The 144,179-nt window shown below is 41.8% G+C and overlaps 1 protein-coding gene across 1 annotated transcript; it reads right to left on the reverse strand.

Moving 5' to 3' along the window:
• Positions 1 to 7,149: 7,149 nt before the first annotated feature.
• On the reverse strand, positions 7,150 to 68,549 carry KCNK12 (potassium two pore domain channel subfamily K member 12). The gene is made up of 3 exons (XM_021001321.2): positions 67,456 to 68,549; positions 13,568 to 14,460; positions 7,150 to 9,507 (listed from the first exon to the last, which is right to left on the reverse strand). The coding sequence occupies exons 1-2, from the start codon at positions 67,835 to 67,837 to the stop codon at positions 13,574 to 13,576; spliced, it is 1,269 nt and encodes a 422-aa protein (XP_020856980.2). The 5' UTR covers positions 67,838 to 68,549; the 3' UTR covers positions 7,150 to 9,507; positions 13,568 to 13,573.
• Positions 68,550 to 144,179: the final 75,630 nt, after the last annotated feature.

Below are 144,179 nucleotides of genomic sequence, written 5' to 3' on the forward strand. Positions count from 1 at the left end.
TGTGTGCCTAAATCAACACCTCTTAATTCCTGTGCCTTTGCTCTGTTAATTATTTCCTATTTATCCTGCATACAGCTTGCTTTGTATATATTTGTTGACATGTTGGCTCCCCCATGGGATTGTAAGCTCCTTGAGGGCAGGGACAGTCTTTTGCCTCTTTTTGTATCCCTGGTGCTTAGCTCAGTGCTTGGCACGGGGCAGGTACTCAATAAATGTTTATTAATTAATCAATCATGCAGGGGTGAAGGACTATGGCAAGATAGACTTGCTTAATATGTTGGTTATTATCACTGAACTACTTTTTCCCCTTCATTCCCCCCTTCATTTGTTACAAGGGATGGTTCACTGGGAGTAATGTTTATGGAAATGAAGGTGGTGTAAACCAGAAGATACCAATAAAAGTTAAGACAAATAAAAAGACTGAGGTCAGAGAGTGTGAATGATTGATATTGCTTGTGGTGCTAGATGGGACAGCCAGTTGAGAAATTTTAAGAGAGATGGCCAGCATCCTCAAGGGAGCTGACCATGAGGTAGGATTTAGTGCTGGGAAACTTTGTGAGCAGCGTCCAGGGAAGTTTCTAAATTAGATCCCTGGGGAACACTGGAATGGACAGAATTAGCCAAGTCCTTGGGCTAGAATTAATCAGTAAAGGGACTTAGAAATGACTGGAAAAGCCAGAACTCTCTTCAGTCCTGTAACAAACTGGACTGAACAACTGACCAGAGGCAGTGCCCCTGTGTATAACAATTAGTAACTTGAGATTGCTTTGCAGGGTAGTAAAGTAGTTTGTATACTTTAAATAACGCACAAAGAATGTGCTAGGCTGCAGAAATCACTGGAGAAATGGAAGTGAGAGGAAAAAGAGACTGTGAATCCTAGGAACACGGCACGGAAGAGAAGGCCCTGAGCCTCTAGGAGGGCGATAGCTGTGGGAAGTTGCCCAAATTGCAAAACCTGCTGGGTTCCCAAATTCCAGCAGGCCAGTGGCTTTAAGAAGCAGAAGGTAGCAAGGTGAGGGTGCTCCCACTCAGCCTCAGAAGGAAGTTAGGGAGGGATAGGGACTGATTTCATTGGTATAAGGAACTCCCAGGTGAGCAAATTCCCTTTACCAAGGCAGGTTAGCACCTTCTCTGCGACTTATTCTGCTAATTTCCAGAGTACTAAGAGTTTAAATGACTTGCCCAGGTTCGCATAGCTGGTCACAAATGGAACTTGAGGGAAGGCAGTCCTAGTTTTCAGGCTGGGCATTGTGGAGACAGCTCTAACCAGCATAGAGAGCCCAATGTTTAAAATTACAGTGTGAACATTTACATCTCAGAAATGAGCAATTATTATACAGCAAAGCTTGACTTACTGTTTTGTCTAGAGTCAGGGGTAGGGAACCTATGGCCTCCAGTCCACGTGTGGCACTCTAGGTCCTCAAATGTGGCCCTTTGAATCCAAACTTCACAGAACAAATCCCCTCAATAAAAGGATTTGTTCTTATAACTTGAACTCAGTCAAAAGGCCGAACTTGAGGACCTAGAGGGCCACATGTGGCCTGAGGCCATAAGTTCCCCACCCCTGACTCTAGACTTAGGTAAGTGTTAATGTAGATGGGGGCAGGTAGATGGCACAGTGGACAGAGTGCTGGCTGTGGAGTCAGGAGGACAGAGTTCAAATCTGACATCAGATACTAGCTGTGGGACCCTGGGCAAGTCACTTTACCCTGTTTGCCTCAGTTTCCTCATTTGTAAAATGAACTGGAGAAGGAAATGGCAAGCCACTCCAGTATTTTTGCCAAGAAAATCCAAATGGGGTCAGGAAGAGTCGGAGGCACCTGAACAACAACGATAATGCAAATGAAATTTAAAAGGGTGTGTGTATACATTCCCCACTTTCCCCGATTCCCCAGCCTGGTTGTTAAACATTTACTAGCACAGTCTTGTATGGCTCTATAAACACTGTAGGAGCTAAGGTTCAGGGAATGAGTTACGTCATAATAATTAGCATTTGCAACTTTAAGGTTTGCAAAGTGTTCTACATCCATTATCTCGTTTGAGCTTCATAACATCCCTGGTCTCTGTCCACGTGCTCTAGAAGGAAGCTCCCTGGAGGTAAATGCTCTTGCTTGGAGACGAGTCTGATTTCTCCTCTTCTGTCCTAGCTTTGTGCACAACTGATTTACTTCCTGAGTGTCTCACTTTTAGCCTGTTCTGACTGTTCCTCGCATCCCTGGCCATGTTACTTGTCCTTTAGATCGGCAGTATGATATCAGCACTAGATGAGACATAGCTCTGGACCCCAACTCTAAAACTTCATAGCTAGGTGAGTCTGGATGACTCCACTCTGAATCTCACTGAGCTTTCCCACATTTAGAATGGGGTTGATGAGAATGTTGAAACCACTTACCTCTCTGGGCTGTATGAAGTTCCTGCTGAATCTACCTTTCCTGTCTGACTTCATCATGTTTCTCTTCACACATTTATCTTTCTGGTTGAACTGGCTTGTCAGCTATTCTCCGTATAGGGTCATGACTGCCCCAAAGAAGAAGGACATTCAGCTCCCTGAATCCCAGAGCTCCTGCCTCCCCTCCTGTAGTTTCTCAGAGGCAGCTAGATGGCGCCGGAAGTAGAGCACTGGACCTGGAGTCAGGAAGACCTGAGTTCAAATCCAGCCTCACTTACTATCTGTGTAGTCCTGGATGAATCATATAAACTCTGTTTACTTAAATTTCCTTAACTGTAATATGGGGATGATAATAGCAACCACTTCCCAGGGGTGTTGTGAGGATCAAATGGTATAACTGTGCCTATCACATAGTGGGTGCTTAATAGATTCTTTCTTTCTTTCTTTCTTTCTTTCTTTCTTTCTTTCTTTCTTTCTTTCTTTCTTTCTTTCTTTCTTTCTTTCTTTCTTTCTTTCTTTCTTTCTTTCTTTCTTTTTCTTTCTCTTCCTTCCTTCCTCCCTTCCTACATGGCGCATACAGGCTGTGTGGGCCACTCAATTCTCTAGGCAACAATTAGACAATTAGGCAACTCTCTAAAATGATTGGTTGCAGAAAAGGTGCTGATCTGCATTGGTAGAGGGAGCTTCTCATCTGGGAGTTCCTGATCCCAATGAAATCACTGTCATTTGTCCTGTGTACAAGATGCATCCCTTTAAAAGAATATAAACTCCTTGAGGTCAGGGAAGCAGTATGATACAGTGGGAAGAACACTGGATTGAGTGTCAAAGGACCTGAGTTCAAATCCTGATTCTGATATTTACTTGTCTAACCTTGGGCAAGCCACTTAACTCCACTGGACCTTAGTTTCCTTTTCTATAAAAAGAGGTTGAACTATGTGACTTCCAATTTTGTGATTCTTTGATCTTTTCATCCTATCTTTGTGTCTCCTGTGCCTAGCACAGCACTTTGCATATAGTAGATGTTTATTGAATTGATTTGAAGAAAATACTTAGTAAGGATTAAATATCTGCTTAAGTGTGAATTATTATTATCTTTAGGTGGCGTAGTGTATAGAGGGCTGGGCCTAGAGTCAGGACGATCCAAGTTCAAATCCAGCCTCAGATACTTACTAGCTGTGTGACCCTGGGCAAATCACCTAACCTTGTTTGCCTTAGTTTCCTCATCTGTAAAATGAGCTAGAGAAGGAAATGGCAAACCACTCCAGTGTCTTTGCCAAGAAAACCCCAAATAGGGTCATGTGGAGTTGGACATGACTGAACAACATTTTTATCTTTGTCATCTGTTCTTCTTTATTCCCTCAGATATAATGTTCTTCAGCATCAGCTTACACACACATGCTCTGTTTCTAAAGCCTAGTTCTCTCCCTTGGAAGGTTTCTAAATAACCAGGGGCTGACTCAGTCTGCAGGCAGCGCCGTGGCAGGCTGGCTGTTGACTTGGACTTTCCTTTGTTTCTTGGAAGGATGTGACAAAACAGACCAAAGAGCCTTCTGTTTGGGGGATATTCCAGGTTCCTGGAGTGTGTGTGTGTGTGTGTGTGTGTGTGTGTGCATGTGTGTGCGCACGTGTGTGTGTGTGTGTGTGTATAAAAAGGGAATAGAATGTTTCGAGCCTGTTCTTTGCTCTTGGTGAACACTGGGATCTAGAAAATCCAAAGCTCCGAAGGGGCCAAAAACTGATGGGTGGAACCAGTGGCAGCTGGCAGTTTGTCCTGGAAGACTAATGCTAGAGCCTGTGTTGGTGCGGATTTCAGAAAGCTATAGGAACCATAGATTTTATTGCTGCAAAGGACCTTGAAAGAGCATTTTCTCCACCTCCCTGGCTACAGAAGGCAAATAAAATATTAGGCAGCTAAGATGGCCTTGAGGATAAGAGTTCTGGCTTTGGAGTCAGACAGATATGAGTTTAAATCTTGCCTCAGACAATTAATTAATTAATTTAGCTATGTGAGCCTATAGCAAGTCACCTAATCTCTCAGTCTCAGTTTTCTTGTCCATAAAAATGGGGATGATAATAGTACCTACTTTACAGGGTTGTTGTGAGATTCAGCTGAGATAATACATGTAAGTATTAATGTGCCAGATAAATGCTATTATTATTTCTACGTTTATTTATTATTCCCCAATTTACAAATAAGGCAACTGAGGCCTAGAGAGTTTGTAACTGGCCTGAGGTTGCATAGCTGCTAAGGGTTAGTGGTAGAAGGACTAGAACCCCAGGCTTGGGACACCTCTCAATTTCTAGCTAGCGTGGGAAAGATAACTGGTACTTATTGTAGATAACCAGTTTGCGCCAAGAAACAGAAACATGGTGGGTGGTGAAGCGGGCAACAAGACGTGTGTGGCAATGATCTAGTTGGTTGGAGCTGGGGAAGGCACAGCTGAGTGAGTGTGTGTGTGTGTGTGTGTGTGTGTGTGTGTGTGTGTGTGTGTGCGCGTGTGTGTGTGAAGGGGCGTAGGGGGTGGCTGAGCAAACTCTTTGGTTTAAAAGCTGTTGCTTTGTGAGGACACGTCGCTCCCTCTCCATTATCCTGGCAATTTTCAGAACTGGAAAACTCTAAAGGAGAGAAGGAAGAAGTGGAAGGTGGGAGGAAGCTTGTCTCTGTGGCGTCTGCACTGTTGAGGATGGTGATTAAGGTGCCGCTGAAAAGAAAAGGGATTTGTAATGGAATCGTGGGCTGGAGTCACCTTCTTTTTTCTGTGCCACTGAAATGTCCTATCCCAAAATTAATTAGGGCTATTTTGCCTGTTATTTTAAAATTTTTTAATGGTATAGGTTTATAGAAGAGTATTGCACATTTCAAAGTGTAATGAGTGCTTTAAGGTTTGCAAAGGGCGGTACATATTTAAACTCATTTGTGTGTACATTTTATCTCCACAACACCCCTGTGTGATAGGTGAGGGAAGAGACCACTACCACCATTTTACAGATGGGGAAACTGAGGCTCAGAGAGGCCAAGTGACTTTCTGGTGGTCAGAACCCATAGGTAGAGAATCCTGAACTAGAAGGGCTCTTTCCACCACCCTCGATGCAATTCATCAAAGGTTGTAAGATTTTTTAAATTCAACACAATATTTGATCAGTACCTTATCATAAAAGTACTATATAACACTAAAAATTATTTTTAAAAAAATGAGTCTTGAAATACTCATCAAGCACATAGTAGGTTCCCGGTTTGTTGTTGTTGTTGTTATTATTATTGTTTTTCCCCTTATACCTTCTGGAATTTATATATTATACATAAAACACACATACACACACACACACACATATATATTGTATATAACTTTAAAAGTCTTGTTTAATGACAAAAACAAAAGGGTTCATGGAATAATACTTCTCCCAACCAGGGTCATAGCCAAAACAAGGCGAACTTAGGAATAGAGACACATTTGGGGATGCTTGGACTGAAAATCTCCTCCAGTAATTTCTCCCACTCTTATCTAGTAGATGGAAAGGGAAACATGAGGCAGCAGTTTGAGGATTTAGTGGTAAGGGATGGACTACCAGTGGCTGCTGGAAAGAGAGGACAGTATGTACCCTCTTATCTTCTGTAGAGAGCAGGGCAGTGAAAAGAATGTTGTATCTGGAATCAGAGGATTTGCATTCAAATCTAGGTCCTGCCACTTATTATCTTTGTGACCATGGACCATGTGACCATGTGACTTCACTTCTAAAGAGAGGGGTTTGGATTGGGTGACCTTTAAGGTCCTTTCTATGCAAAATCTATGAACCTGTAGCAAATGGAAGGAGTAAGTTACATCCAGTGACTGACAGCAAGCCACCTCCTCCAAGTGCAAAGTCCACTAACCAGCTAAAGCCATCCAACAATTTCATGGGTTTTGTTTTTGTTTTTGTTTTTAGGCAATTGGGGTTAGGTGACTTGCCCAGGGTCACATAGCTAGTGAGTGTCAAGTGTTTGGTCTGAGTCCAGATTTTAACTCAGATCCTCCTGACTTCAGGGCTGGTGCTCTATCCCCTGTGACACCTAGCTGCCCCAATTTCATGTTTTCTAATAACTATTTCTCATGCCCAATGGTTTGCCCCTGGACATTTTCAAGGCCTCCTGAATACTCTGGGTCCAGTGTTTCTGGAAAATATGGCAACTCAAGAAGAGAGGTTAAATTGGTCCTTATGGCTGTGACCCAGATCGGGAGAAATATTCTATGAATGCTTCTGTTTTCATCACTAAATAGAACTTTGAAAGTTAAAAAAATAATACTTCTCTCTTTCCTTTCCAATTGCCAAGCCTTTCATTTCCCCTCAACACCACCCTTCAGTACCCTCAGGCTGACTTTAGCCCAGCCTGGAGAAAGCTTTGTTTGAGGTTCTTCTCAGTGTCCCTAGCTTCAGATAAAGGAGGTGCTCTTGAGAGGTTCTCAACCTTTTTTGTGTCATGGATTCCTTTGGTGATAGTCTGCGGTCCCTTATCAGAATAATGTTTTTAAATACATAAAGTAAAATACATAGGATTACATAAAAAACCCAATTATATTGAAATAGATGTAATCCCCCTATCCCCATCCAAGTGCATAGACACCCCCCCCCCATAATCTATTCAAGAACCTTTCAGGGGAAGGGAGGTCTGTGTTCTAGAAGCTAGATCTAGGAAAACCAGTTAATGAAGCTTCCATTGCAGACATTGGGGGAAGCCAGTAGTGAGGGGAAAGAATGCAGGACTCTGAAAGACAGACTGAGAATGGCTTAAATTATGTCGGGTAGCTTTTTATTTATCATTAATTTGATCATCCCTTTGGAGTGCTACTCAGAAAAATAAATGTATCATTTAAGAAAGCCCTCTCACAGTTGGGCTAGACATGCTTCGGTCGGTCCCCTTCTAAAGTGTACACATTGCATACAAAAAGAGTTCATAAAGCAAGGTTAGCCTTTTTTTTTTTTTGCATGGGGGGTGGGGGTGGAGAGAAAGGAGATAGGCCAGTGTAGTGCATAATTCCTATCACTTCTCCAAAAATACACAGATGCCAGGGTAGTGACAGGAGTTTTATTTACTTCAGTCCATTCCCGAAAGTGAAATCATTCCCTAATGGAAGCAAATGGCATTTCCTCTTCTTCCTCCTCCTCCTCCTCTTCACCAGCCTCCATCCCTACAGGCAGGAAGTTACCAGCAGGGGTAGGCAGGTTTTAAAACAACAATAACAAAGAAACCAAGAAAAACCCCAACAGCTCTTCTCCTGCTGTCCGGAGCTGCAGAAAGCAGCGGTCTGTCTGAATGTTTCCCAGGCATCCAGATTGTTGCTTGTGCTTTTTGAAGGTAGAAAGTTACAGTAAGATTGAACTGAGGAAGGGTTTATATTGCTTCCTTAGCCTGCCCTCATGCCTGTCTGCCTGCCTCAGGTTCCTAGACAGATTCTGCTCCGAGCAGAAACCAGGCCCTGCTCTGATCACACCAAGGGCATGAGATTGACCCCAGGATTGTAAGACTTGGGGAGACTTTGTGGGAAGACTTTCCAGGGATTTTCTTTTTGAAGATTCCCATTGTGTAAAACATTGACAGTCTTTGCAAAGAAGCAAGTGCATTGCAATTTCCAGACCAGATTGCTACTTTCCTTGGTTCTGGGAGATGCCTAGCTAGTTGAAAAGATAAGATTGGCGATGTTTTTTCCCTGCCCGGCCTAAACCCTGATTCTTCCTGGGCAAATGGACAGTGGTGGTCCTTTGTAAGGCTGAGTCCTATATACACATGCACACATGCCCTATAGTATTTAGTCATTTTCTATGATGGATCCTCAGGAATTAGTCCTGTTTAACCCTCTGCATTGGAGTATAGGAGTGGGATGCAGTTCCCACCAGCATTCTGTATAACTCAGAAGATTGGCAGGCTCTGATGACACTCCCTCACTGAAGCTTTGGTAAAGCTTCCTTGCCAGCTTGAAGAGAGAGGCATCACCTTTGGTGATTATAGAGGGGAGCCAATAATTGCTCATTCCTCCCCCTCACTCCTAGCTGGATTTCCTCTTTCCGGTAAGCTATAGTCACTTAGAAACTCAGGGCCTGAGATCGTAAACTCTCAGGTCTGAGAGGTAAGCCTGGACCATGAGCCTCAGGTCTGGGCAAAGACAGAAACGTCCACTAAAACTATCCAGCTGGAATGGGCTGCTGTCCCAGGCCCCTGATAAGACAATGGCTAATGAATGGGCCATCGGCATGAGTGAAATGTGACTTCAAAAAACTGAGAGCTTCTGAAAGTGTCCTTCCAAGCTTCTTTGAAGACAAAGTTCAGTTGACAGCTGTTTTAAATGCCTTGCTATCCTAAGGTTGGGAGGGCTAAGTACTGAAATTGGATGAGACCAAGTTGGAGGAAAGGAAGGGGGAAAATGCTTGTGTGGGATTTTAAAAGAGCTAGCTAGGTATGAGTCATCATTCTTTTACCAGTACGGACCTCTCTCCCTCTGAATTCTCTGTCAGTCTGGGGAAATCTTGGAGTAGCTCTGCTCAGACTGTCCTGGGCAAGGCAGCTGACATAACTGTAGGAAAAGGGCAAAGAGCAGACTCAGGACTTGTGGAGTTGTGGCCAGAGGGCTGAGGGACCTGGTCCTTGGAGGAGGAGGTAGAGGGAGCTAGAAAGAGACTCAGCCAGGCTTCCAGGTTCAGTGTTTCCCAAATAGCTCCTGTGTTCTCGGTATACTCCCTCAGGGATCAGAGTGACAAATGAAACAGCAATTAGGGTGTCAAGTCTGTACTAATAAGCCAACTTTAATCATGCTATGTTCTTAGAGACAGAGGTTCTTTGGAAACTGTTGCTGGCACTTGGAGTCCCATGATTTTTAGCTGAAACCTCCTAGGTTCTGAGGTGCAGTGCCCTGAGATGAGAGACGTACCCTTCACCAGCTCAGCTCAGGTCATGTGGAAGCTGGTGCAGATGGCAAGAAGCAAAAATTGTGCTAAGGTTCCTGTGAGATCTGGGGGATCTGGGTTTGACTTCAGGGATTATTTCCTGACAGCTGGAAATAGATTTGCTGAGGTATATCTGGGGCTCCCTTTTCCTGGAGATAAGATCAGTTCTCCTCTTCCCGGGATGGGATCAAATGTAGTCCTGTCTGTAGGCAAATGGAGAAACCAGATTGACTCTCTTAGTTCTATTTGCATCCACTTTTCCACCTTGATCATGGATGACTAAGCCACTTTCCTGGTTTCAGGGTGCTTTATGGACTTGCTTGCTTTGGAAGGACAGCTATTTTGCTTTAATAGGCAACGTCTACAGTCCAAAGTCTATATGTAACAACAAGATCTCTATAGTTCCTGCTCCAAATTTCTCAGAAAATTTCTGACATTATTTCATGTTGCCTGGGTGACATCTGTAATTGGATGCCTAGTAATCTTTTGCTCTTTAAAGGGATAAACTTTATTTTTAGATTATGTCACTTGGTTTGGCCCTGGGGAAGCATTTCTCCCTCCCTCCCTCTCTCTCCCTCTTTCTCCCTGCTCTCTCTCTCTCTCTCTCTCTCTCTCTCTCTCTCTCTCTCCTCTCTCTCTCTCTCTTCTCCCCTCCTTTCTCTCTCTCCTTTCTCTGTCCATCTCTGTCTTTCTCTATCTCCCTGTCTCTTTGTTTGTTTCTGTCCATCCTTCTGGGAGTTGCTTCCTTAGATGTCAATCATAGTCCCCACTTGAAGGGTACTTTTTTTCTTCCTACTTTAATACATGATTCTGATCTCCCATGGATTCTTTTTGTATTTCCCATTCTAAATATCATTTGGGGAATAAGGCACCCCGGATATTTGGGAGGACTACCCTTTTGAAAGTAAAGAAAGCCCCAAATAAAACACTCCAATAGCCATTGAATAGTTTAGCTACCGGTGATGAAAGTGATGAAGTAAGAGGGAATCCTTCTACTGGAAGATTCTCAAGAGATGACCTTAGTGATCCCACCTAACTGAGGTGGGAGACATAGGATAAGGCAGGCATCTTGGGAAGTAGTCTTGGTTAGACCTTGGCAATGCCAACACATCCTGAACTTCAGCACTGAGGACAGCAACTCTTAAAATGTTAGCCCTCAGAAGATTCTATCTCAGAACTTCACCTTCAAAATTCATGGTTAATGGCTTCTGGATCCTTTGGAAGATACTCCTCCCACATTTTGGTTAACACACTGTCTGGCGTGGCCAGACACAGTTTGTATCCTAACATCCATCTCATTGACACAGAACATCTAGTGCTGGATTTGGAGTACAAGGGTCTGAGTTCAAATCCCAACTCTGCCACTTACTACTACTACTACTACTACTACTAATAGTGACACTGATATTTCACTTTAAAGTGTGCCAATCATTTTATGGTGTTTTTTTTCTGGACCAGGGATTTCATTGATATAGGGGATTTCTGAACATTACTTTGAGCCTCACAACAACCTTGTGAGGTAAGTACTACAGGTATCCTATAGGTAAGAAAACGGAATCTCAGAGAGGGGAAATGATTTGCAAGTGGTCACCGAGCTGGTAAGTGTCAGAGGTAGAATTCAAGCTGAGGCCTTCCTTACTCCAAATCCAGCTCTCTAGCCACTATGCCACACTGCTTCTTCTCACTTTCTGTGGCACCATGGGGCAAGTTGCTTTACCTCCTTCTTCATCTGCAGAATGAGGAGGTTAGATCAGATGACCTATAAAGCCCCCTTGGGCTTCAAGGTTCTGGTCCTACTCCCATAGGGATTCTCTGCCTCATCTCCCCTTTCCAGTGACTGAATTAAGTTACTGTCTCTTAGGTTGTTTTCTCTTTCCTGCTAAGATCTGGCTCAGTATGCAAGATGGAGAAAAGAAATTTATCATTTAATCTTTTTATGTAATATGCATATGTATGTATATATATCTATATACTTGGATATATCTGTGATCTTATCATCGTGGGTACTTCCTCATGGTTATACATAAAACATGTGTGTGTGTGTGCGCGCGTGCGTGCGTGTATGCGTGCACACACTCACACACGCACGCACGCGCGCACACACACACACACACACACACATCAGATACAGATGCTTGCTTAAATTTTAGGGAAATTTCCCAGCAGTATAGTGCAATGAAAACAGCATGTATATTTGGAGTCAGAGAATCCATATTTGAATCTTGGCTCTGTCCCTGTCTGACAATGGCCAAATCAGTTAACCTCTCTGGGCCTCACTTTTCTAATCTGTAAAAAAAAGATGGCATTGGACTAGCTTTAAATCTGTGATCCCATGAACCACATCTCTTTGTGGTCCCCTGGTGCTTTAATCCACACCAGGAGCTGTCTCTAGTGATAGTTCAGGCATGTGTCCATATGAAGAAATGTCTTCCTCTCTCTAACCCTCAGTTTCCTCATCTGAAAAATTGATGATCTGAGGGCTCTTCCAGTTCTCTGACTCTATCACTAAATATACTTAATATAGGGCTTCTCATCCTAAAGATCAATAAGAATGGAAGGTGGCTCCCTTTACTCAGTCGGGGCCACTTTGCTCTCACAGTGAACAGGGCAATCTTTGCCATTAGATCTTCATCTCTTTGTCTCCCTGTTGGTGAGTGAACCAGGTAGTACGAAGGGTGAGAGGGCAAACCAGCTTAGGAGAGACAGTGTATCCCATCACCCCATCACCTATGGATTCCCCAAGGTGAAATTTTAATTCTAGGCTGGTCTCTCCTCTTCTCAATCCAAATTGGTTCCTTGACCACAACTGCCCATGCTTAGCAGATTTATATAGGCAAGGAATACAAATTAATTTTAACCTTAGCTTGACTAAATCAGAATTAAGAAGGAAATTCTCATGCTCCTCCCCCTCCAAATAATATTACACATTCCAAAAGCAAATGAGATTGACTTTTGGATTATCTGTTGCTTCTCTGCTGTGGTTCCCCTCTATTAGAATGGCTAATGAACTTTGACTGTTGAGCTTAATGAGGAGTGGAGAGGTTGAGCAGAGGAGAGGGCTACTTGTGGTATCCACAAGACTCATTGTTTCTAAACTGATCAGGATAAAAAAGATTTGAAATGTTAACTTAAAGTCTTTCTATGGGAGAGCCAGAAATTCTCAGGTAATACTGAAAAGCATCACCAAGAACTGTGAGCATCCCTCATGACAGAAGCAGGGGCGGGGTGGGGGGCAACCTCAGAGCTATTCCTGGCAACTTGAATATCACATCAAGTGGTTGAACCAGTGCCCTAGTGGGCATTATATTTTTCTGAGGCCACGTGGGCTGGTGGGGTGGTGGGTGGGGTTGGGGAGTGGCTGTCAACACCCTGAATTTTCCCTCCACTTTGATTTCATCTGCCCCTTATTCCCCTCTTCATTTCTCTACTGTCTCCCCTTGGAGCAGTGTTCCTAGGACATGGGGTTCTGCCTCAATGTCAGAATGGTCACTTGGCCCACTTGTGCCTAGAAACTACTAATGGAATTGCTTCTTGGCTGAGAAAAGGATAAAACAATCCTCCTTATTTGGTGCAAGTTCAGAATGGGGGAGCAATAGTCTTTGAATAAGTGATATGTTTCATCTCATTGCATAATGTTATAGCATCATATTGTGTGTATAATAGGTGTACTATATACATACATACATAATATACACATATCTATATACACACATATACATATATATGCAACACATGGCTCTCCCCACCCCCAACCTGTCATGACTGTAACTGCCATTTCAGAGAACCACAAAGAAATTGCTATTTTTGGTCCAGATTGTAAATCCTGGGGAATTAATTCCGAGCCATGAGAAAATGCACCATACATTTTAGGGTTTAGGAGAAATGTTATTTCCAGCAGGGACTCAGTGCAGTCCTCACTGGTTGCCCTATGGCAGGGGAATACTCTCTGTGCTTCTACCAGCAGAGAGAAACCCTAGACTGTCTTTCTTCTCCAAAGAGCTGAGGTGTTATCCTCAGTGCCTGCTAGGTAGAGGCAAAGATTCCCAACGCATTTGGGAAGAGACTCATGAGTTAGCAGGTAGCTTAGGATCTTCTGAAATCAGCCCTGGTAGGATCACTTGGTATTTGGTATCATTTCATCTGGTTAGATAAAGAATTAGACAGTGCCACTCTCATAGGGCAAATTTAAAAAGCAAACCAGAAGGCTGCATCCTCTGTCCTTCCCACCCTGCCCCTCCCCCCCGCCCCCAACACCCTATCTACCTGGAATCACTTGTTTCTGCCAGTCGATTGTTCATGATCCCAAGAGCCCCCACACCCCCCCGAGAAGCCATTCTGCCGTGTGTTGACACACACATTTCGGGGATAGCCATTGGCTGTCTCTGACAGCTGCTTCTGCAGGAGGGCCAGGGAGACCTTGTTGGAAGCAATCAGGTCCCTCATGGAGATCATCTCTCCTGATAACCTCCGGCCCTCCGCATCGCTGTCATAGTGCCCATCAGCCTCCATCGCAGTGAGGTGGTGGCGGAAGCGGGAGCCAGGGGTAATGGCATTGCGTCTTCCCAGGCGGGAACTGGGCCTCCGGCATCGGTTGCAACATTGGCAGCTGAGTTTCTTCAGCATCCAGTTCAGAACCTGCTTGATGATGATGGAGATGACATTGAAGAGGGAATAGATGCAGCACACGCCCATGAGAATGAAGAGGAAATTGCCCAGCCTGTACAGCCCTTGATTCCTGTAGGCCTCCTGCTGGCTGCTGACCAGGTCCCCAAAGCCAATGGTGCTGAAAGTCACAAAACAGTAGTAGAGAGAGTCCATGTAGTTCCAGCCTTCCACGCTGGTGTACATGGCAGAGGCACAGCAGGAGAGGAGGATGGCAAAGATGCCCAGGATCAGCATTACGTGGTAGACAGAGGGCTTCCAGCCCACCAGGCTGTCTGCCTCTGACAGCGCTGAGCCACGGCGGAAGTTGGGGGGCAGCAGACCGCTCCGGCGTAGCTGCCGTTCATGGCAGGCCCTCATGATGAATGCCAGCAGAGAGATGATACGCTCCAAGAAGAGGTTAAAGAAGAGGATGGTCCCTGCACACCCAAACAGGCCATATGCAATGAGGAAGGCTTTCCCAGCCACGGTCGAGGGGGTAGTCATACCAAAACCTGTGAAGACAGAGCAGACATCAGTGAAAAAGGGGTTGGTTAAATGGTGAGCACTGGAAATCATACCCTTTGGGGGTGGGCTAGAGGGAGCCCCTAGCCTATGGATGCCACTCTCTGAGGGCTCCAACACTGTCACATCCCTCTTCTTCCCTACCTTCCCTCACCTCAGCACCAAGCAAGAGGTGTTGTTTGTCCTTTGTTTTTGAAGAGGACCAATGACATCAGGAGGGCGATGTCTTCACTTGCATGTGAATTGCATTGAAGTGAGGCCAGGCTTTAGCACCAGCATGGTGGCCTTAGACCTGGGAAAACTGCTTGCCATCTGGAATGTGTATTCTTAGATATAGTGGCAGTACGTGTGGGATGTTCTGGGGTCTCTGTCACTTCTGGCTTCCCCCCTCCCCATCTTAGCCCCAAATGAATTTGCCCTCGATACTGTAATCCTCAGTTATAGTTCTGACCAATCAGTTAATCAATCAGCCTACATGCTAGGCACTGTGCTAAGCACTGGGGATAAAAAAAGAGGCAAGTCAGTCCCTGCCCTCAAGGAGCTTACAGTTGAATGGGGGAGACAACCTGCAAACAAATACATACAAAGCAAGCTATGAACAAGATAAATATGAAATAATTCACAGAGGGAAGGCACTAGTATTAAGAGAGGTTAGTCCCCCAAATGACCAAAATGACCCTTTCCCAAATCTTCCCCATTTTGAGTAGTCACTGGTATGGGGCCTAAACTCCATGAAGGAGGTGGGACATAGTCAGCATTCCTTCAACCAATCATAAAAAACGGTTCTTGAAATTGGTAATTCAGTATCAGTCCCTGACATATGGTTGGTAAGCACCACCCTGAAAAATCCCATGAGCAATTACCCAGTTGCTCCCTAGGGCAGCTTGGTCCTGACCTTCACCTTGAATTTTAACATACAGTCTAACTCAAGGTACGCGGACATCCTCATATAATATGTACATCAGATGGTCTTTGAGAGAAGAGGCAGCCTGACAGTGGGCAGAAAACATTGGATTTGGTGTCTTGAAGGCCTGAGTTCGAGTACCAACCCTGCCACTTGACTAGCCTACGAGCAAGTCACTTGATCATTCTTAGCCTCGGCTCAAGTCTGGCCTCACTTATTATCTGTGTGCCTGGGCAAGTCACTTAGCCCTGTTTGCCTCGGTTTCCTCACCTGTAAAATGAGCTGGAGAAGGAAATGGCAAATCGCTCCAGTACCTTTGCCAAGAAAAGCCCAAATGGGGTCAAAAGGGTCAGACACTATTGAAATGACTAAACAACAAGCCTTGGCCAACTCACGTTAATTCCTGATCAAGTAAAATGGGCCTAACATGACCACCCACCTCATAGGAAGAAAGGCCTTTGGAAACTGTACAACACTATAAAAATGTGTTATTATTATTATTATAAACTACAAAGTACGAGAAATATAAGCTACTGAACTTCACACCACTGAAGTCCTACGTTTCATACTGTTGCATGGAAGTATCCTTGCCTGCCAGACAAGAAAGGTTTTGAAGAAGGCCCGTTGATGGATTACACGTCTATATTTTTCCTGTTAGAATGGAGACCCTTTGAGGGCAGGGATTATTTTATTGTCATTGCGTCCCCAGTGCCTAGCACAGTGCTTGTAGCACACAGTAGGTGCTTAATGAATGTTTACTGTTATTCCAGCACTTGCTTAGAGTTCAGAGGGGCTCATCTCCAGAATGAATGAGGCGTTTTGTTGCTGCTGTTATGGTTGTTTTCTTTGCAGTAGAAGTAGATTAAGACTGTATTTTCTGCCCTCTGACTTTGCATGTCCTGATTCCTCAACTTCTGAGACCTAACTTTTTTTTTTATTAATTTATTTTTAGTTTTCGACATTCACTTCCATAAGCTTTTGGGTTTTAAATTTTCTCTCCCTCCCCAAGAAAGGCATGCAATCTGATTTGGATTCTACATATCTATCCCTATTAAACATATTTTCACATTAGTCATGTTGTAAAGAAGAATTAGAACCAATGGGAGGAATCACAAGAAAGAAGAAACAAAACAAAAGGGAAAAAAAGCAAATAGTATGCTTCAGTCTGCACTCAAACTCCATGAGACCTAATGCTCTTGAAAGACTCCCAGGTACATACTGCTGATATTATGTATGGATCTGGAATTCACATCTTACTGTAGGGCTTGCTGTTCAATCATCATTGGAATGACCTGGTTTTGGTTTACCATACACTGTTACCTCCTTGTGACCACCAAGATTCATGTTTACCGTGATTGTAAGAATAAAATCACTGGTATTCACTGCATATCAGAACAGTAATGCGAAAAAAAAGGGTTCATTCTGAACTATGTAATAAATGATGACCAACCTTTGCCCTAGAGAAGAGATGAAGAAACACATCTTTCTTCCTTCTTTTCAGAAGTGTTGGTATGGAATATTGCCTATATTGTTGATATCTTCCTTAGTTTTACTGAAAAAATTTCTCCTCTTTTTACTCTATGTAACAAGGGATGGCTCTCTTGGTAGGGGAGGAGAAGAAACATATTTGGAAATGAAAATGACGTTAAAAGATATCAATATCAAGTGAGCTCAATGATTTTAGAAAAATGTGGAAAGACTTGCATGAAATAATGAAGAATGAAATGAGAAGAATCAAGAGAACTTGTATACAGTAACAGCAATATTGTTTTAAGAATGACTTTGAACAAATAAGTTATTTTTTACTATTATAAATACCCAAACTAACTATAAAGGACATATGAAGAAAGATACTATCTGCATCCAGAGAAAGAATTGATAAATAGAAGAATAATTTTACATATGTATGTGTGTGTGTATATACATATTTGTCTAATGATAGCCATCTCTAGGATGGGGGAGGGAGAGAGAAGAAAAGGAAAAAAAGGAAAAAATTTACATAAAAAATTTTTGTATATTTGAAAGGAATAGCAAGTTATACATAGTATATTTTCCGTTTCATGTGCAATCATCTTTTTTATGGAAATGCTTGTTTTATTACATAAATTAAAAATAAAATTTAATTAAAAAGAAAGAAAAAAGATATCAATAAAATTTCTTTAAAGAAACCAGTTCCAAATAACCATAAAACAGTTGGCTGTTCAATACACAAAATTACTCTTTCTGGGCAGCTAGGTGGCATAAGTGGATAGAAAACTGGTCCTGGAGGCAGGAAGACTCACTCATCTTCTGAGTTCAAATCAGGCCTCAGACACTTCCCAGCTGTGGGACAATATGCTGACCCTGAGCTTCTTATTCTTTTGTTTCTAGCAGGCAAAGCAGCTCAGGCAGGCAAAAGAAACTTGTTGAAGTTAATATATGGGAACCTATTCTGAACAAGGTGTTGATATAAAATTCAGCATGGGAAAAGAAACAAACTGCTTTTTGAAAGCAGCAGGGTCTGAGATCAAGAGAACAGAGAATGAAGCCCAGTCAGGAATGTCCATTCCCATACCCATTTAAAGCTAAAGCATCCTCCCTGCCACCAAAAGATGATTCAAAGAAATCACAGGTTCCCCTGCTTCCTACATTTGAGGACTCCTTAGTCAACTATTTTGATTTTACAGGATAGATGACTCAAATTTTCTTTTGTATATTTAAATATTTAGCAAAGTGACTGGTGCCCTTACTAGTGGTGTTTTTTCCAAAGAGCTGTTGTTCAGTCATTTTCAGTCATTTCTGACTCTTCATTGACTTCATTTGGATTTTTCTTGGCAAAGATACTAGAATGGTTTGCCCTTTCCTTTTCCAGCTCATTTTACAAATGAAGAAACTGAGGCAAATAGGGTTAAATGTCTTGCCCAGGTCACACAATTCATTAAGTGTCTGAGGCCAGAATAGAACTTTAGGAAGATGAGTCTTCTTGCCTCCAAGCCCACAACTCTAACTGTGGCCAGACAAGAGCTGGCTACTACTTTTCACTTGGCACTATCCCTTTGTGAGTGGTATGGCATTCCTCTCATTGGTCTATGTGAATTATCCAATCAAATTTCATGGATTGCTTCCATTCTACTCTAGAAAAAAGCCTTCTCTTATCTTGATCCCTGTGTTTCCTAATTACTCAATCTTCAATGTAATTTTAGAATGAATGTTTAATTGGAGTAATTAAAATATGTGTCAATGAGTAATATCAACTTTCATTCACCCATTCACAACTGCTAGCTTTGTTAACTCAGTCTATTTTGTTTTACCCATCTCTGGAGTGCAAACAGTGGGAGGGAGTCAGAACACAGTTGGGGTTTAGAACTTGTCCCATCACCACAAAATATGTGGCATCTACATAGTCTGTCCATTGTTACAGGAATTCTTCTCTTACAGGTCCCCTTTGTTCCCTGCTCTATCTTCTGGATATAATGAAAATCCAGTAAAATGCCATGCAAACCTCGATCTCACTCATGCCTGAAAGAGGACTTGACATTGCCATTAAAATACTGGCAAAGCATTCTAGAGAACAATTTGGAACTATGCCCAAAGGGAAATAAAATTGTGCATAACCTTTGACCCAGCAATACCACTTCTAGGTTTGTATCCCAAAGAGATCCTAAAAACAGGAAAAGGACCCACATGTACAAAAATATTTATAGCAGCTCTTTTTGTGGTGGCAAAGAATTGGAAATTGTGGGGATGCCCATCAATTGGGGAATGACTGAACAAGTTGTGGTATATGAATGTAATGGATATTATTGTGTGCACTATAAGAAATGATGAGCAGATAGACTTCAGAAAAACCTAGAAGGACTTACATGAACTGACGTTGAATGAAATGAGCAGAACCAGGAGAACATTGTACATAGTAACAGCCACAGTGTGTGATGACTGACCTTGATAAACTTGGCTCTTCTCAACAATGCAAGGATCTAAGACAACTCGAAAAGACTCCTGATGGAAAATGCTATTCACATCCAGAGAAAGAACTATGGAGTCTGAATGCAGATGGAAGCATACCATTTGCTCTCCTTTTCTTTTGTTGTTTTGTTTTATTTCTTCTTTCTCATGGTTCCTACCATTAGTTCTAATTCTTCCATACATCATGACTAATGTGAAAATATGCTTAATATGAATGTATAAGTAGAGCCTATATCAGATTGCACACCTTCTTGGGGAAGTGGGGGGAAGGGGGGAATTTAAAACTCAAAATCTTATGGAAGTCAATGTTGAAAACTAAAAATAAATAAATCATTAAAAAAAGAAATGAAAAAAATATTGACAAAGGTAAACAGTTGGACCACATGAGGTTTTGATCCTGTTTTAATTGCCATTTTTGCTCCTGCTGTCATTCCCCCCAACTTCAAAAGTCCTATAATATTAAAAATTGATTTTAATCCCATTTTGCTAAGACAATCAAGCTAGATTTAATATTCCCTTTTGTGCTCCTTCCCCTCATAAATTTCACCCATCACCCACATCCCAGAGAAACTTGCCTAAAGGTCAAACTTTTGTCTTGTAATTACCTCTTCCTTTGTAATTCCACCTATCCCCACTTTCCAAAGAAACTTGATAAATCTGAAGGTCAAATCTCAATTCTCATCATCTGAAGATTACTGCCATTGCCTGGGAACCTCTTTCTTCATGTTTTGGCTGTGGTTATGGGGATTTCAGAAGGGGAGGTCCAAAGGATGTGACCTCAATGCTGACTATGTCATTGATAGCCAATCAGAAGACTCACCTATGCTACTTAAGATTCTGTTCTGTCATCTTATTAACGGTTACAAAGGACTTTGATCATTGAGAAAGGCCATTGACCCAATTTGTTGGTTACTGCTAGCCTAATAAATTGATCATGCTCAGAACTTTGTCTCTCAGTTTACCTTGACTTTCTCTTTCTTTCTTTCTTTCTTTCTTTCTTTCTTTCTTTCTTTCTTTTTGTGGGGCAATTAGGGTTAAGTGACTTGCCCAGGGTCACACAGCTAGTGAGTATCATGTGTCTGAGGCCGGATTTGAACTCAGGTCCTCCTGACTCTAAGGCCGGTGCTCTATCCACTGCACCACCTAGCTGCCCCTACCTTAATTTTCAAATGTAACATCCTCACTGTCTCTCCTGAAGACTCTTCAGATTGTCTGGGCAAACTCTCAGCACCATGTTTTTAAATCAGACCAAGCTCTCTAGGAGTTAGTATACATGTTGCTGTGTTATCCTTACCAGCTACAAGAAGGACAGGTGGTTTATTGTCGAGTCAAGTAGACAAGCACTTACTACACACTAGGCACTGTATTAAGCCCTGAGAATACAAATAGAAGCTGAAAGAAAGATAAATGTCCTTCCTCAAAAAGCTCACCTAAATGGGGGAAGACCACCCATACAAAGAGGCTGAAAAGGGTGGGGAATGAGAGGGTACCCACATGAGGGCATGGTGGAGAGAATCTGGAGAGGAATGAAGACATGAGTGGACTGAGCACTTCCCTTAAAATGGAGGTTCTGGGAGGAACTGACCACTCAGAAGAAGGGATCCCAGGAGCAGAGAGAACTTGCAGGGCAAGAAGTCTAACAGACTTCTTTTTCTTGGATTAGCAAGTGTGGGGAGGGGGAAGGGAACAAGCATTTATTAAGCGCCTACTGTGTGTCAGCACTATGCTAAGCATTTTACACACATTACCTCACCTGATCTTCGCAACAACTCTGTGAGGTAGGATCTTTTATTATCCCCACTTTACAGTTGAGGAAACTGAGGCCGACAGAGGTTAAGCTAGCACTCTGGGTCCCACAGCTGGTAAGTGTGGAGGGTGGGTTTAAGCTCAATTCTTCCTGATTCCAGTTCAGCACTCTATCCACTGCACCATCCAGCTGCCTGTGGGGAGGCAGGAAGGGAGCAGCTGTCATCTGAGTCCTTGAAACTCTAGGCCTGGTCTTCTGGGGAGGAATCTGGGTAGTTCTGGGCAGGGTGTGGAGTTCACAAAGTTTCAAAATGACAATTAGAAAATGTTCACCCTCCCTGTGAAAACCTTTCTTTCAATTCTTTGGTTTGCCAGGAACAAGAGGTTCACACCCAAGAGCAGGATGTTTTATTTGTAATGTGATTTAGCTGCCATCTAAGTTTTGCAGAAAGCAGACTTAATTTGCTGCTTTGACAAAAGCTGTGAAACACCTTCCCGTGATTTTCCTGGTGTTGCCTTCTCAAACAGGGAAGCACCTGTAGCACTATAGGTAATACTGTAATTACTACACTGTAATACTTCAACAGGGATTTCAGAGGCTTGCTGGGAGCTTGTTGGCAAACATTCTGATTCTGAGCTTCAATTGCACAGCAAATCAGAGATCCTAGAATTAGATCCTGTTGTTTAATTTGACTCAGGAACATAAGAAACCAACCTTAATGATACATTTCCCTTCATAGATTCGAGCTTTCTTGCTGTAGCCTTTAGCAAATTGAAAAGAAAAAACTCTATAGAGTAGAGTTCCTTAAAGACAAGGCCTTAAGTAAAATGTGAAACAGAAAGATTACAGGGAGGGTCAGAGAACATCTATCCATTCATCCCTCCCTCCATCCATCAAAGTACAATGTAAGTTGCAGAAAGAGAGACTGCAGGGAGGGTAAGAGAATATCCATCCATCCACCCACCCATCCATCCATCTGTCCATTTATCCCTCCCTCCATCCATCAAAGTACAATGTAAGTTGCAGAAAAAGAGACTGCAGGGAGGGTAAGAGAATATCCATCCATCCATCCATCCATCCACCCACCCACCCATCCATCCATCCATCCATCCATCCATCTATCCATTCATCAGTCCATTTATCCTTCCATTCATCCATCCAAGTATGATGGAAGTTGCTCAAAGGTTTGATGTCAGGAAAAACTTCCAATCAATTAGACTTATCCAAAAGTGAATTATGGGGGCAGCTAGGTGGTGCAGTGAATAGAGCACAGGCCCTGGATTCAGGAGGACCTGAGTTCAAATCCTGCCTCAGACACATACTACTTACTAGCTGTGTGACTCTGGGCAAGTCACTTAACCCCAATTGCCTCACCAAAAGAAAAAGAAAAGAAAAAAAGAAAAAACAAAAGTGAATGATGTTTTGGGAAGTAGGCAATTCTCCATTGCTAGAGATATTTAAGCAGAGGCTGTTTGACTATTACATATGTTGTAAGGAGGAGTCTAGTTCTGACATAAATTGCATTAAATGGCTTCTAAAGCCTCAGTTTCTGTGAAAAAAAATTTAAGACAAGAGCCTCACCATCAAGGGACTTACAACAGGGTAGGGATACCCCAAAGCGGGTTCTATGAAAGGTACAGAGTACTCAGAGAATTTGGAGGAGGCTGGAGCAATAGAGGAAGGCTTTCTGTAGTGGATGGCATTTAATCTGAGAGAGATGGACAGGAGGATGCTCCTGGAAGAGGGAATAGCAAGAGAAAGGGCACAGTCTGCAAAGGATGAGCAATATTGGAGTAACAGTGAGAGGTCAAGTTTATTGGCAACTAGGGTATTTGGGGTATATTTGTAAGGAAACACTAGAAGAACATCTGGTAAATCTAGTGGTAGCAACAGTAGCAACAGTAGCAGCAGACTCGTCTGTGTCCAGGGTGTAGTGTGGGACTGAAATCAATACTTCACACCTAGGGAGTTGAAGAGCTGTTAGACATCTTTGGGGATTTATTATGTAACCACACCCAACATCTGTCAAGGAGTCTGGCTGTGCTGAAGCTTAACAGCTTGGATAGCCTTATTTATTAAACCCTGGGAATAGTGAAGAAACCCCACCCCCTCCCCGATTGTGAATCCTTATGTTTTCAGGGACAGGATTCCCCCCCCCCTTTCTGAGAAACCAACCAATTTAATAATTAACAAGTATTATATGCAAGACTCAGACTTTGTCTTCTAGGTCAGAGGTTCAAATTAATTAGTAGGAACTTGAGAGGGGGCAAGCTGATCAGAGTGTGCTAAAATAAAAAGCAACACAGACATGGAAAAAGCAATGTAGCGTTAAGTTGGAAGACCAGGGCCCTAGTCAGGGATTTGCCCCTGGACAAGCCCTTTAATATCTTTTATTCCCAGTTTCCTCACCAATTAACCAAGGAGATGTGGTCATATTCTCTGATCTCATTTATTTTCTCCACTCATAGGGCTACCACTCCATTTTGGGCCCTCATCCCCTCTCACCTTGACCATTGTGGTGGTCTCCTAATAGGTCTCTTTGCTTCCTAGCTCTTCCTTCCCCAACCTATGCTGCACAAAGCTGCCAAAATAATCTTCCTAAGGTAAGGCCTGACCATATTACTTTTCTGCTTAAAAACCATCAGTAGCTCTCCCATTGCCTTTAAGACAAAATACCTTGACCTGGCATCTTAAAGCCCTTCATAGTCTGGTTCTGAGCTATTTTTCTAGATTGGTTTACTTGCTATTTCCTAGAGAGAACTTATATCTTCAGCTCCTGTCAGTCAATAAACATTTATTAAAGTGTCTACTATGTGTCAAGCACTGTGCTGTGCTAAGTGCTGGGGATACAAAGAAAGGCAAAAGAGAGTCCCTGCCCTCAAGGAGCTTACAATCTAATGGGAGAGACAACATGCTAACAACTATGTGCAAATGAGATACATACAAGATAAATTGGAGATAATCAACAAAGGGAAGTAATAGCATTAAAGGGTGGGAGGGGAATCAGGAAAGGCTTCCTGTAGTTGTACTTTTTAACAAGGAAGCCAGCAGGTGGAAATGAGGAGGTAGAGCATTCCAGGCATGGAGGAAAGCCAGTGAAAATGTCTGAAGTTAGAAGATAGAGGGTCATTCAAAAAACAATAAGGGGGTCAGTGTCACCTGATCATAGAATATATAGATGGGGGGGATTTTAGGGTGTAAGAAGACTTGAAAGTTGGGGGAACAGGTTATGAAAGGCTTTCAACACAATAGGATTTTACATTTGATCTTGGAGGTGATAGAAAGCTACTGGAGGTAACTGAGTAATGGAAGGACATAGTCAGACCTGGATCACTTTGGTAGCTGAGTGAAAGATGGACTGGAGTGGGAAAGACTTGTAGATACCAACTAACAGTTTATTTCAATAGTCCAGGAGTGGGGTGATGAGGGCCTGTACCAGGGTAGTAATAGTGTCAGAGGGGAGAAAAAGGCATATCCAAGAGATGCTACAAAACCAAAACTGACTGTCCTGGGCAACAGAATGAATATAGGGCATGAGAGAGAGGGTGAAGAGTCACTGATCACTCTTAGGTGTGAGACTGGGTAACTGGGAAGATGGTGGTACACTCAACAGTAATAAAGAATTTATGAAGAGGAGAGAGTTTGGGGAGAAAGATAATGGGTTCAGTTTTGGACCTGCTGAGTTTAAGATGTGTATGGGACATCCAGTTCAAGATGTCTAAGAGGTCATTAGTCATGTGAGATAGCTGGTTAAGTAGATTTGAGAATCATCAGTATAGAGATGATAATTGAATCCCTGGGAGCGGTTGGGATCACTGAGTAAAATGGTATTGAGGGAGAAAAGGAGAAGGCCGAAGGCAGAGCCCTATGGGAAACTGATAGCTACCTCTCGTGACTTTGATGAAGATCCAGCAGAGGAGCTGAAAAGGAGCAGTTGGGTGGGTTGGAGGAGAGCCAGGAGAGAGTAGCATCACAAAAACCTCAAGAGAAGAAAAGCATCAGAGAGATTTGCATAGGCTGTGCCCATGCCTGAAATACTCCTTTGTCTTTTGGAATCTCCAGCCCCCTTTGTGGCTCAACTCAAATGCCTCCTCCACAAGGCCTTTCCTCATCCCCCAAGTTGTTCATGCTCTCCACCCTTGGAAGCCGTTGTAGATGTATTATTCCTATAGTTTGCATGTCTTTGTTATCTACGGAATGTTGCTTCTTTTGTAGTAGAATATAAACTCCTGAAGGGGCAAGTCTATTTAGTATTCCAGCACTGAGCGCAATGCAGGGCACAGAGTATATAGCTAATAAATACTTAGGGAATGAATGAATGATAGCCCTGTAAGAGCGGCACTTAAGAATGAGAGGTATTAAACTCTGCAGCCACAGGAACCAGATTAAAATGTAATTGATAAGCATTTAATAAAAAGCAATAAAACACAATAACATTACATTTTAAGACTAAATCAATATGCTGTCCACAGGAATCCTTATACATGGATTAGAGGCCTTTTTTGGATTGCAGTTTGACATCACTGGTGCTGCAGTTAAGAAGACTTGGGTTCAAACCTAGCCTTACTAAATGTGTGCCTCAGTTTCCTCATTTGTAAAGTGCAGATAATATTTGTTGCACTACATTATTCTACACGAGGAAGAAGAATTGCTGGACTTGCGGGTTGAGGGAGAGGCAGTGTAATCCTTCCACCCTGCTACCATTTGGCTGTGAATTCATGCTACCATCTTTTTGTATTTTGTTCCATCCTGATCTTAGCAAATGAATATTGTGGGCAAAATGAATCAGGCTACGAACATAAGAGCTTCAGAAAGTCAGAGGAACAGTTAAAGGTTCCATTAGGAATTTGGAGCTGCTAGCAGCGGTAGAGTTGGTGAGGAACTGTTTCTGAGGTGCTTGACAGAGTCTAACAGTGAACTGGCCTGGCAACTGAGATGGCCAGAAGTGAATTTGATGCAGAATTTGTGAAGGTTGAAAAGGACTTCCCAAACCCCAGGTTGTGGGGGGCAGGTGCTTCCTAGCAATCACTTGAAGTCTGAGTCTCTTTCCCCCCGGAACCACATGGCTATATAGAAGGAGTGGTGTTCCTCTGACTTGGGAGGCACGTTGTTATCCATCAGTCTTGGTTATACCTTCTGGGTAAATCCCCTTCTGTTCAGAGGCAGCTAGGTGGTGCTGGCCCCGACATTTACTAGCTCTATGACACTGGATAAGTCACTTGGCCTCTCAGTTTCCTCATCAGTAAAATGGCAATTATGATAATAGTACCCCATGCCCCTGGGGGGTTTTTGTGAGGATCAAATGAGATCCAGTCAGAGGAGGGCTCTTGGCATGGCAAAAGAGTGCCTAGGACAGTGCTGAACACATAGGGAGCCTTCAAGAAATATCTGTCCAATGTATGAACGAGAGGACAGATTAGTTGGCCAGTACAAACTTAACCACAGTCTTTTGGTTCTTCTCAACTAGAAAATGAGCTGCCCTGGAATCTTGGTCACTAGATGACCCTGATGGTCTCTGAGCCAGGGGTGTGCTGCAGACAACTTGATTGAGCATTTACGCCTCAGAAAAATAAGCAAACCCTACATATCAAGGTTTGATTTATTGATAGTCTAAGCTTGAGAAGGGCAGCTAGGTGGCACAGTGGGTAGAGTGCCTAGACCTGGAGTCAAGAAGACCTGAATTCAAATCTGGCCTCAGCCATTTACTAGCTGTGTGACTCTGGGAAAGTCACTTAACCCTGTTTGCCTCAGTTTCCTCATCTGTAAAATGAAATGGAGAAGGAAATGGCAAACCACTCCAGTATTTTTGCTGAGAAAACCCCAAATAGGGTCACAAAAAGTTGGACATGACTGAAATGACTGAACAACAACAAGAGCTTAAGAGAGTGATGAACAAAATGTTGATAAGGCAGGTTAAACTTAAAAGTGTATTCCATGAATTCTAACTCCCCCCTCAACCGCTCTCTCCCCACCCCCAAGAGCTGGTTGTTAAACATTTACCAGCATTCCACTGCTTTCAAAGCTGAGTTGGAAGCAAGGAACAGAGGATCACAGGGTTACAGATTTAGTGCTAGGAGTTACCTAAGAAGCTGTTGAGTCCAACTCTTCCATTTTTCAGATAAAAAACTGAGGCACAAAGTAACTTCCCCAGATCACACAGCTAGGCAGTGTCTAAAGCAGGAATTGAATCCAGGACCTCCTACTTCCAAGTCCAGTGTCCTGTCTACTACACACATGTGATTTCCAAAAATTACCAGGTCCCAATAACTCCATTTGGTTGGATTAATTTCCTTTCTCTGATTATAGCTAGCCTCTATATATTGCCCTAAGATAATAAATATTATCTCATTTTATCCTCACAACAGCCCTGGGAAGTAGGTGCATTTATCATGCCCGTTTTATAGATAGCAGACAGAGATCAAGTGACTTGCTTGGGGTCACATCGCTAGTAAGTGTCGGAGGCAGGATTTGAACTCCGGTCTCCTTGACTTTAGGTCTACTGCTCTATCCCTTGCGCCTTTAAGGTTAAGAAAGGCCTTTCCTTTGTCAGGGATGGCTTTGTTGAGTCCCTGTTCAGAGGCTGGGGGATGGGCTAAAAGCCCTTCTAGTGTGATTGAAGGATCTGGCTTCGTTCCTCCTCGCTTTTCTCCGTGCCACACAGCGGCAGCAGGGAGAACAGGATGAGCCGCTTCATTCTCTAGCCCTGATCTTGCGGCAGTGTTTATATTTATCCTGTTAACTGCAGGAGCCTGTTTATACTCGGAGAAATAACCTTACAGGCAAGATGAGCGAGCTGCCAAGAAATCGGCTGCTTCTGTGAGGCAAGCTGGGCTCTTCCGGGCCAGAGCGGCTCCCCAGGAGATGCAGAAATAACTACCCCGTGTGTTTCTCCTGAACATGTCATCCCGGGGCACGCTCAGATCTGCCCTCGCACCCCCCCCACCGAGCAGGGCCAAGGATCCTTCTCCCCACGGAGGTGTGACATTAACATCTTTGCTGCTGTTGAGTGGTTTCAATCACGTCCGAGTAGCGTGATTGATTTTTAAGCAAACCTATTACAACTTATCCATGCAAATGAAGTCTGTCTCCAGGCCCCAGAAGAGGATTTCTTCGCTAACAAGGCCCCACGGATAGTTATGGGACAAATACAAGGGTAAATAACCCTGTCTGGTCTGGGAGAAGTTGGCTTCTGGTGGCATCCTAAGTATCCCCAAATTGGGCAATACCTCCAGATACCCTGGGGGAAGGCTGGCCCATCTGTCCTCTTCGAAATAGCTTCCTTTAGAGTAACTCTCATACTCTCCACAGTGCCTAGAATAATGCTAAGCACATACTGGACACGCACACAAAACCTGTTGAGTGATAATCCCCAAGCTGCATTTGAGTCAGCATTTCCTCTCTCTCTCTGAAAAGTGGCAGAGTGGGCAGGTTTGCATGCTAATCTGGTTTGTTCTGGCAAGAGGTTCAGTAAACCCTCCAGGAGGAAAAACTTCCTCCTCAAAGTTCTGATATGTTTGGTTAAAGACAGAGACAAAGTTACAGTCAGTTATGTTAGGCAGGTGCTCTTAAACTGTGATAATGAAAATTTTAAAATATTTTGACAACTATGTTGAAATATAATTAACTTTCTTGGTAATTAGAAGTAATTTATGCAGTTTAAAACATTTTGAGAAGGAACATACAGTTTTACCAGACAGTTGCCAAAGGGGTCCAAGATACCCCAAATGTAAAAAAACCCCAGAAAGTCACATTTTATCAAACGGGTAAGAAGCAAGCATCCCAGCATCCACAGCAAACAAGCACCACAAAATGTCCCTGGGCCAATAGGCTGGTGGGCTCCTTTTTTCACTAAAGTGTGCTCTTGGAGAATTTAATAATTAATTAAAAAAAATTTTTGGCAAGTACACAACTCTGTTTTATGCCATGTCTGATTTATTTCCCCATACGATTATTTCTGTTGTTATGTCTTTCAAGGAATCTTATATGATTTTTGAACTATGGCTGGAAAATACCTGGTAGGAATAGAGGCCTGCTTGAAGGTGACTTTTGCTCTATTAAATCACTCTGCTAAGCACTGGGGATGCAAAGAAAGGTAAAAAGACAGTCCTTGCCCTCAAGGAGCTTACATGCTAATGGGGAAGACAGCACACATACAATTATGTACGTACAATATATAGACAGTGTAGATGGAAGAAAATCTTAGACCCTAAGACTACTCCTAAGACTTTTAGAGGGAAAGAATTGGGGGAGAGGAAGAGGAGGTCTTCTTCAAAAGGTGAGATCTGAGCTGAGTTTTGAAGGAGGCTAGGAAAGCTGGAAGTTAGATGTAAGATCATGCACAGAGTCCAAGTTGAAGACGGATGGGTAGTAAGGTCCTGTATATGCTCCTGTTTATGGATGGCATTGTGTTGATTGCACCAAGCTGTGGAACAATTCAGAGTCTCCTGAAAGAGATCCATAGCCAGCCACTCCAAAGCGTTTGGCCTCTCTACTTATACAAAAAAGACCAAGTGGATGAAGATTGCCTGTTGGGCAGATTGTGATACATACATTTGGATGGAAAGTTTATAGAGCTTTTCTTTCAGCCTGTACATTTGTGAAAGTTAGTTGGACCCGATTTGAACAAGGGGAGGAAAATGGGTTATATTTGCATTTGAATCTCCAGTGCCTAACACAGTGTCTGGAACACAGTAGGTACTTAATTAATGCCTGGGGGGGTTGATCCAACGTCATAAAGTCCCTTTAATGACCATAAGCTACTATTGGTGCTGTGGAATACAAGGATTGGAAATGACTGTCACACAGAGGGCGATGGAGAGATCTAAGTAGGCATGAACAGGCAGGCAGCAGTGTCAAAGACAAGAAGGCAATAAAAGATGTCAAGGAATTGTATAATGGGAACAGAAAATGGGACAGTCATGTGGTTAATAATAATAATAACTTGCATTTATATAGTACTTTGCAAGGTGCTTTACAAATACTGTCTCATTTTATCGTCACAACAACCTTGGGAATTGGGTGCTATTATTATCTCCATTTTATAGATATGGAAACCATACATATTTTATGAGAGAGTTTGAGTGACAAGAGAGGCAAGTCTCTGAGACAGAATTTGAACTCAGTTCTTCCTGACTTCAGCGTGAAGGATGACAAGTAGACACCCAAACTCCTCCACTAGTACTCTCCAATGTCTGGAAAATGCAGAAAATGCTTCTAAAATGCCGGGTGGATGGCCCATGTCATACTTATGGGAAGACAGAGTCTTTTAGGATGGAGAGACAATGATGGGTTTTGAACTATCTTGTTGGAGAGACCTCCCAAACTGACAAGATCACAGGTCCGTGAGTATTTTTTTAAGGCAAACATTTATTGAATGTTTCTCAATCTAAGAAAATCTCAGTTTCTCAATCAGAAAAGGCAATATTTTTATTTACCAAACTAAAGAAACTAAATCTTAGCTAATTTAAAAAATTAAACTTTATTTAAAAAACGCAAACTTTGCAAAGGGCTCGTTCTAACAAAACCCTTCTTGTTCCTCTGAAATGCAGAACAACGTTTTCAGTCTTGCTTTATCTTAGGGGGTCCAAGTGGAACCCCATCCCCAACTTCATAGTTTGCCATGGACTAGTGGAATTCAAGGAGTGGGGGACCACAGGTGCATCCTTTTAAATGGAAACATTTGCCTTTTCTGCTTCCTTGGCAGTTACCATCCATAGCTCTACGGCCACATATATTGGCTAAGTCCTATGTGGCCTCACAGTGGCCAGTGGGGCTGGGGTAAGGGGCAAAATATCCAATTGATTTTCTATGACCCAGCTGCTCTGGGGGTACCAGGGTTAGAGCAGTAGCTGCTGGATCTGGCGGACAAAGCATGGAAACAGAAAGCCCACCTGACCCCATTAAGACCTGGGCTCTGTATCCCCAGAGCAGTCAAGGCAGCAGGCCAGACAGTTTGGAAGACAGAGGAAAGGGGCCAGGCATTGCAAGCAATTAAATCAGTAGATAGGTCTCCTACTCCCTCCCACCCCAAAGCCTCACAGAAGCTGAACAGAGGGAAGTGAGTAGGAAGCAGAGGAAGGAAATAGAAGGGTTGGTGGCGGCTGTAATAACAAGGGTTCTGGGAACTGAGACTGAGAAAACTACCTCTGCCCCGAAGGAGTCCTAACACTAGGCTGTTGGTTCATTAGGGTGAGCATGGACATACTCAGCCCACCCCTTCCACACACCTGTGTTCCTGGGGAAGGATTAGAAAAGGAGCCCTTAAATCAACTTTTTAAGACAGTTCAGTTGGATAAGGCCTTAAGGCCTCAGGGAGAGACCTCAAATCCCATTAAAGTCCCCAGATACCATGAGCCTGATGCTAGGGGAGGGAGCAAAGGCAGGGTCAATTAGGCAGGTGCTCACCTAAGTGTGAACTAAGGTGGAAGTTGGAATGGGGGGGGAGGGAAGCATGCAATCCAATAATTTCCCCATTTTCACTAATTATTCTAATCAAGTAGGTGTTTATCTCTTCTTCTGTTTCTTTTCCCTTTCTTTCCCCTCTTCTTCTCATTCCCTTATCCTATACTAAAATGGGGGCTAGTTTTGACCTTTGTCTTTGGCCACATAGCTCCTCTAGGTTAGTATGAGTGTTTCTCCATGAACAATCTCACTGCAGTCTTATTAATGGTTTTCTTCTCTTAGTTTGCTTTCTATAGGAAGATGGCACAGGATAGCAATAACTTAACATAATGGCCAGGGTCTTGGATCTGGAGTCAGACAGGCCAGGGTTCAACTCCCTGTATGTGATTACCAGCAAATCACTTCCCTTCATTGTCCCTCAGCTTCCTAATTGGAGTTTCTTATGCTGGAGGGATATTAGTTTAACAATAATACAATTAGATAGGTTTTAAGTGGTTGAATAGTCAGACCTATCATGGGGTCATTAATGGAACTTGGAAGGAAGCCTTTAGTGGACTATCCCAGAGATCCATGTTTGGCCCAGTACTGTTCAACATGTTTTGTCAATGACTTAGATAATGCCTGGCTTATCCAATTTGCAGATAACACAAATCAAGAAGGGATCCCTATCTGTAATGAATCTGCATCAAAAGAGATTTCGATAGACTACCAGGGCTCAAGTACAGCCCTAGAGGGGCCTCGAGGCCCCAGGTACCCCAGGTATGGGCTAAATCTAATAAGATGAAATTAGATAGGAATAAATACAAAGTCTTACTTTCGGGTTCAAAAATTGACTTTACAAGTACAAGATGGGGAAGCCATGGTTAAGCAGATTGTCTAAAAATATTTAGGAGTTTTATTTAATAGGGTATAAATTTAGTGTGGGACATGGCTACATTTAGGAGGTATAAGTTGCAGAAATAAGGAAGTGATGGTCCTCAGGTTTGTTGCCTTAGACAATGCCTGGGGTGTTGTGTCAGTTTCTGAGTATGGCATTTTATGGAGGACATTGACAAGCTGGAAAGAATCCAGGTTACGGCAACCAGGATGGTGAAGGTCCTTGAGTTGGTGCCATTTCAAGAGTGGTTGAAGGAACTGATTGTTTAACTTGTAGAAGAATAGACTTGGTGGGGACAGTGTGTGTGTGTGTGTGTGTGTGTGTGTGTGTAAGGAGTCAAGAAAACCTGACCTTGAATCCTGCCTTTGACACCTACCATCTGTGCGACCTGGGGAAAGTTAATTAACCTTTTGGAATATCAGTTTATCCACAAGATAGGGATGACAATGGCTTTAGTCTGTAGGCTTGCTGTGAGGCTACAGTGAGATGAGGGATGTGAAGCACTTGGCACACTTGGAAGCATTCTCTGAATGTCATCATCCTTGTTGCTGCTGTCACCAACTGTTCAGACTGCTAGGGGTCTCTGCTTCCTCCAGGTCCTTGCCCTTAAGCTCTCCAGTCTCCTTTCATCTTCTGCTCAGCGGAATTCGAGCTTCCGTTTCTAGCACTTGGCAAACACTCCTAAAATGCTGAGGGGGTGGTTAGAGTCCCTGTCCAAGGGCATCCCACCCTCAAAAAATTCACACTGTTCTTTCGAGAAAGGAAAAAAAAATCAAGCTCTATCTATCCTCAGTCTTCATCCTCTGCCCTTGAGTAGTTATTTGTGTAAAATGAAAGGCCAGACACCATTTTAAATGTCATCACCAAAATTATATTTCTCTTCATCCTGAACCACATCCAACTTACCCCAGGGATTTTGTAAAAAATGAAAAGGCATATTTAAGCTGACATACAGGAAGAGATAAGCACACTGGCTGGTCTACACATGCACATACTGTCCTTGGGGCTACAGAAGATACAGTAAGGTGTGCCCCTGTCCTCAAGAAACTTACAGCTCTGCTGGGAAAATAAGAAATGCACCAGATGAAAAGATGACCCTTACATATCAGTGTATGATAAAGGCCATGAAAGGTATAGCCACCAAATGATATGGGAATCCAGAGGAAGAGAAAACATGATGAATTGGAGGCAGTTAGGGAAGTCTTTATAAAGTAAATGGGACTTAGATTAGACCTCAATAGCAGGATAAGATTTGGCTAGGAGAGGAGAAAGGGAGAAGTATTCCAGGTAGGGGCAGGTGAAATGTATGGATATAAGAAAGTTCAATGCATTTATATTCCAAGGACTACCTCACAGAGTGGTTGTGAGGATCAAATAAGATAATAATTGTAAAGCACTTAGCACAGTGAGTGGTACTAGCAGGTACTTAACAAATACTTGTTCCCTTTCTCCAATACTTCCCTTCCCCCTCTGTCCTCCTCCTTCCCTGGCCTTTCTGTGGTTCTCAAACCCAGTCAGCATTGTGACTTTGAGGAAGGACTTTTCTTATCCCAATTTCCTTATCCATAAAATGGGAGAATTAGATGACGTCTAATGTCCTTTTCCAGATTTCCCAAATCTCCTTCCTCTTGGATTGGTGGTCCTCCGATTTTCTCATCCTGTAAGATGGATTTGGATTTCCTGAGTACAGCTTAAAATATTGGCATGATGGGCTCCTGGCAGGAGAGGAAGTATATGTGATGAGAACTGGTAAGAATATATTTGTAGGAAGTATTGCAAATCTCAGTGAAAGGGCTTTATATTGAATACGGAGGAGGACAGAGAAAGCTGACCACATACATATGCCAAACCAGATTCCTACTATAGAAAGTAGTAGGAAAAGAGAAACAAGTATTTCATAGGATACAATACCCAAGAAAGGACCTAGTGACAAGCACAGTCTCAGATAGACGTGGATGATAAGCAAGCTGAACTAGAAGTCTCAATGCAATGAGACAAAATTAACCTCATAAGCATTGATGAGACTTGGTGGCATATACTCACGACTAGAACAGGACTATAGAAGACATGCCTTATTCAAAGAATTGATTAAAAAAAGCAAGTGAAGAAGCATGACACCTTCAGAAGGTATGTTTATGTGAGTAAATCCATGAATGATAGAGGGTAAGCATGATGGAGAGCATTCAGATGAAATTCAATGGAAGGAGAAGAGCATGCAATAAACTACCTACTCAGAAGGCAGAAACAGACATGTAGATTGGGAACATCACAAATCTGACCCAGAAGTGATGGGGGACTTCATCTATCTGGATACCTGTTAGAATTCTCCCTATCTGCTAAAAGCAAAACAGCTAGTAATTCTTGACTAGCCTTAATAACAATTTGATAGCATTATTTTTAATATCAATCAATCAATAAAGAAGCATTTATTAGATAAATATCCCACAGTTTATTTGTTTAGTAAGTCTGGATTTTCCCATTTTGGATTTTGTTAAAGAGGGCCACACCAGTCATGGGAAGAACACTGGGAAAGAAGGTTGAATGCTTTAACCATGAAAGTCATTTCCAGGTTCTACATGTGCTTTTAAAAAAATTATTTTTAGTTTGTGGAATAAAACAAGCATTTCTATAACACATATAATAAAAAAGATTATTGCACATGTAACTGCAAATCAATTATGTACAGCTTGCTAATCCTTTTAAACATATAATAAAATTATGACGTAAATTTCCTTTCCCCCCCTTTTTTTTCTTCCCTTCACCCAATACCACCTTAGAGATGGTTACCATTAGACACAAATAGGTGTATATGTGTAAAATTATTTTATATAATTTCATATTATTATTAATAATTAATTTTAATTCTAGGCAGCTGGGTGGCCCAATGGATAGAGCCCTGGGCCCAGAGTCAGGAAGACCTGAGTTCAAATGTGACCTCATATACTTATTAGTTGTGTGACCCAGGGCAAGTCATTTTACCTTTTTCTGTCTTGGATTTCTCCACTGTAAAATAGGGAGAATAATAGCATCTACCTTCTCCAGGTTTTTGTGAGTATCAAATGAGATATTTGCAAAGCACTCAGCATAGTGCTTGGCACAAAATAAGTGCTTAATAAATACTTCTTTTCTTCTCCTTCTCTTCCCTATCCTTTAGAAGGTAGAAAAAGTTCTGATTTTAACCAACAAGGAGTAATGTGATATAGGGAGAAAATAAGCATTCTACTTCAGAATTTGTGAGAGAGGCTTTGTCTGATAGACATTTTGGGAGAGTATTGCAAAGAGTTTGGAGAACTGATAGGTGGGATTCCTTAGCCAAAATCCTACAGGGAGTCCTTGTAATGGGATGGGAAGCTCTCAAGAATGAAATCTTAATAATGTAAACAAATGAGTCTGATGAACACTCATTTCTTTTTTTTTTATCAGTCATTTTTCCCACTTAATAGTATTTTGTTATTTCCAATTAGGTGTAAAGATAGTTTTCAACATTCACTTTTATAAAATTTTGAGTTTCAAATTTTTTTTCTCCCTCCCTCCTTCTCCCCCCTCCCCCAAGACCACATGCAATCTGATATAGGCTATACATGTGCAATCATATTAAACATATATCCACTTTAGTCAAGTTGTGAAAGAAGAATCAGAACAAAAGGGAAAAACCATGAGAAAGAAAAAACAGCAAAAAAGGGAAAATAGTATGCCTCAATCTATAATCAGATGCCATAGTCTTTTCTCTGGATGTGAATAATATTTTCTGTCATGAGTCTTTTGGAATTGTCTTAGATCATTGTATTGCTGAGAAGAGCTAAGTCTACCAAAGTTGGTCATTGCACAGTGTTTGAACACTGGTTTCTTAAGGAAGAAAAGTGAAAGCTGTCTAAAGAAAACATATCAATGCATATCAAATTCTATTTTAAAGACCTGTATAGAAGATGGAAGCAAGGGCAAAAAAATGGAAGGTAGTTTCAAAAAAAGGGGATGTGGCCTTATAAGAACAGGGCCATGAGCACCTAAGCACAGAATCAACTGAAGGTGATGAATTTTATTGGGGGCAAGAGGTGACATGAGACAGGGACAGGACACTTGCTTAGGATAAATAGGACAATGGAGAGAAAGAACTGTTCATTTCTCACTTTGCTTTTGTTTTCTCTGCCAAGAGGATAATATTTGGACTGAGAAGGTTAGAACAAAAATAGTTATTTGGGAGCCAACAGAATGTTCAACTACTCTCAGTGAGTTCAAGATTTTTGGCTTGCATAACTCACGTCCTGGGCAAATGTGATTGCTGGAGGCGTGGTTAATAATCTATGCAAGATTGTGTCAAAGATGAGAGATGCCATATATAGGACCAGAGATGGACAAATGTCCTTATTTTAAAAAAAAAAGGAACAAGATGAGTGTTTTATATGCTACTTATTGGTAAGCTTGACTTTAATTTTTTTTGGCAAAATTCTAGAACACATTATTAAAGAGATGGTTTATGTACATTTAGGAAAAGAGATGTTTGTAGAGAGCCAGCATGGCTTCCTCAAGAGCGACTTATGGTAGACTTATCTAATTTCTTTATTTTTTTGACTGAGTTATTTGATTCATAGATAAAAGAATGTCATAGACATAGTAGGTCAGAATTCTAGCAAAGCATTTTTTTTTTACCAATTTTCTTATGCAATACTTGTGTTCAGGATGGAAAGTTGAGACCTATAGGGTAATACAGTTATGTTGATTTAGAACTGATTGAATGATGAGTGGACCCAAAGAAAGTCAAGGGACGGATAGCTACATATAAAGAGGTCTGTGGGGAGTGTCCCAGGGCTCTGTGCCTGGCTTCTTGGTGTTGTATACTTCTGTCGATGAATTGGCTAAAGACATGGATGGCATGGTTGTTGAATATGCAAACAATGCAAAGATAGGAGGGATGGCTCACATGTTAGATGATAGCATCAGTACTGAAAACTTCTAAACAACCTAGAAGAATGGGTTAGATCTGACAAAATGATAATTAAAGTGACCAATACAAAGTCTTACACTTGGGTTCAAAAAATCAATGTCAGAAATATAAAATGAGAGAGACATAGCTGGACAGTCATTTCCATGAGAGAGCTCTGGGGCTCTTAGAGGACTATAATCTCAATATGAGTCAATGTGGGACAAGACAGCTGGAGAAGTTAACACAATCTTAGGCAGTAGGAAGAAATGAAGGAGATGAGAGCGCTACTGTTCCCTAACCTGGCTGAACCACAGACTGTTGGTTTATAGTCTAGCTGGGGACAAGGGAAGGGAATAAGCACTTACATTGTTCCTACTATGTGCCAGGCACTGTGCCAAGCACTTTTACAAAAATTATTTCATTTGATCCTCACAATAGGCTTGGGAGGTAGATGTCCATTTCACAGGTGAGGAAACTAAAGTCAACAGAGGTTTAAGTGACTTGCACAGGGTCACACAGCTAGCTAGTAAAGGTCTGAGGCTAGATTTGAAATCAGATATTCCTGGCTCTAGGTGCAGCACTGTATCCGCTGTAAATCATAAGATACAAAATTACAAGATAAGGATATTAGAAGAGGTACACAAGATACAAGGTGGGTTCAGAGAGGGAAGGCTGTTTGCCAGCTGGGAAGGAATTCATACAGTTTGTTCCTGATCATTCACCATACACACACACATACACACATACACACACACACACCACATACACACACACATAGAGATTTATTGTCAGTCTGTGGTGTTTTTCTATGAAAAGGGATGATCTTTTGGTGGTCTGTCTTTCTGGCAGGTTCTGGCCCCATAGGCAAATCAAATTAGTGGCTTGGGAAAGTCAAGAGGTTTGGCAGGAGGAAGCACTATCATAGCCCTTTGGAAAGCACTGGCTAGAGATCACACAGTGTGCTCTAATTTATCCCAACAGTAACTTTCCATACAGCTCGAACATTAGTCTCACAAAAACCAGGCATTGTCGGACGAGCACTGGATTTGGAATCAGAGGATGTGGGTTCAAATCTCCCCTCTGCCAGTTACTACTTGTATGACCTTAAAGGTCTTCTCTAGGTCTTATCTTCCTCACCAATAAAAGGAAGGGGTTGGATTCAGTGATCCTCTGCTCTGATTAAATCATAAATGTGAGATTTATCCAGTTGTGGAACAAATATTCAGTGACTGATGAGTTTTTATGTACATATTCAGTTTTTAAATAGAGGTATAGGGGAGGGCTTGATGGGTTTCAATTTGGTGTTCCTTGGAGAGAGGCTAAACTCAGAGTTGAAGGACTTGAATTCAAATCCTGCCTCGACTACTTCCTACCCATATGACCTTGGACAAGTTACCACTCTTCTTGCCCTCAGTTTCTTCAACTGTAAAATGAAAGCACTGGAGTAAATGATCTCTAAGGTCTGTGGTAGCTCTAGGACTGATTCTGTAAATGCAGGGAGCAAATAACAGAGTTGGGATTTATACACAGGTCCTCTGATTCCAAATCCAGTGGGCTCTCCATTGGACCATTCTACCACCCTTATCAAGCAAACATTTATTAGGCATCTACTGTGTTCAGAGCACTGCGCCAAATGATATGGGCAAATACAACATTTAGATAAGATAAAGTCTCTGGTTTCCTGGAATTTATAGATAAAAATAAGGATAAGACAAAAAAGATATTTATATTGTTTTTATGTATTTGTATTCATATATATTTTATGTATTATTGTATATTGATGTAATACTTAATAGATGCATCAGACAGCTACAAAATAAAGTTCTATGAGAGGTGGGAGGAATAAAGTAACTGACAAGGAGGATCAAGACAGGCTTCATGGAGGAGGTGGCATTTATTATTATTATTATTATTTATTTTAATAAAAGAAGGTAGCATTTGATCTGGGTTTTAAAGAATAGATATGACTTCAGTAAATGAAGAGGGGAAGGGAGGATATTCCAGGCATAAGAAAGCCCAAAGGTCCAGGGGTAAACAAACACAGGCCAGGGAATGATAAGCAGAAAATGAATATGACATATAGGATAAGGCTGGAAAGGTAGGCTGGCACCAGATTGTGGCCTTGAATAAGGCTAAGGGGTTAAAACTCTTTGGGCAATAGAAGCCATCAAAAATTTCGGAGCAGAGAAGGGGGATACCCGATTTATGTCTGAGGAAGGCAATTCTGGTGGTGGTATGAAGGGGGAGCGTTGGAGGGAAGAGAAAATGGAGGTTCTTACAATGGTTCAGGCAGGTAGATAGTAATGAGGACCTGTACTCAGGTGCTGGCAGTGGGAATAAGAGGAACAGGTGGATATGAGAGATGTTACAAAAGTGAACTGGATAGGGCTTGATAACTGATTGAATATGAGAAGTGAGGCAGAAGGAAGAATCAAAGATAAAACCAAGGAATAAAACATGGGAGGCAGGGTGAATGATGCTGCTGCTACCAAAAATAGAGAAATCAGAAGGAGGAGGAGGTTTAGGGGAGAAATATAACAAGCTTCGTTTTGGTCATGTTGAGTTTGAGGTGCTAAGGGGACATCCAAGTAAAGAAGCCCTATAGTGGGAGATGTGGGTGTAACTCTTAGAAGAAAGGTTGGGTTGGAGATTTGGGACTTATCTGCAGAGAGGTGGTGATTGGAATCATGAGACTCGATACGATTGCCAAAAGAGAAGAAAAAAGAAGAGAGACAAGGGGTAGGAACCTTGAGAGGAACCTCCACATCAAGGGACTAGGAGGATGAAGAGGCAGTGATGGGGCCAGAGCAGGAATGATTAGAGAGGCAGAAGAAAAAACAGGAGATGATTGTATCTCTGAAGCTAAGGAGGTGGGGGGGAGAGAAGAGAGAGAATGGAGAGAAAGAGAGAGAGAAAGAGAGACAGACAGAGAGAGACAGAAAGAGAGGGAGAGGCCTCATCTGTTTGGTATGTCTTTCTCCAAGCACAGGTGACTGAATAGTGATCATTAGAGATGGACTTTTAGGGAGTAGTGATGTCAGAAATCTAGGAGTTCTTGGGTTCCTCACTTGGTGTGAATGGCAACAGGAATTTTTTTGCTTGTTTGCTTTTTGCAACCATGTGCTTTTCTAAGAAGAGAAACACTACCAGGAAGACGAGCCCAAGCCATGACATGAGGGAGGTATTCAGGCAGTGCAGAGCTGAGGAGATGGTGAAATGATATTTGGACAGTCCCACAAATGTTTCACATTCCAGGGTTTTAAGTACTGACCTCCCGAGAGTGTATAAGAGGAGTTACTGCTTATCCTCTTATAGTTTAAGTCTTTGTTAATTCTTAATTATGAGTCTTTTTGTGTTTTAAACATTGTATGCATGTATATATAGGAAATAAATAGCTGTTTTATACCTGATCTACCTTATACATTAGGTACCTTTCCAATCCTTTTTGGGGAGACCCCAGACACGAATCATACCTAAACTTTAAATGACTTTCCCCTTCTTTGAAGGCCAGGTTCCACTATGACTAGACTCAGTCCATGAGCCCAGAGTTGGGACTGCTTAGTGGGAGAAGGTACCCTTGTTCCCTGGCCCAGCAAATCTATTGCAACACATAGATATGTTTTATTCCCCCAACTGGACTGCAAGCCTCATGAAGGCGGAGGTCCTATCTCAGACTTCTTTGTACTCATCACAATAGCAAGTACACGATAAATATTTCTTAGAGAATGAATAAGGCCAGTTTTTTCTATTTGTACCATTTCCTTTTGAAGAATTTTCATATATATATGTATATGTGTATATATTCATGTATAGTCTAGATAGATAGTGTGTATATATATATATATATATATACATATATATGTATACACACACACACACACACACACACACACACACACACACACATACATATGTATATAAAATTTCACTTGCTTCTCACAACAGCCCTGTGAGGTAGGCAGGGAAGGTATCACTATGCTCACTTTACAGATAAAGCATCAAGGTCTAGAAATATTTAATGATTCTCCCAAGGTCACATAGTTGGGTTTGGAACATAGGTCCCTGGAAAGCCAACCCAGTGCCCACCCCACTGTCTCGCGGCTGTACACCTCCTGCAATGAACACAGGATGAAAAAATTCCCAGTTATTCCTCCTGGGGTCAAACCGTCCTGCACCCAGACCTCTCTACTGAGTCACAACCAAATTGTTAGGCTCATGACCCAGAGAGCCAGCAAGCTACACTAGCAGCATTATTTTTCAGGGGAACCCCAGATCCAATGAAAGACTTCCACTTCACACACCCACTAGCCTGCTGATAAAATGATCCTTAAACCAGTGGCCCAAAGAGACAAATTAGCACACAACCAGCTCTTAGAGTGCAGCAGGGGGCAACCACTGGGGTGTGAATGGAGTCATCCCGGGCCCCATTTCTATTTCCCTATTCCAGGCAGTTCTGGGTTTCATGGCAGGGGTTGTAGGTTTATTATCATCCCCCCCCACCTGCAACGCCTGGGAAGTGTTTGCTGGCCCTTAGGACCTGATGCCAAAGGCAGAGTGTCCCTTCAAAGAAACAGCCTTTGGAAAGGGCTAATCTCAGGTTTTGTTTTCCCGTGGGCTTCCCAACTGGTTCGGTTTTGTTTGTCAGTCCTTTCCTCCACGTGGTCTTCTCTGATTGTGTGTGGAGCAGGGGAATGAACACTGGGTTTAAGAGTCAGAAGACCAACATTTGAATCCTGGCTTTCCTACTTGCTTCTTGGGTGACCTTGGAATCCCACTGGTCCCTTACTTTCCTCATCTATAAACCAAAGGGGTTGGACCAGATGATAGTTTAAATTCTCTTCTAGCTCAGATTTCCAGGATGATTTCTCCTTTGGCTATTTCTCATAGCACTCTGTGTATCTTTCCTATACACTTACCATATCCTATTTTCTGTTTGTATAAATGTCCCATCTCCCATACTAGATTGTAACGTTCCATGAACGCAGAAATCGTCTCTCACTCCACTTGGTGTCACTATATCTAACACAGTGTTTGGCACACTGTGTTGTATTGAATTCTTTATCATTCCTACTATGGACACCATAGTCTGAATTCTCAACATGTCTCCTGGACTTTTGCAAAAGCCTCCATATTTTCCTGAATTCCATCTACCCTCTCCAAGGCATCCTTCATAGTTTATGGGATTGTAGAAAGGACTTAGAGGCAGCTAGGTGATGCAGTGGCTAGAGTGCTGGACCTGGAGTTAGGAAGACCTGAGTTTGAAGTCTGCATCACACACTTACTATGTGACATTGGCATGTCATTTAATCTCTCTCAGTTTCTTCATCTGTAAAAGAAGTATAATAATAGCACCTACCTCACAGGGTCATTCTGAACAAATGAGATAACATGTATAAAGAACATTGTAAGCCTTAGAATGCTATATACATGCTACCTAGGATTACCGAGTCCAATTCTCCAATCTTACAGATGAGGAAACTGAGGCAGAGAGAAATGAAGTGACATTCAAGGTCATACAGGTAGATGTGGCAGAGCCTAGATCAGGGGTGGGGAACCTGTGGCCCTCTAGGTCCTCGAGTGTAGCCCTTTAACTGAATCCAAACTTCACAGAACAAATCCCCTCAACAGGAGGATTTATTCTGTAAAACAGGCTAGTTTTGAGTTCCAAGTTCTTTTCCTCCTTCCTCTCCCCCCTCCTTGAGATGGTAAGCAATCAGATATAGGTTATACATGTGCAATTATGTATAACATTTCCATATTGGTCATTTTGTACAAGGGGACTTGAATAAAAGAAAAAAAGGAAAGAGTGAATAATAGCACATTTCAGTCTGTACTAAAATAATATCAATTCTTTCTCTGGAGGCAGATAGCACGCATCATTATTAGTCTTTTGGAATTGTATTAGATCATTGTATTGCTGAGAATAGCTAAGTCATTCACAGTTCACCAAACCATATTGCTGTTACTGTGTACAATGTTCTCCTGGTTCTGCTCATTTCACTCAGTATCAGTTCATATAAGTCTTTCCAGTTTTTTCCGAAATCATCCTGCTTGTCATTTCTTATAGCATATAATATTCCATCACAATCAAATAACACAGCTTGTTTAGTCATTCCCCAATTGATGGACATCCCTTTGATTTCTAATTCTTAGCCACCACAAAAAGAGCTGCTGTAAATATTTTTGTACAAATAGATCCTTTTCCCTTTTTTTTAGATGTCATTGGGATATAGACCTAGAAGTGGTATTGCTGAATCAAAGGTTATGCACAGTTTTATAGTCCTTTGGGCATCATTCCGAATTGCTCTCCAGAATGGTTGGATCAGTTCACAACTCCACCAACAGTATCACTCTTTTTTAATGTCCCATATTATCTCTCTTCATACTACTACCAGAGGGATCTTCCTAAAATATTGCTTTGGTAATATCATCCCTCAGCTCAAAAATCTTCAATGACTTCCCACTGTCTACATGATAATGCCCAAACTCCAGTCTTCCATTCAAGTCTCCCTCTCCCCGAATCTGGTTCCACCCTACCAATCCAATCTTATCCCTACTGTTCCTCTAAACAAAACCTCTTTTCCTACTAGATTGGTTAATGTAGTTTCCAGAATGAGGTTTTGCATTCTCCACTTGTCAACCTTTGCTTATGTGGTCCCCATATCTGGAATGCCCTCCCCCTATCTAAATCCTTCAAGATCCAAATCAAGTACCCCTTCCCTTATGAAGCCTTCTTAGACCACTCAAGCCAACAGTTATAGCATTCTCTTGTCTCTGAACACCTACATGTGACATTGGCATGTCATTTAATCTCTCTCAGTTTCTTCATCTGTAAAAGAAGTATAATAATAGCACCTACCTCACAGGGTCATTCTGAACAAATGAGATAACATGTATAAAGAACATTGTAAGCCTTAGAATGCTATATACATGCTACCTAGGATTACCGAGTCCAATTCTCCAATCTTACAGATGAGGAAACTGAGGCAGAGAGAAATGAAGTGACATTCAAGGTCATACAGGTAGATGTGGCAGAGCCTAGATCAGGGGTGGGGAACCTGTGGCCCTCTAGGTCCTCGAGTGTAGCCCTTTAACTGAATCCAAACTTCACAGAACAAATCCCCTCAACAGGAGGATTTATTCTGTAAAACAGGCTAGTTTTGAGTTCCAAGTTCTTTTCCTCCTTCCTCTCCCCCCTCCTTGAGATGGTAAGCAATCAGATATAGGTTATACATGTGCAATTATGTATAACATTTCCATATTGGTCATTTTGTACAAGGGGACTTGAATAAAAGAAAAAAAGGAAAGAGTGAATAATAGCACATTTCAGTCTGTACTAAAATAATATCAATTCTTTCTCTGGAGGCAGATAGCACGCATCATTATTAGTCTTTTGGAATTGTATTAGATCATTGTATTGCTGAGAATAGCTAAGTCATTCACAGTTCACCAAACCATATTGCTGTTACTGTGTACAATGTTCTCCTGGTTCTGCTCATTTCACTCAGTATCAGTTCATATAAGTCTTTCCAGTTTTTTCCGAAATCATCCTGCTTGTCATTTCTTATAGCATATAATATTCCATCACAATCAAATAACACAGCTTGTTTAGTCATTCCCCAATTGATGGACATCCCTTTGATTTCTAATTCTTAGCCACCACAAAAAGAGCTGCTGTAAATATTTTTGTACAAATAGATCCTTTTCCCTTTTTTTTAGATGTCATTGGGATATAGACCTAGAAGTGGTATTGCTGAATCAAAGGTTATGCACAGTTTTATAGTCCTTTGGGCATCATTCCGAATTGCTCTCCAGAATGGTTGGATCAGTTCACAACTCCACCAACAGTATCACTCTTTTTTAATGTCCCATATTATCTCTCTTCATACTACTACCAGAGGGATCTTCCTAAAATATTGCTTTGGTAATATCATCCCTCAGCTCAAAAATCTTCAATGACTTCCCACTGTCTACATGATAATGCCCAAACTCCAGTCTTCCATTCAAGTCTCCCTCTCCCCGAATCTGGTTCCACCCTACCAATCCAATCTTATCCCTACTGTTCCTCTAAACAAAACCTCTTTTCCTACTAGATTGGTTAATGTAGTTTCCAGAATGAGGTTTTGCATTCTCCACTTGTCAACCTTTGCTTATGTGGTCCCCATATCTGGAATGCCCTCCCCCTATCTAAATCCTTCAAGATCCAAATCAAGTACCCCTTCCCTTATGAAGCCTTCTTAGACCACTCAAGCCAACAGTTATAGCATTCTCTTGTCTCTGAACACCTACATGTGACATTGGCATGTCATTTAATCTCTCTCAGTTTCTTCATCTGTAAAAGAAGTATAATAATAGCACCTACCTCACAGGGTCATTCTGAACAAATGAGATAACATGTATAAAGAACATTGTAAGCCTTAGAATGCTATATACATGCTACCTAGGATTACCGAGTCCAATTCTCCAATCTTACAGATGAGGAAACTGAGGCAGAGAGAAATGAAGTGACATTCAAGGTCATACAGGTAGATGTGGCAGAGCCTAGATCAGGGGTGGGGAACCTGTGGCCCTCTAGGTCCTCGAGTGTAGCCCTTTAACTGAATCCAAACTTCACAGAACAAATCCCCTCAACAGGAGGATTTATTCTGTAAACAGGCTAGTTTTGAGTTCCAAGTTCTTTTCCTCCTTCCTCTCCCCCTCCTTGAGATGGTAAGCAATCAGATATAGGTTATACATGTGCAATTATGTATAACATTTCCATATTGGTCATTTTGTACAAGGGGACTTGAATAAAAGAAAAAAAGGAAAGAGTGAATAATAGCACATTTCAGTCTGTACTAAAATAATATCAATTCTTTCTCTGGAGGCAGATAGCACGCATCATTATTAGTCTTTTGGAATTGTATTAGATCATTGTATTGCTGAGAATAGCTAAGTCATTCACAGTTCACCAAACCATATTGCTGTTACTGTGTACAATGTTCTCCTGGTTCTGCTCATTTCACTCAGTATCAGTTCATATAAGTCTTTCCAGTTTTTTCCGAAATCATCCTGCTTGTCATTTCTTATAGCATATAATATTCCATCACAATCAAATAACACAGCTTGTTTAGTCATTCCCCAATTGATGGACATCCCTTTGATTTCTAATTCTTAGCCACCACAAAAAGAGCTGCTGTAAATATTTTTGTACAAATAGATCCTTTTCCCTTTTTTTTAGATGTCATTGGGATATAGACCTAGAAGTGGTATTGCTGAATCAAAGGTTATGCACAGTTTTATAGTCCTTTGGGCATCATTCCGAATTGCTCTCCAGAATGGTTGGATCAGTTCACAACTCCACCAACAGTATCACTCTTTTTTAATGTCCCATATTATCTCTCTTCATACTACTACCAGAGGGATCTTCCTAAAATATTGCTTTGGTAATATCATCCCTCAGCTCAAAAATCTTCAATGACTTCCCACTGTCTACATGATAATGCCCAAACTCCAGTCTTCCATTCAAGTCTCCCTCTCCCCGAATCTGGTTCCACCCTACCAATCCAATCTTATCCCTACTGTTCCTCTAAACAAAACCTCTTTTCCTACTAGATTGGTTAATGTAGTTTCCAGAATGAGGTTTTGCATTCTCCACTTGTCAACCTTTGCTTATGTGGTCCCCATATCTGGAATGCCCTCCCCCTATCTAAATCCTTCAAGATCCAAATCAAGTACCCCTTCCCTTATGAAGCCTTCTTAGACCACTCAAGCCAACAGTTATAGCATTCTCTTGTCTCTGAACACCTACATGTGACATTGGCATGTCATTTAATCTCTCTCAGTTTCTTCATCTGTAAAAGAAGTATAATAATAGCACCTACCTCACAGGGTCATTCTGAACAAATGAGATAACATGTATAAAGAACATTGTAAGCCTTAGAATGCTGTATACATGCTACCTAGGATTACTGAGTCCAATTCTCCAATCTTGCAGATGAGGAAACTGAGGTAGAGAGAAATGAAGTGACATTCAAGGTCATACAGGTAGATGTGGCAGAGCCTAGATCAGGAATGGGGAACCTGCGGCCTCAAGGCCACATGTGGCCCTCTAGGTCCTCAAGTGTAGACCTTTAACTGAATCCAAACTTCACAGAACAAATCCCCTCAACAGGAGGATCTGTTCTGTAAAACACCTGTCTCTTTCATTCATCTGACCCACAGCATATACTTGCAGTCTCATATTGTTAGTTACCTTTTCATGTGGATAAGTCTTATTTCTCCAATGAGATTATAAGTTTCTTGAGGACAGCAGCTATGTCTTACAAGTCTCCATGTCCCACTTGCTGGTCCCAGCATAGGGACAAATAGATAAAAGTAAAAATTTGATGATTGATTTTTCTCTAGAAGCAAATTATCACATGAAGAGGTTCAAAGTATTATACACTTAGTACTAGCTTGAAATGTTGCCTTGGAGCAGACAGATTCTGCTAGATACAGGTCTTTGGTTCCAGAAAACAAAGTCCTCCAACTGCAACGCTCCCTAACTTTTCTCCTGGCAGTGCTCAAAGTGGGGAAAAAAGAAGTCAATGGGATGGTTTGAATTTATACTTTCATTTCGAGAAATGTTAGTAGGTCAATTCTCAGTGTTATTTCAGATGAAGAAATAAGGCAGAAGACTTTTGGTAGTGGCAAAAAACTGGAAGAAAAACCAACCAGATGCCAAATCATTATGGAATGACTGGCTAAATGATGACATATGAATGTCATGGGTTATTACTGCACCATAATAAGTGATGAATAGAAGAAATTCAGAGAAACTTAGGAAGACTTAGATGAACTGATGCAGACTGAAGAACCAGGAAAATAATATACACAATGACTTCAACAATGTAAATGAAAGCAAGACTAAAAGGCAGCTAAATTCAGAGTAATGAATGAGAATAGATGATAGACACTTTTTCTCAGTAATGGGGGAGGGGGGAACTACAGGTTCAAATTCCTTCTCTGATAGTTACTACCTGTGTGACTTTAGGCAAATTATATTACCTCCCTGTGCCTCAGTTTCCTCATTTATAAAAGGAGAATTGGAATAGATGGTCCCTGAAGACTCTTCAAGATGTAGATCTGTAATCCTAAAAGAACATTATCAGTCACTCTGCTATATGATTTTGCCATAAAGAAGGGTCCTCATGGAGAGGGAAGTGGATGAAGAATAGTAGGAATTTTAAAAAAAAATCATGAAATAGTGGGCATAAAAATAAAAGACATCCAAGCTGTTTTTTCCCTTTTAAGTAATAGGGCATAAAGATTTGTCCATAGGCATAACTATTTTTAAACAAGTCTAATCACATAATCACAGAATCAGAACTCAAGGGAGCCTAGAGGGTCATCGAGTTTAACTTCCTGATATATTCATTTCTTGCAAATTGTCACCAAGCTTCTATTTGAATAGACAAATACTTCTTGTGACAGGAAATTCACTACCTTATGAAGCAACTCATTCTCTTTTCAGATTGTTCAAGTTGTTGGGGGAAATGATCCCTTATACTGACCTGAAACATGCCTCTTTGTAACCATCACCACTGGTTCTAGTTCTGGAATCATAATTCAAGCTTAATATTTTTCTGCAAGAAAGTCTTTCAAATGTTAAATAGTTTAAAACTGCACTAAGACTTTTGGGACACCCTGTATTTAAGCACAAGGACCATCTAATCCTTAAGACTTCTCTTCCTAGGCTAAAATATCCTTAGTTCTTACATATGATGTGATCTTGGGCCTCCCTACTATCCTTCCTCTAGACATGTTCCAGCTTGCTAATGTCCTTGTTATGATGAGGCATCCAGAACCGAACACAGTATTCTAATTATGGTTTGATCAATATGACACCTCCCTTGATATAGACACTATATTTCTACTAACGTAGCCCAAAGTTGTATTAAGTTTCTTGGCAATTACATTATACTGTTCATTCACATTAAGCTTATAGTCCATGAACCCTTAAGTGACTTGCCAAGAAGCTAGATGGAGAACAACTCTCAACTTTGAGTCTGGAAAACCTGATCAGGGACAAATACAACCACAGAGACTTCCTAACTCCATCACCCTGGGCAAGTTACCTGAACTGTCTCAGCCTCAGTTTCCTCATCTGTAAAATGTGGATAATAATAGATCTAAGTCAGAGGGCTATGAAGATCAGCTAAGATAATATATGAACAGTGCTTTGTAAACCTAAAAGTCCTATGTAAATTTTAGCCATTATTATTATTTAGTCATATTTTCCTCATCCTTTATTTGTATAATTGATTTAAAAAAATGAGCAGACATGTATATTTATCAGTATCAAACTGTATTTTAGTAAGAGTCAACCCAATATTCCAGCATGTCAAAATCTTTTTGAATTCCCACTAAGACCTTAATAGATTTTTCTCATTAATTCATTTATTCATAAAATGAATGAGCTATCCCTCGAAGCTTAATTGTCATCTGCAAATGTGATACAGACATCATCTATATCTTTATCCAAGTCACAGATAAAAAAGTGACATAACAAAACAAAAAATGAAGACTTGTTTGTTCAGTAGTGTCTGATTCTTCATGACCCCATGTGGGGTTGTTAGGTTTTTTGGGCAAAAATCCTGGAGTCGTTTGCTATTTATTTCTCTAGCTCATTTCACAGATGAAAAAACTGAGGCAAAGAGGGTTAAGTGACTTCCCCACGGTCACACATCTAGTAAGTGTCTGAGGCCACATTTGAACTCAGGAAAATAAGTCTTGCTGACTCTAGGCTAGGCACTCCATCCATTGTGCCACCCAGCTGCCCACTAGACTCCTAACCAACTACTAAAAACTTACCTGTAGCTTAGCTTGGCATTGATCATTTAAAAAGCATTCTTAGGATACAGTAATTAAAGCAGTTGTGAATTGACCTCAGTTTACTACTATCTAGTAAACATCTTTTCTTTTTTTCCCCAATGGTGTAATGAAACGCTGTACCAAATGCCTTGTTGAAATCCTGATACAAACACATCTACACCTTGCTAATAATCTGTCAGTCTAGTAACCCCATTAAAAAGGAAAACAGAAAAATGAGGTTGGTCTGGTATGACTTGCTCTTAGTGAACCCATGGATCCTCATTTCCCTTGCTGAGAGATCATAAATCATCCACTTAAAATTTTATTCTAAAATTTCCTTAGGGATTGATGTAAAAGGCAATGGGATGATCTCAAGGCTTGCCCAGATAGAAGGAGGATTGTCCAACACATCATCTCATTCCACTAGGAATCATGTCTCAGGTCCCTCTTCCCTCTGCACAAATCAAGCACTGACATGCAAGGTATAGACTATCAGTAGAGTGTAAGCTCCTTGAGAGGGGGGAACTGTTTCATTTTGTCTTTGGTCTAGCACAGTGCCTTTATACCATAGGCACTTAATAAATTCTTGTTGTTTTTTTGTTTGTTTGTTTGGTTGATAATTTTTTTTTTAAAGAATGGGTCTCCCTATCTTGCCCAGGCTGCAAATGTAGTAGCTACCTATGGGCCTGATCCTACTCCTGATAGGCACCAAAACTTGGATCTGCTCCATTTTTGACCTGGGTCGGTTTTGCCCCTCCTTAAATGGCCTGGTAGAAGCAGGTAGGTGACAAAATGGATAGAGCACCAGCCCTGCAGTCAGGCACGGTGGAGAGTGCTGGGCTGGAGTCAGGAGGACTCCTCTTCCAGAGTTCAAATCTGGCCTCACACACTGACTAGTTGTGTCACCCTGGGCAAGTCACATCACCCTCTTTGCCTCAGTTTCCTCATTTGTAAAATGAGCCAGAGAAGGAAATAGCAAACTACTCCAGTATCTTTGCCAAGAAAACCCCAAATGGGGTCATGGAGAGTCGGACATGACTGAAAAATGACTAAACAACAGCAAAAGTGACCCGATGCCCTCCTCTCATTGAAACGCTCCCCACAGTGGTGCCAGACCTAGTAAGGACACCAGATTGGCTACTGTCATCCAACTGCAGCTCAGAATGCTGGAGCTCAAGTCATCCAGCAGCCTCCGCCTCCCCAGGAGTAGCGATTCCAAGCACCCGCCCCATGCCCAACTTTAATAAATGTGTGTTGAGTTGAATTGACTACAGACAAGTACAAATGACACAATTCTGGTACCTCCTGGGAGGAACCATACTAGAAGGATGAGAAACAAGTCAGTCAATCAACAAGCGTGTTACAAAGTGCCTACTCAAAGCCAGCTCCAAGTCTTCTGGAGACCAGAGCTCAGTGAAGCCATTTAATCATTTGTCAGCCATTTTAGTCTTTTTCTCCTAACCTGGCTTCTCACAAAAACTCCTCCCAGGGAGCCAGTCTCATTGATCTGAATTTCTGCTTCCTTGAGGCAATCTGGCTGGTTGAAAATGCCCTGGTCAGTGGTTTAGTCCCGACCCTGATACTTCTGAGCTGTGTGGCCATGCACTTAACCTCTTTACAATTGTTTCCTCCTCTACAAAATAGAGAGAGGGAGTTGACTTATTTTTTTTGAGGCAATCAGGGTCAAGGGACTTGCCCAGGGTCACACAGCTAGTAAATGTCTGAGGTCACATTTGAACTCAGGTCCTCTTGACTCCATGCGCCACTGCTCTATCCACTGCACCATCTAGCTGTGGCCTAGCTGCCTTCTCTGTTTTTAATGATATAAGGAGTTCCTGGTGATGAACTCCCTCTACTAGTACAGGTTATCACCTCTGCAAGCTTAAAGACTTGCCCAGACCATTGAAAGGTGATATGATTTGCTTAATTAGATCTAACACATCTAGTATGTGTTAAAAGGACCACCTGAACCCAGCTCCTTCTCACTTTATCCTCTATACCTTGCAAACTCTATAGAATATGGATAACACTATTTCTACTATCTACTTCACAGGGTCATTGTGACAACAGGTCCCCAAACACTATATAAAGGTAAACAATTACTGTTATTATTTATTTCCTGACACACCTCTTGCTTGAGGTCCTATGTGGCAATGGAAGAAAGAGGGAAACCTAAAGACCTGCAAAGTTTGCCTGAGGTCCTTTTCAGCAATTGGGGAATAGAGCTTTGCACAGTTAGTCCCCCGAAGTGGGGGGGGGGTCCCCTGGAGAGTGGGATGGCGTTCTTGATGTTCCCCCACCTGCCTGGTGGTTCTCTGCCAACCCTGACTCTCTCCCTCTTTGCTGTTGGGCAGGTGGACTGGTGACTGAGTCATCCTGGAATTGCTCACAGGCTTCAATACTGCAAATAAGCTGCAATCAGCCCCTGCCGGCTGCTGGTTGCTGTAGTCACACAGCAATGCAGTGTTCTTCAGAGAACTCTGCCCAGCTCCCTGGATCAGCCCTTCAGGCTTCGGTCCCAAATCAGTGGATTTCAGAAGAATGTGTCCTGGAGATCTGGCCCCAAGTGGCTCCTTGTTTCTCACCTTTGAAATTCTACAGGCTTTCCAAAGACATTCAAGGCTTGATTTTAGGTAGCAGCCGCCATCTCAAAAGAACAGGGAGGTCTCTCTGCCACACAATATACTCTCCAAAAAATACTTGATCATCTGAACATACTCAATGCCTTTTGACATCCGTGCTTTTGCTCACACAGTACACTCTCTTCTCAGGCATTGGCTGAATTCTTAACCATCCTTTAAAACCCACCTTAAATGCCACAGCCTTTATAAAGTCTTTCTTTATTGTCCTTCTTCCCCTGATCTCATCCTGTACTGTTTGGATAATATGAATATCATGTTATATTATGACTCATAGTTATTTTTAAGTGTTTTATCCCATTACTAGATAGAGTTTCATGAAGGAAAGAACTAGTGGTCTGCTGGCAAATATTTAACAACTGGCTCTCTGAAAAAACAAAATGTATGAATGACATGCTTTTATGTTTAATCTACATTTTTAATGTTTTCTCTATAACTTTAATAAGTCTAGACAATCAGCAAAACAATAAATCAAATCCTGATATGTAGCATTTTCTGATGTCTGAGGTATAAATGCTCACACTGAAAATTTAACAATAGGCTTTTGCTGGTATGAGCCAGCTCCAGCCCACCCCTGGCAAGAGCCATATCTTACCTAAAATTGACACTTCTCCCCTCCAGAGTGTAACATGGGCTGTACAGATATTCTCTGCTCACTTTCCAGGCAACCACATGTGTGCCCATGCATTTTAGTGACTCAAGGAGCGCTCCCTCTTCTTCATCTCACATCACCCAGATGCCTTCTGTCACTATCTCCTCCTTTACTCTTGTCTCACACAATAAGTGAGACAGCCTTTTTCTTTGCCACAGTAACCCCTTGACCTGCACAAGTGATCCCTTTCCATTCCATCTTCTCCAGTAGATTAGCTCCTTTATCACCCCAAACACTCTCACTTGTCTTCAATCTCTCTTCATCTACTGGCTGCTCCCTTCTGTGTACAAACATACACATGTTTCTCTCATCCTCAAAAAAACCCTTCCTTCTGTATATTAATTCCTATTTATGTATCACCTAGCTTGTTTGTACATTTTGTTTGTTGTCTTTCCCCTTAGATTGAGATTAGATAGCAGAGACTGTCTTTTAGCAGTCTTTGTAATCTCAGTACTTAGAACAGTGCCTGGTACATAGTAGGTGCTTAACAAATATTTATTGACTGACTGCTTCCAACCATGTGGCAAGCGGGCACTGAAAGGAGGTATTTTGGTGTGAATTAGCAAACACTGAGCAGTTTGTTAGTCATAGAATCACAGAATTGGAGACCTAGAAAGCAGCTCAGTACCCATGTAGTCCAGACTCCATACCAAAGGAATCCCCACTATCACATACCCAACCAGTGGTCATCTGCCTCTGACTGAAGACCTTCAGGGAGGGGTAACCACTCGCTTCTCATGGCAGCCCAGACCGCTTTTGGACAGCTCTGTTTGTTACGAAGTCTTCTCCATGTGAAGCCCAAATCTGCCTCTTTCCTACTTCCCATCATTTTTCCAGGTTTTGCCCTTTTGGGTCAAAAAGGACAAATTTAATCCCCCCTTTACAGTTTTTTCCCCGCTCTGGGCTAAATTCCTTTAACTGATCCTTATGTCATTGATTCAAGGTCCTTCACCATTCTGTTAACCTCCTTTGGACACTCTATCTTATCAATGTCCTTCTCAAACCATGGTGCCCAGAACTGAACAGAAGAGTCCAGATAAGGTCTGACATTGAGATGACTTCCCTATTCCAGGAAGTTCTGTCTCTCTTAATGAAGCCTGAGGGTACACCATGGGATTGTCCTCCCTCCACCCTGTGAACATAGCAGGGGGTCAGTTAAAAGATTCCTTCTGGATCACTCTCTTGCTTCAACTTTCCCATGTGGCAAGCAGCATGCCCTGTCTCTGAACCCTCCACAACAGCATGCAGAGATGGACTGTGCTTTTTCCTCCTATCCTCCCATTGCTTCTAGGTGGAACACAGGCTCAACCAACTGAATTTGTACCTGGACCTCAGGCTTCCTTTTATTATTTTGAATTTCCCTTTTTTGAATATCAGTCTAAAGATGCATATGTCCAGGCATGGGTTTGAGAGGTCCTAGTCCAATGAATGAAGCTGGCTAGTAGCAGAGGAAGTTTCTGAATCAGAGAGCACAGACACTCACAAGAGGACTGACTGACCCAACCTTGGCTATTTTAACAGTGGGCATGTAATGAGTTTGTTGGACAGTACAGAGCCAAGGTGAAATGTAAAATGCTTAATCAACAATCCCATGAACTGCTTCATGTTCTAGTGAGGCTTGAGGATCAGTTTCCCAAGAGAATACAACTGTAGTTATAAGTTCTTGAATCCTATTTTGTCTTATGTGTGAGGTTTTTTGGTGTGTTTTAGCATTTCTTTCATGCACAGGAAAGGAATACCTATCCTTTACCTGATCCATACTGCATAATAAGTATTTTTCTACTTTTTTTTTTTTGGGGGGGGGACTCTAAATGTGAGCTAAACTTAAGCTATAAATAAATAGATCCTGAGATACTACAATGAGGTAGTAAGCATTCCCCTGCTTCCCCATCAGCGGCCAGGCTGTACTAGTCAGACCATATGCCTGAGTCCACAGTTGAAGGGCCCCTTCATGGAGATCGTAGTGCTTTACCCCAATCCTCTAGGCCCAACAGTGGGTCATCAAGGCTAGAAGAGCATAGCACAATACTTGGTACACAGTAGGTGCTTAATAAATGTTTCATGAATTGAATTGAAACTGAAGAAAAAAAACAAGATGTGCAAGGACTGTTTCTTTTTCTCCCAAAGTTCCTAGTGCAAGGCTGAACACACATTAGCTGCTTTATTCATCAAACGTCTCTTTCCTGAATTCATGTAAGGTGGAGGCAGAGAGGTAAATTGAAAACGTCACTGGTCTTGGAGTGAGAAGTCCTGGGTTCAAGTGCTAGCTCTGACATTACTTAGTTGTGTGAATCTGGGCAAGTTCACTTAACCCCTCTCCATTTCCTACTCTGTAAAATGAGGGCATTAGACCAGATGATCTCTCAGGGCCTCTCCAGCCCTGAGTCTGGGCTCTCATGAACCACCTGGCCTAACCCAGCTTGTGGGTTTGCTTTGAATATTTAACGAGATAATGTATTAAATGGACAGGATTTGAACCAGGTAAACTCCGGCGATGGATGTGAGACAGTATGTGAAGAAGAGAGGATTTTGGTTGGGAAGATAAGGCATACAGACTAAAAAGTTCGATAAAAATCCAGTTGTTATTATATAACAACACCAGACAGAAACACAAGGTGCGTCACAAGAATTGGCGTTTGATTGATTGACCAGAGAAGTGAAGATGATGTCCCTGCAGGAAATCACCGAGGCCTCAGGAGGCTGAAGAAAAGGAACATGATGTTGACAAATATGGTCAGCACTATAAGAAAATCAGGGGAAGATTCTTGGGCACCTAGGCTACCCTGAAGGGGGACAAAGAGCTCCCCGCGTCGGGGTTTAAACTTGGGCCTGATCAGTGTTTGACTAGTTTTAATCAAATTTAGCTAAGGTCAATTATGGCTTCACTAGCAGTAAAGCTGTCTTTAAACCTGGCCTCAGACATTTACAAGTTGCATCACCCTGGGCAAGTCATTTTGCTGCTGTCTGCCTCAGTTTCATCAACTATAAAATGGGGCAAACAATAGCACCTACTTCAAATGGCTGTTGTGTGGTTCAAATGAGATAATATTTACAGAGGGTTTAGCACAGTGCCTGGCACATTGTAGGTGTTTAAAAAATCCTTATTCCTATTTTTCCTTCCCTCAGTGCCTTCAAGAGAATGACTTTCCTTGTACTGGTAGAAACTGTTCATTATTATTACTTCTGTGTAGATAAGAATTGAACACCTTTAACGACAGGATTTTTCAAAGATCACATACTGGGGCGGGGGAGAGAAGAGGAAGGGAGACAGTGGGGATCTTCAGGGAAAATCATTAAAGAGAACCTATAATAAAAATATCTATCATTAATATTGTACCTACTGTGTGCCAGGCACTGTGCTAAACACTTTACAAATATTACCTCATTTGATCCTCACAACAACCCTTCAAAGTAGGTGCCATTATGATCCCCGGTTTACAACTGAAGAAACAGGTCAAATGACTTGCCTAAGGTCACATAGCTGGCAAGTTTCTGAGGCTGGATTTGAACTCCGGTCTTCCTGACTCCAGGCCTACAGGCTCACTTGCAACCTGAGGACATAGTGTAAAGAATGCTGACTTAAACAAATTGCTGTGTGACCTTGAACAATTCTCTAGCCCTCTGTTTCTTCTTCTGTAAATGAGAAGCTTGAACTTGGTGATCTCTAAGGCAGGGTTTCCCAATCCATATTCTACTATGGACTGAGAAAACATCTAAATGTTCTATCTCAGACCACTCTGTCCTCTGACACATTAGTATGTTGGTTTTTAGAAGTTCAGGGGAAGGAATGGGGATGGGGATGGGAGAAGCAGGATCAAGGAGGAGGAAGGAGAGGGGAAAAGGGATGGTCAATTTCTTACAATCATAGGTTTTAAGAAGTAAGGATCTTCGGCTACAAATGTAGAAATTGTTATGTATCAGTGGTTGAGCAATGCAATGTTGCTCCCTTTTAGTATTAGCATCTTAAGCAAGTAAAACTGGTTACCTGAGCTTCATTGACCACATCCCATCCAACAATCCACCTAGGCCATCTTAATCTGCCCAACCACGGCTGCCATCTTGTTTCTTCTCACCTGGAGAACACTTGTCACTCTGGACTTCTAGAATCTATGGCCCCAATCTCTGGGAAAGTTAGCCTACTTACTCAGCTTTGGAATTAGCATCCTGGGGAATTGTCTTGAGGAGTTGGAAACTTGACCAGCCCACTGTACTATCTAGCCTGTTCCAGACCAGATAAGGTGATGCTTCACATCTCATCCAGTCAACATTTTGCCATCTGCTGGGTGCGTTTCAGTCTTGAGACCAATCCTCCCTCTTCCCATACCTCCTTTTCACCTCTTTCTCTTAGTAAAGTAATCAAATAAACAGTACTATGGCTTTTGGAAGGGCATGTCAATTGACTTCTCTATGGATCAACTCACTGTCCCAGGAATTCCCCAAACCAAAACTCTCTTCCCTGGCTACACTCTCCCTATTAGAATGTAAGTTCCTTGAGGTCAGGACCTGTGTCACCATTCTTTGTCTTCCCAATGCTTAGCATGGTGCCTGGCACATGGTAGGCACTTAATCAATGCTAACTGAATGACTGGAAGACTGACTTGTTTTTCACTCCCATTGCTTGTCATAGTGCCTGTCCCAGAGTAAAGGCCTAACAAATGCTTTCTCATCTGTTGGGCTCAGCACCTGTTAAATATTCGCTCTGTAAATAAACTGAGAACTGGTTATCTCCCCAACTCCAACAAGAAATTTAATGAGCAGTCCAACAGGGAATCTGGAATCTGACATGTGAAAGAGCCAGGTCAGTCTGTTTCTGGTATTTGGAAGGAGCTGATATGAAGCTGACTGGCTGCAAAAGGAGGATAGTAAAGTCATTTTGTGAATAGACAGTCATTTGTGAAAACTAAGCCTGGATTCCAGTTTAGACCCTTTCTGAGCCCAAGGTTTCTTATCTGTAAATGGGTATGATTAAGATTTTTGCTATCTACATTACAGGGCTGTTTTCTGGAAAGTACTTTGTGAACTTTGAAGGATTATATAAATGTTAGCTATTAGTATTATTTCTAAGATTCTTTCCAACTCTAAATTTTATAATCCTAAAGTATGTTTCCTGAGGAGTATAACAAGATATTAATAAGAGTATAAGGCTTAACCACTCTTTAGTTAACATGCTTCAGACAAATTGAATGGGACAGAGAAAAAGAGAGGGCAGGTAAGGGTAGGATTTCTAAGTACTAGAGCCTGAAGACACTTCCTTGAAAGAGCTGAAATAAGCAAATTGGATACGGATTGTGTGTGCTGGAGGAACTATGTGTTAGCCAAGGCAAGCTGTGTCTAGATGCAGAAAAAATCTGTAATCTTAATTGTTCTTATGCTTTTATATTTTATTTTTTATTGCTTTGTTTTTTCCCCTTCATTTGCTAGTAAATGTTCCTTTTAAGAACTTCAACCTCATTCGTTATCTAAAAGGAAAAGAAGATTTTTTTTTGCATACTTTGATAAGATAGTATCTTGTTTTTGTTTATAGATCCTGGGAGGAGCTGATAAGAGTTGAGACTGACAAAGCAGAGAAGTCAAGGGCCAGATGGGAGAGAGCTTTGGGCAAGTGTGGTTGCTGCCAACATCTTTCCACATGGGGTTTTCCTTCACGGTTTGGATTATATCTCTGTTGAACTTCTTGGGGGAAAGCCACAATATACTGATGACTGAGTCCATTAAGAGTTTATAGAAAGCCCTTTGTTTCTGTCCCCAGTGCTATAAAATGGGTCAGGTATCAGCCTGGAAAATAGTAAAGGAAGTAGTCACAGAATTGTAGTATCAAGGGCCCTTAGGGGCCATATAGTCCAACAGTTCCATTTTACAGATGAGAAAACTGAGGCCCAGAAAAGTTAAATAATGTACCCAAGGACACACAGATAATAACATAGTAAGGTAGTAAAATGGTAGAATTAGAATTCAAATGCAGGTCTGGTGCTAAACTGTAGATCTGGTACTATTTCTACTGTGCCCTGTTGCTTTAAACTTCCTCATTTTTTTCATTTTAGGCAGTTGGGGCTAAGTGACTTGCCCAGGGTCACACAGCTTGCCCTGTTGTCTTAAAGATGAGCCAAGATCCTAAGGCTGAGTTTGCATGTTTGTGTCTCCTGAATGTGAGAGCCAAACATCCCGTGGAAATGATGTCATTTACAGTCAGTCAATCAAGAAACATTTATTGTTCACCTACTATGTGCTAAGCACTGTGCTAAGCCTTGCAGATACAAAGAAAGACAAAAGGACTCTTTAGGGATGGATGAATCTCCTATCCTATTGCCTGACCCAGCTTCACAAAGGAGCAGCTGCCTTCCCGGGAGGGGTTCTCGCTTTCATTCACACAGATGCCTCCTGTACATTCTCCAGGGCCCCAGGATTTTTTCCACCCTTACACCAAGTGACCAAACTCACCAATCAGCATCAAGGTCAAGCAGATTTTACCTTAGTAAAGCAGAGGAAGCTAGGAGTACAGTGAATAGAGGACTGAGCTTCTGGTCTGGAAGATCTGAGTTCAGTTCTAACCTTAGATACTTACTAGCTGAGTGACCCTACGCACATCACTTAAACTCCGTTTGCCTGAGTTTTCTGAGCTGTAAAATGGGGATAATAACAGCATATACCTTGCAGGGTTATTGTGAGGATCAAATGGGAAAATATTTGTAAAAAGTGCTTAGCACATAGTAGGCACTACAAAAATGCTTGTCCATTCCTTTAGTAATTTTCATGAATTTGACCCCATGTTTGCCTGGGAGACTGGGCTTGTCATTTAGAAATTTCTAATACAAAAAAAAAATCTCCAATACCTTTTCCTTCTCTAATAAGTCACATCCTTCCAATCTCTAAAATTCTGCTCAAACTTATCTCCTCCAGGAAACCATTCTTAGTTGATCTCACTGGGCCCAAATTGTTCCATTCATCCCTGAATTCCTGTCACCACTGAATATCCCATGCAGGACAGCTATAATTAATTAGTAGCACACTTGTTTACCTATTTTATTTGCATCTATGTCCTCAGCTTGTTTCAATGTGCTTGTGTCCTGTACCCTCCTATAAAATTATCACCTTGAAGGGAGAAGACCATAGCTCTTTTCAGTCTGGGCACAATCCTTGGGTTCTGTTTGGTTGAAGGGTCCTTCAACAAAAAGAGGGATTAAGGGAGACCTGTATTCTAGTCCCAGCTTTTCTACTAACTATTTGGGAATTTAGTTACTGTCTCTAAGTCTCAGTTTTCTTACCTGAAAAAGCTTCCTTTAAGTCCCAACTAAAGTCTTTTCTTTTACTGGAAGTCTTCCCCAATCCCTCTTAATTCTAGTACCTTCCCTCTGTTAATTACTTCCTATTTATCCCACACAAAGCTTGTTTTGTATATATTTGCTTGCATGTTGCCTCCAACATTAGATTGTAAGCTTCTTGAGGGCAGGCACTGTCTTTTGTACCACCAGCACTTAGTATAGTGCCTGGCACATAGTAGGTGCTTTATAAGTGTTTACCGATTGATTGACTATAACATGAGGAAGTTAGATTGGATGATTTTTCTAAGGTCTCTTTTAAGAAAGCATCTTTATCTCTGGAATTTTCTCTCCATTTAGGAAGATGGGTTATCAATTGCTGGGATCTTTTTGCACTCTACCATTTACCATTCTATTATTCTAGAGGTTCTAAGGCCAGGCTGATCTCCAGTAAACCAGTAGAGTCCAAGCCCCAGGCATTCTCTCCTTAAGGCCCGGTCATCCCCAGGTATGTATGGGTGGTGTGAGAAGTCACAGTACCTATCATGTAGTAGATGCTTAATGAATGCTTCCTAGTTGATTGAGGAGAGAAAATTCTCTCTTTGTACCTCATCCCATAATTCTAAAGTAGTTGTTCCATTTCTTAAACACTTCACAACAATGCTCTTCTTTATGCCCAGTACTTCTCTGAGGGGATAGCTATCATTAAGGAGAGGGAACTAATATATATTCACCAGGGCCTGGACAGGTACTAATAGACCTATCTAGACCCCTTGCTAGCAGGAATTTCTGCCCCTGGCAAAGAGCTTAACATAGGTCATAGCCAATCTACCACAACAGACTTTGTAGCTCAGCTGCAGGGACCTAATTCACTGCATTTACCAAATCTTGCTTGAGTGTGTGTGTGTGTGTGTGTGTGTGTGTGTGTGTGTGTGTGTGTGTGTGTGTGTATTGTACAGACAGAATATACTGCAGGGATTCTTAACATTTTCACATGTCGTAGATCCTTTTGGCAGTCTGGTAAAGCCTAAGGACCCCTTCTTAAATGCATACAACAAAATATGTAGATTTATAGAGGAAACTAATTATGCTGAAATATGAGTATCAATTTAAAAACATGTTCATGGGTGCCAAGTTAAGAACTCCTAACCTAAAACAATAAGTCCCCTCTTCAACACTGGAAAATAGAGAGATTTCCCCTCTATTAAAAAAATATTCCATTACAAGTTAGAACCATCTTTCTTAAAGGGCTCCAATGTGCCTAAACAAGGGCTTCCCAGTTGGAGAGCATATGTGTCAGAGGAGAACTAATGTTTTAATACTGCCTTGACATTTAGGTCTTTTAACATCTCAGTTTCCTTTGTGGCAGAAACATTTATTTTTAAAAATCCACATTTATAAGATGGGAGGGAAAAGTTAGTCCTTGTTATGAATCTGATGGTTGGATAATTAAGCATCCCTAATTCTGAAAGTAGCAAACTCAATTATTCCGTGCCAAGCGTGACACCTCTCACACCTTCTTCTCCGAGTCTAGGATAGCGGCATGATTAGAAGTTCTGCAGTTAAAATACACTTCCCGAGAACTGAATAACAGGAGGCAAAAATATTTCTGTTTATAACAAGCTGCCATTTGAAGAAGATTTTTAAATATGTTCCTCTTCCACACACACAAATCTGACAGCAGTTGCATAATTAAAGCCCCAACAGGCAGTTTCTTTTAATCCATTCAAGTAAATCAGTGAAAAATCCTTTAGGAAGTAAAATGATGAATTGTTTAAGTCATGCTAGATTATTTCAAACATATGTAAGCGAAGAAAATGCACAGGATTCCTCCTCTACAAGATGTTGAGCACAAACCCTTATCAGGCTCCTTGAAACAGCTCTCAACAACGTGGCTGGGGCTACATCCTTCATAGGATCATAGATTTAGACCTCAAGGAAATTGAAACTCAGAGAGGTTTAACTCATTTGCCTACAGTCACACAGGGGGTATGTAGCAGAGCTGGGATTTGAACCGAGGTTTCCATGTTCATCCGTTTGTTTCAGATTCACATTAAAAAAAAGTTCAGTGTACATGATGCTCTCTCTGTATCTCTGTTCACTCAATGCAAAAGGAAACAGACAACTGACAATTACATAGCTTTCTGAACCAGTGTGGCCTTATTAAGTGTATAAGTCAGACTCCAAAGTAAAATTCCCCTTTTTTGCATGCATTATACATTTTGACTATTTACACAGCATAAGTCAAATCAGCAATTTGCCAAGTCTTTTTTTATGCCATGTTAGAGATGAACTATGTCTGCAAAAATGGTCAATTGCCAAATATTTCCAAATGCCCAGATACTAGACACTTTATAGAGCAAATTGTGAGGCGATTGACCATTTACATTCTTATCTAGAATTGAGTCCACACAGTCTTCCTGAAAGGGCACCTCAGTGCTTCCTGAAATTGATCTCTGTGTCCCTTCTTGTCTGTCAAGAGTCTGAGTACCTCATTTTATGCCTTACTCCCATTAGAACCTCCCCTGATAGATCTAACACCTGTCCTCTTCACTTTATCAGGAGGAAGTGATATCTTTAGGACTGTTTCTTCATCAGGGCTTCAAGCACAAATCTGTAAATCTCTGTCTACCCACAATGAGCAAGAAGCACATAGCTGCTTGCTCTGTCCTAGGACCACAGCTCACTATGGTTTCCCATACTCATTGGTCCCTATCTCTGAGTCTTTGACTATCTAGACCGTTTTAATTGATTGCCCAGTTGGCCTGTGATGGCTTCCTGATCCCTCCAAACTAGACCATAGGGACCTTAGATGCCATCAAGAGCAATTCCCTCTTTTTACGGATGAGGAAAATGAGGCTAAAAAGGTTAAGTGACCTGCATAGGGTTAAAGAGCTAGTAAGTGCCCCAGGTAAGACTTGAAACAAGACTTACTTCAAATACAACACCCTATCCATTATACCATATCACCTCCTCTTACTGCTCGGCTTTTTGCAGCCAAAAGTGGTGGTAGTGAGTGCCTGCTAAAACTTCTGTTGCTTGGTGGGACTCTAGATTCTCACCCCCTTTGCTATACCTATCTTGTTGCTGTGCATTGTTCTGCCTCTTTATTTTCATCTTTATTTTCATCTGGGTATTCTGGTACGTGGAGACAAAATCTTTTAAACAAGACACAGTAAAATCTGTTCTAAAGATGTGCCTATTTATATACCTAAAATGGACTGATCAGGTCATTTGAGCTATCTTAACAAATGACCATGTAATTGACTGACAGGTAATAATCAGTACTGATTACATATCAGGATGAAAAAAAATTACTTAACACATACAGTGCTTTAAGGTGTACAAAGTGTATTACATATATGATTTTGTTTGATCCTCACAAAGACTCCATGAGGTAGGAACTATTGTTATCACCATTTTGCAGATAAGGAAATTGAAGCTGATAGGGGTTTGGTGACTTGTTGAGAGTCATATAGCTAGTAATAAAAGGCTGAGATCCAGAACATCTACACAGAGCCCAAGCCTTGCCATGTGGAAAATATGGTTTGACCTCTTGATCAAGAAAACCATATTCTAGAGACTCAAGGGAATCATTCAATGGAGTCAATATAATACAAAGAGGGGAAAAAAACCATTTAATTAGTCCATGTAGACAACCAAACCAGATCATTTAGGCCTAAAAAATTCCATATTTGTGAATGAATTATGTAAGCTGCCTGGGTGAGTCCATCAAAGAAAGTAGATATTTGTTCATTTTCTACTCCACTTAGTGCTGAGAAGACAAAGCCCTGATCGCTGATTTGGGACATCCCCCTGGGCCCTCTGAACTATTGGGCAGACAAAAGCAGCAGTGATGATAATAATGACTCTCAATATGAAGGGGATTTCAGGGCAAGGAGCTATGTGAGCCGATGAGATTAGTATCATATATTCAGAATACTGACATATTTGGGTTCCTGCTTTAACACAAGTCCATTCTCACAAAGAGAAAGTCTGTTTGGGTACTCAGACTGGACCTTTATGCAGGGAGGAAGGGTCTCACTAAAAGAGTGGATCATTTTCAATTGTGGCCTCAAACCAACATTGGCAGGGACCCTGGAAGACTATTCCCTGCTGTTCATATGGTCGTTTGAACAAACCGTAAGAAATCATTCCACCCAGTTTCCTGTGGGTTGGTTCTGTGGCCATGAATATAGATTCATTCTAAAACTAAAATTTTCCTGTAGCACATTTTAGAGGTGATGTGTGGGAGGAAGTAGAAAGTGTACGGATTTGGAGTCACAGAATCTGGGTTTGAATCCCAGTTCTAATGTTTACTACTTGTGTGACCTTAGGTAAGTAATCAGTCTCTCTGGGCTGCAATTTCCTTTCTGGAAAATGAAAGGGGGGGGGAAGAGGGAATAAGCATTTATTAAGTGCCTACTATGTGCTAGGAACTATGCTAAACACTTTACAAATATGATCTCATTTGACCCTCACAACAACCCTGTGAGGTAAGTAAAATGATCCCCATTTTATAGCTCAGGAAACTGAGGCAGATAAAGGTAAAGTGTGACTTGCTCAAGGTCACAGACTTAAGTGTCTGAGGTTGGATTTTAACTCAAGCCTTCCTGTCATTAGGCCCAGCAGTTTATCTACTGTAGCACCTATTTGCTGGTTTATTTCTGAGGTCCCTTCCAGTTCTAAATCCCATAATACTCATCTGGGTAACATGAAAGTACAGCCTTACCTTTCAATGCATTGCTTGTGCAAATGTATCACTTTTCCTTAAAAACCAGAACACTGCCAACCCCCAGAAAGGTAACATTGTCCCTCTTGCCTTGACTATGGAGCAACCCCAAACTGGAGAAGGTGGAAAGACAAAGTACAGAACGATTTTCAAACATGAGATCTTGATTCCCTCTATATAGCTGAGGCTCACTTTGGAAGTCCTGTTCGTGATACATCCTATGCCACCTCTGAGGGGGCAATAGAAGGAGGGCTGACTAGGGTCTGCAGGACAACCACAGAGCACAAACACAATTACCCTCTCATTGGAACACATGGCCAGAAGAAAAAAGGTGACTGCCAACAACCTCGTCTTCAGACAAGAGGATTCATCAGGGAGCTGAAGTATGTCATTAGGCGCAGAATGACATGTCTATTGCTTGTGTGCACAGGTGTTCCTTTGAATGGAATAATGAGGATATAGAGGATAACAGTGCATTTAGAACGTTAAGGGCAGAGTCAATGTGAGTGTGCACATGATGTCATTTTTCAGCTGGCACTGCCAGCGCTTTCAAAGCACTTTAAAACTCTAGTTACTATGGCAACTTGATGAAGCTCTTAAAAGGAACTTTTTTTTGGTTATTTTGTATCTTTAATCACCATAACAACATAATATAGCTTTTAAAGTGTATTTTTATCCAATTTGTGTTTGTCTTAGACATTCTGCATTTGCCTCTTCCCTTTATGAAAAACACATATAAAGCATGACACATGAAAAATTATCGCAGGGAAAGGAGCCATTACAGCCTGTGTAGATCTATATATCTATACCTATACATGTATAAAAATACATACATATAGACACAACCCAGATCCATCCATCTCTTTAGCCCCCAAAACAAACTTTTTGGTTTGTTTATATCCTGCATAGAGAATCTTACAAAATTAGTCACCAGTCCATTCCCCTGCCTCCCAGCAGGCCGCCACTGGCCCATCCCCAATCTTCCCCAAAGACAGAGATGCTACAAGTTCCTTTGCCTACACATGCCAGTGTATCCCACCCTTCAGAAACAGCAAAAGGCAGCAAATGAGCAACTCGTGATGGTTGGTCACATTTTTTTTTAACTGCAGTGAGGATCCTTCCCATTGGTCACTATGCAACATCAAGGAACCACCCCTCTCCAGAACTTATGGGACAGAGGTGAAGTTCCACTGAATTGAAATAGAGCTGTTTCTGCAAAACTCTTTGAAGAGGTGAGTGATGAACACAGCAGCTGCCAACTACACTTCCATGTAACAATTGAACATAGGGTATATGGGAAAGCACTGGGAAAGTTATGGGGGAAGAATAGAAGAGGGGTGAGTGATATGAGCTGAAGGAGTTTGGGTAAAAAATAGAAGGCAAGCAAAAAGAAGGAAAGAGTATCAAGAAAGTTAGAGAAGAAAAGGCTAAGAGAATGGACAAAGGTACAGAAAAGAGAAAGAAGGCGATGGACAAAATGAAGGAACTTGAAACAGAAGCAGAGTATAAAAATGTTTGCTGATCAACATTTGTGATCTTACAAAGTTGAAACTTTCATATTTAATAAATGGAAAGAAGGAAAAATCAGTCTATTAGAAAGACAGGGCTGAGATAAAGGATTATAAAGGGAAGAGAAGTGAGAAAGGAGAAGAGGAAGGCAATAGAAGAGGGATAATAAGAGGAGGAGAAGGAGGGATCAAGGAATTCTCAAGCTGAAAGGAACTTTAACTCCATTTGCTTAAAAAAAATTCATTTTACGAATGCGGAAACTGAGGCCCAGACAGACAAACTAACTTGTTTCCAGGCCCTGACTCCTGACTTCCATGTCAATGCTCTGCACCATGCAGGAAGAGGGGAAAGGATTAGAAAAGGAAAGAAGGGAAAGGAAGGGTCGGGGAAGGAGTAGAAAGGGGCTAGAAGAAAAAAGGGAAAGGGAAAGGAAGAGGAAACAACAAGGCGGAGAAAGGGGGCAAATGAGAGGGGAAAGAAAAAGAAGACAGGAAGAAAGAGGAAAGAAGAGAAGAAATGATGTGGTGAAAAGGAAAAGAGGGAAGGGATTACCGCGTGTGTTCCTTACCTATAGTTGACACCACGGTGCCCACGAAGTAGAAAGCTCCGGTGAAGTCCCAGCGCGGACGGAGAGCGTCAGCTCGGATACCTGCAGCCAAAGCAGCTTCATAGTCTCGAAGGAAAGCGAGCAGCTCCTCCTCGCCCACGCCGTGCGCCGCGCTGAAGTTGCGCAGCGTCGCGCCCCAGCGCTCCCGCGCCGCCGCCTCAGAGGGACTCTCCAGCGCAGAGAAGACAGTGGCACCAGCCACCAGGTAGAGGCCGATGAGCGCGGCCAGCAGAACGAAGCGGCCAGTGTCCTCGTTGAGGTGAGAGCGGCGGCCGCAGCAGCAGCAGCAGAGCAGGAGGCGGCGGCAGCGGCGGGACTGGGGCCGGGGACTCCGGGCTGACATGGTCCGGACCTCAGCCCCTCGGGGGTAGCATGCTCGGCTGGAGGCGATGCATCCCCCCAGCGGGTCGCACGGAAAGGATCCCGCCCGAGGAAGAAGGAGAGCAAGGATGGTGACAATAGGGCTGGGGAGAGCCGAGCCTCACCCCGTCTTTCCAGCCTTCCGCAGAGCCCCTAAACACCACCCCGAAGGGCCAGTCGGCTGCTGCCGGAAGGGCGGCTCCCGCCGTCTCCCCTGAGCCTCTAGGCACACAGCGGAGTTGACTGCCCCTTCTGCTCTGGCACAGGGGCTGTGATTTGCTTTGAGCGCTGCGGGGCCAGGATACCCGTCTCAGACCCCCGACGCCTGATCAACTCACCACTCTCCTCTTCCTCCTCCCTTCGGCTCAGGACTATCCAGCTAGCTCCCTGCCGCCCCGTGGCCGGGACCCGCTGATCTCCGTCCCTCATACTCCTCTCTGGGGAAGCCACAGAGCTGGGGGCAGGGAGGAGCTCCTTACTCCGGGACCCGACTCCAGGCGCCTAGGATTGTGAGGCGGCAGGTGTAGGAGAGAACCCCCAGTCACGTCCCATGAAAGCAACCCAGCAAGCCAGATGCAGCCTTCGGAGGTTCCTTGGCTCTGGCCCTTTCTCTCCCTTGCTCGGCAGCGGGTTTAGAGCCGGCAGCCAAGCAAGGTCCAGGGAAAAGCGTCCTCTACCTTAGCTCCTGGCTGGGAACTGCTTGGTGTAGAGAGGCGGAGTCACCCGCGCCTGGGGCGGGGTGTGTGTGGGAAGAAGGGGTGGGGGGAGGAGGCAGAGAACTAAGCTGCAGTGAAGCCTCCCTGTCCTCGTGCCCGCTCCACACTGAGTACCTGAGTATTAGAACAGGTGTCTGGCACCTCTGGCCGTCCAGCCCTCTCGGGAGCTACTCTCTCCACTTCCTTTTTGGTCTCTCCACTGACCTCCACTGGTGGTCTCAGAGCCAGCCTTGGGGGCCCCTTGCGGACTTTGGAGGTGGGACTGGGCGGATGGGTGTGGGAGCTGTTATCCTGCAGACTTCTTGCATTCAGAGACAAGGTCCAAAGTTCAATTTATCTTCTCCCTCCCTTCTTCCAATTTTCTAACCCGAGTGACGGTGCAGAGAGACTGCCAAGCCAAAATTTTTTGGCCCGTAGCCTGGGGTGACCTCTCTCGCGGTTTAGTCCGCTGATGGTGGGCTGCCCTTCCTCTAGAAGCGAACACCCCTCTGAGAGCTCGCGGATACTTGCGGGCTGCGTCTTGCAAAGGCACCCAAGACATGTCAGGTGCTAGGGCTTGTGCCTTCCACCCTTCCTTCCCATTCCTATGCCCCAGACCCAAGCTTTACCAACTCTTTCTTTTCCTGAGTTCCGCCTAGCTTCAGTACCGCGGACAGCGCAGCCGGTGGGGCAACAATCTCCCGCTGAATCTGGACTAGTCCCTCCCCAGACTCCGCCCTTTCTAACTCCACTCCTTCACCTACGTGTCCCTACTGCCCTAGGATCTGAGAGCTGGCTAGAGCAAAGGAAAGGAATAGGAGCTCGGCGGGAGGTGATATGTGTGGCGAAGGCAGGCTAGGATTTAGGGCCTGACTGTGGGGAAAGGAAGGGAAACGGGGTGGTGAGATGGCTACAGAGTAGGGAGTGGGGAGGTAAGGACGGTTGGACACCACCCTGCCCAAACTGCAGACACCCAGGAGGAAGCCCCCTTTCCATTCCCGGTCAGATTGGGAATGGGAGCCTAGAGTCAGCAACGGCGGGAAGAGAAGGAAGTACTGCCCAGGTTCCCAGCCGCAGAGCCGGCACTTGGAGGCGGGGGTTCCGGGGTGTGTGTATGGTGGTGGGGAGGCTGGGAAGCAAAGGAGGAGAAAAAGGCGGGTGCGCTCTAGCGCGGTGTTACGAGAGTTATCGCCCCGCCCTTCCCCTAGGGCTCTCCGCCTTCAGTGTACCCTGAACCTCAGTGTTCAGTGTCTGGAAAGGCAATCTTCTATCTGCTCCCCAGTCCCCCTCACTTTCTTAACCCTGAATCAGCCTGGCCTTCTTCGAGCCGGGGCCAGGGTCAGGAGTAGGCAATATAGAGCAACCTCTGCTAACAAAGTTATATTCTGAATGGATTTAGCCCCTGGGACAGAAGCGAGACGACCTCCTCCCCCCACCCAGAAAATTCCATTCCCTGCTCCTTTTCTCCACCTTTCCCTCCAGCCCTCCAGAAGGATAAAAATACAACAAACAAACAAACAAACAAACAAAACCAGTCTCTGAGACAGCAGCCTTGCCCTAGAATGCGGTCGATTTGCGGGCTAGAGGGAAAGGGCTGCAATCCCAAGGTCAGCTGATGCCCCAGGCAACATCCTCTTTCCCCACTCTCCCCCTCCCCCGTCCCCTTTCCTGCTTCTGTCCTCCAGCCCAAATCTGGCTTTTTCGAGCTGCAGCCAGCATTTCTGGAAAGATCCTGATCCGATACACCCCGATTTAGAGCAAGACTCCTTAGAGCGAAGCTCCTTAATCAAGGTTGGAGAAGATAATTTGCTCTCTACGTGGACTTCCTTTTAGAGGTTCAGTAGTGGTTCGGGTGCAGGTCATTTTTGTACTGCAGGAGGTAATATGTTGGATTAAGAGACACACTCCTTTTAGCTCTTACCTCTTCCCAAGTTCCACTCCAGATGCCACTGCTATGGGCTTTATGTTATTGATTCTCAGGCTGAAAGGAGCAGGACCCATGCCTCATCAAAATTTGAACATTACTGCATTTTCTCCCTCCCCTCATTAACAAAAATAATACCTTTCATTGGTTTAGTGCACCTAACTTTTTCTACGTGCTTGGTAGAACAAGTATCATTATCTCCATTTCATACATGGGTAAACTTGGACTCAGAAAATTTGGGACTTGTCTTAAGATGACAAAGCTGGTTTTAGATCTCTGGTCTTCTGATGATCAGCTCCAGTGTTCCTTCTACCTCTAACCTAGGCTTCTTTGATTTCAAGCCCCTGTGGTGTTGTTTTCTCCCACTGGACCTCACTGCTCTGCCTGGTAGATCATTGGAGGTGTGGGCATGTTCTTTTTTCAGATCATATGCATCCTACATGCCCATAATTCAAATATCCCAGCTATAACTGTCCTAGTCTTGAAAGAAACCAATTCTACTCATTTCCATTTCATAGATGGGAAACTAGGTCAAGGCTCCTTGTTCTCTTGCCCAGGCAAAAATGTTCAAAGGTTCCAGGTATTAAGATCTAGGCTTTTACCAGGGCTTTCAGTAGAAGATATTCTCTTATCCCCTTTTCCCCTCCCTCCCCCCCACCCAACTCAATGTGCATTAATTTTTTGAATGCCTGCTATGGATGACCAAAGTCAAGATGTCCTTGCCTCTACTTCTATTTATCACTACTCTTCAACCGGCATAGGACTCATTTAAAATATTAATGTGCCTCACTCAGCAAACTGATTCTCTGGCTGCATGTGGGGTCTGGCCAGGAGCTCCCACTGTTCACTAAAAACAAATGTGCTGTTTTTCACATTAGTTTATATAAATTAATTTATTATTTATTAAATATCATATTTATTCAAATCTGCCCTTGCCCAGCCATTAAACCTTATGTTTGTCTTCAGTCCCCCCTTATCTCAGGCCTGTTTCTGACATTTGCTCCTGTTCTTTACAACTGGCCACCCCTTTAGAATATCCAGCCCCTGCTAGATGTCTTTGACTTGATCCAGCCTAAAGAAAACTATTCATTTGGTTTAATTTCTGGTTGTCCAAATGTTTACAGCCAGGATGGGTTTTCACTGGGTACTGTACTCAGGATGTCATAGAAACACATCAAAGGATAAAAGCAAACTATTCACATGTTTGTAAAGACATCTGAGAAAGGTCAAGAAGGAGGTGAAATTGCCCAGTGTTTCTGTAGCTATTGGCACAACCCTTTCTCCACTTGGCAGAGTTAGCTGCTTTGTCCTCCAACTTGCTGTCCTGGCTTGATTAGCAACAAATGCCTGCTATAAATCTTTCCTATGGATGATCTAATCAATTTATGTAATAGGGAAATGATTAGTTCTCTTTGAATGTTCAAGGGTTTTTAAAAAAACCAACACCATGATAAATGTTGTTTTTTGCCTGCTGAAATAGTACTGAAATATTGAACTTTCCAGCCAGTTAAACTCAAAAGTTTATTCGCTTCGTGTCTGGCTTATTACAACAACAATCGAACAAATCTGCCCCAGGTTTCTCTCTCCTACGACTTATTTTGCATGCTGCCACCAGATTAATTTTCTTAAAGCTTGGCTTTTATGGTGTACATTCTCTTGCTGCAAAACTTTTAGTAACTACAGGATAAAGTCTAAATTTATTACCTTTTGTTACTCCACTAAGAATCTTTTGCTCTAGGGGCCTCATTATCACCCAAATATGGCCTGCCATTTGTCAATGTGAGAAGTCTTCTCTTGGGAACTCCATCCTTTGAGGCAGATAATACTTTCTATAACTTATAGTCTTAGACAGTAGCATGAGGCTTAGAGAGAATAAGTCTCCTGACTCCAAGTGGAGAACTCTATCCACTACCTCTCATCATAAAAGTACTCTTGCTCAAATTCATCTTCAAGTTTTGCTCATTTGGTGCCCCTTTCCTTGAATAACTTTCTTTCCCCTCCCCCTTTCAAATCCTACCCATTCTTCAAAGCCCATCTCAAGTTTCATCTTCCCATGAAACCTTTCTTAACCATTCTATCCCTCACTGGTCTACATCTTCTCAGAATTCCTATAGTACTTTCTGTGGGTATCATTCATTTGTCAATTATACATTACCTTTTATTGTTATTTAAAAGTTTTGTGTGCATATAGCTTATCTCTCCAACTAGATTGTGAGCTACCCAAAGGTAGAAATTTCATTTAAGAGATTTTATATCTACTTTAGTACCTTTACTACTTGGTCCCTCATATATAGTAGCTGCTTGGTAAGTATTTGCTAATCAATTAGCAAGGGTTTATTAAATATCCACTATGTGCCAGGAGCTAGATACATAGCTAGGTCCCAGGGATACAAAACCAAAAATAAAACAGTCCCTACCCTCAAGGAGATTACATTCTATTTGGGTGGGAGGGGGAAGACATGTATACATGTAAACATGTACAATTAACATGTATGCATGTGAATACACACACACACATACAGTAATTTGGAGAAAGAGGGAAACACTAGTGAGGGGTGAGGCAGAGAGGGTGAATCAGGACAGTCACAATGTGGTTCTTGAGCTGAACTTTACTCATTGTAGACCAAATATTGAGATCAGGGAGACAGCCAATGGTGAAAGAAGTTGTTCTAAGGGGAGATCCAAGGACATTTTGGGCAAGACTCATGTCCAGCTTCCCTGACCACACAAGGATAGTACATGGTATCTAAGGACAGTACCGATGGAGTCATCCAGGAAACTACATGGGAGAAGCCCAAGTAAGGCCATAGACCATGTGTGGCAACAATAAGACATTTCCTGAAAAAGAAAGAATGCTGAGAGATCTTGATCTAAGAGACTAGTTGACCTTTAGGGGAACCCATAACAGGGTGAGGAGAGAATATGTAGACTTTGGTTGGCAAGGCCACATACTGAAAGGTAATGGGTTCTAGTTGAAAGAACATCAGACTTTGAGTGAGAAGACTTGGGTTCAAGTCCTGACTCTGAATGATCCTGAGCAAGTAACTTAGCTCCTCTAAGCCTCAGTTTCCTCATCTGCAAAATGGGGAGTAATACTTGAACCACTTACCTTACAGAGGGGTTGTGAGGAAAGTGCTTTGTAGATCTTAAGCAATATGTTCATATAATATTGTGTAATTGTCAAATTATCCATTCCCCCAAAGTTCTCCTCCAGAGTTTCATCATAATATGGAGGGTGTTCAGGAGGACTAGCACCTCTGGTGTGAGGGCTTGCCAAGCCCTTTCCAGGGTTGCTCATCCACCTTTGGTGTCCACTTGATTCACCCAATTCTCACCTGTGGCTCTAAGAAGCTGTAGCATGTGCAGTGGCCACACCCCAGTAAACTATCTCAGCAGATGGGCTAAACCAGGTTGAGGGTAACCAAAGGGCCTAAAACCCATTGGTGAGTGAGATGAAGTCTTCACATGTTTGGGGGATGTCTACCCCAAGCATGTGAGGACTTTCCCTGGCAGAATAGGTGGATGAGAGCAATTTGTTCCAATGGGCCATGAAGGTGGCTGAAGTGTTTAGAGCTTGGTCAGACATGGAAGATACCAAGGTCATCCACTGTGTCTTAGGCCGTCACCAGTCATCTTGACATTTGTCCTGCCACTGGACTTCAGTGACTCAGGAAGAGACAGTGAGGCTGATGACTTTGTGCTACTCTGCCTCACTTAAATCTAATTCACAATCAAGTCAAGACATCACCCTCTGATGTGATTGGTACTCTTTGAAAATGAAGGACAAACAACACCTGTTGTCCAAGCAGCAACCTAGCTAAATTCAGAGTTTCAGATTAATTGCAGGGTGATGTAATTTGTGGTCCCAGCAATTCATGAATATCATTTCTCAAGTCATAGAGAGATCTTGATCTAGGTTGGTGGAAGGAATACCCCTACTGAGGAAATCATGAATCTTTGAAGTACAGAAGTGTACAATCAAAACTAGAAGTTGTTTAGTGACTTAAGTGCTGGCAAAAAAGACAGAACTGAGAAGGACTTAAAAAGAGAGAGAGATAGAACTTTTCTTCCCTCTCCTTTTATAGATCATAGCGTAAGCAGCAACTCCTAACTCAGTGGCTAATCATCTTCAACATAACTTTTTCTCCACCCCTCAAGTCAGCTTTGTCAGGAACTGTGTCATCCCAGTAAAGTGAATGTCTCTCAACAAGGGGCTCCTTTTTGCTCACAAAGGGGGAAGATGTTTTAGAGGAGACTCGTCAGGTCTATTTCCCAGGTTTCTGAGTTCGGATTCAATCTGAGAAAAGGATGATAAACCCTCAGATGATAATCCTGCCACAGGCTGCCCGAGCACAAGAGTTACACCTCGAACTACACCTGAGATCTTTTCCTTTCTTCCTCAGTCTAGCCCAGCCTTTTCTTCTACTGTGCTTCCTACCACAATTCTCATTTTCTGCTGCATCTTGCTAGAGAGATGAATGCACTGAAGTCTCAGCAGCCTTCACCCCTGGCATCCAGCCTAGGTGCCAGTGAATAAACATAGAATGAAGATTAAAAAAAACCCAACCGGATGCAATGCAATCCCCTTCTGGAGGGAAGATATTGTTTTGGAAAAGATTTCTGCCATGGAACAGTTGCCGTTTAAATGAGTTCTGTGATTGGATCTCTTTTGGATAATGTCAAAAAAGTATTTAGTGCTAACTGTATGTATAGCAGGGGCTCAATTAATGTTGAATTGAATCCAGGAGCTACATTGCTTCATGCTGTGGCAGTTCTACCATGTACTTTGCCCTTTCATTAAGAAGGCTATATGTTTTCTAGAACAAGGAACATCATTAGTTTTGTTTTACAAGTATGAAAACTGAGACCTTACAAAATAATATCTGATATTTATGTAGCATTTTAAAGTTTGTAATGTGCTTTTTACATATTACATATTTGTTCCTCTAAACAACATAGTAAGAGTAGATGATACAATTATTATTATGTCCATTTCAGAGCTAAGGAAAGAGATTCAGAAGTATTATATGACTTGCTCTTGCTTAAATACCTAGTAAATATCAAAGGCAGACTTCAAACTCAGGTCTTTTCTAATTCCAAATTTAAGATTCTTTCCATAGCACCACATTGTCTTAATTTGCTGGCCTAGATTCAACCACGGAAGTATTAGTAGGTGAACCTGGGATGAAATCCAATTTTTGGACATCCTCCACCCCCACCTTTTTCTAATTCTTACAGGTCTAATGTGAACTGGAGTGGAAGGGAACAGTTGGTCCTATGAAGAGTTCAGAATGAGCAGACAACTTGTAGATGGCAGCAGTGAGAAAGGAATTTGGGATTTAGGGGAAGTCAAGGAGCCTTATATGAGTCAGTAGTGTGATGTGGCAATCAAAAAAAAGAATGCAATTCTAATCATCAAAATGCTGCTGTGCATGGTTGAGGAGTGTGTGGTTAATATGTTGTACCCTCTCCCTTTTCTCCTAGGGAGGCCCTCTTAGCTCTAGAACCTCACACACACGTAGATTGAGTTCAGTCCTGAGGGAGCCTGAGCCTGGGATGCTTTTGGTATCATTGTCTCTGGCTCTTTGCACCTACACCCAAGAGACCTGAAGAAGAATTGCTTAAAGCTTGGGTTTTGGCTCCTATCTAAGATCTCCCCAAAGGGGAAAACAGAAAGTCAATGCAGGTCAGGTATGGGATAGCTATTTATTTCTTCTACATAAAAGAAATATTAAGCATAAAAGACAGGGGAAAAATCCTCCATTTACAGAAAAAAAAAGAAGTAGCAGTTAATAATATAACTGCTGTTGTATTCTCCTGGGAGGCTGAGACTTAAAATCATCAAAACAAAGCATTTTGCCAAACTGCTGAATAGACATTTTACCTTCCACCTCCACTTTGCACTGTGCAAATAATTTCTTTTTTTAAAAATGTTCCACTTATTTTTTCAAATTATATGTAAAGATAGTTTTCAACATTCAGTTTTATAATATTTTAATTTTCAAATTTTCCTCCCTTGCTCCCCATTCCCCACCCCAAGACACCAAGCAATCTGATATAGGTTATACATGTACAATCATATTAAATATATTTCCACATTCGTCACATTATGAAAGAAGAATCAGAACAAAAGGGAAAAACCATGAGAAAGAAAAAGCAAAAAACAAACAAAAAATGAAAATAGTATGCTTCAATCTGCTTTCAGACTCCATCATTCTTTCTTTGGATGTGGATAGCATTTTCCATCGTGAGTCTTTTGGAATTGTCTTAGATCATTGTATTGCTGAGAAGAGCTAAGTCATTCACAGCTGATCATCACACAGTGTTGCTGTTACTGTGTACAATGTTCTCCTGGTTCTGCTCACTTCACTCAGCATCAGTTCATGAAAATCTTTCCAGGTTTTTCTGAAATCTACCCACTCATCATTTCTCATAGCACAATAGTATTTCATTACATTTATTTACCACAACTGTTCAGTCATTCCCCAATTAATGGGCATCCCCTCAATTTCCAAATTTTTGTGCAAGTAATTTATTCCAGATCCACATCTTCTGTCAAGCCAAGTCAGAAGTTAAGCTTATTCTCTAGCTGATGGTCATCTTCTCCAGAAGTATCATGGTGGATATAGAGAGGATATAGTAGGGTTTATAGAGTTGATATAGTCAGTTCCACACTGCCTGAGAAACTTAGGAATGCAAACTTCTTGGACTCGCAAGGTTACCTCAAAGTCTGGACAGACCCATCTCTGGATCATTGTTCAGTCACCTATAATCAGGCAATCAAATGTTCCAAGGCCCAGGCTCAGCTTGCTTAGCTAAGCCCCAGCTTTAGCTGCTATGTGCTAGCAGATGTCATGCTGCCAGAGTGGGGGGAAAGAATACTACTGCTCTTTTCCCACCCACTCACAGGTCTAGTGAGGAAGCATAACTTCTCAGAAGGGAAAACCATAGGAAGGATGGTAGTGAGGGGAAGCTGTGTTTGTGAATTGATTTAGCCCCCAACCAATAGGGGAATTGTTTCATCAACCTAAAATGTCTGAATCGTTTGAGCCTGAGATAGAACAAATAGCTAGAAGCAGGAAAGACATGTTCTGTGGGTTATACACCCTATTACACAATCTTAGGCTACATCAAAGAAGCATAGTGTATAGAAAGCCAGCATGGTATAGTGGTTAAAGAGCCTTTCTTGGAGTGGATCTTACCTAGAAAAATCTAGGTTGAATCCCTGCCTCTGACGAATACTGGCTGGGTAACCTTGATCAAGTTATTCAAACTTTCTGTGCCCCTGGCAACTTTCTCAGACTTTGAGAAGAAGTACTAATCTGCATTGGTGAATTCACAAATACAGTTTTTAAAAAATAGTTTCTAGAGCACGGGACTATTGTGTTCAGTTCTAAGTGACCCATTTTAGGGATAGCATTGATGAACTGGAGAAGGTCCAAACATGTTGAAGAACCATAAGACCATGCCATATCAGGATTGCTTGAAGGATAAGACATTGGTCTTTAAGTCAGGAAGAACTGGGTTTGAATCCTACCTGTTTTAGACATTAGCAAGTCACTTACCTTCTCCGTGCTTTTGAACATATTTGGTGACTTGTCTTCTCCATTAGATTGTGAGCTCCTTGAGGCCAGGGGCTGTCTTTTGCTTCTTTTTGTTTCCCCAGCACTAATGCTTATTGACTGCCTGGCTGTTTCAGTATCCTCACTGTAAAATGAAGTGGTTATACTTGATGGTCTCAAACATTCCTTTCAGGTCTAAATCTATGATCCTATGATTATATAAAGATTTAATTGGCATATGATAGCTGCCTTTTAGTATTTGAAAGATTGTCACGTGAAACAAGGAGAAAGCATTATTGAGCACTTACTACATGCTTGTGATAAAAACAAACAAACAAACAAACAAACAAAAAAACCAAGCAAGATAATCTCTATCCTCAAGGAACTTACTTTAAAAAATTATTTTTTCCCAAATTACACGTAAAAACGTTTTAAATGTTTTTTAAAGTTTAATTCCAAATTCTATTCCTTCCTCCTTCTCCTCCCCCCTCTCTGAGATGATAAGCAATCTGATATAGATTATACATGTACAATCATGTGAAACACATTTCCACATTAGTCATTTTATGGAAGAAAACTTGAAATAAAAAAAGAATAAGAATAAAAAAGAAAGAAAGAGAAAGAGAGAAAAATAGCATGCTTCGGTCTGTATTCAGATGCCATCAATTCTTTCTCTGAGGCAGATAGCATTTTTCATCATGAGTCCTTTGGGATTGTTTTGGATCGTTGTATCTCTGAGAATAGCTAAGTCATTCACAATTGTTTATCATACAGTATTGCTTTTACTGTGTACAATGTTCTGTTTCTGCTCAATTCATTCTGCATCAGTTCTTTCTAGGTTTTTCTAAAATCATCCTATGCATCATTTCTTAGAGCACAATAATATTCCATTACAATTATATACCACAACTTGTTCAGTCATTCCCCTCATTTTCCAGTTCTTGGACACCATTTAAAGAACGGTTATAAATATTTTTGTACAAATAGGCTCTTCTCCCCTACCCCTCTCTTTTTAATCTCTTTGGAATGTAGACCTACCAGTAGTTTTGCTGGATCAAAGAATATGAACAGTTTTATAGCCCTTTGGGCATAAGGAATTTACTTTTTAATGGAAGAAGACAACATATAAAGGGGAAGTGGAAGCAGAGTATAGAGGGCTATCTGGGCAAGAATAAGGCTTCTGGGGTGGAGATGAAGTCAGGAGTATGAGTGAAACCCAGAATGAAGTGAGCATGGCTGAGGTCCCTCATGAAATGAAGGCTTAGACTGGGAACTCATCAATCACCAAAGCAAGCTTTAGGACCTTTCCAGACATTTCTAGGATGAGAAGGCTGCTGGGGAAGGGGGGAAGTCTGGACAGATTAGATTTTATCTGCTTGGCCCCAGAGGGCAGAACTATGAGCAATGAGTATAGAGAGACAAATTTAGGTTTGATATGAAGACAAACTTCCTAACAAATTACATGTTCCTAACAACTGGAGATTTCCATAAGTAGAATGGACTGCTTTGGGAGCTAATGGGTTCTTCCTCGCTGGAGGTCTTCAAGAAAAGATGGATGACCACTGGTCAAATATGTTGCAAAGGGATTCCTATGTAGGTACAGTATAGCTTGGACTAGGTGGCTTCTAAGATCAATTCCAGCTTTGAGTTTCTGTAATTCTAGTTCCAGTCCTGGCTCTGCCATTTGTTAACTGTGTGACTTTCTTTTACTTGCCTTTTCTGTAAAATGGGGGTAATAATTCTTGTTCTACCCACCCCACAAAGATGTTTGAGGAAAGTGCTTTGTAGCACTAAAGAAAATGTGAGCTGTTATCATTCTGACAGCAGGACGGGAAATTGTTAGCACACAACACTTGTGAAAAGAGCACTATGATTTGTTTCTTTCTAGAATTAGCCACAATTCAAGCGATGTCATCAGCTACTCTAAAGAGAACAGCCTAGTAGTGACTCATTCTTTGAGAGAAAATGACATTTAAAAAGAAAAGTGTGGAATCTCCAGTATTGAAAGAAGAACTAGGTACATCAATTGACACAAACTTTGCTTGGCCTTTGGAGTATTCTTAAATTCCACTCTTTCTTTAAGCTATGAATTAGCTAGTGAAATGGTCCTCATCTATTTCCATGGGCTGATATTTTAGGCTCTCTTCCATATGGAAATTCTACGGCCTCTTGATTTAACTTCAGGATTCAGGTGAGAAGTGGCATGGATAATCCCAAAGAAAAGATTTGAACACCCCGGGTATTTAATTTAGAAAAATGTTAGGATATTTTAAAAGAGCAGATTTGTTTTCCTATCTTTCAATAACATTCTTAAAGGCTCTGCTGTGTGCAGAGCTAATATGAAATAACTTTCCATTCTTTGAATACAACATTGGCAAGGTAGTTTGGAAGGCAGCTGGGAGCATGCAGGGTAACAGGGGAAAGGTAAAAGCAGCCCAGGTTTAAGAACCTGCCATGAAGATTTAATTGATCTATGAATACTGAGTTGTGTTGCCAACCTGGGGGATTCCACACCTTGGGAAGGCATAATAGTGGTCACCCCACCTCCTTATCCATAGTGGAATTTTGGAAACTATCCTCCTGATGGCATGGCCCCATCTTCAATGTTTAGAAGGAGAGGTCCAATGAGATAGAGGAAAGGGTGATGGACTGGGAGTCAGGAGATCTCAGTTTGAATCCCAGTTCTGTCCCAACCATTTGTGGGACCATGGACAAGTCACCTCATCGTTCTGTCCCTCACCTATAAAATGAGGATGTTAAGCCATGTGATTTCCAAGGTCTTGCTAGCTCCAGCATTCTAGTGAAAATGTCAATCAGTAGTTATGTCAGAGTCAGGGCAATGGGGAGATGAGTAGGCAGAGCCCATGGAAACAATTATTTTTATAATCAAACTGTGATATCTGTCTGTCATGGCTATCCAAAATATAATAAGCAAAGATAAGAGACTTGTTCATTAGATAGTTAATTTAAATGCCCTGGTTGAAAATAGGTCACAACACAGAACATAGAGTATAAACAGATTCCTTGCTAAGAGTCTTAGAAATCTAATTGATCTTTGGCTTCCCTCAACTTCTAGGTATGTATCTTTGGGAATTCCTCCTCTGCTCTTTTGGACTCTGAGGACTAGAGGTGAAATGGACTGTGGAAAAAGGATGTGGGTGGGTAGGAGGACTGCTCCACAACTAGGCATAACCCTTTCTATCCCTGGTCCCCAAATGGACCCATTCACTGGCTGTACTAATAAAGAACTTGATACACCATGCCCTAGTATTAATAGAGGAAGAAACCAACAAATAATTGTTCTATCCATCCCTCAAGGCTAAACTCAAGTCCCAACTCTTCCATGGAGACTTCATTGGTTATTCAACTAATTAGTCAATTTATCTGGCAATCATTTATTAAGTGCTAATTGAGCAGTCCTAATCTTGGCATTGGGGAAGACATAATAGTGATTAAGACATGGTCCCTAACTGTGTGGAATTTAAAATCGTTCAGCCATAGTATTCTTTTCCTTTTGTAGGCTATTAGAGGGAATCTTGATGTATCCTTCCTGTACGTAGTAGAAATTACAAAAATATTCATTGATAATACAATCATAGATGTTATTAATATTAATTAATTAATTAATATTAATCATTAGATATGAAAGGGATCTTGTGATCCATCTATTATATAATCTTACCTCATGTATGAATTTCCTCCTTCAATATCCTTAAAAATAAGTCATCTAACCTTTGCTTGAACTTCTAGTGATGGGAAACTCATTTAGTGAAATAACTCGCTCAATTTTCAGAGTTTTGATGATGTCTACTTTCCTGTAACTTGTACTCATAGGTCTTAGCAGCCCTATGAAACCACACAAATTCCCTATTTTAAACAACTACCCTTCCATTTTTTGAAGCTATCAATCTTATCTCCTCTTCACAGCCCCACCAAGTGTTTTACTTTTTCCGGATTAAACATCCATAGTTCCTTCAATTTTTCCACATTTGAAATGGTTTGGGTCTTCTCACTATCCCTTTTACCCTCATCTGAACACACCCCAAAAATTATGGTGAACATGATATTCTAGAATAATCCTTATCTACATATGACAAGAGAATAGGGGAACTGGCCAATGAGGACTTATTTCTGGAAGCATGTGCAAAAGGCCCTGCCTGCTGCCAAGCCATGTTGGGAGTTTGGTGGGCCTGCTTCTGAAGTGTGTGCTGATATGAAATGGAGGAAAGCTCTGACTCAGAGCATGAGTAGGTCTTCTGTGACTTTTTCCTGTCTATTTACTGACTGTTGAAGAAAAGCCTCTTAATTGACTGCTGAGTGTGTGTCCAAACTCTCTAACGACTCTTGCTCCCTTTTTCCAGGGAGTGGTGAATGAGGCAAGAACTGCTCCAAGTCCCAGAGGGCTGCCTTCTCCAGCTGGGATGATGTGAATTCATGAGGGTACTATGAAGCTGTTGCACTATCTCTGTTGCATCTCATTCTTTTGTAATCTTAGATGAATGAGTGATAGAGATGGAACAGATTAGGCTATGATGTTGTAAACTCTGAAAGGTTAGGATAGAGTCACTAGAGTTTGCCAACAGCCAATCCCAGGGAGCTAGCATAAACTTGAGAACTGACCTGCTTGACCTAGCCCAGCAGTGGACCCATCTAGCAACTGTGTCTGGCATGCAAGGGAGCCACACTGTCTGTCAGGTACACCATATTCTGAAGTAAATTTGGGGGGAATACTTGTAGCAGCTATTTTAAGTTTGAGCCCAATCTCTCTAGAGGCTGAAGTGGTAAAGGAGATGTTGTACCTTCAGTCAATGTGTTTGTAATTCTGTTCTTGCTGTATCTTCTCAGTAAATATAATTTTGTAAAAGCCAATTGATCATAAATGGTTAATTGGCATTGGGTCAGTAGTAAATAACTACTGATATTGAGAGAAAACACAAAAATGGGACTTAAGCCAATGACAGTAGAAAGACACCCCAGTGTCTCAGTAGTACCCCTAGAAGCCCAAGAAATATCTGCCCTCTGGCTGTGCAAAGTCACCAGCCAACTCTCTCCTCCGGAGTCATCTGGGTGCAGTGGCAATGCATAGATCAGGATGACTAGAGATGGCCCTGGAGGGTCATGACATCACCTTCCTGATGTCATGGTCCTCTTTGAAATCAAAGGACAAACAGCAGAAACAATCTGCCCTCCAGGGACCTGGCTTGTCAGTGGGAATGGGAGTTAGGATGAGGATCCCAGAGTTTTATATATGCTACACATGGCTTTGGGCCATCTCACTATATTGGTTACCCTATTCTAGACACTTTCCTAGAACTGAGGCACATAGTAGGTGCTATATATACATATATATGTACATGTAAATGTTAGCTATTATTATTATTATTATTATTTAAGTCCAGCTTCAGACACTAGTTATTTGACCCTGAGAAAGTTACTTAACCTCTGTTTGCCTCAGTTTCCTCATGTGTAAAATGGAGCAAATTACAGCACTTATCTCCCAGGGTTGTTGTGAGGATCAAATGAGATAATTTATGTAAAGTGCTTAGCACAGCGCCTAACACATGGTATGTGCTATATACATATTAGCTATAATTATTAACTTATGTGAACATGATGGAAAAGGCCTGACTATCACCTTCCTTAACTTAGTTAATGTACTATTAATGGAGCTGAAGATCACATTAGAGAGGCAGTGTGGCATGGCAGAGAAAGAGCTAGCCTTGAAGTTAGGAAGATTAGATTTCAAGTTCGCCTCTGACGCATACTCTACTAGCTGTGTGATAATGGACACTTTACATAATCTCTCAGTGCCTGGGCAACTTGCTAAAACTAGAAGTTACAGAGGAATTGTTGGTTTTCATCTCCCTGAGTTTCCTGCTGCTCAGACCCCACCAGGTACTGGAGGGTCCATTGCAGGGACACTTTCACATGAGCTACTGTCTAAATATGCTTTTTTTCCCTTTAGCGCAAGATTTAATGTTTCATCTTGTTAGAGTCAACCTATCATTATTCCAGCCTGTTGATAACTTGATTCTGTCCTCAACTGAATTAGCTCTCCCTCCCAGTTTCATATCTTCTGCAATTTGATAAGGATTGCCCTCTAATGTTTCCATCCAAGTCAAGGATAAACATGTTAAACTGGATAGGGTCAAAGATACAACTATGTGATGTAATCACTGAGGACATGAGTCTAGATTGGTTGACACTGATCAACATGGTACAGTGAAAGGAGCACTGAACCTGCAGATTGAAGACCTGCGTCTTTTGCCACTAATTAGCTATGTTGTTGTTCAGTTGTTTTTCAGTCATGTCTGACTCCTCATGACCCCATTTGGGGTTTCCTTGTTGAAGACACTGGAGTGGTTTGCCATTTCATTCTCCGGCTCATTTTTACAGATAAGGAAACTGAGGCAAACGGGGTTAAGTGACTTGCCCAGGGTCACACAGCTGTTAAGTGTCTGAGGTTAGATTTGAACTCAGGATGATCAGTCTTTCTGACTCCAGGCTAGGTACTCCATCCATTGTGCCACCTAGCTGCCCTAATTAGCTGTGTAGATTTGGGCAAATTCCTTAGCTTTTCTTCACCTCACTTTACTCATCCCTAAAGTGGGGATAAATCATATTTTGGCTAGCTACCTTATAAGGTTATTGTGAGAATGAAATGACATATCACAGGTGAAGCCAGTTGGTTAGCCAATAAACATTTTTAAAGCACCTACTATGTGCCAGGCACTATATTAAACACTGGGAATACAAAGAAAGGCAAATGATAGTCCCAGCCCTCAAGGAGCTCACAATCTAATGTGAAGAAAGTAATTGTAATTGTAATTAAGAACTAAACCATTATGGGACAGCATAATTCTTTGGGTACCAGTCATCCAGCTAGATTATATATCCACCTACGTGTGGTAGCATTTATCCAACATTTCTCCATCTTGTCCATTAAGATATTGTGATTCTATCTTATGTCTTGCTAAAATCCAGATACAGTAATTGATTGACTGATAATTGACAATCCCTCAACTTACATTCAGAATTTCACATTCTTCCCTTTTCCCTTACACTTCTTAAGGAGACAGAGCAGGTAGACTTGGAAGCCATTCCTTCTTTTCATGGCTAGCCCGGAAGTTTGTTTGAGATAAGACAACCGGATGGCGGTAGTGTATCTGAAAAACAGACCCTCCTGAAGCTTACGCCAACTGAGATTTCTTTCTATTTTCCTTTCAGGACAAGCAACGCTGGGTTAGACTGAAGTCCTAGAGAGCAACAGGAGTGAGGAAGGAGACTTTTAACGAAACGCTGAAGGTCTTTTGGAGCAGGGATATTTCAATATTTTGGTGGCTGTGATCTCTTGGGTATTCTCTTCAATGGTGCCGATAAAAACTCAGCCATGCTTTCTCAGTTACTGTAATTTGTACTCATCCTTCCATCAATTCTCCATAGAAGACTTATACAACATACCAGAGGGCTTCCTCTAGGCCAGGTTGCTGTTGGTGGTTTTCTTGTTTGTTTGTTTTGACTTTCTCTATGTTACGGACTACTTTGCCAGTGTGGTGAAACTTATGGACCCCTACTCAGAATAATGTTTCTTTTTTTTTTTTAATGGTTGAAGGACATGCTAATTTAATGTGAGGTTAGTGAAAATAAACACCACAGATCCCTTGAAATGTATCTGTGGGTTCCAGGTTAAGAACCTCTGATCTAGGTCTTTTTTTTCCCCCAAGGCAATTGGGATTAAGTGACTTTCCCAGGGTCACACAACTAGTGAGTGTTATATATGTCTGAGGCCGGATTTGAACTCAGGTCCTCCTGACTCCAGGGCCAGTGCTCTATCCACTGAGCCTCCTAGCTGCCCCTAATCTAGGTCTTTTAATCTTCCTTAAGTACCCTGATGGCACTTAGACCATCTATTACTCTCTACTTTTCTGACCATATACTTCCTAGTGATCTTTTGTGTCATTTCTTTTGTGCAAATCATTGTTAGCAATATGTTGAAGCTTATGCTCACTATGCATCTGCGCATAGAGACTGTGGTCCATGATGAGATTACCTAACATTTCTATAACACTTTACAGTTTGCAAAGCACTCTGTCAATATGATCTTTACAACCCTGTGAGGTAAGTGCTATTATTATTCCCATTTTTCTGATGAGAAAACTGAGGCCAAGAGGTAAAGAATTTAATCCCAGAGTCATACAGTTAGCAAGTGTCAAAATCAGGATTTGCACTCAGGTCTTTCTAAATATAAGCACAGTGCTCTATCTACTACACCATCTTGCTGCCCATGATCTACAAACAGCCAGTGTAGCAAGAAAATCAGTCCAGTAGTAATTAAGAGAAAATGAGGGGAGAAGAAGCAGGGAGATGGAGGAGGTTATTGGAATAGTAGGTGAAAAGTAATTACAGCCTGAACTAGGGTTGTGGCCTCTTGATTGGAGAGAAAGTAAAATGAAAGAAATGTTACAGATGTAGAATGGATAATACCTGGCATTTGGGAACTGCCAGGCTGACCAGCCAGGATTTGCCACATTGAATCTTCCCATCAGACTTCATTCTCCACTCATAGATGCAGAAGGAGGTTGGGGTGCTTTCCTTTCTTGGTAGAGAAAGTACCTGAGATTGGCCTTCAAAGATGGTCAAGAGCTTTTTGGCTCAGGATGTCCCCCAAAGGCCCATACTCATCTTTATCAGCCCTCTGATATTTTGTACTCCGTGAAGTTCGAACTCTTCAGGCTCACATTCAAAGCCTTCCACTAGTAATGTTGCCCTACCTTTCCAGAGTGTTCATACTATTCCTCTGTGGATACTCTATAGGCCAGTCAAACTGGTATTCATTCACTACTCCCTATACCTGCCTCGTGCTTTCCTGCCTTTGTTCATGCTGTGAGCCAGGGATGCTCTTCTCCTTCCCTTTCTAGCAATTGAAATCGTATGTAGCAGATAGCATCTGGAGGAAGGCAGCAAATCAGAGTCAGATGTGGACTAAACCCTTTATGGCTCAGATGAGGGAACTGATGCAGCCTATATTTCTACAGGTGGATAGATTGGGCAAGCCTTCTGAACTTGAAGTAACTTTCTTGCCTGTAGGCTTCATTAAGAAGAAAAGAAGCAAGAAAAGAAGGAAGGAAAGAAAGAAGAAGGAAGGGAGAAAGGAAGGGAGGGAGGAAGGAAGGAAGAAAGGAAGGAAGAAGGGAAGGAAAGAATAAGGGAGAGAGAAAGGGAGGGAAGAGAGAGAGGGAAGAAGGAAGGGAGGGAAAGAAAGGAGGAAAGGAGGAAGGAAGTGAGAAAATGACTGTCCTAAGTACTTTCCAAATATTATCTCATTTGATCCTCACACAACCTATTATTATCCCCATTTTACAGTTGAAGAAACTGATACAAACAGAGGTTAAGTGCCTTTCCCAGGACCACACAGCTAGTAAATGTTTGAGGCTAATTTGAATTCAGGTCTATCTCCAGGTCAAGTGCTGTGTCACTGTACTACCTAGCTGCCTCTAAGTCTTCCTCTCTTCCCAACTCCCAGAGCCCTGGTCAAGCAAACATCATCACTTAGTGCAAGCCAAACAGTCCTGCTCTAGCATAGCATATCTTTGCAAGAAATCACACACTCTGTGGGATGCTACAGGGCAACAAACATATATTAAGCAAATTCTATATCTATGAGAGCATGTAAGACTCTGGCAATACAAAAACCACCCTTACCCCTAAGAAGCTTACATTCTGCTGGACAGAAACAGAAGGCAGAGAGGATGTCATTTAAGTAGGAGGTGACCTTTCATGTTTAGCCTAGTTTGGAAGTCATGTTTTAATTATTTAAGGAGCAGGTAGCTCTTTGGTCACTGGGAAGGTCATCAGATGGTAAGTATTTGTTCTAGCACCCAATGAAGACCTTCACCAGGACCTGAAGGGGTTGGGATCTGTGTCAGAGGAAAGTTTTAGCTTAGTCATTTCAGTTATGTTTGACTCGTTTTGGCGTTTTCTTGGGAGAGATACTGGAGCTGTTTGCTACTTCCTTTTCCAACTCATACAGATGAGACAACTGAGGCAAACAGGGTTAAGTGACTTGCCCAGGGTCACACAGCTAGTAAGTGGCTGAGGCCAGATTTGAACTCAGGTCTTCCTGACTTCAGGCCTGGCACTCTATCTACTGCATCATCTAGCTGCCCCGTTTCAGAGTAGGTAGTGCCCAAATTGATAAAATCCTAGATCTTTTGAATTACTTAACTAAGCAAAGCGCTAGTAGGGACAGAAACAGATGGAGGAAATGTAGTTCCATTGCAGAGAAAATGGGAGATATCTAGCAGAGCCTGAACATTTTCCTGGGAAATTTTCAGGTTCAAAACAATTTAACACACATGTATTAAGTGCCTGTTTTGTGCCAAGTAGTGTGCTAGTTGCTTGAAATATAAAAAATAAAATGAAACTGCTCCTGCTCTCAAGCAACTTACATTGTATTCATTCATTTCAAGTGTTTAGTTAATCACTATCATTGTTATTATTAATATGGAAAATTCCAAATGAATAGAGATTCAATTAAGATTGATGATCTTTTAAATTATATAAACATTATATGTATATATGTAGAAGCACATATCCATACATGTAAGATAGAATGTATGACTACATTTTATTTATAAGTTATAGAGCAATGGCAGGCTACATCTGCCCTTCATATTCCTCATAAGCCGATTTTGCCTAGCAGGCTGGGAAAGGCGCTCACAATATGAATTTTCAGGAGCGGTGCGGAGCAGACACACAATATGACTGTGGGGAAGTCAAGGACCTAGAGGCAGCCTTGATAACAGAATATTATATTCTAAAATGTTACATGGCTGGAGAGTCTAAACATTACTGGACCCAAGATCCCAAAGCCAGCAATGCAAGAGCTACTAGGGTCATGGAGTCACAGACTCTAAGAATTAAAAGGGCCCTCTGAGGCCATCTCATCCAATTTATACCTGACCAAAAATCCTCTTTACAATATCACTGATGATATCCATCATCAAGCCATCTCTCTAGAACCTACCTTCTGAGGCCCCCTGTTCCATTTTTGTTAAAAATTTTTTTTCTTATATCAAATCCACATTTACCTTTTTGCAGCTTCCTCCCTTTGCACTTCATTGTCCCTTGTGGGGTCAAACAGATCAAGTTTCATTTTTCTATGTAGTAGCTCTGCAAATACTTAAAGAACTGGCATGTCCCTTCTGAGTTGTCTCGTCTAGATAACCCCAGTTCTTTCAATTGGTTTTTATATAGCACAGTCTTTCCCCATCCTGATCACTCTGTTCTGTTCACATTCTTTCTTTTCCAATGTCCTTCCTAAAATTTTATTTAAAATTTTTTTAAAATATATATGTTGCCCAGAGGTAAATACAATGTTTCATATGTAACATGGAACTTCCACCTCTGTTTTTTCTCAACACGATGACTTTAAAAGTTCAGTCTAGGGTGACATTAGCATTTATTTAACTGTCATATCACAATGTTGATTCATATTGAACTTTCTGTCCATTAAGAGTCCTAGATCTTTTTTTACGTTAATGTGCTTAGACTCACATTCAGCGATGTGCTGGTAAATGTTTAACAACCGGTTCTCCAGGAAAAAAAATACATATACAACTTACTTCTAAATTTAAATCTGCATTATTAATATTTTCTCCATCACTTTCTTAAGTCAACAAAACAATAAATCAAACTCTGATTCATACCATTTGCTGATTTCCAAGGTGTAAATGATCACACTGAAAATGTAACCATCAGCTCTTGAGATGGTTTGAGCTGGCTCTAGCACACCCTAAACACACATCCTCTACTCAAGATTTTATTTTTATTTTTATGTTTTAGGCAATTGGGGTTAAGTGACTTGCCCAGGGTCACACAGCTAGTAAGGGTCAAGTGTTTGGTCTGAGACTGGATTTGAACTCAGGTCCTCCTGACTTCGGGGCCAGTGTTCTATCCACTGTGCCACCTAGCTGCCCCTCATGATTTTTTTTTTAAACCTGAAGGTAGAGTTTACATTAATTTCTATTAAATTTCATCTCCTCAAGCTCAGCCCATTGTTTTATTTTGTGGAGATCTTCTGGGATCCTAACCCTCTAACCTCAAATCTTCCAGATTTATTATAGTTTCTCATCAACTGTGATTTTGACACACAAACCTTCTATAATTTCATTTAAGGTGTTCATAAAAATGTGGTAGCACGTAGAGTTGAGGACTGCTTTCTGGAACACTCAACTAGAAATCTAACAGTTTTATTGTCAAGCTCACGGCTTTCCATCTTACCCACAGGAATGGCCCCAGAGATGACGACCTGTGCTTCCCTTTCTCTGAGACTCTTTTCACTGTACCATAATAGGATCTTGGCCCTGGATTGGAATGGGAGAACAATTACTTGATCTGTCCACAAGGTTTCTTTTCCTTCCTCTGATATTCACCTTTTTTAGTACTTCTGTATACAATACAAAGTGTAATGGAAAGGCTGCTGGATATGGAATCAGAAGGTATTGCTTTGAATCCTGGCCGTGCCATGTACTCCTTAAGTGAATTGGGCAAGCCATGAGAGTTTTGAGAGCAGGGGGGTATACTGGGGCCAGCTCAAACACACTCTTGAGAGCCAATTGTTAAATTTTCAGTGTGAACATTTACACATCAGAAATTAGGGCTTGATATATTGTTTTGTTGATTGTCTAGACTTAAGAAAGTGATGGAGAAAATGTTAATAATGTAAATTAAACTTAATTCTATTTCTTTCTGGACAGTTGATCATTAAACATTTACCAGCACACTCCTGCCACCATGATGGAGTGCTAGGCCCACAGTCAGGGAGATCTGGTTTTGAATCTTTCCTGAGCCACTCATGATCACAGGAAAGTCATTTAACTTTTCTGAGCTTCAATTCACTTATCTGTAAAATCAGGATAACAATAAGTAACTACTCCAAAAGACCCAAATGAGATGATATCTGTAAAATTCTTTGTAAATCTTTGTAAATTTTTTTTTGGTAAATATTTATAAAATTTTTTGTAAATCTTAAAGTATTATATAAATGTATCATTACATTATGTACATACATTATATAAATGTATCATTAGTTAACCTTTGGGCTGCAATTTCCTCACCTGTCACAGAAAGAAGTTAGACTATATAAATTCTAGGGCCCTTTGTAGATATGAATTTGATAATCCTATATTCTTTATTAATATCTCTACTTTTTTTGGCCTCCACAGGCCTGGAATAACAGCAAATGATAGAACAGGCTCACCCTGACCTTGGGATGGCTTCAATATTTATCCAAGCAGGGGCTCTAGGCTCTAAAAACAACTTCTTTTTACATAGTAATGAAGATCCAGCTAAAAATCATAAATTGTGCCATGCATGGCTTCCTAGGACAAAGTGTACCAAGACAGAGGGCCAATCTTTCCATTGGCTGAAGCTAAACTCTGTCCCTGGGAGACAAGGACTGAGATACCAGAGGTCTGGTGAGAGGAGCTGGTTGGGGGGAAGAGCATCTATTTTCCCAGAAGATCTTGGAAGGCTTGGAATATGAGGCATTGTGTACTCTAGGAGGTGGGAATGGTCCAGAAGTAGAGGGATAGAGGAAGAGGGATGAGAGAGATACACAGAGAGATATACAGAGGGAGAGAGGGAGAGGAAGACAGAGAGAGGGAGGAAAAGATATTAAGAAAGAAAAAGAGATTGAGAGAGAAAGAAGACAGAAGAAAGAAGAGAAAGAATAGAGAGAACTAAAGAGAGATGGGGAAAGAGAGAGGAGAGGAACTGAGAGACAGAGAGAGGGAGAGAGAGAGGAAGCAATTGAGGGAGAGACAGGCAGTGAGGGAGAAGGGAGAGGAAGAGAGATTGAGGAGAGAGAGAGAAAAAAGAAGGGAGAGGTGAGAGAGTCGGAGAGAGAGAGATGGAGAGAGAGAGAGAGAGAGAGAGAGAGAGAGAGAGAGAGAGAGAGAGAGAGAGAGAGAGAGAGAGAGAGAGAGAGGAGAGAGGAGAGAGGATAGAGGGAGAGGATATCAGAGTATTTTAGATTTGAAAGTGACTCGGGATGAGCAGCTGTGGGCCTCTGGGAAGGGAAGGAGTCTCAGGAGCCACTACGAGGCCTCTAGCAGAGTCATGGCCTTGCTGCTGCTAAGAGAGGCAATGCCTGCACCAGGGGACCAACTTTTCCATTTAGGTCAACATGAAGCTACAAGTACATGACCCTGCTACTGGTTCTATCCCTGTTGTGTCTGTCCTTTCCTGCTTTAGTGGAAGGAGTATTGGAGATGTTCCAGCTTAGGCTGTGACCTTGTGAGCTTTGAAACTCCAGGAGAGTGAACTGCCAGAGGTCCAGAAACTGAAAGCCACGTTGGAGTTGACTGGCAGCTAAGCAAGCCCGGTGAGGATTGACCTCAGTTTTCTGCAGTAACTCCATCTATTAGCCATGCTACATTTGGACATAAACTTGGTGGTGGTGGTTTGGTTGAGGAAAGTGAATGCTTTGTAGCAACTGCTTTAAATTTGAGCCTACCATCCTTAGGGATCAAGGTAATAGTGGGGGGAATGTGCTCCCTGGTCTGGGGTGATGTTTCATGCCTCTGTTCTTGTCATATTTTCTTAGTAAATATTGTTTTGTTTAAAAAAAAAAGAAACTCACATTTCCTACTCCAATAGAATCTTATTTTATAGGAATTATAGGAACCATCCTTTTGGGAGGAGAGGGAGAGTGATATTAGAGAAAAACTTGGCAATGTAAAAAAATCCAAAGGTATACTAAAAATACTAAAAATAATTATTAATTGATAATAATGAAATAATTCATAATAACAATAATATATTAAATTTTTTTCAAAAAGAAGCTTAGTATCCAGAATTTGAGAGATAATAATTCCACTTTATACCATCCTGGTCAGACTACATTTGGAGTACTGTTTTTAGCATATTGGGATTTCAAATTTTAGTCAAAACATTGATTAGCCTGAGATCGTCTGGAGAAAGAGAAGAGTACAGGGCTTTGGGTTCCTTCCAAATGAAGATTAGTCAAAAGGGACTGTGAATGTTTAGCCTGGAGAAGAAAAGGCTTAGAAAGGTCACAATGAACTAAAGTTGGTACGGAAAGCTAAGACCAACAAAAAGCATGTTGTTTTTATTTTTTTAAGCTATTTTGGGCAAAGAAGAAGCAAAATGAAAGCAAAGGACCATCAGTAGGGGTAGATGGGAGGATAAAAATGATGATAGAAAGTGGAGCTGCTCAGCTGTCATTTGATGTCTGCCTTCTCTACCAAGGAGAATGACCCCCAGAACAGAAAAGACAAATCCCAAGTGGGGCAGCTAGGTGAGGCAGTAGATAGAACACCTGCCCTGGAATCGGGAGGACCTGAGTTCAAATCTGGCTGCAGACACATAGCACTGACTAGCTGTATGACCCTGGGCAAGTCACTTAACCCCAATTGCCTCACCAAAAAAAGACAAATCCCAAATGGCTAATAGTGAGTTCACGCCCAAGGTAAGTAAGGAGATCTTAAGATAGCACTTGCAGTTCTTGATGAATTCAAGTTATGCAGCCCACATGAACTGGATTCATAGAACCCCGAAGAAACATTGGATCTAATTGGTGAACCAATTGGTTAGTGATATTTTATTTTTCCACATTTTTATTGGTGGGGATAGGGATTAGACCTGTGATTTTATTGGTATAGGGAGCTCCCAGGTGAGGAAACTACCCTTACCAATTCAGGTCAACACCTTCTTTGCGACTTACAGTCTTAAAGAATTGCCTAGACTCTAGGCCCTAGAGCACTGAAAAGTTAATTCACTTAAGTCAACTTAATTGACTTAAGCAGTGGGACTTCAACCCAGGTTTTTTGGGGTTGGATCAGATTGGGAATTTTTAACCTGAGGTCAGTGGGCTCTGTTTTTTTTAATAATTTGATAACTGTACTTTAATATAATAAATTCATTTGGTACTATTTGTTTTTTTCATACATGTAAAAACATTATTTGGAGAAAGAGTCCACTTTACCAGACTGCTGAAAGGGTCCACACACAACACACAGAAAGGGTTAAGAGTGCTTGGACCGGATGGTCCCTAAAGTCCTTTCCAATTCTGAGATTCCATTATTCTGTGATTCAAGGCTCCTCACAAATCAGCTCCCGTTTACCCATGCAGCCTTACTTCATACAACTGCCTTTTGTGCGCTTTATTTTCCCACTAGACGAGGCTTCTCATTTCCTATTTCTATCTTGCTCTCTTCCATTTCCTTGTTTTTGCTCATGTTGTTCCTTAGATCTGTGTTGGATTAATCCAGACTTCAACAATCTCCTTACGTTGAAGTCCCTTCGAGGCCTGTCTCAACTGCCACCTCCTCCAGGGGGCTTTCCTTGACTCTCCCTTCCTTTCCTAGGTAAAAATAACCTCTCCCTCCTTGAGCTTCTTGTTATGCTTTGGGTGGCTTTCCTTTGCTCCTGCTATATTTTATCTTGTGTCTTCTTTAGGATCCTAGTTTTAAAGCTAGAAGAAACCTCAAACTCCATCTAGTACAATGGCATTATTTTGCAGAGGAGGAATCTAGGCCCAGGGAGATAGAGTAACTCGGTCAAGGTCACACAGCTGATAACTGGCAGAGGCTGGATTTCAACCCAGGTCCTTTGACTCGGGAGACAGTGCTCTTCCCCTGCTGTTGTTTGTCCTTTGTTCTTGGAGAGGACTAATGACATCAGGAAGGTGATGTCTTGACTTGCAAGTGAATTGGATTTAAGTGAGGCAGGGCTGTGCAAAGTCACCAGCCTCACTCTCTCCTCTAGTGACATCTGGGTCGAGTAGCAAGACATAGATCAGGATACCTGGAGATGGTCCCAGATGCAGTGGGAGACCTCATCCTTTTTAAGCTAAGGTCTTTCCCAGGACTCAGTTTGTCTGAGGCAAAAACCATTTAGTGATTAAGGCTAGGTAAGAACATAGAAGGTGCCTGCACTAAAGAGAACCCCATATGTGACATGGGGCCGTAGGTATTTGAGCCTTTTGCATGGCTTAAATGGAGTCAGAACAGACATCCCTAGCCTCTTCTCCCCAACACTTCTCCATGGTAACCTTTCTTTCCTGCCAGGAGAGGAAGCAGGAGGTTGGAGTCCAGAGCCCACTCTGTTCTCCTCAGAGAGAAGGGGTACTGGACTAGAATTATATCTATCTGATCCCTTAAATATTAGTCTAGGGGATATGACTGGGGCTGAGCTAACTTTTGATCACCTTGTCATTTCTGAGTAGAAGGGGTATTCCAAACTCTAGTTTCACAATGAATACATATACCAAATAGCAAAGAAACCTAGGAAATATGTACCAGACAATACAGAGTGAGTGGGCTCTATCATTGGGAGTGAGGTAACTCAGCTCAACCAAGAGAGAGGGTCTTGGAACTCACCCAAGGGAAAACTCTCCATAGTCTTTAGAGTGGTAAACTGGGAACAGGGACATGGCAGAGATTGCCAGCTTCTTTCATATCTTCCCAGAGTTTTTTCCTTCAGCACCCTGAAGTAGAATTGGCCTTTTCCATCTTCTGTCTTGAAGCTGAAAGCTGGAAGTACCCAAGTGTCTCAATACTTGAAGACTTGAACCTTGATGTGAACCCAAAGGTGGGGTGCGGGGATGACTCCCACTTGAAAAGTCCCAAAAGGGATTGTTGAAGTCTGGAGCTCTTCTGTTCTTTCCAACTCCACTCTGCCCCTCACCCAAGGCAGGGCTTCCGTCTCAACCAATAAGAAAAGAGTCCTATACCAAAGGGCTTTAGACAGTGGTTGCATGTATCATAAGTGATATCACCTCATTGGACTGATTCATTTTTGTATCTTTTAGTGTCTTGTATGACACATCACACTGTCCATGTAGTTGCCTTATGAATATATTGTATTTGTGAGATGATCAGCTAGAGTTAGAAATAAAGTCCATGGCTCAGGTTAAAGGACTAGTTTGTGATCAGGCTAGATGGCTAGTGTGTAGCTGGGGTTAGGGATCATTCTGTGGTTGGGGGGTCAGGGATGAGTCTGCCTGTGATTAAGTTTCAATGTGTGCCAAGATTCAGGGTTATTCAGCATAATTTCATGGCTGGCTCAGGCTATGGTCAGGGATAGAAATCTATTTGTGATGAGAATTAGTCAATAAACATGCTAAGTGCTGGGACTTAGAGGTCAGTCTGTAGTCACATTTAGAGGTCAACCTCTAACAGCCAAGATTAAGGGTCATTCTATAGCTAGGCTAGGGAATCAGTCTTTAGCTGGGGTTGAGGGTCTGATCTATGATTAGGTTATAGGTACATCCTGTGGCCAAGATTAAGAGGTCAATCTGTAGCCATTGTTTAATCTGTGAGTAGGGTAAGAGAGTCAGTACATGACTGGGATTTCCAGTCCTCCCCCACCCCATTTCCTAGTGTCTTCTCTGAGATTTCCTTACATCTACTTGGAATACAACTTGTCTGCATATTGTCTTCCTCCATTCTAATGTAAGCTTCTTTAGGGCAGGGGATGTTTTTGCCTTTCTTTGTATCACCAGTGTTTAACACAATGTCTAGCATACAGTAAGTGCTTAATAAATATTTATTGATTGATTTTATGAGCACTTAAAGTGGGCAGTCTGTGTCTGGGATTAAAATTCAGCATGTGGCCAAGATTAAGGGTCAGTCCATAGCTAGCTTAAGGGGGGGTCAGTCTACAGCTAGGCTCAGGGGTCAATAGGTGGCTAGGGAATGGGATTCTGGTACATACAGATTTAAAGGAGTTACTTTAGCCTACCCAGAACTGCGTTGTACCCTGTTAAGCACTCCTGAGACCCATTTATGCTTAATTTGCCTCTCATCTCTCTTCTCCAGGAGCTCAACAGTTTGCATTCCATTTACATGTTGAAAGACAAGTGCAATCATTTATTTCCATTGTACTCCAAGGTAATGTACATTGTTTCTCTTAAGTAAAGTAAAGAGATAAGACAGTGAAGATTAATTAATTTTTCAGGTAAGTAATATTTCTTAAGTGCTCTGACAGGGATCAGATTCACCTTCTTGCGAAGAGTCTCAGGATAGGATTGATAGTAATTCAAGATGTCCTTCATCCTGGGCCCTTGGGGGTCATTGATATGCTGGTGAAAGTACCTGCTGTCTTCACTTGAGCACCCTCCTGCCCAGGGCCTTTTCCTTCTCCCTGATTTCTCTAGATTTTTGGAAAAGTAAAGACTAGAGACTTTTTCATCTGGTGACAGGACCTCAGGTAAAAGGGAGACCATAATTCCAGTGTTTGGATAGCTTTCCCAGGACTATGGAATTGTAGAATCAATGAGTTCAGAAGAATGGAGATTTAGAGCTGGAATGATCTTAAAGGTCTACCTAGTCCAACACCATCATTTTATTTTGTATTTTAAAACGTGTTTTTGCTTTTATATCACATCTAGGATAAAATTAGCTCCAATCGAACTGAATTCTCACTTGTAACAAATGTAGCTCCCCTTCTGGGATACTATTCCAACTTGTATTCATGAACATGATTTTGGTCCCCAGAGAGTGGCTGCTAATTTCAGTTTTGAAGGACTCCATTGGATCCATATTTCTAAAACTATAGCTCATAATACCCCCATTAGTAAGCTTCTCAGTAACAGTCAGCCAGTAGGCACAATTAGCTTAAAGCAAAGGTATTTACTTAAATGGCATAGTAAGAAAAGCAGCTACAAAACATTCTCTACATGAAGCATTTCCCCACAGATACACATAGCTCCTGTGGGGAAAGTAGGCACAAATTTAAAATACAGTATTAGTAAGGCACAAATGCAGGGAACATATGTGATAAAGTCAGCTCATACCTTTGATAGTACAGGGCTCTGATGTTCTTGCTCTCCTTGAGGAGTCTTTCTTCTGCTGCATTTTGGTTGCAAGGTCTCTGCCAGGCTCCTTGAGTCAGTTCATCTTTTCAGCTCAACTTTTGGTCACCAAGGTTAGCTCTCTCTTAAATTCATAGTCAACTCCTAAAAGCTGCTTCCTGCCTCCAAGGCCAGTGCTTTCCCCACATAGTGCCAAGGGACCTTAGACATCATCCAATCTAATGCTAGCATTTTACAAATGGGGAAAATTGGACCCAAAGAGGGGAAAGGATTTGTCCAAAGTCACACAGCCAATTAGTTCCTTCCATTACTCCCGTTATGGGTTATGGGTAAAAAGTGCAATATGGCTTCCAATATGTTTCTTTCTATTTGATCAAGCAACAGCTAAGCATTGAGCAGCTGTTCTGTACCCATCTCTGCTCTAGTAAGTGTGGGACTCAGAAGATAATCACAATCCTGCCCTTGAAGAGCCCACGTACATAAAACAATTGGAGAGTATAATGATAATGAAAATAATAATAATAGTATTTAAATACTACTCTAAGGTTTGTGCAGTGCTTTGCATATGTTTTTCTCAGACACAGCATAATTAAGTGTGGATTAGCCATAAATGCAAGTGAAGGAGGGAAGTAATTGGGAGCTGGACTAATCAGGAGAGGTTTCTTTGGAAAAAAGGGCCATGAAGGGGCAGTGACCAGTATGAGCAGAGGTATAGTTCTAAAGGTAGAGAATATTCAGACCAGGAGGAAGAAAGGATCATTCTTGTCTTTTTCTTCTCACCATTTCATATCCTATCTGGTGCCCCTGTGACCCCCATGCCTCAATTCATAAAAGTACCTTTTGAGACCTCAGATAAAGTCCTATAATTCCTCTTCTGGGCATGGCACAGGAAATTAGATGTTTAGAGGGCACTAGTTCAAAGGAATGGCCTAGGAAGAAAGTGGTGTTTTAGGCAATGTTATTTCATTCAGAATGTCTCAAGACTCCCAAGAATGTCTCCAATATGATGGGGGTTTAGAAGGACCTTGGTATGGTGGAAGAATCCTTGACTTTTGAATTGAAGTACTGCCTCTCTCACTCATTACTTCTTTGACTTTAGGCAAGTCACTTCTATTGGCCTCAGTTTCCCCATGAGTAAAATGAGACAATTGGACTAGGTGTCCTCTAAGAGCCCTTCCAGCTCTACATCTGTGATCCTCAGATGAATGGGGAAGAGTACAAAAGTCCAAATTTTATGATCTCTTGCTAATTAGTGGGATCTCAAGGGCAGGAAGCCTGACTTAAATTCAGAAGTCTATCTCCAGCTAGATTGCAACAGGACAATTCAGAATGTGTCCTGAAATGAGTAACAGAGTTCTGTGTCTTCCTCTTTCTAAGCACCACTCACACTGTCATGATCTACAGGTTCTCTGGCTGCAGCCAGAGGGAGAAGCCTATCTGTGCTTGCCAGCTTCTCTCCCTGGACCACATCACCTCCCCTATCCCCAAGCAGTGCTGAAAGTTAGAGAAGGAAAAAAGAATGGGTTTGTGCATCATTTCATGTGAAGACATAAGGCAGGTTCCCTCTCAGCCTTTAATTTTCCATTCCATACCAAGACTGATTTGTCTACAATTCACTAAAGTAGAATGAGGTGACTTCAGAGCCTCCTAGAAAGAATTAGGCTAGCTTACTACCCTGCTCCACTCCCACCATTTTCTTTCCTCTCCCATTTGTCTCACGCCTGATTTTTTTCTTCCCTTCACAGAATCATAGAATCTCAGAGTTAAAAGGCCACTAGGAAATTATCTAGTCTAGGGGTACCTAACCTGGGATCTGTGCACTTGATTTTTCTAATAGCTGCATTTCAGTATTATTGCTTTCCTTTGTAATCCTGTGTATTTTATTTTATGTATTTAAAAACATTATAAAAGTTCATAAACTTCACTAGACTCTCAGACACAAAAAAGTTTAAGAAGCTCTAACCTAGTCTAACCTCTGTTCCTCTATGTATATGGACATATATGCGTCTTGTTTATTCCCAACTGCATTTACTTTCTGAATGCAGAGCCATCCTGAAGACACTGATTATTAATGCCAGCATCTTTTCTGGGCTGTAATTCTTCAATCACCTGCAGGGCAGAGAAAGCAGCATTATTAAGGCCTGAGAGAAGATGGATAACCCTTACAACTGTAGCTTATTGGTGCACTTTCTTGTCTTCTGCATCAGAAGCCAATGGAGCCAATCTTTCCTATCATTATAGTCCATATCACTGAGCTCTGAAAATCCCCAAACATACACCAATAGCCAAGGAATCGTGTTGTAGAAGTTGCATGCATTCACAGAAGCTGAGTTATCAGCAGCTAAGTTTTCATGATGGTTCTCTGTGACACATGGCCAAAGATAGGTACTATTCAGTCCCCTGGGAACCTGAGATGGCACCCTGAAGATGCTTAGTAGCCTTATTTGGCATTAATCTGAACAAAACAAGACATTTAAGGATTCACTCCTTTTTTAAAAAAATATTTTATTTTTAATTTATGAAATAAAGAAGCATTTCAATAACATAGTAGAAAAAAAACAGATGATTGCACATGAAACTGCAAATCCATTATGTACAATTGCTATTCCTTTAAAATATATAATAAAGTTATCATGTAACTTTTTCCCTTTTTTCTTCCCTCCTTTCCCAATCCCTGCTCTAGAAATGGCTATACAAATATGTGTGTGTGTGTGTGTGTGTGTGTGTATATATATATATATATATATATATATATATATATATGTATATGTAAAATCATTCTATACTTCTATTTTTCAGTTCTTTCTCTGAATGCAAATTGTATCTTCCCTTATATGTCTTTTGTAGTTAATTTTGGTATTTATAATAGTCAACATGACTTAGTTGCTCAAAGTTGTTCTTAACACAATATTGCTGTTACTGTGTATGACATTCTCTTGGTTCTGCTTTTTTTGCTTTTAATTATTTCTTGCAAGTCTATCCATGTTTTTCCCACTCCCTTCTCATTGGCATGTGAAAGAAAACAACAAAAGCTGCTGCCTTGCACCATTCTCTCATTATTTCCAGCGTATCTATTCCTTTTTGCAGCTAGACTATAAGTGCTCAATGTCAGGGATCAGTGTCTTCTCTGGAATGTCTTATCCATTGCTCTCAGTCACCCAGACCTCCTTCAATTAATCCACAAGTACCATACTTATTATATATCTACTGCATGCCCAGTGGGAAAAGAAGACAGTAAGACATGTCCCTGCCCCCAAGAAGTTTAAGGTTTAATAGAGGAGACCAGACTAATACAAAACTATGAGATTAACTGTATCTATTTTTCCCTCAACCTAGGATAAGTCAATTAAATTCAACACACATTTATTTAGCATCTATTCTGTGGAACGGTGCTGTTACATGTGTAACCTATATCAAATTGCTTACCATCTCAGGGAGGGGGAAGGGAAAAGAGGAAGGGAGAGAATTTGGAGCTCCAAATTTTAAAAATGAATGTTAAAAATTGTTTTTACTCGTGATTGAGGAAAAGATTATATATATGTTTTAAAAGGTGCTATGTTAGATGCCAGGGACAAAAAGATAACATTATCAAAGACCTGATTTTCAAAGAAGGCATAATCTAATAGAAAGGAGAAAGAAATACACACACACACACACACACACACACACACACACACACACATAATTACAACAGAAAGCAGAATGTGATAAGTAAGGTGGGGAAAATGGAGCAAGAGTCCAAAATGCTATGAGAAATTTGAGGAGAGAGATAAGGTTTTCCCTTGTGGGGATCAGAGAAGGTTTCATAGGGTGGGTCTTGAATTGTACCTTAAAAGAAAGGAATGATTTCAAAAGGCAGAGATGCAAAAGCAGTCTGTTCTAAGTACGGGGAGAGCATGAGCAAAGGCAGAGATGGGAAAGGAAAGGATTTATGTGGGCATAGAGAGTTGTACAGTTTGACAATGCTGAATATTTAAAGGGAGGAAGAGAGGTAGTATGAGATTAGATTGGAAGGGTAGGGTAGAGGCAGTTTGTGGAGAGCTTTGAATGTCAGGATATACACTTCACTAAATAGTGGAAAATCACTGAAAGGTTTTTTTGTAGAGAGTAACATGCCCAAAGCAGTGGATCTGGAAGAGTATATGGGGGATACTTTTTGAGGTTGAGGGTCAATTTGTGTCTAAAGTCAGGGGTGATATGAGAAGCAGTGAAAATGGAATCCCCAAGATTGCTATTCTGAAATCTCGGCTTGGGAAATGAGAGGGAACGTAGATTAGACAATTCAACAAACATTTATTAAGTACCTGCTATGTTCACAGCTTTGTGCTAATCGCTAGGGATACAAAGACAAAAACAAAATAGTCCCTGCCCTGTGGAAGGTTACATTCTACTAGGTGAACACAGCTAAGAAAATACAAAATACAGAAAAAGTTATACGAAGTAATTTCTAGAGAGAGAGGATCCCCTTGATAAGTGAGAGAGATATATCTCAACTGCCTCAAACTCTCTGAACTGTCTCCTCTGCTATGAAGTGCCTCTTACTAGGTAGATAGCTCCAATGAAAAGCACTGTGGTTGATGGGGAAAGAGGAGAAAAATATCCTCCCTATTCCTCAAGAGCTGAAGAGCAATTCTTTCTCAGGGGTTAGATTCTTCTTTGATTCCTGGTTTCTGCTGGGACTGATTGCAGAGCTAGAAAGCTCAATTTTTAAGGGCCACTAGGGCACACGGCCAATCTTTTCCCAGAAAATGGTCAAGCTCCCTTTATAATACAAGCAGAGTTTTATAATTTTCAAGTGATGCTATATCTTTACACTTAGTCAATTAACATTTATTAGGTGTTTACTATATGCTAGGCACTGTGCTAATTGCTAGGGATACAACAAGAGGCATTCACAATCTAATGGGAGAAACTACAAGCAAACAAATAGGTACAAGTCAGCTATGTACAGGATAAATAGGAAATAAGAGAAGGAAGGCACTAGAATCACAAGGAACTGGGATGGGCTTTTTGTAGACGGGGTTTTGGTAGGGACATGAAGGAAGCCAGGGAAATCAGGAGGTGGAGATGAGGAGAAAGAACATAGAAAATGCCTGGAGCTGAGAGATGGAGTGTCATGTTCATGGAATAGCCAGGAGGCCAGCCAGTGTCACTGGATTGAAGTGTACATGGTCAGAGAGAAGACTTGAAAGGTAAGAGGGGACTTGGTTAGGGAGGGCTTTAATGTTAAACGGAGCATTTTGTATCTGCTTCTGGAGGCAAAAGTAAGCTAATGGAGTTTATTGAGTCCTGGTGGGGTGATATGGTTAGATCTACGCTTTAGGAAAATCACTTTGGTGGCTGTATGGAGGATGGATTGGAGTAGGAAGAGAATTGAGGCAGGCAGACCCACCAGTAGGCTATTACAATAATGCAGGCATGAGGTGAGGAGAGCCTGCACCAGTGTTAGGATCAGATGATAGAAGGGGGCATATTCAAGAGACGTTGGAAAGATGACATCCTCAGGCTTTGGCAACAGGCTGAATATGGGGTGTGAGAGATAGTGAGGGGTAAAGGATACCCTCTGACCCCTAGGTCCCCTGACACTCAGGGACTAATAGGCATTCCCTAATAGATAAATGGTCAAATAGTATGAACAAGTGCTTCTCGAAAGAAGAATTGCAGATTAGTCACAACTGCATGAAAAAAAATGCTCTAAGTCGCTAATAATAAGGGAAACACAAATATAAACAATTTCACCTCACACCCTGCAAACTGGCAAAAATGATTTAAAAAAATGGCGATAGTCAATGATGTTAGAGGGACTCTGGAAGGATAGGCACACCAATACATGGTTGGTGGGGCAGGGAAATGGTACAACCATTTTGGAAAGCAATTTGGAATTATACAATATCCATACTTGTCGAAGCAGAGCCTCCATTACTGGACTTATACCCCAAGGAAGCCATTGACAAGAAAAAGATCCCCAAGTGCTACAAAATATTTATAGTAGCATTTTTTATGATAGCTAAGAATCGGAAACAAAGTAAATGCCTGTTAATTGGAGAATGGATAAACAAACTGTGGTACATGGATGTAATGGAATGTTATTGTGCTTTAAGAAGTCATATGTAACGAATACAGAGAAGCATGGAAAGATCTTCATGAATCGACGCAGTGAAGAAAGCAAAGCCAAGAAAATAATATATACGCATATATGTATATGTGTGTATAGTAACTACAACAATGTAAATTAAAGAATGACATACCAAAAAAAAGTAAATGTAGTAAAATGATAAAGATCAAGTGAGATTCAAATAAGAAATATGAGAAGACACTTCCAACCTACCCTTTCATATAGGTGGGAGGTCCACAAGTGCTACACATTGCACCTTTTTTTTTAATGTATATTTCAGTTGTGCTGACTATTTTTTTTAATCCTATCTAAAAATACTATTTGTCATATGGGATTGGTCTCTGGGAGCAGGAAGGGGAGGAATATATGGAATATTATGGTGAGGTAAGAAACTGAAAATATGAATAAAAACTTATTAAAAATAAAACAAAAAAGATTATTGGCTATTTTGGAGAGAGCAGTTTCAGTGGAAAGACATGGTCAGAAGATGAATTGTAAGAGGTTTAGAAGAGAATGAGAGGAGAGAAAGGGGAAGCAATTATTGTAGATGGCCTTTTCAAGGAATTTAGCTACAAAGGGCAGAAGAAATATAGGATGATAGCATTGATGTAAGGGTCAATGAGGGTTTTTGAGGATAAGGGAGATATGGGCATATTTGTAGGCATTAGGGAACAAGCCACTAGACAGGGAGAGACTGAAAATAAATGATAGAGTAGGGATAACAGAGGAAACAATTTGTTAGAGGAGATAGGATGGAATGGGCTTGTTTAAGCAGGTAGAGGTGTCAGCCTTGATAAGGAGTAAGGTCACTTCATCATGTAAGACGGGGTGAAGGAGGAGATAGTAGCGAAAGGCATCTGAGTGATATGAAATGAGGAAGAAGGGAGAAGAAGGAGCCCATGGCAAATGGACTCCATGTTTTTTATAAAATATGAGACAAAGTTCTCAGCTGAGGGGGCAGAGGGAAACAGAAGCCAGGGGAAGATTGAAGAGGGATGAAAACGTTTGGAAGGGCCACTGTGGAGAGGGGATAGTGAGTTGATGAGGGAGGTGTAGTAGGAGTGCCTGGCAGCATTTCATTTATCTGTCTCTACTTTCTGTGATTACATTATAGTATGGGAGTTTGTCAGAGACCAACTCTGCCATCACATATAGAATGGAGACGTCAATTCTTACCATTCATTCCTTAGAGTGCTGTGAGGACCAATTGTTAGGAGTCAGCATGGGTGCAGTGGGAAGAACACTGAATTTGCAGTTAGAAGATCTAGGTTTGAATTTAGATGCTGCCACACTTGCCTTGGGCAAGTCACTTCCCTCCTCTGTTGTTCAAGACTTAGCTTAAGTGCTTTATTTTTCAAGGGCCTTTCTTGATTCTCCCAGTTGTAAGTTGTTCAGTTATTTTTTGGGTCATGTCTGACTCTTCACAACAGTATCTTGGCAAAGATACTGAAGTGGTTTGTCATTTCCTTATCCGGTTCATTTTATAGATAAGGAAATGGAGGCAAAGAGGGTTAAGTGATTTGCCTAAGGTCACATAGCTAGTCAGTGTCTGAGGCCAGATTTGAACTCAGGAAGATGAATTTTCCAGACTCCAGGCCTGGCATTCTATACACTGCACCACCTAGCTACCACCAATTATTAGATCCACACCTTGTCCCAAGCACTTTGCATTTATTTGTCTCTATTCTGTAGTATTCTCTCAATGGAATGTAAGCTCCTTGAGGGCATGGACTGTATTACTTTAAAAAAATTTTTTTTTTAATTTTTAGGCAATTGAGGTTAAGTGACTTGCCCAGGGTCACACAGCTAGTAAGCGTCAAGTGTTTGGTCTAAGGCCACATTTGGACTCAGGTCCTCCTGACTTCAGGGCTGGTGCTCTATCTACTGTGCCACCTAGCTGCCCCTTGCATCACTTTTGTATTTGTATTCTTAGTATGTACCATAGTGCCTGGCAGAGGGTAGGCACTTAATAGACACTTACTGATTGATTGATTGATTGACAGTAAGGTTTTAGGGATGGCCTCTCAGGTCCATTCCAACTTGAAAGCTGTGCTTCTGTGATCCCACGTGCAGATCATTCTCATAAAGATAAAGAGTCAGAAGACACAAAAGGCATTTATTGGGATGGTGTAGTAGGGATATTCTGGAGATGGCAAAGAAGACATAAGGATTGGTAGTTATTGCTGTACTCTCAAAAAGCAATGGAAATCCAAAGAGAATCCTAGTCCTCAAAGAGCTTACATTCTACGTTGGTAGATTCACAGAATTTCAGAGCTTAAAGGGCCTTTGGAGATAGATCATTTAGCCAAACCCTTTGATTTTACCAATGAGAGAATTAAGTCTCAGAAAGGCCCCCAGGCTCACAACCAAAGCCTCATCCTTTGCTGCTCACTATGTTTCACCCCCTACAGCCAAGCTATTGCTGAGACCTGCCCATTTGACCTTTACAACATTTCTCAGTACACCTCCTTCTCTCCTCTGACACTGCCACTCCTTTCATCACCTCATGCCTGAACAATTGCAGTAGCCTGTGGGTGGGTTTGCCAGCCTCAACTCTCTCCCCACTCCAACCCATCCTCCATTCAGCCACCACATTGATTTTCCTAAAGCTCAGGTCTGACTGTGTCACACCCCTTCTTCCCCCTTGCTAAATTCCAGTGGCTTCTCTAACAGGCCTCTGACACCTTTCATAACCTGCCTCCCTTTACCTTTCCAATCTTCTTACACTTTCTCCCCATCTAAACCCCTCCGCCACATACTCTTTGATCCAGTCACACAGTTTCCTTGAAGTTCCACAAGCATGACATTCCATCTCTTGGCTCCAGACCTTTTCTCTGGCTGCCCCCCATCCCCTCATCTCTCCTCATCTCCACTTCCTAATTTTACTGGCTTCCTTCAAGTGTCAATTCAAATCCTACCTTCTAATACAGGAAGCCTTTCCCAATCCCTTTTAATTCTTGCATCTTCCCTCTCTTATTTCCTATTTATCCTGTATACAGATTGTTACTGTTTGTTTACTTATTGTGTCCCTTTTTAGATTGTGAACTCTTCAAGGGGCAGGAACTGTATTTTGCCTTTTTTTGTATACCCTGTGCTTAGAACAGTGCCTGGAACATAGTAGGTGCTTAATAAATGCTTACAGACTGACTGTGTGACAGAACCACTAATCAAATGATCAGACTGACTTGTTCCTGTCACAGGAGGAATCTGGGACATTATGAAGTCCCTGGGCATTTGGAAAAAATTGGGACAGCACCCCCAAGCAGAAGGGTGAATAACTGGGAAACCCCAGATGTCATCGACTTCATGGTTCTTGCTTCCAGCTGGGCTTTCAGGTGCCACTCATCCACTCAGAAAGCAGAGGGAGGGAAGGGGAGGCAAGAAAAGGAAGGTCTGATGTGACCTGCTGGCTGGGACTGCTGCTGACAGCCTCAATTCAGTTCTGTTTGGCAGGCTTACTGAATCAATGTTGGAAAAACACAGCTCTCTCCGGGGAGGAGAGGTATTGGGTATAAATAGAAGGCAATTGGGGAAGTCATGGTGTTAGGTACAAAGCTCAGTCTGCATCAAGATACTATAAAGACCAACCCACTGAAACCCAGGGCTCAGTTTCCCAGGTCCGCTGAGTGACTGGCTTTGTTTTCAGAGCTTGCTATTATGTTCCTGGAAATAATGTCTTGCATGTTCCTTTATAGACAACTATGTGACTGGGACAACTTCATTCATGCCTTGGACATCTTTTTCTCTAGTTGTTCCAAATGGGAACTAGCCCTATGCATAGTTGAAATAGGCATACACCTATGGGGGGGGGAGGATTTGATTTTTTCCAAGGTTTTAATTTTTTTACTCCAAAGCTAACAAACATCAACGAAAATGATTAGAAATAGAATAAGAATAGAAAAAGGGGGTTGTACACAAAACTGCAAATCTCTGTTATATGAGACTTGCTATTCTCTTTAAGTAGGTAATAAATTTAACAGGACAATTTTTTGTCTGGGATTCCTTCTCTTCTCTTCTCTTCTCTTCTCTTCTCTTCTCTTCTCTTCTCTTCTCTTCTCTTCTCTTCTCTTCTCTTCTCTTCTCTTCTCTTCTCTTCTCTTCTCTTCTCTTTCTCCTCTTCTCTTCTCTCCTCTCCTCTCCTCTCCTCTCCTCTCCTCTCTCTCCTCTCCTCTCCTCTCCTCTCCTCTCCTCTCCTCTCCTCTCCTCTCCTCTCCTCTCCTCTCCTCTCCTCTCCTCTCCTCTCCTCTCCTCTCCTCTCCTCTCCTCTCCTCTCCTCTCCTCTCTCCTCTCCTCTCCTCTCCTCTCCTCTCCTCTCCTCTCCTCTCCTCTCCTCTCCTCTCCTCTCCTCTCCTCTCCTCTCCTCTCCTCTTCATTTAAAAAAAACAAATATGCTTCAATTAGCCTCTTTTCTTTCTTCTGGCAATTCTTTCTTTAGCCTCCAGAGCTCTCCCTTTCAACTCCCCCATTCTGACTAGAAAAAAAAGAAAAAACCTTATAACAAATATGCATTTTCAAGCAAAACTAATTACCACATTGAAGGTGTCTGACAATGTATGTCTCATTCTGCACCCTGAGTCCATCACGTCTCTGTCAGGAGGTGGGTAGCATGTTCCATTCTCAGTGCTCTGGGATCATGGTTGGTCACTTCATTGGTTGGAGTTCTTCAGTCTTTCAAAGTCATTTACTTTGTCTTTACAATGTTGTTGTTATTGTATAAATTATTCTCCAGGTTCTTCTCACTTCCCTCTGCATCAGTTCATTCAAGTCTTTCCAAGTTTCTCTGGGAAACCTTTTTGGCATTTTTTATATCGCAATAATAGTCTATTACATTTACATACCATAATTTGTTCAGCCATTCTCCAACTGACAAACACTCTTGGTTTCCAGTTTGAGGATTCTACAAAAAGAGCTGCTATCAATATTTTTATATATACAAGTCCTTTTCTCTTTCTCTAATGTCTTTGGTTTATAGGCCCAGCAATGGTATCACTAAGTCAAAGTATGCACAATTTTATGCGAGAGGCATATTTCCAAACTACTTTCTAGAACAGCTTGGCCAATCCAGAACGCCACCAGGAGCACATTAGTGTACCTGGTTTCCCACAGTCTTTCCAACAAACATCATTTTCCTTTTCTGTCACTTTGCCAATCTGATGAGTATAAAGTACCATCTCATTGTTGTTTTAATTTGTATTTATCTTATTATTAATGATTTGCAGCCTTTTTTTCTCATGCTCTTGTTGATAACTTGGATTTCTTCCTTTGAAAACTGCTTGTTTGTATCTTTGTTGGGGAAAGCTCTTGTTCTTTTAAATTTCACTCAGTTCCTTAAGTATCTCAGACATGAGCCCTTCCTCAGAGGAACTTTCTGCAACCAATTTCCCCAATTAACTCTTTCTTTCTTTTTTTTCTAAACATTTATTTATTTGTTTGTTTGTTTGTTTATTCATTCATTCATTTGTTTATTTGGTGAGGTAATTGGGGTTAAGTGACTTGCCCAGAGTCACACAGCTAGTGAGTGTTACGTGTCTGAGGCCGGATTTGAACTCAGGTCCTCCTGACTCCAGGAGAGGTGCTCTTATCTACTGAGCCAGATAGCTGCCCTTCCAATTAACTCCTTCTGGGGGAGGGGTGTGATTTAAAGAGTTCTGTCACCTCTGGCAAATTATGCCACCTCTCTGAGTCTTACTTCTTTCTTCTACAAAATGGGGATGATATTATTTGTACTATCTACCTCATGGTAGTGTAAATTATAAAACTCTAATGAAATAGGAGCTATTTTATGAGGAAAAGTCAGGCTTTTAGGTGGTGCAGTGGATAGAACACTGGGCCTGGAGTCAGGAAGACTGGAGTTCAAATGTGGCCTCAGATGCTTACTAGCTGTGTGACCCTGGGCAAGTCACTTAACCCTGTCTGCCTCAGTTTCCTCATCTGCAAAATGAGCTGGAGAAGGAAATGGCAAACCACTCCAGTATCTGCCAAGAAAACCCCAAATGGGGTCATGAAGAATCAGACAGGACTGAAAGCAATGAACAACAGCAAGGCTTCTCCTGAGAGTGTAGCATTGTGAATAAAGGACTAACTTTGGAGTCAGGACAATTTGTTTTCAAATCCTGCTTCTGGTGCATACTAGCTCTGTGAGCATGGGCAAGTAACTTAACCTCAAAGTTCCCCCAGGTACTCTTCAAGAATATCAGTTGCAGGGGCAGCTAGGTGGCACAGTGGATAGAGCACCGGCCCTGGAGTCAGGAGGACCTGAGTTCAAATCCAGCCTCAGACACATAACACTTACTAGCTGTGTGACCCTGGGCAAGTCACGTAACCCCCCATTGCCCAACCAAAAAAAGAAAAAAAAACAGAAAGAAAAACAAGAGTATCAGTTGCAGGTAATTTGCTGATCTTTAGGTGAAAGGAGTTTCCCATGGTGATTTCCTCACATTGATGAACTCACAGGTCCAGAGGCCCCCCCCCCAAAAGCAAAACAAAAGCTTCTCTTGTTCTCAGTCAATCAAGAAGCCTTTATCAAGGGGCTACTCTGCTTTGGGCCAGGTCCTGTTAGGCACAGAAGATACAAAGACAAAAACAAGGAGCTTACGTATTCTGCTGGGAGAGAAAATATGTACACCTATGTGAAATACATAAAAGGTGTTTGGGATGGGGAGGGGGAAGTACTGGCAGCTTTGGGGGTCAGGAAAGGTCTTATGGAGGAGGCCGATTTGAGCTGATCCTTGGGAAAAAAAGTAGGGATTCCTGGAAGCAGAGGTGAGAAAGGAGTGATTTCCAGGCATGGTGCTCCCTATGCAAAGGCTGTTGGAGAGAGTGACAGCACTGCATAAATACAGGCTATCGGAGCTTGGCGAGGAATTTCTCAGCTCTGCATCAATGCTGAGAGCTATGTTTCCTTCTAAGTCTATTTCGCTGCTGGCTCTAATCCAGATTTTCACAGCAAAACCCTGTGATAACTATTACCATCTCTCACTACCTTCCTCATCACCTTCTCCCTCTGCCACCTCCCAACACACATAATAAACAAGGAGCAACAAAGAAACATCATTCTCAAGGCCTCCCCACCTCTGGGCTGAACCTTCTGATCTGGACCAGGCCACAAATGCCATCCTTATTCCAGCCCAGGTTTCTATATCCCCCTCTTGAAATAGCTACGGGCATTTGTTCCCTTCCATGGGAGAGGTCTTTCTTGGATCTAGCCCCTGAATTCTGCATAACAATCAATTAATTAACATTTACTAAGCTCCTACTACGTGTCAGGGGCTGTAGTAGGTGTTGGGATGTAAAGGAAAAAAAACAGTCCTTGCCCTTAGGTAGCTTACATACTATTACTGAAAAAAAAAACCCATGTATAAGCAAACATTAGAGGGCTGAGACCTACCTACTGGTTAAGGCCAATATCTAGTTCTTGACCTCAGCAATTATCTACTAGTTGAATTTAATATCATAATTCTGCTAGAAGGAAAGCTATGGTTCTAGGTTTATAACATGGAATTGAGCCGGTCCCTGCCCCTGCTCTGACCTTAATTTTCCCCAGAAGAGGATCTTAGAATCTGACCTAAGTCTAGGACTAGGCTGTGATGAGGTAATAGCAATAATTTTGAATGATGTTTTGCAATCATAGGGGATGGGCAAGAGAGGCACTTGGCAAAAGGCCACTGATCCCTTCCTCCCGCCACCCCAGGCTGGCACTACTTGTAACTACCCAGTGACTGCCAAATATAAAGTGCTTTGGTTTCTAACTTTCAGGAAACATTGCAATCTGGGTGTCTTGTCCATTTGAAGGAAGGTCATTTAAACTCCACCATCTCTCTATGATTATAAGATAAACTTGGTAGAATGTATGTGTTGCGTGAGTTTCAGAGAAGAGGAAAAATGAATCTTGCCACAGGTCTCAGAATAAAAGGAGGAATTGGAGCCTCCTCAGAAGTCACATAATCAAATCAATCCCCGCCCTCTGTTATTATTTTAACCTGCCCCTTGGGCTATGGGGAATCACAAACTGATTTAAAACAGTGATGGATCTATCAAGAAGTAGAGTCGTGATGCTGTCAGTGTGATAGCCAAACGCTGGGAGTGCGTATGAGCCCTAACTGCATCCTAACCCTGAGAAGTAATTACGCAATGGCCCCAAAGCCTATTAGAATTATTGGCTCAGATAGCTTGTTAGAAGAAGGCACAAAGAGAACAGGGTTATAAGATCATGGTATCTGAAAATCTAAACAACTTTACTCAATCTGCCTGGTGACTGCCACAGGAGGAATAATGTGTGACCTCGGTCACACATCCAAAGCAAGAGTCCAACAAGGCAGCATCATTCCTGTTTGGAAATCCTCCCCAGCAATGAGCCTGGTATCTAAGTAAATCAATAATGCAGATTACATGTCCTCACATTTCTGGGGGGTATATCCATTAAATAATGAAAGCCCATTCCTATTCACCCATGATTTCTCAAGCTGCTTCTTCTCTCATTTCACCCAGGAAAAGAATCGCAAATGAAAAGAGGATGATTGCTGCTCTTGTGCTTAAAAAAACCCCAAATCGTTGATGTCACGTGCAATTCTGTCACCCTCGAGATTCAGAATTTGTCTGTTCTTCTCTAACATTACTGTCGCCCGCCTCAGCGTACACATGGCTTACTCCTGCTTGTCTGTGTGCCCTTGCTCTTCTCGGGCTCCAATCCATTTCACACACAAAAATGGGTCAGCTCAGAGCGCTGGATGTGGAGTTAGAAGACCTGCTCTGGACCCTGGCTCTTTGCTCCTGGTTCGCTCTCTGACCTCCGGCTGGTCATTCACGCCCACGCCCACTATCTCCTCCCTTTTCCTCATTTATTAAATGATGGGGCTGCATGACACGTTTTCCAAAGTCCCTTCAGATCTGTGACTCTATGACTGAGGAACCCAAACCATCAGGTTGTGGTGTAAGAGTCAAGGACTGGCGGACTCAGAAGACCTGGTTTCTTGGCTCTGCCATTCTCTGCCCAGGCAATCATGGGTGATTTCCTTGACCTCTCAGCACCTTAGTTTACTCATCTGTAAAATGAGAGGTTGGCCAATGATCTCTGCTCATGGCTGGTCTAGTTCAGACATTTTATGTTGATTTGATTACATAAGTTTTGGCACAGAATTGTGTGCTGTCTTGATGTTCCTTAGTCTTAGCCTTAATACCAAGTTTGGCGAGGGTTCCAAGAACACATCCCGTTAGGAGGAGCAGGGGAACTACTGTACCCCAAGGCCTTAAACTCATTTTCTTCAATCTTAGTATCTTTCTGAGAACTGAACCCAGGGGGAAAGGATAAAGTTTTTCCTTGATTCCTCCCTCCCTCCCTTCCTTCTTCCTTCTTTTCTTCCTTCCTCCCTCCATCCTCCCTCCCTCCCTCCTTCCTTCCTTCCTTCCCTCTCTTCCTTCTTCCTTCCTTCCTTCCTTGCTTCCTTCCTTCCTTCCTTTGTCTGGCACATGTACAGAGTGGCTCAGAGGACATCTGTCCACATGGAGATAGGGGGAGCTTGCTTCCAGTAGTAATGATGACATAAAGGAAGTACCTTAGAGAGACTGAGGAATATGCATAGATGTTCTGTAACCAGTTCCCATTGTCTAACCAGTGATGAATGGTGGGGAGGGGAATCTTTGACTGACTGTGGAAACATTCAGAAGGCCTAGTTGGCTTCTGCCACCTCTCATTGGCATTAATCCCTTTTACTGCTCTGATCCTAGTTTTGTGACTCTTTTACCCATGCTGTAAGGGGGAGAAGCCTTGGGGTCATCTCCCCTTGGAGGTCATGTAGCCTAAGAAATGCATCTTGTCACATGGTCTCTGTGTTTGTTCTTTTCCATTCTGGGTCAAGGGAGTAGAATAGAGCCTTTACTACCTTGTGAGATTTGAAAGGTTTGAGAGTTCCCTCCTGATTCTCCAGCTGCTATCTCCCCTTTCAGTTTACCTTCATCTACTCCATATGTACTTCTTGTATGTACCTAGGTGTTTACATATTATCTCTCCTATCATAATGCACAGTCCTTGAGAGCAGAGACTGTATGTGGTTGAGGTTTTCTTTGTTGTTGTTATATTTGGGTGTTGTTGGTTTTTTGTTTTTTTTTCATATCTTTGGTCTCAGCACAGTACTTGTCATATATAAATGAGTACTTATCAAGGAGCTGACCGATTGACTACAAGCTCCATGAGATTAGGGACCATGACTCATTTTCTCCCATATCCCCCCATGATATCTACCCTGGGGCTGAGCACACAGTAGGTACCCGATGAATGCCAATTGGCTTGAATGGAAGGATCATGGTTGTTTTAGTAAGATCAGTTTTAATTCTGGTCATAGCTGCCACAACTATAGGATTATTCAGTCTTCTTCAATCCAAAGTTTAACATTTGAATTAGAGATTCCTTCCCAAGCTGCTTGCCTGTGATGAAGGTTATAACCTTTCTTGCTTGGGGATGTTTCACTTTTCAAGTGTCTGGAGGGATCATTCCCATAGTCTGTGATTCACAATAGCAATCTTCATTGCTCCCTTTCTCAGTTTCACGCCTTCTAAGTGAAAATCATCACCCTTGGATCATAAGTCTGACTAATTATGACTAACTCCAACTTAGAGAGAGCCAGTTATATATAGATGAATTATTTACACCGGAGTCCTCAGCTGACTCAGTGACTGTATCAAGCAGGTGACAAACTCTTAGTCCATAAGGGAAGTCTACAGGAATTCAATTCTTGTCCTAGAATCACCCACACTCTGGTTCAGACCCCCCACATCCACCAACCAAAGAGAAAAGAGAAAGGCTTTAAGGAGAAATCCTATTCTGAGATGGAGAGGAACTCTTATTTTAAGATTTGTGAAAAATAGATGGGAAATGGACAAATGCCTTGATTTTCAAAAAAAGGAAATAGGTGACATCTTCAGACTATGAGCTTATGTGCTTGATTTCATAGTAAAATTCTAAGAAGTATTACTAGAGGGATACTAGAGCAATTAGAAAGGAAAGTGGTGATCCCAAAGAGCCATCTTGACTTCATCCAGAAAAAAAGACTACACTGGATTAAGCCATTTTGTGTGGGGCGGGGGTTGGGGGTGGGGGTGCGTGGTGGGTACTTAACTGGTAGTTTAGGGGAATCCTATAGAAATAGAATACCAGGATTCTAACAGAGCATGACCAAAGGATGTCTTGCTATGCTTAGGGACAAGATAGAGAATTCTGGAGTAGATAATAACATAGTTCTTGGAATCAGCTTAATGATTGAATACAAATAATGACTTGTATAACCTGGGTTTCAGCTAAACACAAAGAATTTTGCATAAGACTCTCCTAATTTGTGACTCAGTGTTGCGTGCCTTTGTGGGGGGATAGAATTGGTATGAAAGATTTGGAGAAGAGAAACATTCTGCATTTCTGTTTTCAAAGAGGAAATGCATGGTTCCAGATGGTCTTAGGGACCAAATTCAGACCCATTGAGAGACAGAGGAGAAAAAAAAAGAGAGACAGAGACGGACAGACAGACTTTGGAAGGCAGACAGGTAAAGCCAGAGACTCAACTTGACTCAGATTTCCAGCTTTTCCCTTTAGAGATTTTAGAGAATTTCCCCATGGGTGAGATCAGGGTCTCTCTCTGTTGAGAAAGATGTCATCTTACTCCCAAGCTAAAAAGCTAATTTGTTCTTGTGTATTTTTGTAATTATTCTGTGTATTTAATCTATAGAACTTTCCAAGATTTCTGTTTGCTATCAGTTTGGAGAAATGAGTTTATTCACTATTTGCAATGAACTTTTGTGTAACTAATTCCCCCTTTTGGTGGAAAAGAGTCAAGTCATTGGGTGTAAACTTGGGGATACCCTCCCCTTTTTAGAAGTAACAGCTAGAAAAGTAGCTTTCTGAACTTAAAAAATCATCCTTTCAGATCAGCAATATTTAGGAGGGGCACTTAGAGTCTTAAGTAGGAGGCTTCCTGGCTAAGAGTCCACCACACTGTGTCCTGACCCACTGTTCCCTGCCAGGCTCCATCTCTTTCTATTTTTTCTTGCTACTCTTGGCCTGGTTGCACAACTATAATGTAGCTCTAGACTAGAATTAGACTAGACTCTCTATTCATCTTAGGGGAGAACAGAGTGGCCAGCCAGCCTCACAGCTTCCTCAACTGCTTACTCAAAGTAGGAACCACAGTCCCCCTCAGAAAAAGATGAGCAAGTTTCCAGAGACGTATGTACTCCTGCCTCCCCTTGAGTTGCTTGTCTTTGTGTTTAGACATTCCCCAGGGATGTGTCTTAAATGGATTGGACACACCTCGTTGTTGTTATTCAGTTGTGCAATCATGTCCAACTCATGATCCATGGGGTTTTCTTGGAAAAGATGCTGGAGTAGTTTATCATCTCCAGTGGATTAAGGCAAACAAAGGTTAAGTGACTTGCCCAGGGTCACACAGCTAGAAAGTGTCTGAGACCGGATTTGAACTTAGGTCTTCCTGATTTGAACTCTTCTGGATTTGAACTGAGGTCTTCCTGATTTGAACTCTTCCAGATTTGAACTCTAGGTTCAGTGCTTTATCCACTGAGCCACCTTAAATCAACATTTATATAGAGCTTTAAGGTTTACAAAATGTTTCACATTTATCATTTCATTCAATCCTCAGAAAACCACTGAGGGGAAACTGAGGCTGAGAGTGCTGTTGAATAGTGTCAATCAATGGCCCAGATGAAGGTCCAGAAGGCATGTTCATCAAATTTGCAGATGGCATGAAGCCGGGAGAGATGGCTGAAGTATAGGAGGACACAATCAGTACCCAAATACATCATGCCTTCTTAGTGCCTGGTGCTCCAACAAGATAGGTGTTTAATAAATACTTGTTGATATTCCATCCCTCAGTCTCTCAGACAAAACCAAGAGGAGTCTACATGGCATCCTCCACACTTTTGATCCCACACTGTCAGTGCCAGGTAGGGTTTAAACACACACACACACACCCCACTACCACCATCATCACTACCACCACCATCACCACCACCACCACCACCAACCTTCTGTTTCTTTCTCCTTCTTTAGGCATCAACACTCTTTTCCAGAAGGCCCTTCTCTTCTCTCTCCTTCAACTCAGCCACCTATCGATGTTAGATTATTAGACTGTGAAATCCTTGAAGTCAGGGACAGGTTTCCTTAGCCTTTCTTTGAGTCCCTAGTGCTTACTACAGCGTCTGGTATACAGTAGTCACTTAATAAATGCTAGATGATGGGGCAGCTAGGCAGCACAGTGGATAGAGCACCGGCCCTGGATTCAGGAGGACCGGAGTTCAAATCTGGCTTCAGACACATAATACTTACTAGCTGTGTGACCCTGGGCAAGTCACTTAACCCCATTGCCTAGCCCCAAATACAAAAACAAAAACAAAAACAAACAAACAAACAAATGCTCGGTGATGACTTATTGAATATGGTGGAACAATTTGACAATAATAAATGTAAAGTCAGATACTTGAGCTTAAAAAAAACCTAATTGTCCAAGTCCATGATGCAGGAGGTGCGTCTAGACCCAGGTTTTAGTGAAATATAAGCACAATATGAATCCACAGTTTGATACAGCAACCAAAAATGCTACTGTGATTGAAAGCTGCATGAGGAAGGGCATGGTATTCTGAACAAGTGGAGCGATCACTCCACCTTCCTCAGATCATCTCGGGGCCATTGGGTGCATTTCTGGCGTCACACTTTATGGAGGACTTTGACAAACTGGACCACTATCAACATGGTGAGGGGACGTGATATCATGCCGGAGGAGGAGCTGTTTAACTTGCACAAGACTTATTTTTGTTTCAAACTTGTGTTTTCATTGGTGTATGGAACTTCCCCCGACCTCATTTACTGTTTTTGAACCTCACTTTCCTCATCTGTAAAATATGGAGATGGATGGATGTTTTGTAATAATACATACATATACATAAACACATATATATGGAAGTTTTTAACTGTGAAGTGCTCTACCTTATATAGTATTTTGTTAACTGTTCTGAGCTCGGGACAGTCTTATGCATAGGTGAAGTAGGTGTACACCTACATGGTCTGTTCTGAGAGGCTGAGAAAGTCCCCCCTGATCCATAGCATCTTCCTTACTAGACTCTTTGAGGCCCAAACATTCACCACTAGAGAACTATCTTCTCTAGGGCCTGTGTTGTTAGGGGCATAGGGTGTGACCAATGCATAGTGTATTTTACAGCAGCCATATTTTCAAAATCAAAACTGGGGACAGTGGTCAGTGGAGGGAACCAAAGGAGAGCGGGCAGGCACCTGGCTGCTCAGATTCTGCTCCAGGCTGGCTTTGAGTTCAGGGAGACCTTCAGGTTTCTTTCAAAATTGCTTAATTCAGTTGGCCAGGAAAAGAAACAGCAATTCAGGGCAGGCTCACTATCTAAGAAGATGATTATATCATTATTGGTTGTAGCTTTCCTTTAAACACATCTCTGGGGAACTTCAGTGCAGCAGATGGGGGATAGCAGGACCATTCCTAGTCCATCCTTCACAGTATGGACCCCAGTTAACCCACAGAGAAAGAAAGCACCAGGGAGAAAAGAGATTACTTGTCATTGATCGGGCAGCACAGTGGAGGTAAATCTTAAATAGCTTATGAGAAGCCCTGCTACAGAGATCCCAAAGAGACTTAAATATTCTCTCAACAGACTGTAATCATTCTATGATTCTTTATTGCTTGGTAAATCTTTCCTTTCTTATATGGAAATAAAATTTCCTATATGGTAACTGATTCAAGTTTGCACTCTGGGGATCTTTTTTTAACTTCTTCCTCCCCTGCCCCCCAACCTGGCTGAGGAGAACCTCATCATTAGGGCCAAAAATAGAATTTTTGCTCAAGAATCTGGGGTGTGGGTTAATTGGAGCACTAGGGAGCCTCCTGTTGAGGAGACTGGCAACCCCAGAGCAGCGAACCAAGGGCAAAGCACAAGGGCAGGTAAGGGGCAGGGACTGGTGGAGGTTGCCAGCCAGCATCCCCAGCCTAGCAGTGTCTGACAAACCACTCTGGTAGACTAGAATGAGCAACAGCAGCCCCAAAGATGTCTGCCAATGCCCATAGGCACTTAATGTCTTAAACCTGAGGCTTCCTGGCCAAGAGTCCCTCACTTATCCTGAACTCCAACAAAGTTGGCTAGTATCTTACAAGTGTTAATTGTCCCTTGCTTTCACTCCTCAAGCCAACTGAGGTGTCCACCCTTTTTTTCCAATAATGACCAACTAGATTGTGTCAAGCTGTACCCAGATGGCACCAGGCACCTAGCGTCATAGATAGACCAACCAGATCCCCCTTGGAAACTTGAGTAAGTCAGGGCACTATTCAAGTCCCATATTCTCATCTCCCTTAACCAATCACTATGCTCAAAGATTCCAAAAAGTAGACCTAGAAGTAGAAATAGTAGGTAACATGTTGGTTCCCACCTGTCATCATCTTGGAAGACTATAAAAAGAGAAAGCATCATTTCCTATGACAAAAGGGAAATCTTGAAAGCTAAATCACCTCAATCCAGGCAACTACTACAGCACTACACCAGTCTAGATGCAGATTTGAAGACCGACAGTATCTAACCTACTCCTTATCTCCAGTTGGCTCCAAAGAATCTCTTGGGGACATAATAATAACAAACACTGGTGTAGCAATTTAAATTTTAAAAAATGCTTTACATATATTTTCTTCACAACCACGCTGGGACGTAGGTGCTATTATTGCTCCCATTTTACAGATGATGGAACTGAGGCAGATAGCAGTTAAGTGACTTGTCCAAGGTCACACAGCTAGTAAGTATCTGAGTCAGGATTTGAACCCAAGTCTTCCTGATTCCAGGTCCATGACTCTGTCCACTGTGCCCCATAGGTGCCTATCTCATGAGTGGGATTCCTTTTCCCCTCCCTTGTGCAGACACTTGGATGATCACATGATCACTCATTTGGAGAGGCATTTGCAGCCAAATGAAGAAAATGAAAGGGGCAGGAGAAACTGACCAATGCTCTTAAATTTCCCGAACCTACAGAATCTTCCTTCCAATTGATTCAGTGAGCGATCTCAGTTTACAGCCACATTATTTCGCCTGGTTAATAGAGTGTGAAAAGGCAAGGGGAAAGAGCAAATATTCCAGAACTTGGTATACATGAGCAGGCTAGAATAACAACCAAATGCAGCAGCACACTGGATTAGGAGAAAGAAAAGTGTTCTGGCCCGAGGAGGGGGGCTGAGGCTCTCAGAGCAGCTGTCTGTCTTTGCCTGTCATTACCATCCATCTCATGGTGAGTAGCAGGGATTTACCAACCTCATCCAGGAAATCTATCCAAAAGTTAGTAAACGCCTTCATGCAAAAGACAGCTGCTGCCTGCTCAGGATTGCCAGGAAGAGTTAAAGAGACTGAGCCCACCACCTGGTGACTGCACCTGCGGGTCTCTAACAGCCAGCCCTCTTACCTTGGGATGCTATTTATAGCGACAGCCAGGAAGCCTTGGTTGGCTTCCTTTTTGGATGCAGGGACAGGAAAGAGGAGGAAGGATTCAGGAAAGACACCGCACTGCTCTGTGATTTGTTGGACTCAGGATCACCACCCAGGGCTGCAGGGAAATTGTCTGGAACAATGTTTGAATCTTTTCTTTGATATCTCAGCCACTCTTCTTGCACTTCTCTTCTCTGTCTTAGAATTAAGGAATGTCACAATCAGAAAGAGAGCATCTAGCATACTCCTTTTATTTTACAATGAAGAAACTGAATCCAGAGGATTTACACACCCAAGGGCACAGTGTAGACTGCCCTATGTTGCCCCAAAGCCCCTTACCCAGTTTTGTCCTCTATCTCCCTTCTTTGCTTGCCTTTACCATCAAAATTCTCGTTTCCCATTGCCTCTGTGCTTGGTTTCAGCTAGCTATCACAGAGTAAGTAGAGGAAACAGTCTCTTTTCACACTAAGAGTAGTCAGGCCATGCCCTTCCTTCCTGATCATCCTGATCATCCTATAGATTTTGGATTCCACTCTTTTCTCATTCCTTTCTAAACCCACTGCAGTTTGGCATCTGACATCATCATTCCACTGACATCGGTCTCTCCAAAGTTACCAATGATCTCTTTTTGAAAAAATAGATTTTTATTGATTTTTTTTAACATCACCATATTTTCCTCCAGTACTCCTCTCCCTCCTAGAGAGACATTCCATGTAATAAATAGTACTGTTTAGAGACCAAAGAGAGAAAGTATAACTAATCAATACGTTAACAAGTCTTAAAATATGTGCAGTGTGCCACATTCATGGACCTCCCACTTCTGCAAAGCAGTGGGGTGGGGGTGTCTTCTCACGTCTCAGCTTTGGAGTCATGCTTGTTCTTTGTAATTTTGCAACATTCACTTTTAATTTTGTTGGGGCTGTTTTCTCCATTTACATTGTTGTAGTCACTGTGTACATTATTTTCTTGCCTCTACTTACTTTAGCGTCTATCTGTTCATGTGAATCTTTCCATGCTTCTCTGTATTCATCATATCCAACATTTCTTAGAGCACAGTAATATTCCATTTCATTACATTCATGTACCACAATTTGGTTAGCCATTCCGCAATCTATGGACATTTACTTTGTTTCCAATTCTTTGCTATCAAAAAGTGCTGTTAAAAATATTTTGTGTACGGGCAGCTAGGTGGCGCAGTGAATAGAGCACTGGCCCTGAAGTCAGGAGGAACTGAGTTCAAATCCGTCCTCAGATCAAACATTTGACATTTACTAGCTGTGTGACCCTGGGCAAGTCACTTAACCCCCCAGTTGCCAAAAAAAAAAGGTTCTTAAAAAATATTTTGTGTATATGGGGACTTTGATCAATGGCCTCCTTCAGGGTAAAAGCTTCATAGTAGAATCTCCAAGTCTCCTTAAAGGAGAAGGCACTAGCAATTGAGCAAACTGGGAAAGGCCTCCTGCTGAAAGCAATATTTGAGCTCAATCTTAAAGGAAGCTGGGGGTTCTAAGAGATGGAAGTTAGGAGGGAGAGTATTCCAGGCCTGAGGGGACAGCCAGTGCAAATGGACAAGGACATGGGACATGGAGCACTGTGTGTAAGGAACAGCAAGTAAACCCATGTGGCTGTTCTATAAGAATGTGCAGATGGGGAGTAAGGTATAAGAAGGCTGGAAAAGTAGGAAGGGGCCAAGTTGTGAATAGCCTTACATGCTTACCAGGGGAATTTATATGGGATCCTATAGGTAATAGGGAACCACTGGAGTTTAGAGTGTAGGGTGTGACATGATTAGACTTGTGCTCTGGGGAAATCACTTTGGCAACTGTGTGGAAGATAGATTGGAGTGGAGAGAGGCTTGAAACAAGGAGACCTGTTAGGAGAGCTTTGTAATAGCTCAGGAAAGAGATGACAAGGAACTGAACAAGGGTGACAGTTGTGTGAATATCGAGAAGGGAACATAAATAAGAGATGTTGTAGAACTGATTGATCTGTGGGATGAGGAATCAAGGATGGCACCAGGGGGTCCCTGGTCTAGGTGACTAGAAAGATGGTGGTGCCCTTGACCAGTAATAGGGAAGTTTGGAAGAGGGATGGGTTTTGGGGGGGATAATGAGTTCTGTTTTGGACATTTTGAGTTCGAGATGCCTATGAGTCAATCCTATTTGAAATGTCCAATAGGAAGTTGTAATATAGGGGTTGAACTCAGGAAAAAGTCTGCAGCTGGATATATGGTTCTGGGAGTCATCTGGATAGAGATGATGCCAACTGGGTGCTGATGAGATCAACAAGTGAGAGTGTAGAAGAGATCCTAGGACAGTGCCTTGAGGTATGCCCATTTTGAATGGATGTGATGTGGATGAGAATCCAGGAAAGGAATCCAAGGAATGGTCAAATAGATAGAAGATCCAAGAGAAAGCAGTGTCAAATGCAGGATATTGTTTTTGGTGTTATTGTTTTTGTTGCAACCTGTGTGTCACAGACTCTTATGACTCAAAGGGCACAGACATACTTTGAGGGATTTTCCCACCTCTTTAGTGTATGTCCCTGGCCTGGGGAATCAGAGAAAACATATTTGCACGGCATCGACAGTATACTGAGACTAACTTTCAGGCATACAGGTCTACAATGTTACAGAAGAAAGTCTTATCAAAAAGAAAACAAAACAGAGACCCTTGAATGAACAACCATTAGTCTCAAAGATTAATGTCACTCCCTAGAGTCACTAACAGTCTTGAATTATGTGGACTCCTCGAGCAGGAATTTCTCTTCCTTTCCTTCCTCCCTCTCACCGCCAAGGTTTAATAAATGTTCTGTTGATTAGATCTGTAGGAGACCCAAAGGAGGCAGCAGGTTATAGTAGGAAGAGATCTGGTCTTAGAATCAGAAGATCTGAATGTCCAGTCTCTGACCTTTACTAGCTGTGTGACCCTGGGTACTTAACCTCTCTGAGCCTCAGTTTCCTGATCTGTAAAATGGGCAAAATCACTCTTGGGCTGCTTCCTTCACAGGCAGTTTATGAACTTCAATACGCAATAAAAATATAAACTATTATTATTATTATTTTCTTGATGTCTTCCTGAAGACTTATGATTGTGTTATTGGGGAGCGGAATTATCTGCCAGACATTCCTTGGAGCCATAGTGGCAAGAGGCAGGGAGGCGCCAGCAAATTTCCTCTAAGACAAACAATCAGATCCTGCACAGTGGATAGAATGCTGCAGTTGAACTGAGGAAGAACTGAGTTCAGATCCTGCCTCAGACACTTCCTGGCTGACATTGTGCTGCTTATGCTGATACCAAGCTGCTCCACAGGAATCTCCCACTACTGCTAGATGGCTTGAGGAGCATGAGGAAAAATTTCCCATTTGCTTCCTTCAGGGGTCTTTTCTATGAAATGCTTCAGAACCTGTACTCTACCAAACTCTGCCGGTCTGAGCTATTTAAAGCCACTAGGGCGATGGACAATTTGCTCTGCCAATCAAGTTGTTTCCTTTAGCTTTCCTCAACAGGCTTGTTTGTACCATATAAAGGAGATGCTGCAATTCTCCAGTCAGTTTTAATGCCTTTGTAACGAGGGACTGGTCAAGGAGGCCAGTCCTTATGAGCATGCACTGAATACTTCTGATGGAATTCCCAGCCTGAGTCTTCGGAGCATGTGCAGACACTTATAAACGGTTCTGGTCTGGTAGCCATGAGATGACAGGGATGGGTGAAAGGGATCTGTTTTGACTGGTGCATAGCTGGAACTTTGGGTGTATCCAAAAGAAATTAGTTGACAAGAAGCTTCATCCTTCTGTTGGTTTGACTTCTTCCTGCCCGATGGTGTTCTGATGAGCGAAAAGAGATGATGCTATTTAATGCCAGTCCCAAAGCCTATTGGTATGGGATGGAGATTGATGCCCTATACCAGTGTGAGGGGGAGGGAGGAGGCGGTCATCTTCTTTAAGTCACTGAGTTTCTTCAGTCTTTTAAGTCTCTTCAGGTGCTGCAGTTGCTCTGAGTGCATTGGGTTTCCAGCTTCAAGAGAGAAGATTCACAATGCCAACCTCACTTGAGGCTACTGAAGGAAAAGACTCTGGGAAAAAGCTGACATGAGAGAAGCTAGTGATCTCCATCATGTCCCCATCCCCAGTTTGCTACAGTGGAGACTTCGGGGAACTTTGGGTGAGATCTAAAACTGAGTTACTTTACTCCCAAAGGGATTGTCTAGTATATATTCTCCTGTATATACTTTTCTCTGATTTCTTTTTTGCTATGATTGAATAAATGGATTTCTTTGATAATTGCTATGTATGCATTCATTGTGGAATTGGTAATTGGTAGGAAAAGGGGTCAAGCCTTGGATATAAAGCTTTGGACATCCTACTTTTCCATAATTAACGAAACAACAATCAGATGTTAGATTGAACCTGAAAATCACATTCCCTGGACTAATAATTTAAGGGAATATATAGATATAAGTCTAGCCCAGTACCCCCTGTCTCTGAGGGGAGAAGAGTGTTAGCCTCAGTTCCCAACTTCCCGCTCCCCCTCCTGGAAGGAATTAAAGTCTCCCTTGGAGAAGGTGGGGGGGGCGGGGTGGAGAGGCTAAAGGCTAAAGGATAGAAGGACTCCCTCCAAGCCACACAACAATAGCCCCCGTGCAGTCCTCGTTTCAGTTTAGGAGTACAGACCTCAGCTCTTTCCCCATCCAAGGCCAAAATGTGAACCATGAATTCAGGCCTCACTTCTTTGTCTTAACATTTGTTTTTTCATTTTAGGTAAAAGAGATTAGAGGCTACAGCCTTACGAGTTTCAAAAGGTCAGGAAAGGGAAGTACCAGGAAGCCTGTGAGTAGAAACTGCCGTTTTTTTCAGCCAGCTGACCCAGGTGCTTCCTCTGTGCTTGATTATGATTTTGGTGAAGGCCACTGGTAACAATTCCAGTTGCCTGTGGAACTTCTGATAGTTGCAACAGATCTCCTGAACTTACATGGTCACCTGGGTGCTCCCTCTAGAAAAACTCATTCAACTAAGACCAAGAAAGACAAAACACCAAAGAGACAGGGGAGCCCCGTGCCCGGTAACATGTGATGGCCAGGTAGGAGATAAGGCAGCTGCCCTTCTTTCTACTTGGCAGCTTGCAGTAGCCCTTGCTTCACTGGCCTCCAGGAAGGAAAGAGACTGAGATATTGGTAGGGAGTCACTTTTATATGCAACCTCAGTTCTTGCTAAGTACTTCGGCCTCAATCATTTTCTGGTTCTGTAGCCTCTTTGGAGCCTTTTACAGCAGTGCCAAATCCTCAGTCACACATGGCTGGAAACAGACTTCCAAAGTGCTACATGATGAAATGGAACCAGGCAGGAAAATATCTGTGTCTATTCTGCATAACTTACCAGGAAAGGCAAATCTGAGAATGCTCTAAGGGCTAAAATGTCATTACACTGATCATCTGTGATATGATACAATGCTCCCCAACTCCCACAAGGTAGCTGGTGAACAGTATTCAGTACACGGATACTGAACATGGGACAACCTTTATTTCTTCCACCACAGAAAATGCAGACACAAAGGAATCAAAAAAGCTCATGAAAAAATATAGGAAACATAAAGTACGAAAAGAACCTATGAGAATCCATCTCTCTTTGAAACAGTTTTTCCATATAGATGATTTAGAGATGCATTCAACCAGATGAATGTTATTTGACTGGCAATTAAGTTTTGCCAGTGTTTAAGTCTATGAGGTTGTTTTATGTTGGTGTGAAGTTGGTAATGATTTTGGGAATTTGTTGTATAGAAATGCTGCTGATTTTGGAATGATATGATTTATTTGTAATATCATTAAAGGTATAAAGCATTTAAGAAGCACCTAAAAAAAATAATTCATCCCCCACTCCTCGTAGGATAAAGATACTTTGGGAGATTACCAAACACAGTTCCCCATTCATCTTAGACCTGAACCAGCCGAACAACTCATAGCAATAGGCAGGGTCATTATGATCCAGACCTCTTGCCCCTGTCATTGCATGGCTTCAGGATGTCAGTTGCTGAGGGATCTTCTGTTGGTTGTCCTCTTTCTTTTCCAAGGAATACACTGATGAGAAAGGATGCTCCGTCTAGGAAGCCAGTACTTACCTCTTGAATGCAGAAGCAATCTTCTGGGAACCCTCCACTTTGGGAACTCTCCAATTGAGGATTACCCACCATGTAAGACTCAGGTGATGGAAACATCCTTTCTGAGAAAATCCCTTCTCATTTCAAACCTGGGATAGTGAGTTTAGGTGGTTTTGGAGCAGGGTCGCAGGAAAGGAAGTAACTGAACAATCCAGGGACTCCATGAAATCAATAAAAAAAAATCAGGGCATTAACATGGACATTCCAGGTACAGGATAGCCAAGGAACATGTGAAAATCCCTTCCCAAAATGTAGATTATAGACACGCTGAAAATTCACTCCCTAAACTTCTTAAAACTCCACTGATAGAAGAAAAAGTGTTACTGTGTTGGAAACAACTGTGAAGGATGTCTCTGCGCGTGTGAGAAACCTGCCAACCGGCAGGATAGGGTTGGCAGAGAAGTGGCATGTTTCTTGCCCTTCCCAGTTCCCTCCCTCTGCCCCAACCTAGAATAGCACATATGCCATTTAGAGGTGTCTTTCTGACTCAAAACAGGCCTCGGGCTTTCCTGTTTGGAAAGGTGAAGAATGACGCAAAGTCCCTTTGATTCAGCCCCTGCCAGGTTTTCCTTTGGCCAGAGAGGGGAAAGTATCTTCTGCGAGGGGTGTAAGAAACCAGTGAATTTAATGACTCCTCCCTGTTCTAAGAATGGAGATAGAAGCTTGGTGGACAATTTTCATCTCTGACTTTCATCTTGACAAATGGCAGACACTACTGTGACACTCTGAAAGCAATTGGGCTTAGGGTATGAGGTATGTTGTCACTGTGGTGTAGTGGATAGAATGCTAGACCTGGAGTCAGGTAGGTCTGGGTTCAAATCCCACCTCACATGCATCCTACCTGTGTGACCCTACGCAAGGAGCTCAGACTTTGTTACCTCTGAGGCGACTTTCCAGCTCTAAAATCTATGATCTTATCTTTCTTGTTTAGTTTGATGTAGAATAACACTAGAAATAATAATAACTCACGTTTATGTATCTTATTGTATATATGCATGTGTGTAACATGTTTGTCTCAGTGTAGAGGGAGGCAAGGATAAACATCTCTGCATTTCTCTCCTATCTTCTCCAAGGGAGAGGGAAAAGCCAGGATGGGAAGTAGGAGATTGGGGCCAGAGGCTAGGTACTCTGCTCTGTGGAGACAGAAGGGGTGCCAGGCTAGAACTATATCTATCTGCTCCTTAAAATATTGTTGATCTAGGGGAAGTAATTTTAAGCTTCAAACTAAACTCCTGATCACTATTCCTTAAGAGAAAAGGGAACCCCAAACTTTATATCCCAGCGGCTTCATTCCCTTTCCACCTAATACCAGTTACACAATGAATACAAATAATAAATAGTAAAAAAAAAAATCCAAGTCGATAACAAAACAGAAATCAGAGAAAGTATACATATGAGAGTGTAGACCAGACAATACAGATTGAAGGAGCTCTCTCATTGGGAGCAAGCTATCTCAGTTCAACAGAAAGAGATTCAGATCTTACCCAAAGGGAAAATTCCTGAAGTCCCTAGTGTAGCAAACTATGGATAGGGACATGGAAGAGACTGCCAGTTCCTTTACTGTTAGCTTCTACCCAGCGTCTTTCTCTCCCTTTAGCACCCTGAAGAGAGATTGGCATAGTTTATCTCTCTTAAAGCTGGAAGCTAGAAGAATCCAAGATCTCTCTTCTCTCTCACTGTCAACAACTCTGCCTGGTGCTTCATGTAGTCAAGATACATTGATCTCCATCAATGAGGAGAGAATCCCATGTCAATGGGCTTTGGGGCTCAGGTTGCATCTGCATATGCAATAAACCTTGTAGATTACAAACACCTATGAGTAAGTTACTTCGAGTATTATCATTCCCAGCTTATAGATGAGGTAACAAGGCACAATTTTTCCAGGATTATACGTCTAGTAAATGCCAGAGCTAGAATTTGAACCTCAGTCTTCTAACTCCAACTCCAGTCTTGTTTTCTTTCTCCTGGACCATGGCTCATGGCAATAGGAGACACATTCTTTCCTTTGAGGATCTTTAAATAATAGTGGTGGTGGTGGTAGTAGTAGTAGCAGTAGTGGTAGTAGTAGCAGTAGTAGTAGTAGTACTAGTACTAGTAGTGCTGCTATTACCAATATTATTAACATTACTACTGTCTAAAGATCCCATATTACCACTATTGTGTATCCTATATTACCATTAGTACTGAAATGATCAGATTGATTCTGTGTTCTTTTTTAATTGATCCTTCCTACAGTCAATTGATTTTGTCCTATTACTGTATAAGTCATAGTTCTTTGTCTCTGAACTTAGTTCAGAAATTCAGCTAGCCTACGAGTTAAGTTTAGAAATCCAGTTCTCCTGCTAATCACTATTCTATTCTTGCCTCAAGGAAATTTGTTATCCTTGAGGGATTCTGGTGGACACCATGGAGTCTGGTCTAGTATCTTTATACCACCGAGCTATCCTTCAAGGATGTCTGGTTTGCTATCCAGAGAGGTCTGGTACACTATCTCTAACATGGCAGATGAACTCAAACAATTTTACATTTCTTAGTCACAAGAGGGAAGAAGGGCATTGTCGCTAGCCCTGCAGTCCCAATTTCCAACCAATCATATTGTTTCTCATGCCTTGGCTCTGTAAGCAATCATATGATTTCACCATTCATGGTGTTGAGCTCTTTTAACCAATCATAACTTGTTCCTTACCTATGAAGTCCTGTTCTTTGTTATGCATTCTTCAAAACTATAAAAGAGAATTGTCCCTCATTCAGGGTCTTAGCTTTGACAAGAAAGCTGAAGTCCTATGGATTGGTTAATTTGTGTTTTACTAATAAATTGGTAAGGCTCAGAACTTTGTGGCTCACTTTACCTTAATTTTAACTGTTACAGCACTAGTGCTGGTACTAGTAGTAATATTACAGGTAACTGACATTTACATAGCACTCTAAAGTTTACAAAAAGGCTCTACATATGTTATCTCATTTGAGATTCACAGAAATCTTGTAAGGTAAGGTAGGTACTACAGGTATTATTATACTTATTTTACAGCTGAGAAAACCGAGGCAAAAATGTGTTCTAGTGAATCACCAATGATCGTCAATCAGTAAACATTAAAGGCTGTATGTATGTGAACCCAGGTCTTTCTGACTCCAAATCCACTCTACTCTGACTCTACTCTAACATGGTTGCATAATGGATTCTCATTAAAAACTTCAGGTATAATTGGCAGGGGAACAGGGCTCACACTGACTCCATGTAGGGTATCTCTTTGTTCAGTAACCCCCTCCCCCTCCTTCTTTCCCCAACTATTCCATGAATAAGTCAATTAAGCCTGGCTGTCCTTTGAGTAGTGTCTAGGAGCCAATTTATCCAGGCCATGGGATTTTTGTTGTTAAGGGCTTTAAATTATTATTTAAAAAAAAGTGTGAAATGCTGTGTCATCTCTTTTCCTCTGATGTGCCTGAAAAGTTAGATCAGGAAGCACCAGAGTCTCTCCTCCTGCCTGACCAGAAGCTGAAATTAAAGGCACAGACAGAGCGAGAAATCTCTTTTTGGACTTTGCAAGACCCCACGTGGCAGGGAGCCGGTAGGAACATGCCTTTCCAAGGACAGTGGAGTTTAGCATTTCAGCTGGTAGGTGTCCCCATGGCTGGAACACTAGGCCTGGGGTCAGAAAGACCAGAGTTCAAATTTGAACCTCAGATTCTTACTTGCTGTGTAACTTTGGGCAAGTCACTTAATTGCCATCTGCCTCAGTTTCTTTAGCTGTAAAACGGGGATAATAATAGTACCTACCTTCCAAGGGTTGTTGTGAGGACAAAATTTTATAATATCTGCAAAGTTTTGGTATACTGTAGACTACTTAATATGTGTTTGTTCCTTTCCCCGTTCAGAATCTGACCATCTATCCCAGAAATTATGATGCTGAGTCATTTATGAGAAGAGGGGAGAGGGAGGCCAGAGGCTCATTTTTTCTTTCTTTCTGTTCACAAGGAAAAGAGTTTTTATTTAATAATTTATCAAAAATTTATTAACCACCTACCATAGGCAAGGCACATTGTGAGACTCTGGACAACCTGATCTCAGACGTTTTCCCAGTCTCCAGGAATTAGTGGCACTGTTCACCCTTTGACTGGACTCTTGTACATTTGAGAGCTTCCATCTAAGATAGGAGTTTCTAACTTTGTTTTTTTGTTATGGACCCCTTTGTCTGGCAAAGCCTGTGGGCCCCTTCTCAGGATAAGGTTTTAAAAAGAGTAAAATAAAATACATAGGATTAATTACAAAGGAAACCAATTATAGTGAAATAAAGATGCAATTTTTCCCATTCCAGATCATGGACCCCTTGAAATCTGTCCACAACCCCCTTGGGAGTCTGTGAACTCAAAGCTAATAACCCCTATCTAAGACTACACAACGCGTGTTGTTTTGTAACTCACATAATATTTCAATTCAACAACTCAATAAACATTTATTAAGTAATTACTATTATGCTTAAGACATTTTACTAAGTGCCAAGGATAAAAGTATTTTTAAAAGATAGTTCCTACCATCAAGGGGTTACTTTATTGGAGGTTCTAGGCTACAACTTGCACCCAATTAAGCATAATCTAATATAGGGAGAGACAGAGGGCTAAAGAGTTATCCAGACAAAATGCTTTAGGAGAATTGGAGGAGAGAAAACACTTTCTATCTGGTAGGATCAGGGCAGACTTCAAGGAGGAGAGAACATCTGAACTAAGTCTTCAAGAAGAGAAACATTGAAAAGAAGGAGTGAAGAGGGAGTGCATTCCAAGCATGGGAATGGCCTAGATATACTAAGATATTGGCATGTTGAATTTGAAGAACAGCTAATAAGTCTGGAAGAAATATAGATTGTGTGAAAGGAAGTGAAACAAGGCTGGACAAATTAGATTAGAGCCAGATTATGGAGGGACTTAATTGACAGGCTAAGACAAGGAAAGAGATCAGGACCAAATACCTAGATTTGGGAGTCATTTTGTAGAGGTAATCACTGAACCTATGGGAGCAAATATGATTAGAGGAGGGGGTAGAGAGGGAGAGGGAGAGAGGGGGGAGGAAAGTGGGAGAGAGACAGAGAGACAGAAAAAGAGAGAGAGACAGAGACAAAGAGAGAATAGAGAAGAGGACCTAGAACAGAGCCTTGGAGACCCCCACAATTAGGAATGAGGGGAAAATAATGAATCAGTAAAACAAATTGTGAAGAAATAGTCAGGAAAGTAGGAGAATAGAATGATAATGTGAGGCATGGGGTTCTACATTCCCACCTCATTTAATATACTGTAATCAGTGTAAGGGCTCACTGAAGTTTTAAACGTGTGAATGGAATGTTTTACAACTTGCGTCTTTTATGCAGTGTGACTTTCTTTAATTGAGTCAAGAAGAGACTAGGGTTATTAACCAATCAAACAAGCTGACCAGGACTCTGTGGCTTTAAATTGTGGAGAAATTTTAGGAGTTACTCAGTTCAGTAAAGATTCAAGTAAAGCTTTGAGAAGTTTGAGATTTGGGAAGGATGGGGATCTAGACCCTTTGTGCTTGGACCAACAGGCATCCAAATGGAGGGAGTGATCCCAGAGGGAGTTTTATACTCTACCCGACCTTCCCACCAATGATCATGTCATCAGAGAGACTAGATCAGTAGGATCCCAGCTCCAAACCAGCTGATATATACACAGGAGACAAGCTAGATACACCAAGGACAAAGGAAAGTTGGGATCAGGATGCTGATCTTTGAAAGACAATAGAGAGTTATACCTAAGATGAACCTCACAAAGACTTCACAAAGGGGAGGAAAGGACTTCTGGAAGCTCTTTTACTCCCTTTGGCCTCATGAGTTTTCTAAGTCTGATCCACTCTCCCTAGGGACCTTGTGTGTGCAAGATGACTGTGCCCCTGATTCAGGGAAATATTTCAGTATCAACTCTCCTTGCCATACTTGTTTAGTAAATGTCTTTTATAAGAGCTTATTAAATTTAACTGATGGTCAGTGAGTAACACAGTGGTGTTCATGTATGACAGGTTTACACCTAGAACCCTGAGGAGAGTAGGAGTCAGCTGTGTCCAGAGCACCCAACCCTCCAAAAAGAAGCAGCCTGGGAGTTGTGGAGAGGCTTGTCCTGGATAGGTTTGGGGACCTTCCAATTTACAAGGATCCCTTCGGGAGATTTTCTATCTGTGCCTCTGGTTCTTGGATGCCCTGGTTTAAAGAGTCCACTAAAGAAAAATTAGCATCTCTTCTCTTTTGTTTTAAACTGTAATTTGACAGTCTATTTTCCAGTTTTTTTCTGAGAAGTTCAGACCACTTTCTCTGTAATAACCTTTGTTTGTTTTAGCACTTAAGCACTATTATGTGTTGTATCACTATACTTTTATGAATATGGAAACTATAAGTAGTATGGATTTTTACATCCCCTAAAATATTGGTGCTTAGCAGTTTGCCCAGAGCACACCATGAGAACTCATTAACATTCATTTTTTTTCTTTTGTTACTTTTAAGCAGATAGGTATAAATCTACTCTTGGAGACTGTAGAAACAAAGTACACTCAATTTTGATGGTTTTCCTAGACCTTGCCTGTCCCTTGTTTCCCCCTCCCCCATCCCTCTTCCCGGCCCCATCCCCAGCTAGTATGCTTTTAGTGCAGACACTGCTGTGGCTGTCTTCCCCTCCACAGAGAAGGACCAGGCCTCAGATCATGACCATGCATCTCCCCGCTTCCCCCAAGTCGTGTCTATACATTTCGTCAACCCATATAGGCATGCCTATATTCTATGTCAGAAAAGGAAAATGATAAATGCTGGAGGGGATGTGGAAAATAAGAACATTAATGCACAATTGGTGGGGTTGTGAACTGGTCCAACCATTCTGGAGAACAATTTGGAACTATACCCAAAGAACTATAAAACTGTGCATACCTTTTGCCCCAACAATAATGCTACGAGGTCTTAACCCCAAAGAGATCAAAGAAAGGGATAAATCTATTTGTACAAAAATATTTATAGCAGTTCTTTTGTGTGACAAAGAATTGGAAATCGAGGGAATGTCCATCAACTGGAGAACATCTGAACAAACTGTGGTGTATGATTGTAATAGAATACTACTGTGCTATGAGAAATAAAGAGTAGGACAGTTTCAGAAAAACCTAGGAAGACTTATATGAACTGATGCAAGGTGAAGTGATCAGAGCACTGTATACAGTAATAGCAATATTGTAACAACATCAACTGTGAAAGACTTAGCTCCTCCAGGCTCTTCACCATCCTGATTGCCCTCCTCTGAACACTTTTCTATCTTATTAGCATCTTTACTAAAACGTGGTGCCCAGAACTCAATATAATACTTCAGAGGCGGAATGACCTAGGTAGGCTACAACATCCTTTCTTATGCTGTACAATCCATCTCTTAGAAGAAATGTAATTCAGCCTTGATTGTTTGCGTGGTATGGCATTGGCTCATATTGGCTCCCTTTCCAGCTTCCTCACCTCAGTCAGGAGTTTCTTCTGCCTCTTCAGATTTTTCTTCTGTTTCTCTTGTAATCCTTATTCTATTTTCTTTTATTAAAATTGTTTGTTAAAACATTCATTAAAAAAAATTTAGTTCTGGGGCAGCTAGGTGGCTAGAGCCCCAGCCCTGAAGTCAGGAGGACATGAATTCAAATCTGGACTCAGACCAAACACTTGACACTTACTAGCTGTGCGATCCTGGGCAAGTCACTTAACCCCAATTGCCTAAAAAAAAAAATTAGTTCCAAATTCTCTTTCTCCCTCCCACCATCCTCCACCCATTAAGAAGGTGAGCAATAGGATGACAATTATACATGTGAAGTCATACAAAACATATTTCTATATTAGCCATGTTGCAAAATAACAACAACAATGAGAAGTTAAGAAACATAAAGAAAGTGAAAAGGGCATGCTTCAATCTTCACTCAGTTTCAGAGTTCATCAGTTCTTTCTGGAGGTGAATAGCATTTTTCATCATGGGTCCCTTGGAATTGTCTTGGATCGCTGTCTTGATCAGAGTAGCTAAGTCTTTCACAGCTGATGTTGTCATAGTATTGCTGTTACTGTATAAAATATTCTCCTGGTTCCGCTGACTTCACTTTGCATCATTTCATCTAAGCCTTCCCACGTTTTTCTGAAATGATGCTGCTTGTCATTTCTCACAGCACAATATATTCCATTACAATCATATATCACAGCTTGTTCAGACATTTCCCAATTGATGGGCATTCCCCTCAATTTGCAATTCTTTGCCACCACAAAAGAGCTGCTCTAAATATTTTTATATAAATAGATCTTTTCCCCTTTTCATTGATCTCTTTGGGGGTACAGACCAAATAGTGGTATTGTTGAGTCAAAGGGTATGCATAGTTTTACAATCCTTTGGCCATCATTCCAAGTTGTTCTCCAGAATGGTTGAACCAGTTCACAACTCCATCAATTACTGAGTGCCCTATTTTCCCGCATCCCCTCCAGCATTTACCACTTTCCTTTTCTGTCATGTTAACCGATCTGATAGATATGAGGTGGTACCTCAGAGTTGTTTTAATTTTCATTTCTCCAATCAGTAGTGATTTAGAGCATTTTTTCATGTGATTGTCGATAGCTTTGATTTCTTCTTCTGAAAACTGCCTGTTCATCTCCTTTGACCATTTACCAACTGGGGAGCCTTACTCCATTTTCCTAAGGACCACCTCCTTCTTTCTGATAACTTTGGCAAGTGAAAAGGTTGCCTTCTTCTCCAAGGCATAAAGAGCACAAAATCCTTGTCTGTTCACTTACCATGCAGATCCCTACAAAATTCTCGATATACTCTAAACTTGGTAGAAATGAGACCTTGAGAGTTCAGTTCTTTCTCATTCTTGCTTTAGTTCTCGTGGTCAACTATCCTGAAGGAATTTCATAGTCTCTCTTTCTTACGCTCTCTGCTTCTCTGTGTAACTGGGCTAAGGGTCCAAACTTTATTTTTATGTAGAGTCTACATTGTAGACAGACTTCAGAGGTCCTGAGCCCTCAAGGTAGGCATCCTCACTGGTTCATACTGTTCATACCTGGCTCATACTGTTCAAGATCTGACCCCTCAGTGGAGTATGGAGAAAGATGGTGTGGTCATTTCCTATTTCATTCTATTTTTATTTGGTGACTGAGACCTTCTCACCCTGAAACTTTCCTCTGCTCTGGTTTTCCCCTTTTCCTCTTAGTGAGTTTCTGCCTGGTTTTCTTTTTTCAGGTTGGGTGGAATTATTGTTCCTTCCCCTCCTGGCTCTGTTTGTGATTTTACCACCATCTCCCTATCTACACTCTGATACCGCCCCCCTTTCTAACACTTCTCCCTTTTACTTATAAGTTCTCTTTGCATCTCGTCTTCCCCCATTAGAACGTAAGCTCAATGAAGGTGAGGGCTATTTTTTTTCCTTTGTATTTGCAAGGACTTTCTCTTTGTTTGTACCAGGGACAGCAGAGGATAGAGTGCCAGATCTGAAGTCAGCAAGACATGAGTTCAAAAATGGGCTCAGACACTTATTAGATGTGTGACCATGCGCAAGTCACTTAACTCTGCTTGCCTCAGTTTCCTTATCTGTAAAATGAGCTGGAGAAGGAAATGGCAAAATCACTCTAATAACTTTGCCAAGAAAACCCCAAATAAAATCACAATGACTTGGAAATGACCGAACAACAAAAGCTCCTGTGTACCCCAAAATATTAATTCAGCAACAACTACATACAATTATACATGCACCGGAGTCTTTTGACACTGTCTAGACAGCTAGGTCACACAGTGGATAGAGCGCTGTGTCTGGAGTCAGGAGGATCTTAGTTCAAATCTGGACTCAGGGGCAGCTAGGTGGTGCAGTGGATAGAGCACTAGCCCTGAAGTCAGGAGGACCTGAGTTCAAATCCGGCCTCAGACCAAACACTTGACACTTACTAGCTGTGTGACCCTGGGCAAGTCACTTAACCCCAATTGCCTTAAAAAAAACCAAACAATCAAATCTGAACTCAGATGCTTACTAGCTGGGCAAGTCATTTTAACCCTGTTTGCCTCAGTATCCTCATCTGTAAAATGGGCTGGAGAAAGAACTGTCAAACCACTCCAGTATCTTTTCCAAGAAAACCCCAAATGGGATCACAAAGAGTAGAACATGACTGATACAACTGAACACCAAGGAGCATCCCTCAGCTCTTAGCCCAGTGCCTGGCACAGAAAAAGGTTTAATAAATGCCTGTTGACTGTTGCCTGCCTATGGAGCTCAAGAGAATAATGCAGCCCTTCAAAATCAAATGGGGATTTCTATAACATTTTTACTGTTATTGAAATCAAGCAGTTTTTTTTCCCCCCACAGTCAGACAGTCTCAGACTCTGCTGTTAAAATTTCATTTCCTCCCTTGGATTATGCCACTAATCACTTTGCTGGATGGTAGTCTTTAAGGAGGAAACAAAGCTCTCCCAGGACTAGGATGCTATTCTTGTAACCAGTCACATTGGGCTTTGGAAAGAGCAAGGAGACTCACATTCACTTCATTATCTCCCACAGCACGTAGCACAGTGTCTTGCATACAGCAGGCCCTGGGTAAATGTTTATTGAATGACTGAATGATTGATAGCGGGAATTTCAGGCACTAGGGCAGGCAAGTCCTTCTTGCCCTATGTCCTTCACACCTATTCCCTTCTATCAAAGAGGGGGAAAAAAGAAATCAAATGCCAGTTCTGGGTTTATTTTAAGCTCCTCTTGCCTGCGACCCATGCAAAGCCTGGTAATGTCCTCCTTCCCCAGGGAAGAAACTGCCAAGTGGATCTGCCTCTGCCTCCTGAGATGTTTGTGGCTTCCCCAGCTTACCTGTAAATTTCCATCCTGTTCCTTGAAATGCTAAATGATAACATGAAGTTTCCCTAGAAAAGGGACTATTAGAAGCTTCAACTATTTCTTCCTCATTTATAGATGTTATTGTTGTTGAATCATTTCAGTCATGTCTGACTCATGAAAACCATTTGGGCTTTTCTTGGCAATGATACTGGAGTGGGTTGCCATTTCCTTCTCCAGCTCATTTTACAGATGAGGAAACTGAGCCAAATAGGGTTAAGTGACTTATCCAGGGTCACATAGACAATGTGAGGCCAGATTTGAACTCATGAAGATGAGCCTTCCTGATTCCAAGACCAGTGTTCTAGCCTCTAAATCAAATAGTGGCCCATCTATAGAGACAGGAGGTACCAAAATGAAGATATGATTTTCTTCCCTAATCCTTTTCCATCATAGAACTTTTCTCAAAGAATTTGAGACTGTGCATACACTCCTTGGCCTCCCTCACTTAAAAGGTCTCTCTCCCCTTATTTGAATCCTACTCAACTTTCAAAGTTCCACTCAAGTCTTTCCTCTTCCACAGACCCTTCTCCTAGTCCAGAGGGATGTCCTCTGCCATTCGTTTAGCATTTGATTAATGATACAAAGCCAGAGAAGATAGCACCCTATTTTGGGAGGCATCTTATCCAGAAGAACGTAAGTTCCTGGAGGGCAGGAACCATTTTTCATTTTGTCTCTGTATTCTCAATAGTTTTTTTTTAATTTAGTACACATTTAAGAAAGGATTACATTTCCCACTAGAGATTATAAACCCTTTGAGGGAAAAAAAGGAAGTCTCATACTTTTTTACTACTCTTTCCCCACCCCCACCCCAGCCCAGCACACTACTCTGCTCAGTGTGTTCTAAAGATATGTTTATTGAGGGGCAGCTAGGTGGAGCAGTGGATAGAGCACTGGCCCTGGAGGCAGGAAGACCTGAGTTCAAATCTAGCCTCAGACACTTGATGCTTACTAGCTGTGTGACTGTGGGCAAGTCACTTAACCCCAATTACCTTACCAAAAAAGAAAGAAAGAAATATTTGTTGAGTTATCAGATCACAAGAGATTACACTTTGTCTTTTAGAAGGCTTTGGGCATAGACATGTTTGGGAAAAAATGGGGGAGTAAGGGGTAAAAAAGGGATAGAGGAAATTATCTCTCTGGCAAGGTTATCCATCAGCTTCTGGATTCATAGAGACATCGGTGGTCAATAAATCATCAAGCATCGATTAAGCACCTACTATATGCCAGGCTTTGAGGATGCAATGACAAAAAATTAACATAAACAATTCTTGTTCTTGTGGAGGTTACATTCTAACAGAGGAGTATATATATATATATATTTATATATTTATATATATAGAGAGGATATATATATATATATATATCCTCTATTTGAAACTTCAAATATACATGTATGTGTATATATATTTATACACATATAGTTTCCCCTACTAGAATGTAACCTCCATTAATATGTTTATATGTATATATACACATATATATACTTATACACATATATACATTTATTTGTTATATGTATGTTATGTATTTATTCTTTCTATATTTATTTTGCACATATATTGTCTCTCCTGTTTATATATATGTACACACACAAATATATTCTCTATATTTGTTTTGCATATATAGTCTCATATTATATATGTGCATATATTATATACATGTATATACATACAAAAAGGGAGACAATATATGCAAAATAAATATAGGGAGAATAAATAAATACAAAATCATTACAAGGTGACTCCATAGTGAAGTTTTTCATCTTCAAAGCCCAAACCCCTGATCCTGCTCCAAATCCCATACTCTCCCTCACCTATATCCCTCCTTCGTTATGCTTTATGATTGCCCTATGGCAACCTGCCATTCTAAGAGCGATTCCCACAACCCAGGAGTCCTCTATAACAAAATTTGGCCTGGCCTTCTTCCTCTCCTTTGTCTGCTCAAATCCTATCCATCCTTTTAAGACCCAGCTTAAGTTCTACTTTCTCCAAGTATTCTTTCCCAACTAAAGTTTTTATTGATGCCCCTTTTCTGTATCCTTCCTATCCACAACGTCCAACAAATTAGGAAGTGGTCATTGGTTGTTTCATGAACTCCAGGTTGGGACTTGACATAGGTTTGTAACTCCCTGTAGATAGGACCCAGGTCTGAGGTTTTCAGTAGGAAAGGACAGCTTCTAAATCCTCTAAACCTTGAAAACAGAGGCTGTTCATGGCCATCTAGTCCTTTATGGCTTAGGAAAGGAGACAGATTTCAAGTATTCTACGTAATGTTCCTAATCTACTTTAGATATTAACTCAGCATCCCAAGGGTCATGGCACAAGTTAGAGATCATAAGGATTAATGCTTAGTTTAGGCAGGAGTCCCTGCATAGAAGTGAATAGCACATGCCCAAATTTGTAGTAAAAATAATAATTTGTTTTTATGTAGCATTTCATACATTTTAAAGAGCTTTTACACCCATTATTGGCTTTATCTTCATAACAGCCTTTTGAAGTTTCCAATAGAGACTGAATGACTCCCTTCAGGAATGTGTACCCTCTCTGAACCTCAGTGTCTTCATCCATAAAATGAGGATGATAATGCCTGTGGTACTCACCTCCCAGGGTTGTTGTGAGGATCAAATGAGATAATATCTGTGTAGCAGTGCTGAGCTGGTAGGGTGAACAGTGTTATGTAGCCATTCCTATTTGCCCCTCTCCCTACTACTGACTCATAGCCTAAATGGTATTCCTAGCATAAACAGTCTCTCAACTCTTTGAAGTTGCAACACAAGCACCGATAATTCTCTTTATTTTTAGTTCTGAGCCCCCAGCCGTAGAAAGTATTCTGACACAATACCTCCATGTTAAATCTGTTTCTCTCTTCTCTAGGGATGCTTCCCTTCAGTTGCCTCTCCCAAAAGCAATTCTAGCAAGTACACCCAGACTAGCAAATGACTACAGTTTAACTCAATTTATAAAAACGAGTAAATATTTTAAAACAAAGGAAGGTGAATAGACAAAAGGCTTAAGGGCTCCCATGAGGAAACCCAAGGGAAGGAAGAGGATTCAGAAATACTGTTTGGGTTCCACAGTTAGAAGTGGGTCACAGCAAGATGTCTATCCTAACATTCCTCATGCCCTACCAACCCACACAGCCTTGTTCCTAGAGTCCTGGCCCTGCCCCTTTATGCCAACTTCCTGGAATGTCTGTTTCTTGAAGTCTCCCCTTCTCCAGCTGTGTGCATTTTCTTAGAGTCTGACTTCTTGCCTCTTTCTTTTAAGAGTCAACTGTGGGTGTGGTCCATCATTATTTATCTATTTCCTTTTTGATTCACTCAAAGAACTTATTCATACCTCATAAAAGGGTCATTTGGTCCCATTGCATTTTTAGTGTTAGTTTTTCACCTTGTTGTTGTACCCCTTTTGGTGATTAGGATTATAAAAGACCAACTGCCTTTCATGTATAAAGCATTTTGGAAATCTTTTAGAGCGCTATATAAATGACAACTGGTGTTATTATCACAGGGGATTCCTATATAAAATGCAAGGTTGGACTCAGGGCACTAAGAATTCATGAGTATAGACTGGTAAGACAGAAATTACAGATGGGGATACTGAGGCCTAAAGAAATTAAGTGACTCATGTACATTCCGACAACAAAATAGTAATAGACTTGGGATTAGAACCTGGGTCTTCTGATTCCCATCCTCAGGCTCTTTTGACTGTAATCCCCTAGTCTAATTGCTTCTGAGCCCCACGGTGTTCTCAGTAGCACTTATTAATTAATGAGTTGCCACCAGCCTCTGCAGTCTTCAGACAGTCTGAGGCTCAGTTCTATACCAGCTCTTCTGGTAAACCTCCTTTGGGTGCATACTGATCCAGGTTGCTGTGGTCTATGTTGAAATCATTCTCTGCCTCATTTCTTACCTAGCCTTAATCACAGAATGGGTGTTGCCTCAGTCACACTGAGACCTGTTAAAGGCCTTAGCTTGAAAAGGCCGAGGTCTCCCACTGCATCCAGGGCCAACTCCAGTTGTCCTGATCTATATGTTCCCACTGGACCCAGATGGCTATGGAGGAGAAAAGTGAGGCTGGTGACTTCGCACAGACCTCCCTCACTTAAATCCAATTCACTTGAAATTCATGGTATCACCTCCATCATGGTCCTCTTCGAGAACAAAGAACAAACAATAACAACAGCAATAAGAGATAACTGCCACCTTTCTCCCTGGGCAGGGACAGACCGTCCTTTCTGAAGGCAGTAGCTACTGTGTTCCTGGAACCCTTGAAACCAGCCTTCCAATGGACAGAGAGCCCTGTGGACAGATCCTTATCTCTCAAAAGCACCTTCCTTATCCCGAGGAGTATGGTCACCTAGTCTAATTCTGACCAGTGGAAATTAAACAGGAAAAAGATGACAGCAGTGTTCTTCACTGGCTTTTTTGCATCTCATTTAAAGTTTACTCGGCAGCTGACCAAATAGCTGTTTCATGGTTCTTCGTAAGTGTTCAGTGTATCTGGGTGGTTTCTACCTCAAAAGGCCACTCTGGGGCCCATCTAAGGGTCATCTCCTCCATCAAAATCTGGGTTCCTTGGGACTAGCCAGAGGTCTTTTGCCTCCACATCTTCTCCTCCTGGTGTCATCTAGCTCAAGGCTTTGTATGCAGGGATTACTCAGTCTTCACTCCTGACCTTCTTTAAAGAACAGCCTTGGCTTTCATTCTCTTGATAATCTAAAAGTCTGTGGGAAAAGTTAGTTTGTGCCCTAGAAGATCTCAGGTCTGACTATTCAAAACCTCTGAATTTGAAGGTGTACTGCTCCTCCCATGGGCATGAAGAAGTGGGGCTGGCCTGGCTTGGCCTAGAGAGAGACAGTCCTATCAAGTCACATAAACTGTACACAAGATACATAAGGCAAATGAGAAGCAGCGTGCTATTGTGAATAGCATGCTGCTGGCTCTACAGTAGGATAGACTTTGGTTTGAATCTTATTTCTTATACTTATTATTAGCTGTGTGACCATAGGCAAATTATAGAACCTCTCTGACCTTAAGTTTCCTCATCTGAAAAATGGACATAATAATATAGCTTTATATCCCCATATCATGGATTCAAGTAAAATGTTTTTGCAAACTTTGTAAAATGCTATTTAAATTTAGTGACTATGGAGGAAGTTGATTACCCCGAGTATTGATGAGTGGTTAGATTTTATTTGGCATTTTGATTGCTTCTCTCTTCTTCTTCTTCTTCTTCTTCTCTTCTTCTTCTTCTTCTTCTTCTTCTTCTTCTTCTTCTTCTTCTTCTTCTTCTTCTTCTCCTCCTTCTTCTTCTTCTTCTCCTTCTTCTTCTTCTTTTAGGCAATTGGATTAAGTGACTTGCCCAGGGTCACACAGCTAGTAAATGTCTGAGGTTGGATTTGAACTCAGGTCTTCCTGACTTCAAGGCCTGGGCTCTTTCCACCGTGCCACCTACATGCCCAGATTGATTCTCTTTATGAAGAGCGATATGGCAGTTGTAGAGAGAGGAACCATGTAGCTTAGGCTAGAAATTCCTGAAGCCCAGCTTCCTGGTTAGAAGAGGAGGAACTTTCCAGGCAATGTCAGCACCCTGTTTTGTTCTTTTAGCCTAGCTTGAGCTCCAGAATCCAGCCCTCTGTCAAAAGAAAGAGTTCCTAAGTAGAACCAGCTCTTTGTGTGTGCCCCCTAAGACTTGAGGACCAGCATAGGAGTCCATCCCACTCCATGAAATGTGGGAGCAAAAGAGCCGGAATTTACCCTGCATGAATTATTCAAACAGTACAATTCCAGTGGGAATGGGGTTATCTCTCTAGCAAGCCCAAGTTGGGAATAGGAATCCAAACTGCAGAATACTGTTCCACATTTTAGGGAGTTGCCCAAGAGAATGGAGAATTTTCTTGACTGTTTATGGGTCATCATGTGTTCTTTTTATGTGTTTTCTCTATTATTTATGGATTCCTCTGAGCCCTTTGTGCTTTTTACATTTTCAGCGGGGTGAAATAAACTGGCCTATACCTACATATGCGTTGTTTCCTTAAGTCTGTGCATGGAATCTGGTGACCTTTTTGTCCACATGTGGGTGGAGACTTAACCAGGAGCAATATTAGAACCACAGCCTAATTCCCTTAGACACCTCTGGACAGGGACAAATTAAAGAAAGGGTGATTCTTTTGCTCATCCTCCAAGGCTTAGTGGATAGAATGTTAGGCTTGGAATCAGGAAAATCTGAGATTCAAGTGATCCTTCGGGCACTCACCAGATCTGTGCCCCTCCATAAGTCATTTAATCTCTGTCGACCTCAGTTTCCTCATTTCTAAAAATAGAGATAACGATAGCATTTACCTCATAGGCTGTTGTGAGGATCAAATGAGATAATATATGTAAAGTGTTTTGTAAACCTGAAAATGTTTTATAAATATTAGCTTTTATTATTGTTGTTTAGTCATTTCAGTCATGTCTGGCTCTTTGTAACCCCATTTGGGGTTTTCTTGGCAAAGATACCAGAATGTTTTGCCATTTTACAGATGAGGAAACTGAGGCAAACAGGGTTAAGTGACTTGCCCAGGTCACACAGCTAATAAGTATCTGAGGCTAGATTTGAACTCAGGAAGATGTTTTCCTGACTTCAGGTCTGGCATTCTATCCACTGTGCCACCTAGCTTATTACTATAATATCAAATTCAGTCC

The sequence above is a fragment of the Phascolarctos cinereus genome, unplaced genomic scaffold (genome assembly GCF_003287225.1).
Source record: "Phascolarctos cinereus isolate Bilbo 61053 unplaced genomic scaffold, phaCin_HiC Scaffold_2;HRSCAF=192, whole genome shotgun sequence".
NCBI classification, from domain to species: Eukaryota; Metazoa; Chordata; class Mammalia; order Diprotodontia; family Phascolarctidae; genus Phascolarctos; species Phascolarctos cinereus.

Coding starts and splice junctions, on each gene's coding strand:
- KCNK12 (XM_021001321.2), bottom strand. CDS start 67,837: ATGTCAGCCCGGAGTCCCCGGCCCCAGTCCCGCCGCTGCCGCCGCCTC. Junction 14,461..67,455: donor CACCGTGGTGTCAACTATAG/GTAAGGAACACA, acceptor CTGTCTTCACAG/GTTTTGGTATGACTACCCCC.